Source organism: Erythrolamprus reginae, chromosome 1 (genome assembly GCF_031021105.1).
Source record: "Erythrolamprus reginae isolate rEryReg1 chromosome 1, rEryReg1.hap1, whole genome shotgun sequence".
Lineage (NCBI taxonomy): Eukaryota > Metazoa > Chordata > Lepidosauria > Squamata > Dipsadidae > Erythrolamprus > Erythrolamprus reginae.
The window spans coordinates 95388295-95532473 of NC_091950.1; the positions used below are offsets into that span (position 1 = coordinate 95388295).

At 40.6% G+C, this 144179-nt stretch overlaps 3 protein-coding genes across 13 annotated transcripts in view; 1 reads left to right on the top strand and 2 right to left on the bottom strand.

The window, feature by feature from the left end:
* The first annotated feature begins 6808 nt into the window (after nt 1–6808).
* Nucleotides 6809–73980, top strand: CHRM4 (cholinergic receptor muscarinic 4). Of its 3 annotated transcripts, XM_070760247.1 has the most exons (3): nt 6809–7108; nt 66185–66277; nt 70796–73980. In XM_070760247.1, the coding sequence occupies exons 1-3, from the start codon at nt 7066–7068 to the stop codon at nt 72250–72252; spliced, it is 1593 nt and encodes a 530-aa protein (XP_070616348.1). In that variant the 5' UTR covers nt 6809–7065; the 3' UTR covers nt 72253–73980. The 3 variants fall into 3 exon arrangements, with proteins under 3 accessions (XP_070616348.1, XP_070616355.1, XP_070616363.1); XM_070760254.1 differs by lacking the exon at nt 66185–66277; XM_070760262.1 differs by lacking the exons at nt 6809–7108; nt 66185–66277 and adding an exon at nt 7283–7293.
* A 13443-nt stretch (nt 73981–87423) lies between these two features.
* On the bottom strand, nt 87424–111642 carry MDK (midkine). Its single transcript, XM_070734776.1, has 5 exons — nt 111182–111642; nt 93610–93689; nt 92241–92402; nt 90257–90418; nt 87424–88391 (listed from the first exon to the last, which is right to left on the bottom strand). Exons 2-5 carry the CDS (start codon nt 93686–93688, stop codon nt 88366–88368), a joined length of 429 nt encoding a protein of 142 aa, XP_070590877.1. The 5' UTR covers nt 93689; nt 111182–111642; the 3' UTR covers nt 87424–88365.
* A 12539-nt stretch (nt 111643–124181) lies between these two features.
* DGKZ (diacylglycerol kinase zeta) overlaps nt 124182–144179 on the bottom strand; it is a 228865-nt gene continuing 208867 nt past the window's right edge. For 8 of the 9 annotated variants that reach the window (XM_070760425.1, XM_070760448.1, XM_070760442.1 and 5 more), the window contains 5 exons: nt 138421–138464; nt 136092–136212; nt 134551–134587; nt 133426–133525; nt 124182–127365 (listed from right to left, as the gene is read on the bottom strand). In XM_070760425.1, coding sequence (XP_070616526.1) covers nt 127249–127365; nt 133426–133525; nt 134551–134587; nt 136092–136212; nt 138421–138464 — 419 coding nt within the window. In that variant the 3' untranslated portion in view covers nt 124182–127248. Of the gene's footprint in view, nt 127366–133425; nt 133526–134550; nt 134588–136091; nt 136213–138420; nt 138465–144179 lie in introns of those variants that run through there. The other variant, XR_011559814.1, reaches the window with a different exon arrangement.

Consider the following 144179-nt stretch of genomic DNA (forward strand, 5'->3'; position numbering starts at 1 on the left):
AAACTAGATCAGTGTTTCCCAACCTTTTTTGAGCCGCGGCACATTATTCATATTTTCAAAATCCTGGGGAACATTGAACGGGTGGTGGTGGTGAGGGGGGGGCGGCTAAAGAAAAGTTTGGACAAAAAAAATTCTCTCCCTCCCTTTCGCTCTATTTCTCCCTCCCTCATTCTCTTCCTTCCCTTCTTTCTCTCTCTCCATCCCTCTTTCTTTCTTTCTTCCTCTTTTTTGCTATCTCTCCCTCCTTCCCTCCCTCTATGTCTTTCTCTCTCCCTTGCTCTCTCTCTGTCTCTCTTGCTATCTCTTTCTTGCTTTTTTCTCTCTTTCTTGCTCTCTCTCTCTCTTTCACTGCCTCTTGCTATATGTCTCTTTCTTTCTCTTTGCCTCTCTTGCTATCTCTCTTTCTTTCTCTCTCTGTCTCTCTTGCTATGTCTCTCGCCCCTGGCTGCTCGCCGCTGCCGGCTTACTTTGAATGGGGCAGGGGGATGGGGAGAGCGCACGCCGGCCCGCGCCCCCGACATTGAAAATCACTTTCTCCAGCCTCCGGAGAACGAGAGAGATCGCCTTCGCTGCCTCTCCTGCAGCCCCCTCGCTGAGAGCCCGGGACAAAAGCGCTTTCGGCGAAGGCAGCGGCGAACAGCCAGGGGCGCGAGGGGTCTAGAGGCGCGGGGGGGGCGGCCGCGGCTTCGCCCTTGGAAAAGGGTGTGCGGGGTGTGTGTTTTGGGGTGCGCTGGTGCAGGCGTGCGCGGCCCGGCACCCTCCTGCTCCCACCGCCCTCCCTCCGGGCCCCAAAGGACATTGGTTGCCGCCCCCGCCAGGGAAGCTCCAGCTGGGCGGGGCGCTGCTGGTGCCTCCGCCCTGGAGCTCTTGCCACCGCCATCCCCCAGCTACTACTTGGTGCCGTTGCTGATGGCGCCCTCCTCCTCTTGCTGCCGGTGCGAAGAATGAAGCTCTCCTTTTTCCCCGCCTTCCTTCTTTGGGGCAGGAGAGCGCCAGCAATAGCGGCATCGGAAAGTAGCCGCACCGGCAGTGCCCCGCCCAGCTGGAGCTGCCCTAGGAGTTTGGCGGCACACCTGACCATGTCTCGCCGCACACTAGTGTGCCGCGGCACACTGGTTGGGAAACGCTGAACTAGATCCTCTGCACAGAAGCTTCCATGAAAACCACCTGCAAATTGATTTGATATTCCTCTCTCTCTTTTGTAAAAATAAAAATAAAAAATGCAGTGGTGTTTCCCACCCTGTGCCCTAATTGAAAGTTCATTGGGGAAGCTAAATAGAAGAAGAATATAATTCCTCATCAATATTTAAGATGAATGTCAGGTAAAATTGCCCGGTTTCAGATCAACGTGTCATCTTTTGAAATGTGAGCAGCTGCCACTTTTGTGGATTATGACTAGTTTGTGGGGGGGGGGTTATGATAGCATCAGTGATCTCCCTGATCTTTTGCACTGGAAGTAGTATTTGAATAATCAAAGCAGAAAAACACAGTCTAGCCCTCCCACCCTTCCCCTTTGTGTGGTTGTGTGTGTGTGTGTGAGAGAGAGAGAGACAGAGAGAGACAGAGAGAGACAGAGAGAGAGAGACAGAGAATGTGTATGAGAGAGAAATATACAGAGAGGGAAAAATGATAAAATTTGGAACGAAGCATTAGTCCCAGAGAAAAAGGATTTATATCAAGTCCTCTTGTCATGGTGGAGTTCTGCAATTTCAGCCAAACACATATCCTTAGGAAGGATTTTCTCTTAACTCAGGCATTTACTAAGGATTATATTTCATCCTAAGAGAATTTCCTGAGTATCACGACTTTGATACCTAGTTAGTGTGTGTTTGTGTGTGTGTGTTATTTTCCATCCAGCAATACAGGGGAGTTCACATGCCCACAGCCAGAAATTTTATGGACGAATGGTGTCACAGCCCAGCCTGTAAGAGCACAGCTTTAAATCAGGAGAAGGCAGCATGAGACTCTGCAGGAATTCTTGGCCTGCAATACCCATCATCTATCATTTTTAGTCATGCTAGCTAGGGCTGACACGAACTCAAATAAGACTTGTATATATGTAACAAATAGTTCTCAATTGTTTTAGGGCCATTGCAGGTGACAGCATTTTTTTCCCCATAGAATATAATTGCTCTATATATTTCTATCATTCTCTTTCTCCCTCCCCCCTTCTTTCTTTCTCTCTCTCTCCACAGTGCATTCCTATGTCACATTAAAAACAAAATAGAGCAAAACCTAATAGCTTCCTGTCTAAAGGTGCTTTGCTCACAATGGTTTGCCCTTTTACTGTGAAAATCTTCCATATATATTTTGGTTTTTCTAAAAAAAATGCCAGCAGTTTCAGGCTACACTATCAGGCTGTATCAAGGTTCTCAACTCTGTGGGTGTCATGATTTCCAAAAAAAATACAGTGTTCCCTCGATTTTTGCGGGTTCAAACTTCGCGAATACCCTATACCACAGTTTTTCAAAAAATATTAATTAAAAAATACTTCGCGGTTTTTTTCCTATACCATGGTTTTTCCCACCCAATGACATCATATGTCATCGCCAAACTAATAATTTTTGCAAATAAATAACAAAAAAAATTATTGTTAATAAATAATTATGTTTATAAATATCAGGATCACTAAGTGTCTTATTCAATGGGGAGTACCAGTAATAATGGTGAGTAAATGGTTGTTAAGGGAATGGGAAATGGTAATTTAGGGGTTTAAAGTGTTACGGGAAGGCTTGTGATACTGTCCATAGCCAAAAATAGTGTATTTACTTCCGTATCTCTACTTCATGGAAATTCAACTTTCACAGGCGGTCTCGGAACGCATCCCCCGTGGAAATCGAGGGAACACTGTAAATGGATTTGGGTGATCCCCATGTGAATGCAACCAATTACTTTATTAAGGTTAGGGTTGGGCAGAAATAAATGTGCCACTTACTTTTGATAATTAAAATTTAGCATATGTATCAAAACAATGATAAAACTTTGCAATTTCATAAAATAAAACTTTTTCCTCGTAAATAACACATGTATAATGGGAATGATGCTTTTCCTTTTTTTCATATATAATTCCACATTGTTTTGGATCAAGACTTGTTCTTTTATAACCTCTATTGTAGTAGACATTGGCTTTGTTGTTCGCTTGTCTAGGTAGATCAGGAACAAGTCCTGTCAATAATCCAGACTTCATTGTACAACCTATCAGTTCATGTTCTTGGCACTCTACTTTGCTTGAAAGCATCAGCTGTTAGGCTGACCAGGAAGAAGAGTGAATTTTGAAGGCAATCCCGCTTTAGTTGAACAAGCTAAAACTGTGGCAGAACAAACAAGGTGCCAAAGGGGGAAAGTTCTGACAGTAATCCAATTATGGGTACCAATCTTTAGGTTGGCACTAGCAAAGATGGAACCAGACTATATTCTAGGTTTTCTGTTTGGGTTTGATTGGACAAGCTGGCTCATCCAGAATTGACTGAATGTACTTTCTGATTTATGGTTTGTTGTATGCACAACCCCTGTCTCCAAATTTGCAAGCCTACCCCCTTCCCCCGTTTGCCTGCAATGTCGGAGGGGGTTTGTAATCTTCGCTGTCTTATACAAAATGAAATGAACGTAAAATTAAATATCTTGGGGAAAATATTTTGTAACTTTTTTTAAAAAATTGATTAGAGTGGATTATTCAAATCATTATCCTCCTGCTCAAACAGCAGCCTCCACCCTAAGAAGAAAAACCCTTCATTTTACCCATGTATTTGACAATGTGTCAAATGTTGAATTTGTGTCAGTATAAGGACAAGAATGTCTCTATCAACTAAAAGTCTGCATGCCCTGGACAGCAACAATCTATACTTGTTGGAAATTTATGGGAATTGTATGTCAGGTTGGGAAAAGCTTAGAATAATTTGGAATAAAGTTATATTCAGCCTTTTGCAAGCTATGGATTTTATCTTCTTCCATTCTAATTTTGCTTGGCCTTATCACTTAGGAGCAACATGAGATATGGCTAACTCCTTTTCCCCATTCTCATTTTCAATAACCACCAGCTGATGTAGATAGTTGCTATCAATATTGCAACTATGTAGCTTTTGCCAGCAATATTGTACATACATAACATATTATTTAAAGAACTAATTGTGTGTCATTGGAAGAAACTTCCTCTTACACTTCTCTCCAAGACAGCTGGCAATTTTCTTTACTAAAAAGCAAGGCACGCGAGAAGGTTTTCATTTAGCATTAGGAGATCTTGGAAAGGGTGACCTCTCTAGACACTGCAATCATTTTCCAAGTAATAATAGGTTTTTATTCCTGGATCACTTAAACACCCTAAAGACAAAAGGCAAATTTAAAAACTCCAGGCTTATTTTTTAAAAAAGGCAGAAATGGTCATTTTCTAAAAATAAGGGTTGATTTTTTGCAAGGAATTTGCATGTGCACTAAGATGAATTCCTTGTGTGTTCAATCACATTTAGACAATAAAATTCTGTTCTGTTCTGTTCTATTCTAGTCGGTGGGATCCAGAAGAGCAGCCTTTTCTATCCTCACCACCGGTGAAAGGCTGCAAAAATTTTTACTACCACACTGGGCAAGGCTTATTTTGTGGGTGTGGCTTGCTGGCCATGTGACCATGTAGGAGTGGCTTAATAACCATGTGACCGGGGTGGCTTAACGGTCATGTAACTGGCTTAAACGTGACGTCACTCAGGGTGCCTGGCCTCTCCTCTTTACTCTTTACTATTACTGAACATCCAAAATATACTATTTAATTCTGTGTATATATGCCATATGTGTACATACATATTACACACAGGCACACAAAAATATACATTATCTACTATATAAACTGTATGTGTATGTACACACACGAACGCGCATGCACAGCTCTTCTAAAATTATACACAGTCAACCTCATTTACTGCATACCTGACCAAACTTTTTCTACCAGTTCTGCGTACCTGCCTATCACTACCCTTATGGCCTTCCAGAGGGCTTTGAAGACATGGCTATGCCAACTAGCCTAGGGCCCCAAAGGGAGTGTAGCAATTTGGAGGTGGCTAATGGAGTAAATAATACCTCACATCCTCCATGTGTTCATTTTGCTCCCTCTCCATTCTGCTTTTATTTAAATTGAATTGTAAACAATCAATACCTTATTTATTGTTTTATGTTTTATAGTGTATTTTCGTTGAGTGTCTATAAGCAGCCTAGTGTCACCTCCATTGAAATGAGCAGCATTATAAGGAAACAAATCATGTTACCATGTGAAAAATGCTTGCACATTTTTGGTCTAATTTTGAGAGGTTCTCTTCTAATCGTGATTTCTAATCTGATTAGAAAAACTTATAATCTGTGGATTTCCTGGATCAATGCAGCTAGTGTTATTACTCAAGTAGAATGCTAAAAAAATATATCTAGCTCAGAGTCCTTGGTGCATCCCAAGCTTGCTTCTTTCCTTGCACTAGTTCATTACTATGCTAACATAATTTGTTAACCATTTAAAAACTTGTCTTTTTCTTTTTTTTCTTAAACAAACTTTTGAAGTAATTAAAACTCATTCCTCAGGTAGGGAAATATAAGTCAACTGAAATGTCTTTATACATTAGTAGCTCGATAATTGTGCTATTGGTTTGAGCAACCGATGCTATTGGTCCTGCTTGCAATCTTCGCCCTCATTCAATGAGACATCTTCAAAAACCGTGCCCGGTTTTGTTTTGTTTTTCCCAACCCAGTTCAAGAAGACTTCGGGCAGCTTCGCGTCTTCGGAGCCGGGGGGCGCTTGCGCACTCCGCCCGCTTCTCCAGCAACTGTCCAAGTGCTGGAACTCCCGTCGGGCTCTTCATTCAGCCTTAAGCGGGGCTGCTGCAAGCATGAGGCTCCCTGGGACTTTCCCTCCTTCTACCAGGAGCTCAAAGCCTTCGGGTGGGAGTTTCTTATCTACGACGCGCGTCCCTCCTCCACCCCACTTAGCGAAGGGCCATCCAGGCTCAAGAGAACTCCCAGCCTGTCCGGTTAAGAAAAGGCTTAACCGGCTTGCTTTATTCTCTACCCAGGGCGCACGGGACGCGCGGGCTTTTTAGCTTCCCTGAGCCCTGACTCTGTTTAAACGAGGTTATAAAGCGGCGTCCCCTCAGGGCCAGCATAATAGCGCTTCCCTCACCTGCCAGGGCGAGGGCCAAGCGCGCGGGGCTGGGGAAGGAAAGAGGGCGTCGCGGGTTTGGGCGCTTCGGGGGGGGATTTGTGATGGGTGGGACATGTTTTTGGGGGATTATTATGTGTTGTTGGGATCGGTCTTTAGGCGTCATGATAATTTCGTTGTATGAGTATACAGTATACTGTGTATACAGTATACAGTATACCCATACAACGAATACAATAAATACATTGTATGTACTATGTATATACATACAATAACAATAAAGTTTTTATTTATTTATCTATCTGTCTGTCTATTTATTTATTTATTTATTTATTTATTTTTGGCAGGCCCTCCAGTCGTTAGTTGCAGACGTCTTTGCTGAGGGGGCCTTCCGGACCCTTGCTGTTTATTCTCTCCCCCCCCCCGCCACCCACCCACAGCCGCTTTCTTCCCGGCTTGCCCCTAGAAAGGGGGCCTTGTCCCCCACCCCATTTTTTGCCCCCCACCCCTTTTTGGGCTACTCCAGGAGCCTCAAAGTAGCCCTGGCGTCGCCCTAAACGATTGGTGTGTGAGGTGCCATTAAATGACATCACGTTGCCTGGGCTGCTGCCTCCCTGCGTTTTCTCGAGCTGGGGAGAAAAGGGGCGCGCGCGCGCTTCTTAGTTAGTGGGAGCGGGAAGCACATCTGGGAAACCGCAGGCGGCGGCGGCGGCGCGAGGCGGGGAGAGAGCTGCACGCGGGAGCTTCCTTCCTTCCTTGACCAGCCGGGGGGCTCCTAAACTCCTGGGTGGTGGTGGTGGTGTTGTGCGGGGTGGGCTGGGCTACGAGAAGAGCGAGCTGTGGAGATGCTCCGTGGCAAGTCCCAGGAAGCAGAGCCCGGAGGGCGAGGGGACTTCTTTCTCCTCTGACCGCCGCTTTCGCTTCTCCAAGGAAAAAAAATGGGCTTTGAGAACGCCACGGAGAACCGCTGGGGGATGGCTGGTAAGTTTTTAGCTCGGGGGGAAAGAAGAGCAGAGCGCTTCGACTTCGCCTGAGGGGACCCGACGGCCGCGCTAGCCTTCTTTCCTCAGGGGCTACGGCGGGGTTAACCGTTCACTCAACGCCCTCCCTCACAGGACATTTGAGGTAACCCGTTCAAGAAGAGAGGAAGCCGCGCGAGTTTTGAGGTAACCCCGGGCTGTAGGAACCTCGAAGGGGATGCGAGAGTAACTTCTGCTTACAGGCGGAGGAACCAAAGCTACTCAGGGCCATTGACTTAAGAGAACCCAAAGAACAAGTGGTGGCCGGGGGGGGGCAGCTGTCACATGGCGCAGAAGCAATGACCTCCAAAAGGGGAACAATTACAAGGGTAGTTTTTTTTTGGGGGGGGGGTTGTCAATCAGAAGAAAAGTGTGTAGGGGGGTTGTTTCAGAGGGAAGAGAAAAGACGTTCGCCTTTCTTTTAACTTTCCTAGCTTTCGTTGCCTCTGCTGCCTTCTCGCCTTTTCCCTTTTTCCCCTCGTTCTTTTCTTTCCGATCTTCAAGCGCCCGCGCGTTGAGAGGCAAACGGAAAGTGGCGTGTGTTTTCTCCCCACATCTGGCGACCTCCCGAGGTGCTGAATGACAACTCCGGTGCCTCCCGGGTTGGAACTGGCAGTTTGGGCGCCAGTCTAGAGAGGGCTGGGGGTGCGAATCTAAATCAAACGGACGACCACTTGCAGGAACAGATCTTGGAAGGAGCGGAATGGGGAGCGAGGATAATTGCGAGTTGGCAGCGGTTTTGTTTATTTATTTATTTATTTTATTTTATGTATTTGTCAAACAATTATAGGATGGTAATTTGTACAAATGAAACATTAGATAAGTAATGATAGAAGACAATAGGACAGTAGGACAAGGACGGTGGGCATGATGGTGCACTTATGCACGCCCCTTACAGACCTCTTAGAAAAGGGGAGAGGTCAATTGTAGATAGTATAAGGTTAAAGGTTTTGGGGTTAGGAGTAGAAACCACAGAGTCAGGTAGTGCATTCCAGGTGTCGAATACTCTATTGCCTTTGCTCAACCGAAGTGTGAGGTTGGGGGTGTGTGTAACCTGTAAGAGCAGGAGATGGGTAGGATAGACTGGCTCTTTGCTTTGAATTTTGGGTTGGCTCAGCAGCAGTTATTGCAATCCGAAACAAGGGGACAGACACCTCTGACAGCTTAAGTTTGAATAAGAATCATTTCGTTCTTAATCCTGTCAAGCAATAGAAATGGTTTGATCTGCAATGAGAGATGTTATCTCTACATGTTGGACAATGACAATTTATCCACCATCCCATCCCATATTGGAAAGAAAATATGGCTCCCCTGGTCGGCTTGAGTTTGAAATAATTACAGGAATCAACTCTCCCTCCCTGCAATCATGGACCCCTTCCTACTTCCCTCCCTCCTTCTTGCTTCTCCCTCCCCTTATTTCTCCAAATCCATGGAAAAGAAAGAAAATAATTTGCAAAAATCTCTTATTAGAGAATAATTTTCTGACAACCTATCTGCCTCCCCCCCCTCAATAATTAGAGATCTTAATGCTGGGTCCCTTGACTAAGTTGCCATTTTTAGATCCAGGATTATGTAAATATGGATTATCCTTTTGAACAAACCAGCCTCGTAAGTAAGAAGAATTTGACAACTGTGGTGGATCTCAAAAAGCTAAGCAAGATCAGACTTACAGTAGTTGGCGCTTTAGTGAGAGACCACTAGGAAACACCACTAGGCTAACACTTAAATTGGGATTTTTTTAAAAAATCCCTCAAATATTTGCATACTGTTGCCAAGAAAATTGCTTGGATCTGTCTATGAAATAAAAAAGAATTGATTTTGACTCAATGGAGTAATAACGTAGCTTGTTCAAGTTGCTTTTTTTCATTTCTATTCCACTGTGGACATTTAGGGGTAGGGGGCATTGCTCCCTATGACCAACTTTTTTTAAAAAAACATATAAGAGTATCTGATGAAAAAACATAAGAGTATCTGATGAATAATACATATATGGAATCCACTACTATATAGATCACATGGAAGTCTGGATACTTACAGTCATTGATCTTACTCATTACTTAATCACTTTTAAGAATTAACAATGTGACTTTATTTCAAAATGAACTTTGTTTTACATTAATAAATATGACTACAAACCCACATAGAAATTAGGTTTACTTGTTTTCATAATATTAAGAGCACTCTTTCACACTTTCTGCTCCATGGTATTTCAGATATATTTTTCGGCAATAGAGAAGCATCGTAGCATTTGCCTTGTGGATTTAACTACATGAGGGAAGGTTTCAGAATATGGATATTTACAAAGCTATTTCAGACTAAAAGCAAATAATGAGCTGCAACATGACATATTGTATTTTACTGCAAGCATCGTAGTTTTGATGGCAAGAAAGGGGGAGCATGTGGGTGTGCTTGCACCCACAAGCATATTTGTATGCATAGTTGTACCTATTGAAGTATTGATGATACATATGGTGGGGAAGGTTGACTGAGGAGGAACTCATGATCTATATCACAATGCACGAATTTAAAAATCAGAGGCAAAATAATTAATAAGTTATTAAAAAGCAATTTTGGTGCAAGGGTTTTTGGATATTTGAAAGGGGGGCAAGCTAATAGTATCCTCTAGCATCTTGCATTGCAAAACTAAACAGCTGACTCCACAAATTCACCAGAATAGGATATAAATTATAATATTTTTAAATACATGTTGGTGTATATTTGGTTCAATAAAACTCAATAGTGTTGCATTCCATGAAGCTTACTCACAATTAGATAGATACAAGACTGGAAATCTCAAACTGTGTATGATTTCCTCTCTTCACAGATGCATTCTTTTATTTTTGCCTGGCTTTACTTCCAAGGTATCTAGAAATTCCTTTTCTCTGATGACCCTTACTTGAACTGTACCCATTTATTTGTATATGTATTTTAATAACTATGGCATTGTCCAGAGGCCATGACACCCTTCCTACTGAAGGATGTAAAATGACTCAAAATAGCCCTGGATAGCATAGATAACATGGGGGTCTTAAAATCACAGTCTTCCCATTGCTATGAACATATTTGAACAACGGTTACATTTGTGTTCTACTAAATACTTTTGTATGGCTTTCCATTATAAAGGTGACACAACAATAAATTGAGATATCCTCTTGATCTCTTGGCATCTTAATAGCCACTTTGCTTCTACTTTTCTCTGATAAAGAAATGTTGATTTATTAGAAGTGTCTCCTATTATCTATCCACAGAAGTCTGTTGATGTTAGTAATGGTGCATCAATTTTACTCAATTTTGTGCCCCCAAGATGCATTGGATTACATCATTCACAGCTGGTATGTCCAATGAATAGTCAAGATAGCTAAGGGAGTTGTTTATTGTTAGCTGTTTCGAAGACCACTTTTCTTGTTGAAATTGTGTGATAGGAAGTCTATTATTATAGTTGTTATTTTGGCCAAGAATAGTGGCCATACATTTTTTTAAACAAACTTCAAAAACAGCTAGAGGGTATCTAGTTGCGGAAATGTGATCTTTATAAAGCGAGCTGGTGGAAGTAGATGACCTGATTAAGTTAGACCTGAAAGAGTTAGTTAGATCATATATAAAAGGCATAAAGTAAAAACATCTGGTGTCACTTCCCATCCCACACATATTTGTGCTAAAATCACACACACACAAATATATATACGTTCTTATTACACAAATGCCATGTGCAAAAATAATTGTCCATGTGATGTTGATTTAGAAGATATTTATGTGCAGTCAAACTAATTAAAGATAAATGAAACCTTAATTTGCCAAAAATAACCTGGATTTGGAAATGTGTCAAATAACTTTTATTTTTCAGGTTGCTACATTTGAAATTCAATTGCATAAGGTTTCACTAATTGATTCATAAGGTTAAAACTGAAATATTTTGAAACTCATGAACTCATGGCAGGTTCATGACACACATGGTTATTAAATCAGAATGCACAAGCGTGTGTGTGTGTGTGTGTGTGTGTGTGTGTGTATGAAAAAAATAATTAACTGCCTTGGCAATGGCCCTGGGTTGGGCAGAGAGGCAAAGGGAAGCATTAAGCTCCTCCCATATTTGGGTATACCAGGATGATTTGTCAGAAAAAACATATAACACTTCCTGGTACAAAGCTGAAAGGATGAGATCCTGCAGCCTAGAGGTTAATTCTCTGCCTCAGAGGCTGCAGGATCAAATCCCAGTGAGGGTATGGCTAGCTGATGAGGCTACAACAAGGCCAAAATAGATCTATACTAGTCTCCCTTCATTTTCAAATTCAGCAAAAACATGTTACACACACACACACATACACACACACACATACACACTTGATTTATCAAATGCAAACCTGATAAAAATTAACATTGATTTTCAGCCTATGCTACAACCAAAAATGTTATGTTATTCAGTTATGTTGGGTTACTTGTAAACAGTGAAGGGCTACCAATTTTTTTACTGCCACACTGTGGGCACGGCTTATGCAGTACGCCTTGCATTTTCTTTTAACATTTTTAGTGCAAATTGGGTGCTCTGGGATGGAGCTCTGTTTTTGCTACCCCACTGCGTTCCCCCCTGTCCGGGCAGTAGCCCACCCCTGCTTGTAAAGTAATCCTAGCTAATGGATATGGCACAAACAGACCAAATCTATTGAATGTCTCATGTTGGTTATACACTAATTTAATTGTCATGATGTTCCTAATATATTTGGGACTTGTAACTAAAGACAGTTACTGAACAGCTCATATTCCAAGTGCTACACGTAAAGTTACAGTCATATTTTTTACAATCTCCATTTACTAATTTGGTTTCAATGATTTGAATATTACATAGCCCCATCTGTAAACAAGTGGTAAATATTAATTCTCAGTTTAGTTGAAAGCTCCTAATAACAACAAGCCCAACTCCTACTGATAAAGAAAGCAATGTTAGTTTCAGTTTGGCAAGGCGGCCCATATTCTATAAAGGGCTCCATGTGCTAGACAACAAATTACAAGGTACAGATCTTTTGACAAATGTTGTGCCTTAATTCTAGGTAGAATCAAATAGAATAAAAGAGGCGGCACACCTCATGCCACTACTAGAATGGGATCCACTATTTTCATAAGAAAAGGCAAAGAAAAACAAAGATGGGGTAAAGCTCATGTTCAACTGCTTTTTCAAGAGATAATTGCTCAAGTGTCTGAATTTAAACTTATCTATTCTCACGGCCCACCAGGCATACAATTGTGCTCCTTCCAAATTGATTCTGGCCCACATGATCACATGTCATTGGCTGCTGTTGGTTAGCTGAGCAAATTAAGTTGTGTGTGGTAGGAAGAATAGTTCTAATCCCACCACATATTTTGCCTAGTCAGTCACAAATGCAGTCCCTTCACCTATTGGTGCTTCTGCCAATACATAGTTAGAGTGACAGAGTCAGAAATAACCAAGAAAATGCATAACATCACAAGAGGTTTTCCTATTGACCAAGAAGGTTGGTAATATAGGCAATAAACATCTATGCACGTTAAACCTTTCATAAATGGACTGTAAGAGAATATATTTTTAAATGTCTTCCTTAGAAGCCCTCTGGAAGTCTGGACACAGCTCCCATTATCTACAGATGTCATGACTCTGTTGAGAGTTCAGTATCTATCTATCTATCTATCTATCTATCTATCACCTATCATTATCTATCATTATCTGTCTCTCTATCTATCATTATCTATCTATCTATCTATCTATCTATCTATCTATCTATCTATCTATCTATCTATCATCTATCTATCTATCATCTATCTACCTAGCTGTCTGTCTGTCTGTCTATCTCCTATCATTATCTATCATGTATCATTATCTATCTATCTATCTATCTATCTATCTATCTATCTATCTATCTATCATTGTCATTGTCATTGTCTGTCTGTCTGTCTGTCTATCTATCTATCTATCTATCTATCATTATCTATCTAACTATCTATCATCTATCTTTCATCTATCTATCATTAGCTATCTATCATTAGCTATCATTGTCTATCTATCCATCCATCTAGCTATCTATCTTCTATCTAATATCCCCCTTTATTATTTTTCATAAGTAACTCAAGGTGGCAAATGTACACAATATTCATTCCTTTTCTTATTTTAACCCAATCCTGTGAGATGAGGTGTGCTGAGAAAGAGTAAAAAGCCCAAAGTGACCCAGCTGATTTTTGTGCCTGAGACAGGATTAGAACTTACAATCTCTGATTTCTAGCTTGATGCCTTACACACAGACAGACAGACAGACAGACAGACGAACAGACAGACAGACAGACAGACTCTCTCTCTCTCTCTCTCTCTCTCTCACACACACATACACGGTTGATTATATGTGATGTAGTTATTACACTGGAGACAAACTCTAGGATAATGATATTAATACAATACACTTAAATAGGTTTTCTTAGTTTAATCATATACTGACTCCACTGAATGAACATGATTTTCTTTTCATAGTTTTTTAAAATCTAAATAAAGAGAATTAATCATTAATATACTTTCTTACAGAATCATTACACTTTTTTCAAATAAAATCAAGCTGCCTGCTAGAGGCTATTCATCTATTTAGTTAAGATACTGTATCTGAATATCTTCATTTGTGAGATTTAATTGACAAGAAAGGGAAAGCTGGAGCTTGCTAGTAATTTGTTTCTTTGAAATGCAAAGTTAAATACTGAGTTGCACATCACTTTCCAAGTTATGTACATTACCTGTACCACATGGGTGCAGGGTGTGTGTATATGTAATGAGAGAGAGAGGAGGGAGGAAGAGAGAGAGACAGAGATTGTAAAATTCAAACATGTACTCTCACTTTTCAAACACAAGTAATATGTTCAGAGAAATGCTAGTTTATGAAAAGCTGGCTAATATGTATAAGAACAAGTTGATGTTTTACAGGCTGCTGAAAAAATAGATGCCTGAGATCAAAGTCTAAGAATTGGGAGTGATTCTCAGTTATCCAGCATTGCTCTGTGTATTTAGCTGGATAATGAGTTTTCAATCATTGCTTGAATTGTATGAACTCCCCTTGGGAGACACAGCGAGGTGGGTCTGTCAGTTGCTTGCAAGTTAAGTAATGAGGACTTGACAGTTGCAACTGGAGGCAGGGTTGGTATAATGTATTAGCTATGAATATTCAGTATAACTTTGGAAAACCTAAATTCCCAATCTCAGCTCAGCCACAAACACACTAAATAGCATTAACCAGAAGGCTTCTCATTTCATTTTATTTTATTCCTATCTCTTCTATTCTATTCTTTCTTAGATATATTTATCTATGAGTATATCCTCTATAACAGAGGTCCCCAACCGCCGGTCCGCGGACCGGGACTGGGCCGTTGGGGCTTTTCAGCCGGTCCGCGGCGCCAGGGCCCCCTCGGCCTTTCCGCACCACCAGCGGCGCTCCCCCCGCCAGCCAGCCAAGCCCCGCGCCCGCCGGAACCGGCTCCTCGCTCTCCCCCCGCCGCCCGCCGCGTTTGCAGGAGGTGGGGAGGGTTGGGCGGCCCGCCAAGGCCAGGAGGGACGCCGCTGCCCCCCCCTTCCCTCTCTCCGCCCGCCGCTGCGCCTCCTTGACGCCGAGAGGAAATGCCGGCAAAGGCTTTCCTCAGCGGAGGCCGGCGAAGGTGATATTGAATGTCGGGGGAGAACGGGCGGTTGCACGCGCTCCCTATCTCCCTGCTAGCCCACTCGGAATATTCAAAATAAGAAAAACCTTTGCCGGCGAAGGCTTTTCTTATTTTGAATATTCCGAGTGGGCTAGCAGGGGGATAGGGAGCGCGCGCAACCGGCCGTTCTCCCCCGACATTCAATATCACCTTCGCCGGCCCCGCCTCTCCTGAAAACCCCCTTGCTGAGAGCCCGGGGCGAAAGTGCTCTCGCAAAGGTGAGGCGGGCAGGGCGTGCGCGCGTCATCGCTGAGAAGAACAGAGAGAGAACGAGAGTGAGTGAGAGCAACAGACAGCAAGATAGAGAGAAAGTGAGAAAGAGAGAGTGAGAAAGGGGGGGAGAGAAAGAGATAGCAAGAGAGAGAACAAGAGAGAGAAAGAGCGTGAGAAAGAAAACAAGAAAGAGTGAGAGAGAGAGAAAGCAAAAGAGACAGAAAGAAAACAAGAGAGAGAAAGTGAGAAGAAGAGAGAGAAAGAGGGGGAGAGAGAGAGAAAGAGAGAGGGGGGGAGAGAGAGAAAGAGAGGGAGAGGGAGAAAGAGAGAGGGAGAGGGGGGAGAGATAGCAAGAGAGGGAGAGAGGGAAAGGGGGAGAGAGGGGGGAGAGAAAGAGAGAGGGAGAGAGAGAGGAGATAAAGGAAGAGGAGAGAGAGAAAGGAAGAGAAAGAAAGAAAGAGGGATAGAAAGAGAGAGAGAGTGAGAGATGCTCAGTGAGCCTTTCTTTGAAGTTGCCTTTCTTTCTTTCTCTTTCTTGCTTTCTTTCTTGCTCTTTTTCTTTCTCTCTTTTACCTTCCCTTCCTCTATTTCTTCTTTTCTTTCTCCTTCCTACCTTCTTCCCTTACTCTCCCCTTTCATAAGTTTCCTTGCTTCCTTCCTCTGTTCCTGTCCCTTCCCCCTTTCTTTCTTTCTTTCTTTCTTTCCTTCCTTTCCTCCCTCCATTTCTTGCTTTCCTTTTCCTTCCTCCCTTCTTTCCTCCCTCATTCCCTTCTTTCACTCCTTCCTCTCTTACTCTCCCCTTTCACACCTTTCCTTGCTTCCTTTGCACCCTTCTTTTGTTCCTGTCCCTTCCCTCTTTCCTTCCTTCCTTCCCACCCTCCGTCCATTCATTCACCCATTCCTCTCTTGATCGCCCCTTTTACGGCGCCGCTGACAGCTAGCTCCCCCCCCCCACCGGGCCATGGAAAACTGGTCTAGCTTAAAGCCGGTCCCTGGTGCAAAAAAGGTTGGGGACCTCTGCTCTATAACATTCATTATATATTTATTATATGTATACCCAATATAACCCTCATTCTGTAATGGACAAAATCAATCAATAAAAATAAAATAAATAAATAAATTTGTCTCAGTGTTGCCTCCAAACTGTAAACACCTGCTGTAATTTATGCACAATATTGCAAGGTTTATAAGCTATCTGTAAAGATTATTAGCCATAAGAAACATTATTGAATTATAATAGCAAGTGACCAAAAAAGCAAGATGGTAATAATGGTGTCAATTACAGTAGATAGTTTATCTTAGCTGAATGGAGAAGCTTTTCTAATTAGTTGCTCCACAACATAAACCTTTGATGGACAAAAAAACCAAGGAACAGTTTTCCCCCCTTGGCATGCATATATTTAGTTTAATTGTTTCAGAGCTATTCAATCTGGAAATAGCAACCTTGAATCTCACAGAGTCCTATTATATGGTATTTAAATAAGCGATCTTAATGGTTATATGGCATAGAAGAAATAGAAACACAACCATATTTCATTGGCTAGTTGCTCCCTATCATCTGAGGCACTGTATCAATATTCAGGCTAGGGTGGGCCCTATAATTAGATAAAACAGATGCTTCAAGCAGTAAATTCTGAGATTGAAGAACACAACACAGATGCAGGAGAATGTAGTTGGTTGAATCATGTGTCCTTTTAGGATTGCTGGTTTCAAGTACAATGCAGGATCTCTCATTGCTTACTGTTGTTTCTAGAAATAATGATGTCATAATCTTGATTGAGCTTTTTGCATTTTGCCTTAGACAACAACAAAGTTTGAGTTGGCTATATTAAGAGGCAACATTGTTCATGCCAGATTATTGTTGCAACCTGGTAGGATTGTTCCACTAATAGGGACTTGTAGGATTGTACTTATGGTATCTGGAAAAGGCTTTGGAGAACTAGCAAAGAGATGTTGCCCAGGAAAGGGTCAAATAATTTATTTTTATTTGTTTGTTTGTTTGTTTGTTTGTTTGTTTGTCAAAACATGTACAAGACAGCAGGTATTGGTATAAACATAAACAAAAACAATGTTGATACAGGTAAATTTGAACAATAGGACAGTAAGACAGGGACGGTAAGCACAATGGTGCTCTTATGCATGCCCCTTCAGACCTATAAGGAATGGAGTGAGGTCTACTGTTGACAATCTAAGGTTAACGTTTTGGGGGCTGGGGGAAGAAAAAAATGAATAAATAAAAGAAAGAAAGAAAGAAAGAAGGAAAGAAAGAAAGAAAGAAAGAAAGAAAGAAAGAAACCACAGTGTCAGAGCATTCCAGGCATTGATCACTCTATTGCTGAAGTCATATTTTCTGCAGTCGAGTTTCAAACGGTTTACATTGAGTTTGAATCTATTGTGTGGTTGTGTATTGTTAATAAGAGACAGTCTAGCCTGCAGCTCTATAGTTGACAGGGTGAGAGGCTTAGAAGGGGTCCTCCCAAGTTTTTAAGACTAAAGAAGATGGTAGGATAATTGTACACTCAGACTTGCAAGATTGTATTAATGTAGCTTTACAAGAAAGTAGAATTAGCTAATCATATTTTCTGTTTCCTCTACCTGGTAAGGCTGAGAGTTTAGGCAGTTTCCTAAGCCACTATATGATGTTGTTGGGCTATAGTTTCAGTATTGAATCAGTATTACAGAACTAGCATCCAGATGGGACCTGTTAGTACAGTTTTCCCATAGTCAGTCATTCATGGAAAAAAGCCAAAACATTGTGGGAAATCATAAATCACGTGAACATGCCATCCCATGTAGTGCCTCTATTTACTAACATGAAAAATTAATCTGTCTTGATGGGGTTGCAGTGGGGACAACAGCTGGGACAGATGTAGTAGAGCAGCATTTTAGAAAAAGAAATGTGTTTTAGGAAAAGAAAGGGTGTAGTTATCTCATTTTCAACTTACAGAACATGGAATGCTAACAAAAATTTCTATGTTAAATAAGGGATTTTATTCTATTAATTAAACATAAAATCATTAGCAAACATTTTTATGATGCTTCTAAATTTGTGATTATAATGCCATACCAGCATCCCACTGTTCAGACAAATGTATTTATAGTATACCATCTAATTGAGATGGCAAAAACATATATAAGGGATATGTCAAGTATTAAGTAAGTTATAACAGTTGGCAGTTGGTGAACTATTATTCTGCAAAATTATTTTATACCTTCTGTATCTTATACTTTTTATATATTCTGATAGTATCAGTATTAAGCAATCAGTTGCACAGCTTTCTGTCTTGCAGAATAATAAATAACTTAAAAGCAAAAGCAAAAAATTGTTTTGTTAAAATCTGTAAATTTCTTGATTATTTTGGCTTTCTTGAGATTTTCCTTCAGGAGATTTTTAAAATCAATACCAATATTTCTAGACACAACTTACTTTGTCTTCTGCGTAAATGGCATTTTGAAACACTGGGTGAAATACTACAATGTTACGCTATTCAATTAGCCCATGCATTAATTAGTTGTGAGTCCAGCCATAGTAATTTATTTGCCTTCTCCTGTAGTGAATGCTGCTTGGCTCTAATGATCCCTTTGGTTAGGTGGCTTCTGAACCTTTAATTTACTAGATTAATTTCTTTCCATATTGCTTCACTAGAGCATGTGCTGATGTTTGTTCCTCTACATATGTTTAGAGAGGTCCATTGGCTGAGCTTGTGAGAAGATTTTTCTCTTTTTTCATATCACTTTGTGGGTTTCTGCCCATGATTCTTGGCCAGAATTTGTATGGCAATTATCTCTTGTCCTGTGCACAGAGCTTTACCATTCATCTAAAATCCCCATGTACAGTGTTGCCTTGACTTTTTCGGGGGATGCGTTCCATGACCGCCTGCAAAAGTCAAATTTCCGCAAAGTAAAGATGCGGAAGTAATTACACTATTTTTGGCTATGAACAGTATCGCAGGACATCCCCTAACACTTTAAATCCCATTTCCCATTCCCTTAACAACCTTTAGATTATTACTCACCATTATTACTGGTAATCACCATTGAAGAAGATACTTAATGATCCTGATATTTATTAACATAATTATTTATTAACAATAATTTGGCAATGACGTATGACATCATGGGCGGAAAAAGCCATGGTGTAGAAAAAACCCCGCAAAGTATTTTTTAATTAATATTTTTTGAAAAACCATGGTATAGACTTTTTGCAAACATCAGACCCGCAAAAGTCAAGGGAATACTGTACTTTAAGATAAAACTTTTCTTTATGTTTTCAAGTCAGATTTGTTTACTGGCAACGTATCAGTGGTTCATCATTAGTATTTTTTTCCTAGGCCTGAGAGTCCAAAATCACCCAACTGGCTTCTTGTTTAAGGCTAGACTAAAATTCATAATCTCCTAGTTTCCAGTCTAGTGGCTTTAAGCACAACACCAAATGTCTCTCATGCATAACTATATAAGGATATTGTTAAGTCAGACATAACAGATAGTTTTGTTATTTTCTTCTTAGATGAACTTTCCACAGTGGTTAAGGATGAGTAATGCCATAGACTGACATAGCATTAGGACTGATACTTGGATTTTACTGCTGATCTCAGGTCTATGTTCTCCTATGGTCTACTTATACCGTGAAATTCTGCTGTTGAAATGTTGCTGAATGGCATGCAAGGTGATCACTGGGTGTCACATAATAAAAGTGGGGCATGTTCTTCAGAACAGTCCTGAAATCTATTTTGAGAAGCAAAGGTGATTGGAATACTTTTAAAGTTCTATGAAAAAGACATGTGATCCATCCAGCTAATCACAGCCAACAATGAGTGAGTGGTAGACCAAAGGTCTAGGAATCCAAGACTTTTCTTATCCTTCCATTAACAAAGCACCTCTTATCTGGTATATTGGAAATTGTTTCTCAAGACTGTCAGGTTCTTTCTCTTCCATCTCACGAATAATATTTATACCGTCATCTTCCAAGTCTATGGGCTTGTAGTCCACAAATCAAGTACTGTATATGCTTTGCAGGCAGGGCCCTCTGAGTTCAATCGTTAGTATTTTAGTTCAAAAAGACTTGGAATGTGTAAGACTTCTGCCTGAGATGCAAACTGCATAATATGTTAATATGTGGCACGCAGCTGTCTGCTGTCTCTTATTTTTTCCACAGTAGCCTACTTTGGATCAATCCGATTGTGTGTGTGGAGAAATTTAATTCTTCCCAAATGTTCTTTGATTACAAAATTGTTTTGAATTCTTACTGCATTGCACTTTTGCTATGGTTTAAAACTTCATTGCCCCCAAATATGTGTATGTGATTGATCCTGTCTTTAAAGATCTCTTTCATTTAGGGAATCTTCATAGACAGTATTAAGATTTCTCCTTCACGGTGTAGACTCTAATTTCCCAGATAACATTTGTGAGTGGAAGTCCCCCAAACAGGTTATATTTATTTATTGTTTCAACATATATGTCAAATATATGAGTCTAGTGGCTCACAAACCATTAAAACACAATACAAAACACTAAAACATTATAGGATTAACAATAAAATCAATATAAACAAAATTCCTAGCCAAGGTATTGTAACATCCATTAATGATAATAATAATAAATACACTCACTGCATTGTCTCTCCCTATGCCCTATTTATTTATTTTATATATTTATTTATTCGATTTTTATGCCACCCTTCTCCTTAGACTCAGGGTGGCTTACAACATGTTAGCAATAGCACTTTTTCACAGAGCGAGCCTATTGCCCCCACAATCTGGGTCCTCATTTTACCACCTCGGAAGGATGGAAGTTCTGAGTCAACCTTGAGCCGGTGATGAGATTTGAACCGCTGACCTTCAGATCTACAGTCAGCTTCAGTGGCCTGCAGTATAGCACTCTACCTGCTGCGCCACCCCGGCTCTTCTTATGACAAAACCATATTCTCAGGATCTTATGGAATGCCAGCAGGGTTGAGGACAATGTGATTTCTGAGAAGATGATGTCTGGGAAAATGATTTCAAAGTGTGAAAGCCACAGCAGAAAAGGGTCTTTTCCTGAGTCCCATCAAATAACAGTCCCCAACCAATGGGACTCAGAGTGGGCCTGTCCTGCTAGACTTGATGTGACTGGAGAAAGGAAGTCCATCAAATAACTGATTCAATGCCATGAAGGGCTTTATAGATCACCACCTGCACCTTGAACTAACTGGCAACTACTGGACCCTGAACAATAGAGGTGTAATGTATGCCAATTGAGGAATGTACTTTGTTTTTTAAAAAAGTTTTTTTTTTATTTTTCTCCACATAAAAAAACCATACATAAAAACACATATACCTTCAATGCTGATCCATATGCTTATATCATCTCTTATACCTTATATATCTCTTATATCATCACTAATAAAATAACCTGAATTACATTCCAAATTTTAATTTTGATTATTCAGTCTGTCCCAGTATATATTTTAAAAGGCTAATTTTAATTATATTAGGTGGCAGACTGGAAGAACTTACCTTAATTTTTACTCTTTATAATCACAATCCTAAATCTTTATTTCTATTTCCATTCTATTATAGTTTAACTTTCGGTATATGATTTATCTAATGCTGCCTCCTTTGTCTATTTTTGTCATCTGGGTTGCACCAATCATATTTCTCATTTCCTTTTACATTAAGTTAAATACTAAAAACTTTATCTATATTCTATTTCAAACCATTCATAAAATTTCACCCAAACTTTGTAAATCTCCGGGTCTTCCTTATCTTTAATTTTCATTGTCAATCTATTCATTTTGGAGGAATGTAACTTAACTGCTTGTTGTGCAGCTGTATTTTGCACCAGATGAAGCTTCCAAATATTCTTCAAGGACATCCCCATATAGAGTGCTTTGCAGTAGTCAACATTGGAAGTGACCGATGCATGAGTGATCATGAGCAGGACCTCTTGGTCCAGGAACAGTCACAACTACCACATATCATATAATTGTGATAATTGACTCCTTTATCTATCTTCTCTGCTATGTCTACTTCCTCCTCTACTTGGACTGAACACTTCCAATATACCGGCAGTTTCAGTTTTGCCTGCTATAAATCTTTTAATTTAGGATTAAAATCTTATGTTAAGACAAATTCTTTTGATGTCCCGAATCTATATGCACAGTAAACCTGGGACAACGTTAATTACTGTAAAGTTAATTGCCTTCGGTTTAAAGTTATCTTATACTTACTTGAATTAGTGTTGGGCATGAATAAAAATCCTATGAGAATTTATTCCTGATTTTTTTCTTCTTTTCTCTTTTAAATTTTTGAACTGTTGTTTGATCATTTGAACTACCATTCCTTTGAGCTAAAACTATTTGATGTAGTTACATATTACTGTCTAGTTTTGTAGCACTCTTACTAATAGTTGCTGAACAAAGAGAAGCATCAAGAATCTTATCTCACAAACATCTGTTTTTTGGTATCCTCTGTTCATGAGATCATGGGGAAAATGGTCATTCTGCTGACCACCCCTTTGGTATTGGATCCCAAATAGGAAGGCCATTCGCACATCCCCAAAGAAAAAGGGGAAAATTGCATATGCTAATTCATAGCAATTAAAGCACATTAGAAATAATTATGATTTAATTATGATACTTTTATATAGATGGATATATTTCTCTGTCTTACCCAAATACAGTAATCCTCTGGCATGGATTTGTCCTCTTGACACCCTGCAAATATTGAGTAGGGTACATGTTCACTCTGTCTAGAACTCTTTGAAAGAAACTCACTTAAGTTCTCCATAAAGTAACACTTTGTAGTAAGAGAGAGAATTGTGCTAGAAACCTATCTAACTAAATTAGGCCCTTCTGGGGTAGAAAAGAAAAAGGAAGCTTGCCTTCCATTTCTTCCTGAACATCTGCAGCGTACATATTTTTATTTATTTTATTTATTTGTTTTGTTAAGTACGTATTGGTGGTTTACAGAGATATAATAATATTTATATACATGATACTAGTAAAAGAGAACGATTAGGACAGGGGACGGAAGGCACTCTAGTGCACTTATGCACGCCCCTTATTGACCTTTTAGGAATAGGGAGAGGTCAACAGTGGATAGTCTAAGGGTAAAGTTTTGGGGTTTAGGTGATGATACTACAGAGTCAGGTAGTCAGTTCCATGCATCAACTACTCGGTTACTAAAGTTGTATTTCTTGCAGTCAAGTTTAGAGTGGTTTACTTTAAGTTTATATCTGTTGTATGCTCATGTGCTCTTGTGATTAAAGCTGAAGGAGACATTGACAGGAAGGACATTGTAGCAGATGATTTTATGGGCTCTGCTATGTCGTGTTTAAGGCGATATAGTTCTAAGCTTTCTAAAGCTAGGATTGTAAGTCTAGTTGCATAGGGTATTCTGTTGCGAGTGGAGGAGTGAAGGGATCTTCTAGTAAAATATCTCGTTTTCTAGAGGATCAATTTTCCATCTTTTCCTATGTTGTTGTTATTATTATTTTGTTCAGACTTTCAGTTGCGTTTGATTTTTTGCGTCTATCAATAACTGCTTCTTGGAATTTGTCTAAGTTTATGTTTGTATCATTATGATAGTATCGAGATGTTTTGTGCATCCTCCTCCTCAGTTGCTTTTGATTTTTCCAAGCATCAGGATCTTTTCCAATGATCTTGCCTTTTTGATTCCAATTAGGTATCCAAAATATCTACGATTTAGCAATAGCAATGGCATTTAGACTTTAAATAAATAAATAAACCCCAGATCTTTAATTCATGGCTGTAGTTACTATCCATTTGAATGTTTAAACACAGGAAGATTTTTTTTTTAAAAAAAATGTTACTACTTTGGCTTCTTCTCCAGGTAGTTGCATTTGGTTGGCACAATCTGTGACATAGCCTTAAGATTTTTTTCTTTTTCCATTGAGCAGTAGAACACATTTGAGTGATTCATTAAGTCATCCTTATTTCCAGTCAGCAAAGTGATCTCATCAGTGTATCTAAATTGTTGATGTTTTTCCAAGTCGTATTCATTCTAATTTTACTTCTTCTGACCCAACGTTTCGCACAATATATTCTCAAAACAACATGCATTATAAAGGATAGTATATAACTGTAGTATATTCATACCTACATTTCACCTAATTGCTTCACTTTTCATTCTGGCTGTTGCTTCACCTTACAAATTCCTCAACAGGAAATTGAGGTAGCCTAGTGCATCTAACTTTTTAAGGGCTACAAATAATTTGTTGCAATCTGTACAAGGTCTGCTTCTGGAATCTTGTACTTTGCAGCTTGCTCTTAGTAAAATAGTTCTCTTTTTGCACCCTGAGTTCTGCTTACTGGTCCAATCCTTGTTTCAACCTATCAGCAGCATAGCTGCAATCAACATAATCAGGAAGCAATTTTAACTTTAATATTATTATATTATTATAATATAATAATATAATATGATAATAATATAATATAATAAAATTTAATATTATTATATTAAATTATAATGTCTCTCCTTATCTCATTTATCTTTTCTTCCTTTCAAATATGTTCACCTATACAGTGATCCCTCGATTATCGCGAGGGTTCCGTTCCAAGACCCCTTGCGATAATCGATTTTTCGCGATGTAGGGTTGCGGAAGTAAAAACACCATCTGCGCATGCGCGCCCTTTTTTCCATGGCCGCGCATGCGCAGATGGTGGAGTTTGCGTGGGCGGCGGGGAAACCCCGATCTTCGTCTGCTCGCTGCTGCTGTGGCCGCCCAGCAGCTGATCTGCTTGGCAGCGCAGCAGCAGCAAGCAGACGAAGATCGGGGTTTCCCCGCCGCCCACGCAAAGGGGAAAGCCCGGCTCCTCGCTGATGCCCCCGCTCGCCCGCCCGCCCGCCCGCCGCCCGCCAGCAAGAGGGGGAGAGATAGAGAGAGAGAAGGAAAGAAAGAGATGAGAGAGGGAGGAAGAGAGTGTGAGAGAGGAAGAAGCAAGATAGAGAAAGAGAGAGAGAAAGAAAGATGAGAAAGGAAGGAAGAGAGTGACGTCATCGGGTGGGAAAAATCGCGATATAGCGTTTCGCGAAGATCGAGATCGCGAAGATCGAGGGATCACTGTACTTTTATATCTTATCTTCTATTCTTTTCTTTACTTATATTATTGCATATCTTTCTCTTCAATGTGTATTATGTATTGGACAAAATAAATAAATAAATAAATAAATTATGGAATAAGGATTAACTGCCTACAAAGCATATAATTAAACAGCCTAGCTTGATTTTCAAATCATGCATACAAAAAATTGCTGAAACTTAGAAAAGAGTTCATACACAGCAGAGCAAAACAAGAGAAAACACTCTCCTTCCAACTAGCATTCCAGAGAATTCAATCTGATACAATTTTAATTGGCATACATTTCTTTCTATTCACAGGACTATTTCGATCGCAATTAATGGTGTTCTTTTCTGATGATTTAGCTGACATCCAAATCTCTTGAAAATTCGTAAGAGTTCTGTTAAAGGTTGCAAAGATACAGCTTAGACATAAACCGCTGTGCATTGAAGTTAATATATACCAGTTATTGAACACAGGCAAGGGTGGGCTGCTGCCCGGATGGAGCAGAATGCAGTGGGGTAGCGAAAACGGAGCTCCAGACCAGAACACCCAATTTGCACTAAAAGATGTTGAAAGAAAATGCAGGGCGTCCTACATAAGCCACACCCACAGTGTAGTAGTAAACATTTTGGTAGCCCTTCACTGGACACAGGACTATTATATTTCCAGGAAGCAAAGAGCTGGACTCCCATGTTAAAAAGAAAAATAATAGTATTGTATATACTAGAATAAAGACTAAGGCAGAACTAATCATTATGAAACAGAAAAGAGCTAAATCATGATTCACTACCTCTCCCAAATTCTCAGGAGTCCTACAATGCAATCTGTAATATCCAGCTCTTTATTTTTTGCAGTTGCAAGTAGTTATTGCTTTTTGTGATAAAAAGAGGCAATATTACAATCTGGCCATTAGCTCTTTTGTCTATCAGTTAAGGGTAACATGGGACAAGATATATTTTTAGTTTTTATTTGCTCTGGGATGAACTAGATCAGTCTTTCCCAAACCTTACAGTGTAGAACTAAGACGCCTTAAACAAGATCTAAGTATTGCCCACAAGATCATATGCTGCAACGCCCTGCCTGTCGGCGACTACTTCAGCTTCAACCACAACAACACAAGAGCACACAACAGATTTAAACTTAATATTAACTGCTCCAAACTTGACTGTAAAAAATATGACTTCAGTAACCGAGTTGTTGAAGGGTGGAACTCATTACTGGACTCCATAGTGTCATCCCCAAACCCCCAAAACTTTACCCATAGATTATCTATGGTTGACCTATCCAGATTCCTAACAAGTCAGTAAGGGGCGAGTACAAGTGCACTAGAGTGCCTTCCGTCCCCTGCCCTATTGCTCTCCTATATCTCCTATCCCTTTCTTCTATTCCTATATCTCTTCTTCTATTCTTTCATTGATATGTTCTATTCCTATATCTTCTTTTCTATTATTTCATAGATATATTTTACTATGAGTATCTCCTCTATAACCTTCATCATGTATTTTACTATGTGTATATAGATATATACCCACTAAAACCCTCATTGTGTATTGGACAAAAATAAATAAATAAATAAATAAATAAATAAATAAATAAATAAATAAATAAATAAATAATAGTATAGTGCAACTCCCATCATTCTAGCTGGGGTGAGAACAGCTGGTCTACAGTCATAGTTCCCTCTAAGCTGAGCAGTGAGCAATCGCTCACTTAAAAATCATCATCATTTTTAGGAAGAATTGCCACAATTAAGATGAATATTTTGCCTAAGGTTTTATTTCTCTTTCAGGTAATTCCAATAAATCCAGGGGGAACTTTTTTAAAAACTTTGACAAATTTAGTTAAAAAATTTATATGGCAAGGGAAAAAAGCAAGGATAAAAATAAACTGTTTAGAAGACATTAAAGAAAGAGGAGGATTTGGTCTTCCAAACTGGAAATTATATTACCAGGCCGCCGCCTTAACATGGATTAAAGATTGGATAACTTTAGAGAATAAAAGAATATTAAATTTAGAAGGACATGATCTTATGTTGGGTTGGCATGCATTTATATGGTATGACAAGGAAAAAAATCACTCATATTTTAAAAGACACACGTTAAGGAAGTATTTACTAGAGGTTTGGAAGGACATAAAGAAAAATCACTTCTTAAATGTTCCAGAATGGATAGCCCCCCTAGAAGCAATAACACATCCAAAGTCTATAAAAGACACGAAAATATTTTATAGATATAAAGAACTATTAAATGATCAGATGAAGCTAAAGCCTAGGAATAAACTACAAGAAGAAGGGATAATAATAGACTGGTGGCATTATGCCCAGATTCGATCCAGATACCAGAAGGATAAAACTCTTTACACTTTTAATAAAAGTAAGAATTTGCTAAGTCATTTAATTATCACCAATTCAGTAAAAATGATAGGGAAAGTATATAAATTTCTTATCGCTCACAAAAATATAGAGTTGACTTTAAAAGATACTATGATAAGATGGTGTAGAAATATAGGTAAGGAAATAGATATAGATACTTGGGGAAAAGTCTGGATTAATAATTGGAAAATGACCAAGTCAGTTTCATTAAAAGAAAACCAAATTAAAATGTTTTATAGATGGCACCTCCCGCCAAACAGGATAGCAAAAATGTTTCCTAAAACATCCCCACTGTGTTGGAAATGCAAGAAAGATATAGGAACTTATTACCATCAATGGTGGACATGTGGTAAAGCTAAAATTTATTGGAAGATGATTGAGAAGATATTAAAAGAAATATTAAAGCATGATATAGATAACACCCCGGAATTTTACTTATTAGGAATTACCAATCAGACTTATAAGAAAGAAACTCTTTATTTAATCATACACATATTAACTGCGGCTAGAATAATATATGCGCAAAACTGGAAGGGGGAGGAAATCCCCAAGAAAGAAGAAGTTATAGCTAAAATATTAGATTGCGCCGAAATGGATATGATGACAAGACGATTAAACGATCAAGAAGATACTAAATTTTATGAAACATGGAATAACATATATAAATGGTTAGATAAGAAAAAATAAGAGATAGATCTGTTTTTATTTAGGTAATAACAATATTAAATGTATTTGTTGATGATTTTGATATAATAGTTTACTCACAAGCAACATATTAAGAATTTTGTTTTATGTATGTTTAGTAACTGAGATTTGTTTAAATGTTTGATTTGATGAATATATTACACATAAATAACATATTAAGAATTTTTACTTATACCGTACTAACATTGCATTTAAGATTTGAAAATTTTTTTACTAGACTTCTTAACATTTATCAAATGTTTGATTATGTATTCTTTTTTCTATTTGAATGTATACTTTCAAAAGAAGCGGGGAAATACATCCCCATTCTATGTTTAATGTTTGTATGTCTGTATGTCTATTTTATGAAAAATAGTAAAAAAATTTGAAAAAATAAAAATAAAAATCATCATCAACTCAGAGTTTTCCAAACCTGCCCAGAAGCCGAGAGGGAAAGAGTGAGAGGGAAGGAGAGAGAGAGGAAGAGAGGAAGAGAGAGAAACAGATAGAAAAAAGAGAGGAAGAAAAAGAGAAAGAAAAAGAATGGGAGTAAGGAAGAGAGAAAGAAAATCAAAATCTAGTTTGAAACTAGCTCAACTATTTAAGTGGCATTTTGATATTGATAGAGTTGCCCTATTATGAGCTCACTGTTATAGACACACAGTACAGTATTTTATTTTGAAATTCTCTGAGGCAAAACAGGGTGGGGTTTTTATTTATTTATTTATTTGTTTGTTTGTTTGTTTGTTTGTTTGTTTGTTTGTTTATTATTTCTGTGCCACCCAGTCCCGAAGGGACTGCCGCTCAGACACTATATTTTTCCGCCCACCCCCCCAAAAAAGTAGAGGGAACACTGTCTACAGTAGCAAAATATTTTTTCTGCTTTTCTAACTATCAGGTTTAATGTTCTTATAGCATCCATCGTTTTTTTAAAAAAAGCTATGCAATTAATTAACCAGAAGCACTTTGTGTCCAAACAGTTAACTGGATTCTGTCATGATATATTTTTTATATCTCTACAAAAAGCTAGAAGAAATTCTCCCTCTAGAAGAACCGCTGGTCTTCCAGAGGGCAAAAAACATATCAAGCATTTCATGTTTATGCCTCGATGAAAGCCATTGATTAAACTGTCATGCCTTCAGCATCTCTTAGAAGCAGACATGGCTAGTGCAGAGTGCAGCAGCTCACCAGGCAATGGAAGCTATACTCATTTGCTCAAACAATAGCTTTTAGTTATTCATTTAGATCTTGAAAAGCCTGGATAGTTTTAGATTATGATGCAGTTCACTCAACACAGTAAACCATAGCATGGCCAAAGGTGATGTCCAAGTTCTGAACAGAAATTTCCATTAATATCCAAGAAAGAGCATTTCAATTACATTTTCTGCTTGTAAGCTTAATCACCAAAATCATGGTGATCTCCTTTCAGTCTCCCGAGAATAAAAAAATGAAAGAAAGGAGCATCTTTAAAATGAGGATACTTCACCTGTTAACTTTTGTTTTCCCTCAACTGTCCAAAACTTAAAACAGGCACAGAGGTTAATGTCAGTTACTTGATACTAGCCAATGGAAATTGTAGGTTGTTGTAATAATAATAATAATAATAATTATTATTATTATTATTATTATTATTATTTATTAGATTTGCATGCCGCCCCTCTCCGAGGACTTGGAGCAGTTCACAATAACTAAAACATCATATACAAATCCAATGTTAAAACAGTCTTTAAAAATAAAAAACCCTATTAAAAACAGTCATACAACCCAAACACACCATCCATAAAGTCAAAGGCAGCTAAGGATATATCAATTCCTCCATGCCTGGCAACATAGATGAGTTTTCAAAAGTTTGCAAAAGGCAAGGAGGATGGGGGCAGTCCTAATCTCTGGGGGGAGCTGATTCCAGAGGGCTGGGGCCACCACAGAGAAGGCTCTTCCACTGGGTCCCACCAGACGGCATTGTTTCGTCGAAGGGATCCAGAGAAGGCCAACTCTTTGGGACCTAATCAGTCGCTGGGATTCGTGCAGCAGCAGGCAGTCCTGGAGGTATTCTGCTATCTAAGGTAAGTTGCAAAGCCGAGTCCAGTATGTCATATATCCCCAAACTTCATTTCATTGAAGTTTCAATCCTAAGGAAATTACTTTCTAGGTGTAAGATACACTGCTACTCATAGGACTTATTTCTGAATAAATATGCACAGGGTGTTTTCGCTTTCATATCTAACTACGGTAAATCTTTCCATATGGCTAGGTTCCTGAGGAATAATCTGCATAGTTAGAGTTATAAAGTATAATTGACATTTATTTTCTTTGGACTGGTTTTAGATCGTTATGAAGTTTTTATGTGCTTGTGTTTTACACCACCCAGAATCATGTGTTTGTGAGATGGGGTGGCTATATAAATATGCTAAATATTAGCAATAACTGAATTATCAGTTTCTATCAGATGCAAAAAGGAGGATAATTGATGAAAAATAGTCTTGGTTTTACCCCAAATCTTCCATCTTGCTGAGGGCCAAGCAAATTGTGATATACGGTAATTGATATCTTAGAAACACAAGAAATGGCTGTGGTTGTGGCACTTGGGACAAGGGAAGTTTTGTTCTTATCTTCTCCACAGAATTAACCAAATGACATTGGGAGCCCCCAGGGATCAAAACTGAGAAAATGGCAGCCATTACTATTTTAAAGACCTACCCTTTGGAAAGGGTGTTACATAAAACAGACAAGGTTTCGGTCACTTGATCATAACCACTATTTTAACTTTTTTTATCCCCTCTTGAAAAAATGTAATCAACTTGCAATGGATTTGCACATAGTCATGCTTATTATTACTGATGTATTTGCTGGGATTATACCCCATCTTTCCTTCAGGAAGTTAAGGTGGTGTATTCAATAATCTTTTCCTCCAGTTTTTCCCTACAGAAAAGCTCCAGTTTGGCTTATATAAAAGAGAATAACTGGCCCAAAGTCACCCCATGAACTTCTATAGCTGAGGGTGGAGTTGAATTTTGGTCTCCACAGTTCCAGTCTTCTGTCTTAGCCACCACACAAAATTTTATATACAAATATTGAATTATGTTTCAAATCAAGCCACTGATCTGTATTGATGAGGAATGTTTAATATTTAGTGATGTTTCTCAGCCCTGCTCCTGACATTAGTTTAACTTGAGATGCTAAAAACTGAACTCTAGGATCTTCTTTATGCAAAGCATGGGTCTTCCAATGAAACAATAGCAGATCTCCATTGCAAATACTCAAAGGTTGACTCTTCAATGAAGTATCAAATCCATATGCTACAAATGTTAAATCATATACCGTACATTGCCTGTTTGACTATGGATTCTGTAGACTAGCTTTTCAGATACTCTTCCTGCAAATTTCATTACCTGAATGTGCTAACTAAAGACAGCAGTATTTTTTGAAGACAATATGGTAGCTCCTATAGGTATTAGCTAAACACTGTTCTGTTACTTGGAAACAAGAGGACAATCTTCTGTCTTTAAGCAGATACAAAACAAATGGTTTGGATGATGATGAAGAGGCAACAACAACTCCCTAGCCAAAGTTTTGTAGAGACCATTGTTGGAGAATAGAGAATATATACTGCACAGCTTGTTATGGACCTCCTGTAAAGGTTGGATGCTTTCTGCTACAGTCAGTGATCCTGTCATTTTCCAAGACTGAGAAAAAATTAAATTGCCAGTCCACGCTTGCTTCACTATGTAGAATGGGAATGTAGCTATCAATATTATCTTGTTTTGATGCAGGCAATAAATATGTTGCTGTGGGAAAATGAATAATTTGTTGCTGATTGGTATAATATCATAAAACATATTTGTTAACATTTATCTGAGAATTTGTCTTTGCTATTTCCAAAGAAGATGCTTATGAGTGGAAGTCTGAGAATAGGTGACCTATCCAGATACTTACAACTGTTACAAGATACTTAGTAGTAATACTTTGGGATGTTCCTTTTCAAACAATTGGAGCAAGAGTCCAATCCTTCTCATGACTTATGTGCATTTTATTAGGACTGTATTTGAAATATGCATATGTTGGCTTCATGCACATTTTATGCAGATGTTGTTATTATACTTGTTGCAAGATTTGAAGAGAAGTAGTCTTCAATCCCTTCTTTTAAATTATATTATTTTGTACTCTGAATTTCCTCTCCTTCCTTGCTGCATAGAAATATAGAAACACAGAAGAATGAGGGCAGAAAAGTCTTCATTAAGTCTTTCCTGATAAGTTTTATACCGTGTTTCCCCGATAGTAAGGCAGTGTCTTACTATCTTTTTACCCCCAAAAGCCCCACTGTGTCTTACTTTGGGGGTATGTCTTATATTGTCCCGGGCACCGGGGCCGGCTCGTCTTCGGGCTTTGGCCCGGGCGAGGCCTCTTCTCCTCCGGACGGGCGGTGTTAGGCGTCGTTGCGCGGCAGGCGCAGCTGCCCGTCGGGCCCAGCCTCCATCCCTCCTGCGCCGCGGCGGGGCCGGTCCGCGATGCGCGTCGTGGGGGCGCCCGGCTGGCCGGCTCCAGAGGCTGCGGCTCCTCCCGCTGCTGCCCAACACCGAGGATGCCCCGCGCCCAGCCCGGCTATGGCAGCAGGCAGGCAGGCAGCCCCAGGCGTGGCGGGGAGAGCAAAGGCGGCGGCGGGAGTAGCGGAGGCGAGGCGGAGAAGAAAGAAGCGGTGGATAGCAGCGGCAAGGGCTCGTTAGCCGGAGCATACGCCGGCTACCCCCCCGCAGTTCCTGCCACTGGGCGTGGCGCTCCACCCCAGCAAAGCCGGCGGCGAGAGCGGCGGCAAAGCGGCGGGGTCCAGCCCTCTAGCCGGCGTCTCGCCAGCTATACGCCGCTTCTTTCTTCTCCGCCTCGCCTCCGCTACTCCCGCCGCCGCCTTTGCTCTCCCCGCCGGGCAAGAGGCCGGGCGAGCAGGCCTAGGCGCTGGAACTGGGGCTGCCTGTCCTTAGCATGAACGGCGGGCAGGTGGCGCTCGGCACCCGGAATCCCGTCTTCTCGCCACCGCCCGAGCTCCCTCCGGAGCCTGCCGCCACCGCCGCGCTTCCTCCGCCGGCCGAGGAGTCCTTCTTATCTGCGCCGGGTTTGGGAGAGTCTCCTGGGCGTGAAGCTCCCTCGCCAGCGCCGCGAACTGCTCCGACGCCTCCCTCGCTTTTAGTACCGTGTTTCCCCGAAAGTAAGACATATGTCTTACTTTCGGGGTATGGCTTATATTAGCCGACCCCCCTGAAACCCCCCATATGTCTTACAATCGGGGGGGTCTTACTATCGGGGAAACACGGTACTTAAGACCTTCCACCATTTTTGTAGCCCGTCTTTGGACCCGTTCAATTTTATCAATATCTTTTTGAAGGTGAGGTCTCCAGAACTGAACACAGTATCCCAAATGTGGTCTCACCAGCGCTCCATACAGCGGGATCACAATCTCCCTCTTCCTGCTTGTTATACCTCTAGCTATGCAGCCAAGCATTGTACTTGCTTTCCCTACCGCCTGACTGCACTGTTCACCCATTTTGAGACTGTCAGAAATTACTACCCCTAAATTCAATTCAATTCAATTCAATTTATTAGATTTGTATGTCGCCCCTCTCCGAAGACTTGGGGTGGCTCACAACAAATCCTTTGCTTCTGAAGTTTTTGCTAACACAGAACTGCCAATACAATACTCAGATTGAGGATTCCTTTTCCCCAAGTGCATTATTTTACATTTGGAAACATTAAACTGCAGTTTCCATTGCATATAATATAATCTTGGTTATATGATAACCATGCTTTCTGATTAACCCACAGAAGGTTCTTGCCATAGATCAGGAGCTTAACTAGTGAGACATGTACATTTCTTTTTATTATTCTTGTTCATGGACTGACCTTTAAGTATCTCTATAGAAATAGGGCAGTCAGAAAAAAGCTTCCTGGTTTTGCACTAAGAGGAATACTCAGAAAGATTCAAAGTCAGCACTCTTCCCTGCCTTATCACAGAAAATTTCAAAATTTCAATATATATGCCCAACAAAAATTGCTGGTTAGCTGTTGTAAAGAACCAAGCAGTGAAAGGAAGATCAAGCAGCATTGACTAAGTTCAGACAAGCAAAACTCATAATTCAAGAACGTTCTTCAAAAAAAGGTTTTATTTAGAGAAAGCAAAGAAATAAAAATGATGGATTTGAAAGAAACATATTATTAAGTTAATGAGTAATTATTCTTGTTTAGATGTTAAAGGTTATTTAGCAAGGTAGTTAATTTGCAAAAAAAACCTCCACACTAAATACACTTCAGACTGGTGCAAACATTTCCTTTATTCAAGAAGCAACAGGTTTCTATGTCACAGTATAAATACATGGTGCATATCCAATATATATGATCACAGAAAAACCTAAGAGATATTCTTTGGTTATTAGGGGCTCACCTTTCTTACATAAAAGTCTGAGTAAATCTTGGCAGACTCCTGTTTTCATAAAAATACTTCTTCTTATTTGAAGAAAACCTGGATGTGAATTGTTAAAAAGTTGTGCCATTTAGTGGATAAAATCATTTTCATTAACTTTGAGCTGGAAGCTGGTTGGACAGGAAATATTGAAAAGATAGCGATTATATCTTCATTTGTTATAGTGAGTGGTTTTTAAGCCCATGGATCCCAAGAAAGTAGACAGACTCCTCCATGATCTTATATCTACCAAATGTGGATTGAATTCCCACTAATAATAATTCTGCAGCTAATAAAAGTGGCCAGAGAGAGGACTGGAGGTTGGATCCCAGTTGTGATCAACACACTCTTGAGATAGAGTGAGGTGACAAATACCAATAAATAGGCATGAACTATGTGCTCCTTAAGAAAGAAAAAAAAGGACACTTACTATCCTATTTCTGATGTTCTCTTCGTGAGGAAGCAATTACTATGGATGGGCTTCAGTTTCAGACAGTTCTGAAGAATCAGATTATCTAGACCAGGGGTAGGCAAAGTTGGCTCCTCTATGACATGTGGACTTCAACTCCCAGAAATCCTGAGCTAGCATGATTGGCTTAGGAATTCTGGGAGTTGAAGTCCACAAGTCATAGAAGAACCAACTTGGCCTATCCCTGATCAAGACCAATGGCCCTTAGGTTCATTGTACATTCTCTTGGATGACCTGTAACGGGACTCGAGATGAAGGTTTATGACCTTTGTTTTCCTGCTAGATCTTTCATGGGTTTCATACTGTTGATCATAGTATCTATCTGGACCACCCAGTGAGTATAGAGAGTTGAAGGCATGGCATTTATTTATTTCTTCAATTTATATAGCTGCCCATCTTTCCTACCTGAGTGGGCATATTATTATTATTATTATTATTATTATTATTATTATTATTATTATTATTAATTAGATTTGTATGCCGCCCCTCTCCATAGACTCGGGGCGGCTTACAGCAATGATAAAAACAATATATAATGACAAATCTAATAGTTAGAATCTAAAATAACAATAATACATTTAAAAAGTCTCAAAAACAAGAAACCCCAATATAGAAAAGCATACATACAGTCATATAGTCATATCCAGATAGTGTTTATGGAGTTGGGGTAAGAAAAAAGTTGAACTTGTGGATGCTTCATCATAGAATACTTCTGAATTCCCTTCCCCATCCTGTTCCACATGTACACGAAACCATCCAACAATTCTGGATGTTACCAATATGCAGATGACATTCAATTATGTTTCTCCACCCCATGTCTGATAAAAGTCATAATGAGGATCTGTTTGGGGAAAAGAGGCTTAGATTCAACCCAAAAGATGGAGTAGCTTTTGATTCAAAGACCAATTGAATCCAAAACAATACAGGTAGTTTTTATTGAGCAACTTCCTCATTTAGCAAGGAGATAAAGCAAGACCAGACCTTGTAGTGGTGCAGTGGTTAGAGTGCAGTACTGCAGACTACTTCTGCTGATCACAGGCTGCCAGCAGTTTGGCAGATCAAATCTCACCAGGCACAAGATTGACTCATCCTTCCATCCTTCCAAGGTGGGTAAAATGAGGATCCAAATTGTTGGGGGCAATATACTGATTCTGTAAACCGCCTAAAGCGGGCTATAAAGCACTGTGAAGTGATATATAAAGTGAACATAGGTGTTCACTTATGCCTATGCCATTGGTCAATCAGAATACTTAGCTCTACATTACGCTGTCCTGGAAACCTCAGCTGCTCCTGATTGTAGTGGCATGGGTAGTTAGTGGTGAATCCAGGCTAGTAAATTTTGGACAGAGTATGGGCTTCATAAATTTGACTGGAACTATATTTTATTGATACGTGCTATCAGAGGGGGGCTGCTAAGGTGGAACGGAGACGCGTGCTCGCCCCTGTGGCTCTGAGTGCTAGCGGAGTCCAGCGCAATTCTGCTACTGCACCTGGGCAGGTAGTGAAAGCGCGCACGGACACGCAGGTCTATCCAGGTGCAGTAGCAGAAATGCACTGAACTCCGCTAGCACTCAGAGCCACAGGGGCGAGCACACGTCACCGTTCCACCTTAGCAGCCCACCTCTGCATGCTATGTGTTTTTTCAACCTTGGCAACTTTAAGATGTGCTAACTTCTTTTCTCAGAATTCCCAGTCAAGGTTCAAAAAATGCTGGGCTACAGTAATAGAAACAGATCCCTTAAAAAGTGTGTTTACAATACCCAGGCAATAAGAACTTTGAAACATAAACCTTTCAGCTAGTTGGAAAGCTTAACATTTATTCTTCGCTACAGTCTTGAATTTCAAAATATGTCATTCCCCAAAGAGGAACTTGGCTGATGATACACAAACTTCCCGCCCCACCCCCATTAATCCGCATAATGTAATTTGTATCATGACAAGTAATTTTTATCTTTGATGTGAATTGCATGTGTGGCTAATCAAAAAATTATTTGAAGATTAGCTTCATCTTCCTAATAATTTCACATTTGGATTATAAAAGAGGTAGACAGAATAGATCCATCAGTTAAAAAGACACACAGAAAATCCACCTAAACTAGAAAGCAGATTATAGTTACCCAAACAATGATATGTCTGGAGGGTTCTCAGCAAGGATTAACCTCAAGGGCTTCAGATGGCAATATGGAATCCAACACACATGCTACAGTGATTATCAATTTTATATTATAGTTATTCATGAATTTATAGCAACATATTTGACTATAAATCCATATTTTACTGCATTACAGCATTTTTGGTTCATTTAGCAAGGCAAGGGAAAAGTTACTACTAGAAGTCTATGTTTATAATTTATGTTTTTGCCCTACTTCAGGCAGTGTCTGATCCTTGAAGACAAATGGATCATTGGCTGTGTATTGAGAATCTAAACAGAGTAATTCATAATTCAATTTAAGGGTTCAAGAAGCTAACAATGATTTAGTATTTTTCCAGGCAAAAATGACTTTAGGTTACAAAAGGAATATATTCCTGCAGATATAACTAAAGATAATTTAGAACAGCTTGAAATATATAATACAATATAATTCCATATCATTGCATCTGCTATAGACAAAATGTCTCCAATGTAACATTTTGTTAGACACTCTTAGATATGGATGCTAACCTAGATGGAACATTGGTTGATTCAATTTACTAGGTATCCATTTATAATGTTATGTTTTCTGTGGTTTGACATTATTTAATATGTGTAAATCAGAGGTGGGTTCCTCCCAGTTTGGACCAGTTCACCTGAACCAGTAGCAACCCGCTGGTGAAGTCACCATGATGTCACAGAACCAGTTCAGTTGGTGCCGGTCTGTAAATGCCACCATCTTTTTTTTTTTAGATTTTTTTTAGATAATTATTTTAGATTTTTTCCCTGTGTTTTTTCCTTCTGCACATGTGCAGAAACCAAGTTTCCGGCACAGTACATGCTGTTGCCATCTTGTTTTTGGCGGCACTGGAGGAAGCGGAGTGGCTATGACGGGATAAGTTAGACTTGATCCCTGGTGTAAATACTCTATTCTTAAACGTTTTCTTATTCAAATTGAGAATTCTATAATAAAGAGTACTTGGGCACATAAATTGTGTGATGTAAATGCTTAAAAGCATTTATGAATATTAAATTGATCACATTCACATGGTATGGAAAAGATGGGAGGAAGTGTTTCATTTCTAGCCAAGCAATGCTAGGTGCTCTTACTAATCGAAAGCTAAATCTGTGCGTTCAAACCCTTTTTTCTTAGTCTAATAGTGGATCTGGCTGTATGGGGAGGAAAGGGCATTTCACACATGCCTGGGGACCTTTGAGATTTTATTATCACTTCATGAACATTAGAGGATGAAACATATTATGAAAACTGGCTCCTGCATTGTGCTCCAGCCCATTATCAAAACCCTTGTAACAACAAGCTCAAAGTGGCAGCTTAATTTTTAAAAAATGTAATGTGAAGTATCAATTAAGTATAAAATATTCCACCCATGAGACACCCAAGATGTCATTACCGAATAAGCAGCATTGTCTTTAAAAAATGCCAGATACTGATAATGTTCCTGCAGCTGCTAATGGGAATGATTAGTATTGCTAATCCAGTTTTACATAATCTAACCTGTTCCAAATTTATGTAAATAGGTACATAACATGCCAACAATAACGTTGAACTGGTGGTTTCTATCCCCTTGGAGGAAATCTGAGTGCCTCCAAAGTGTAAAATTATGAATTGGGTTAAATGCAGGATCATATTGTATGTATGTATGTGTTAGAGAGAGACAGACAGACAGACAGACAGACAGAAAAAAAGGGAGGGGGGTTAATATTAGGATTGCAGCATGTGAGAAAGGGTTCTAACCATTATTTCTGTGTTGCCCACCTATGGAGCCTTGTACAAAGTATTCTTCTGAAGTTATTTTTATTCTGGATGAAATATATTCTTAAAACAACAGCCATTTTTATTCGGAAGCAGTAGTGTTGTTTCACCATTGTTATTATTATTATTATTACTAAATTGTAACAGAGAGAGCAAACATGTAGCACAAAGCCACAAATGCATTTAACTTAATATATTGGTTGGCTTTGGGCACTTGAAATCAGCCAGGGGTGGGTTCTTCCCAATTTGGACTGGATTGCCTGAACCATTAGCGACCTGCTGGTGACATGAAGATAGCATCATGGATCCAGTTCTGTCTGTGCCAGTCCATGCAACACCGCTTCTTTTTTTCATAATTTTCAGTGATTTTTTTGGTGTTTGGATGGCTTCTCCTCATCCTCAACCCTCCTGCCCCTGGGTTAATACTGACCTTTATTTCTTCAATCAGCGCACAGCTGAGCAGCTCCTCAGCTGTGTTTCGAGCTGAAATCACCTACTCAGCATGCGCGGAAGTGAATTTGCATGAAGGGAAGTGCGTGTGAAACATCACAATGCAAACTGGTAGCGAATCCACCCCTGAAATCAGCAAAATGTGCTTCTCAGGCAAGATGTTTTAAAGTGACCTAGAACTATGGCAGTGATATGTGTCTTCCATATATTCTTGGAACATTTCTCTGCTAAACTTTTTTTAGAATTCTAGAATAGACCTATGTGAAGATATATGAAATAATTTGGAATTTAAATACTTGCTTCTTTGAATACATACCTCTTGCATGTAAATCTTGATCCCAGTGGATTACAATATTACTTCAAGAGAACTACATTACCTTATAACTGTTGTGATTCAGCCTGAGGCTCCTCAGGGACTGGCTGGATCTCTACCGGATCCATGCCCAGAGGAGGAGGACAGTGAACAGGAGGGGGAGGACCAGGCAGACAGGGGAGAGGAACATCAGGAAGAGGATGAGGAGAGCAGCCTGAGACCCCCGGGGGGGGGCTCTCCCCAGGTAGTAACCTGGATTCATTGGATGAAGACGCACAGGCTATAATAGACATGAGGCAGCGACGAGCAGCTCAAAGATGGGGCCAATTAGAAAGGTATTTCCATCCCTGAATTGGCAACAGCTGGGTTTGGGTGTGGTTCTCCTCAGCAGGGTTGAAAAGGCAGGCCCGCCCTTACAGTCTTGTGGAGAGTTATCAATTGGGAGTCCTGTGACCTTGCTTCGATTCTCGGCGTCTCTGATCTTGGCTTGTGGCCTAGAAGTCTGGAAGACTTGGGGGAGGCGTGGGTTTTATTATCTCCAGCGTTGTTTTTGCCAGCAAGAATCCTGTTTTATTGCCTGGCCTTCGTGAAACCTCTGTGAATCTTCATAGTGTTCCTGTCTGTAAGAACAGTTTTTGTTACCTGTGTTTGCTTTGAATTATATAAACTGCCTTTGCTTTTTACCAGTGTGTCTGGCTACTCTTTTTGGTTGGTGTTGGCGTCTGGGGGGACCCAGACAGAACAATAACATGGTTATAATTTTTGGGATGATATTAAAAGTTTGTGTGAAATAGACCCATAAATCCTTTTCTATAATCTACAAGCAGAGGTCTTCAAACTTGGAAACCTTTAGACTTGTAGCCTTCAACTCCCAGAATTCTCCAGCCAGCATATCTGGGTGGGGAATTCTAGGAATTGAAGCCCACAAGTCTTAAAGTTGCCAAGTTTGGGGACCACTGATCTACAGGCATGTACATAAGCCACTTTTTCCAACACCCCACATGAGCTGCCAAGAAGGATATAATGGAAAAGGTGCAAAAAAGGGCAACAAGTATGATCAAGAAAATGGAGCACCTCCCTTATGAAACCAGGTTGCAACGCCTTGCTCTCTTCAGCCTTGAAAGACAGCATTTAAGAGGTGACTTGATTGAAGTGTATAGAATCATGCATGGGATAGAAAAGGTAGATAGAGAAAAAATATTTTCTCTATCACACAATACTAAGACGAGGGGGCACTCTCTAAAGCTCTTAGGTGAGAAAGTGAGGACAAATAAATGGAAATATTTCTTCACCCAGAGGATTATTGGTTTATGGAATTCACTTCCAGAAAAGGTCGTGACAGCTGTCAGCCTGGATAGCTTCAAGGCAGGATTAGACAGATTCATGATGCCAAGTGTATCAGTGATTATTGAAACAGATGTCCATGTGCCGCCTCTGTGTTGGTTGAGGCAGGCAGGATTCCCTTGAGTACCATTTGTTGAGGGTCAAGGGAAAGGGAAGGTTTTGCCTTCTCTTTCTGCTCAAGATCCCCATGTACAATTGGTGAGCCACTGTGTGAAAACAGAATGCTGGATTCGATGGGCTTTGGCCTGATTCAGCATGGCTCTTCTTATGTTCTTATATACAGGCCATATTGGGTTATTACCACAGTATATAGATTAAGTTGTTCCTTAATTCTAATGTGTGCCTGTATTTTATTAGTTACATCATATAGAAAGACTTCCTTTGTTTGTAGATGTCTTCAAAAGGGAATTGCATCTGATAACTTCTTTATTTGATATCATTTTATTTATTTATTTATTTTATTACTTAGATTTGTATGCCGCCCCTCTCCGAAGACTGTCTTTAAGAATGAGTGGTTCCCCCCTCCCCATTTTCCCTTCATACTTGATTTATCAGATAGACTAGACCAGAGGTGGGTTCCTCCCAGTTTGCACTGGTTCTATAGAACCAGTAGCAAATTGGTGGTGACATCAAGAATCTGGTCTGTGGATGTCTTGTCAGGTGTGGCAGCCATGGCTGGCCGCTCTGAACGCTGCAAATCTTGGAGTTCTGCTGAACCATCTTCTAATGGCCTCACCCTCTGTGCCCAGCGACTAACCCTACTTCTGTTGACTGCAGATTCTCCATAAACTGTACACAAACTTTTATGAATGTTCCCAACAGTTTCTTTCTCTGCAGTGAGAAATTCAGTGACGACATGCTGCTTGTAACGTACATCAATTACAGACACCATTTCAAAACACTGCTGCAGCTACACTATCTGTCTGAAGAAATGCAAAATGTACACACACACTCCTGACAATTCAAATAATGTATATCTAAAGTTTCGTATTTGTACCATTACTGTACGCTGAGTAAAAAAATGTGGTGCATTACTTTCTGGGCGACCCTTATACATACATATATACACACATACATACATACATATCGTATTATTTGTTTGAGATCTCATAAAGCTATTTTTCTTCTTGGACTAGGCAGGGCAGAGAAATGATGCTAATTAGCTGGGTTTATGTAACTGCTATCCTAAAAGAGCTAAGTCCTAAGTCTTTGCAGATTTTTTTCATTGCTCAGAATTTTTCTTTCCAGTCCTAACCAGGGTCTAACAATGTTCCCAGATCTTAATGGCTTGCAAGCCCTTTCATTGTTACTCTCTCCAAATAAGGTTTTTAAAAAGCTCTAATGAGAGAATAAAATAATGTGCTGAAACTGACCAGACTAAGGATGCTAGCCAGATGAATACATGGTTAGCAGATTCTTTTCCCTATTTTCCTCCCCAAAAACTAAGGTGCGTCTTATACTCTGAAAAATACAGTTTTTCAGTAAGTGTTTATGTAGCCTCTGTGTAAACTCCAAGACTAAATGCCATTTTTACCAACCTTCTAGCTTTGTATTTTCACACTAAACCCCAAATACCATTTTTGGATTATTTAAGTGCACACTGATTTTCTACTTTTGGAGGCAGTATGCACTGAAGCCTAGACTTGGGCAGCCTGGGAATGAACACCTACGTTCATGTTTTAAAGTTATGCACATCCTCCCTTGGCAAAAATTATATTTTCATATTTTGGGGGGTTCCTGCACTACCTAGAAATGACAGAAACCAGGCATTCAAAGCTTCACAAGCACATTTCTAATTACTAACAACCCCATTGGCACTTCAATCAGGGAATTCCAGAAAGAACCGACATTCTGACAGCTCTCCAGAGAAGGGGGATCAGTTGCTTTCTATGGCTGCAAAAGTGACAGCCATAAGAGCAAGTTAGGCAACCTGCCACTGCTTATCCTTCAAATGCTGTGATAGCAGGGGTGGGTTCCAGATTCTTCTACTGCCTATTTGCTCAGGGATGTGCTGTGTGGGTGGGTGCATGTTTGTTTGTTTGTTTGTTTGTTTGTTTGTTTGTTTGTTTCTTTATTCATTCATTCATTCATTCATTCATTCATTCATTCATTCATTCATTCATTTATTTATTAGATTTGTATGCCGCCCCTCTCCGTAGACTCGGGGCGGCTCACAACAGTGATAAAGAACAATATGTATTGACAAATCTAATACTTTAAAATCTAAAATAGCAATTGTACATTTAAAAAATCTACGCATGAGCAGTTATAAAAAAACACGGTGCGTACGCAGAAGCAAACAATAAGATGGTGGCATCTATGATACTGCGAAGAGAACTGGCTCAGGGGCGTGGCAGGCCTGGGTCGCTGCTGGTTCCAGCAACCCAGGCCACCAAATTACTGATGACTCTGTAGAACCGGTAGGAACAAGGGTGGGTGCTAGCCGGAATGCTAAATTGGGCTTGCTGCGGTGGCTCATGAGTGCTTGCGGGGCCAGTGCGATTTTGCTTCGGCACCTGTGGAGATTGCAAAATCACTCACGGACCCGCAGGTACGCCTGTGTTTCAGTAAGGATTTTTTGCTTCTACATATGCCAAAACATAGGCACAACTGCAGCTCCATGCGTGATTTTGCTACCCCCACAGGTGCAGAAGCAAAATCGCGCTGGCCCTGCAAGGACACACGAGCCGTGGCGGCGAGCCCAATTTAGCATTCTGTAGCCCACCCCTGGGTGATAGGTACTGTAGCCCACCTCAGTGTGATAGGTACTATCCTGAAACACAGCCTCATAATGTTTAATACATAAAATAACAAAATGAAGTGCAGAATCATGTTTACGCATCCAAGATAAGCAGAGGTGTTACCTTCCAATTTTCCAGGTAGAAAATTGAGGTGAAATAAGACAAAGGCTTGATATTTACTCAGAAGCTCATAAATAGGGGACCGTATCTCTTCCTTTAAGAGAACAGGCAGGTATTTGAAGGATTATTCAGTTTATATCTGGGCAAAGAATTAGAAACAGATAGTGGAAGCAAAAAACAGTGAAATTATCTGTCTGTCATCCATTAACATTTGGATAGCAGCCTGAGCCCAATTTTCATTTTAGCGACATAAACAGAGGCATTGTTTACACTGCTGAAGACTGTTGTCTGTCTTTATCTGTTTGTCCATCTATCCATCTATCTATCCCATCCAACATATCCCAAGGGTGCTATTATTGGCATATAAAAATCCCAAATTCATACTCTAAACTGTCAGCCGGAACCGTTGTTCCCCAGTGCAGTGACTCAAAAACTAATTAACCACTATTAGATAAAGCTATTATCTCTACATCTTTGACTGCGTAACCTCTCTCTCTCTCTCTCTTTGTTAGGCAAAAGCTTAATAACAATAAATATATGTTTATCATTCTTTCTCCTCACCCTCCCTCTTCATCCTGCTGTGGCTCTGACTCTGCTTTTTCTCCCCCAATCCTCACTCCTGTTTCTTTCATCCTTTCCAAACACTGAAATCCGGATTGTGTGAGAGGATTAATCTGTTTAGATTCTTCGCTCTTATAGAATTTCTCGGCAAACAATGATAGCTACTTTCTGGGACTGGCTCCAGTGTTAGGAGGATGCTCTCTCTGGACTTTTTAAAGCGCTAGCTGACTGTTTCCAGCAAAATGAAGTCAGCTGATTTTTTCCTAGTCTCTTGACCCTTCCATTTCCCTCCTCCCTTTAGATAAGAATTTAGCTGTCTTGCTCAGTGCTTGCTTTGGCTGGGATCCAATGGGCTTAACTTGGGGGTTTTCTTTTTAGTGTCAGGGCCTCTATGTGCAGTGTTGCTTATGAAACAGCACTTCTAATCTTACACAAAGTACATTTCGCCTCCTATGGGACCGCATCAATCTTACACACAGAATTAGAATCCCTTACCCCTTTGGAGAGGGAGGTTACTATTAAAATAATATGAGTTTGTGGTCATCAATCTCCCACCCTGTTTTTTACCAGTGGGTATTTCTTTGGAAAATGACTATTGGTCTCTACACCTGGAAAGTTAAATGGGAGAAAGGAGTTGACTCTTAATATCAAAAGAGAATTTAAATATGTACAGTATGTTAAATATGTGTGGTATCAAGCTGTTGATAACCCACAAACTTCCAGCATATATTTAAATTGGAGGAATTAAAAGTAGTGTTGGGCGAACCAAACCTGCAAAGTTTGGGTTCGTACCAAACTTTGCGCGGTTCGATATACTGAACCCGAACCTGAATTTTTGCAAAAGTTCAGCAAAAGTTTGGGTTCGAGTTAGGGAGATGCCAGGAAGCATCGCTGCCCAGCTGTCACCTTCCGGAACAGTCAGGGCGCTTCCCGGCGCTGTCCCGAACCTGAACTTTTGCCGAACTTTTTAAAAAATTCGGGTTCGGGTTCTGTACAAGCCCAAACTTTGCACTTTAAAAAAAATTTGGGTGCCGAACCCGAACTTTGTTGGGTTCGCCCAACACTAATTAAAAGCCTAGGACAGTGATGGCGAACCTATGGCACGAGTGCCACAGGTTGCACTCGGAGCCATATCTGCTGGTACACGAGCCATTGCCCTATGCTCAGCTCCTACATTAATGTGTGTGCCGGCCAGCTTGGTTTTGGCTACCACAGAGGCTCTGGGAGGGCGTTTCTGGCTTCCAGAGAGCCTCGGGGGGGGGGTGATGGGAGAAGGCGTTTTTACTCTCCCTCAGCTCCAGGGAAACCTTTGGAGCCTGGGGAGAGTGAAACATGAGCCTACAGGGCCCACCAGAAGTTGGGAAACAGGCTGTTTCTGGCCTCTAGAGGGCCTCCGGCAGGCGTGGGAAGCTGTTTTCACACTACCCAGGCATTGAATTATGAGTGTGGGCATTTGCACATGTGTGATGGTACACGTGCATACTCTTTTGGCACATGAGGAAAAAAAGGTTTGCCATCACTGCCCTAGTCTGTGGCAGTGATGCCCACCAGGACATGGAAAACATTCACTGTTTTCACCCTCCCCAGGCATTGAATTATGGGTGTGGGCATTTGCACATGTGTGAGGAGAAGCCAAAAACCAAGGAAGATACATTATAAAGTTTCAGAGCAGATTTCTTCATTGTTACCTAAAGACAGAATCTAAAGCAGTGGTGGAATTCATTTTTTTTTACTACCATTTCTGTGGACGTGGCTTGGTGGGCATGGTAGGGGAAGGAAAGTGCAAAATCTCCATTTCCTGCCCACTCCTGGGGGAAGGATATTGCAAAATCCCCATTGTCACTCCACTCCAGGGGAAAGATACTACAAAATCTCCATTCCCACCCCACTCTGAGGTCAACCAGAGGTAGAATTTGCTGGTTCTTTGAACTACTCAAAATTTCCACTACCAGTTCTCCACAGCTTGTCAGAATCAACTGAGTAGCACCCCTAATCTAAAGCATGCTACCACACTCATAAAACATAGGAATGCCTCTACTTACGAACTTTTCTAGATAAAAACCAGGTGTTCAAGATTTTTTTGCCTCTTCCCAAGAACCATTTTCCACTTACAAACCCGAGCCTCTGAAACTGTAACTGGAAAAGGTGGGGAGAAGCCTCTGTGAGGCCTCTCTAGGAATCTCCTGGGAGGAAACAGGGCCAGAAAAGGTGGGGAGAAGCCTCTGGGAGGCCTCTCTAGGAATCTCCTGGGAGGAAACAGGGCTGGAAAAGCCTCTGTGAGGCCTCTCTAGGAATCTCCTGGGAGGAAACAGGGCCTCCACCCTCCCTGTGGTTTCCCCAGTCACACGCATTATTTGCTTTTACGTCAATTCCTATGGGAAAAATTGCTTCTTCTTACAAACTTTTGTACTTAAGAACCTGGTCACAGAATGAATTAAGTTCGTATGTAGAAGTACCCCTGTACTCCGGAAACTGTTAGGAAGAATCTGCCTTCACCCTTTTTTTCCTCACACCAACTATCTGAACTGAGTTGTCTCTTCCCCCTCTGGAATGCACCCCCTCCATCCCGAGAATCCAGACTACTTTCCATCACAAGTGTGGACTATGACTAAAGAAAGCATTAGTACAGTAAAGATTTTGCAGGCTTCACAGTAAGAGTGGCAAAGTCAATGGTTATGCGCCTTGGGCGAAGCTAGGGAATGGAGAATGAGGCGCATAAAATCCTTCCATGGAACACCAGAAGCTAAAAGTGTTGCAAAGGAGCGCTGAAAAGCTGCCATCCTGGTGCTTTCTTTCTTTCTCAGGCAGAGACAAGGCGAGTTGCACAGCTGAATAGGTTAACTCATCATTTAAACATATGCAAATTTCAAATTGCTCACCACTTAGCTCTGAGGCAGAGCTAAAAAGAAATAAGCTGAATGCTAAAAGAGTACCCAGTCAAGCTGCATTAAAAGTGCTAAGTGGCAGCTTGGCTTCTCCTCCTGAATTTCCAGGTGATGCATTCAACTTTAATGATTGCTGCCTCTGCACAATCCTTGGGGACAGTTTGTACAATCCGTGGTTCTACATAATGGAGCAATAGCTTGGGTGCCAGGTATGGGAGCTAAACTGCATGATAGGTTAAAACAGTTCACCTTAGATAGCAAAACATTAACGTGCTAAGACAACTGACTGACAGATTAACAAATAGATGGAAAAGATCAACTGGTTCATATGTCTTAATTGCACTGTGAACTGGTGTATATGTTGCTAGAAACATAGAAGACTGATGGCAGAAAAAGACCTCATGATCCATCTAGTCTGCCCTTATACTATTTCCTGTATTTTATCTTACAATGGATATATGTTTATCCCAGGCATGTTTAAATTCAGTTACTGTGGATTTACCAACCACGTCTGCTGGAAGTTTGTTCCAAGGATCTACTACTCTTTCAGTGAAATAATATTTTCTCACGTTGCTTTTGATCTTTCCCCCAACTAACTTCAGATTGTGTCCCCTTGTTCTTGTGTTCACTTTCCTATTAAAAACATTTCTCTCCTGAACCTTATTTAACCCTTTAACACATTTAAATGTTTCGATCATGTCCCCCCTTTTCCTTCTGTCCTCCAGACTATACAGATTGAGTTCATTAAGTCTTTCCTGATACGTTTTATGCTTAAGATCTTCCACCATTCTTGTAGCCTGTCTTTAGACCTGTTCAATTTTGTCAATATCTTTTTGTAGGTGAGGTCTCCAGAACTGAACACAGTACAGTGGTACCTCGAGATACGAGTTTAATTCGTTCCGGACCTGGGCTCTTAAGTCGAGCAGCTCTTATCTCGAACGACTTTTCCCCATAGGAATTAATGTAAATAATTTTAATTGGTTCCAGCCCTCAAAAAACTCACAAAGTTAGTCTAAATTATGCAGAAAGACATGTTTTTAATGAAGAAATGTACATGTACATATAAATGAATAATGAAGTTTCTTTCACTTAACTTGTAAACTTTCTTAAACTTTTAAATTTACATATGTTCAACTTCTCTGCCACCCAATCCTGTAGGACAGAGGTCCCCAACCCTTTTTGCACCAGGGACCGGCTTTAAGCGATCAAGAGAGGAATGGGTGAATGAATGGACGGAGGGTGGGAAGGAAGGAAGGAAAGAGGGAAGGGACAGGAACAGAGGAAGGAAGCAAGGAAACTTATGAAAGGGGAGAGTAAGAGAGGAATGAGTGAAGGGAGGGAGGGAGGGAAGAAGGTGGGAAGGAGAAAGAAAAGAAGAAATAGAGGAAGGGAAGGTAAAAGAGAGAAAGAAAAAGAGCAAGAAAGAAAGCAAGAAAGAAAGAAAGAAAGAAAGAAAGAAAGAAAGAAAGGGGGAAGGGACAGGAACAGAGGAAGGAAGCAAGGAAACTTATGAAAGGGGAGAGTAAGAGAGGAATGAGTGAAGGGAGGGAGGGAGGGAAGAAGGTGGGAAGGAGAAAGAAAAGAAGAAATAGAGGAAGGGAAGGTAAAAGAGAGAAAGAAAAAGAGCAAGAAAGAAAGCTGCAAGCACCCCCCCGAGCCCCCCAGGCCGGCTGCAACCTTTTAAAACACGCGCGCCGCTTCGCAGCTGTCTCCTGAAGCCCAACGCGGAAGTTAGCGTTTGGCTTCAGGAGACAGCTCCTTGGCGCTTGTATCTCGAATTTGGGCTTGTAAGTAGAACAAAAATATCTCTCCCCTCCCAGCTCTTATCTCGAGTTGCTCTTAAGTAGAGCAGCTCTTATGTCGGGGTTCCACTGTATTCCAAATGTGGTCTCACCAGCGCTCTATATAAGGGGATCACAATCTCCCTCTTCCTGCTTGTTATACCTCTAAACAGAGGAGGATATTATACCTGCTTACCTGGGAATAAGCATTACCTCAGAGTATACAGCTGATACGTAGGTTTCCGTATGAATGCCAGTTTATGGGTTTTATGTCAGAACTTTTAATTTCATAACTGTCTTATTTTGCTGAAAAATTACAGTTTCCTGAAATGTTACTGCAGCCATCTTCGCTGCCTGGGAATATAGTGCATCCCTTCAGGGGAATATAAATAGTTAAAGACCAGTTATTGTGTGACTACAGAGCTTATAATGCTTCCACGCTTATTCCCAGAGATTCTTATTTTCAGATCTGGTTTGCACCTATTTATTCCCTTGCTTGCCATCCAATGTGGCCAATGTAAATGGCAGAAGGCCATTGCTGGCATATGACAGCATAGATCTTGTTAGCTGCTGCTCTGTTTTCCCAGAGCATAAAGAGAGACAATAAAGTTTATTATCTCATTACACACTGCATTGGTTCATATACAGAAGTATCAGCTCGGCTCTATTTATTATGTTTGCATGGATTAGAAATGTTGATTTCTCTCTCCAGCTGTGCACTGGGGCTTATGCAGAAGAACATTTCTTTCAGAGCAAAGATTTTGGTGCTAGGAGACAAGTCATCCATATCCTGCAGCCTGTGTAATATTAAAAGAAATGCGATTTCCAAATGTGGAAGATCCAGAATTATTTCTGGGTTGTATGCATTAAAGCACTTTTCTAGGTTTTGTGCACATGCACACATGTGCAATTATTCAATAACCACACAGAACTTGGAGAGATCACTTTTGTGGTCTTAAAAATAATCATGCAGAAGGAAGGAGGGGAAATAAGGGGGTATAAGAAGAATGGCATATGACGCTACCAGCAAACTGTGGCATGTTAATGTGGGTATTATTTTATTTTATTTATTATTAAATTTAGTCCCTGCCTTTTTATTTCTTCCAGCTTATAACAATAAAAATAAAGAATATGAAATGGAACAAAATTGCTGCAGTTAACATAAAAACCAAAATTAAAATCATTAATTAAAACAATTAAAAATGTGCTGCACTTTTATCACTTGCTAAGTACTGGGAGCCTTAGAGGAAATGCATTCTGGGAGCCTGGCAAGAGAGGAGCCTTTCCCACATTCGAGATTGGCGGCACCTCCTGCCAATCAAAGTCAACTGGCCACGTTCAAAAGTGGCAAGATGATTCATACACAGCGGTGGGCTACAAGCTGGAATGCTAAATTGCTCTCGCCACCGCGGATCATAAGTGCTTGCGGGGCCAACGTGATTTAGCTTCTGCACCTGTGGAGGTAGAATAATTGTGCAATGAGCTGCAGGTGCCCCCGTGTTTCAGCATACGTGGAAGCAAAAAAAGTCACCGAAACACGAGCTCACCTGTGGCTCCATGCACGATTTTGCTACCTCTGCAGGTGCAGAAGCAAAATCGCGCCGGCCCAGCAAGCACTTATGAGCCATGGCGACGAGCGAGATTTAGCATTCTGGCTAGTAGCCAACCAGTGTTCATAGATAACGAGTTGCTAAATTTTTAAAAATCCTACACATCAGCACCTTACACACTACCATTGTAGACTTTTCAGCACAGGGATTACACGATCCTTGCTCCATACATCAAAGTTTGACTGTCACATTTTGCACCAATGGCAATTTTCAGATATTTTTCAACTTAATTACAATGTAGTTGCACCATAGTAATAGCATTTAGACTTATAAGCTGCTTCATAGTGCTTTTACAGCCCTCTTTAAGCAGTTTACAGAATCAGCATATTGCCCCCAACAATCTGGATCCTCATTTTACCCATCTCAGAAGGATGGAAGGCAGAGTCAACCTTGGGCCTGTGGTGAGAATTAAACTGCTGAACTATAGCTAGCAATTAGCTGAAGTAGCCTGCAGTGCTGCACTCTAACCACTGCGCCACCCCACATTGAAATATTAGAGACATATTGCTAGCTAAATCCAGCTGGCTCAGGAAATGTTGAAATTGGCACTCTGGATATTTGGGCAAATCCTTCCCAAGCCCAACATAGAATAATAGAGTCAAAGGTTAGCTCTTTATTTGCTCATATTATATAGACAAAATTTTGCATGATTAAATCTACACTACTCTAACCCTATCCAAGGAATAGCTACCCTAAATATCTTGCTTTTTCTCCAGGCTCACCCTCTCCTGGAGTGTGCTCTCTCTCCTTCCTGCCTCTTCACTGTAAACCATCACACCACCTTCAGTGTGTTTTAATTTGTGATTTTTAAAAAATGTTTGCTTTTACTATTAATTTCTTTGCCAGCTATCACTTTTTGAAAAAGTTTAATACACAAATACTAATCGTGGATATAACATTGGTAATTATGATAAATTAATAGGGAACATGTGCAGTAAATAACAGATTGTAGCTGCAATGTTGCTTTATTAGTAGGCAGCTAACAGGAAACCTCTGGACCTGTACTGCCACTTTTAATTCCCTACATTAGACATTCGCGTAGAAGCAGGAATTTTTCTGCGAAAAGAAAGTGTTTTTTTCTAAACCATCACGTATCAATAATTATTCAGATTCAGCTGAAGAGAATTCCTGCTTAATAACAAGATCAAAGCTATTTCAGTAGGATACCCTTAGTCTAAGATAAAGGATAGTCTAAGGGTAAAGAATACCCTTTATCCTTAGATGATCCATTATTGATCTCTCCCAATTCCTAAGAGCTCTGTAAGGGGAGTGCATAAATGCATCAGCGTGCCTTCCATCCCCTGTCCTTAGTGTTCTTTATTTTTACTAGTTGCATGTATTTGAATATTATTATTTCTACTACTCTTTTTCCAAATTTTACTTTTATTAGTATCTTGTATCTCAATATTATCCTATCTTCACTTGACAAAACAAACAAATAAAATAGATACCATTGTTTTAGTGGCAAATTCCTAATCAATTAGATATAATACTATTGACCTATCAACACCATTTATAGTTACCACAGTTAGACAAGCCCTTTCCCCCCACATTACTTTTCAGAATCAATTGTGCCACACAGTGGCTGTTGATACGCACAGCCAAAGTAAGGATTTCTTCTCTTCGCAAGAAAAAAAAGTGACATAACCAGAAGTAGTTCCTATAGAAACAGGCTGGTTTGGAATTTGTGGCTGGTACTTTCTTGAGCTTGAATTTACTCAGCACAGTAAAATCCACAGGCATCTATTCTTTACAACGTAGGGACCTCCAGAAATGTGAAAAATAAAAAGGAACATGTGGCCATTCATGGTGGATTTGTGAGGGGGGGAGGGAAGGGAATTGACACAAATTAATATGGCAATGCAGGCAGTTTTAAAAATTAATATATGGATGAAAGCAGATTGTCAACTAGAAAAGGCTCACAAAAATTGGTTTTATATATGGGAACTACAGTGAGGTTATTATATGCAGAAAAATGGAAGAATACAAAAGTTCCCAGAATGGAGGCATGGGCCCTGAGGATGATGGCAGTGCTTGTAGAAATGGCTAAATTGGTTTGTTTGATTAAGGAGGGAACGGGGGGGGGGGGGGGGAGAACGCAAACCTTTTATGAACTTCTTGCTGAAAATGAATTAAAAATGAACTGGTGATTTCAGGATTCACTGTTTAAAAGCGGTTGTTTATGGGAGGAAGAGAACCAAGATATGTAATTTGGGAGGGTGGAGAAAGTAAGTATGTCTATAACAGTGATGGCGAACCTATGGCATGAGTTCCACAAGCGCCAGGCTGAGCCATACCTGCTGGCACATGAGCTGTTGCCCTAGCTCAGCTCTAATGTGTGTGTGTGTGCCGGCCAGCTGATTTGTGGCTCACACATAGGCTCTGGGAGGACATTTTTGGCTTCCAGAGAGCCTGGGAGGGGATGGGGGAGGGCGTTTATACCCTCCACCTGCTCCCGAGAAGCCTTTGGAGCCTGGAGAGGGTGAAACACAAGCCTACTGGGCCCACCAGAAGTTGGGAAAAAGGGCCTTTTCTAGCCTCCAGAGGGCCTGGAGCTGTTTTCACCCTCGCCAGGCATTGAATTATGGGTGTGGGCATTCACGCAGGTGCAATAGCGTGCGCCCACGCTCTTTCGGCACCCGAGGAAATAAAGGTTCGACATCACTGGTCTATAACCACTCAAAGATTGGAAGTAGCTTCTTTAGATACCTTTTCTTTCTTGTTTGTCTTTTGCTGCTTTTTCTTTTATTCTTTCCTATTTTTCTTCTTTTTTTATTTTTATGTTTTAAGTTGTGTGTTTTTTAAAATCTTCTGTAAAATTTTATTTCAGCAAAGATTATATTACGTATATGTATATGAATGTATCAGGTCTATGTATAAAATAAGGACCTGCTACCTATTTTGCTTTTTAAAAAAATGATCTTTAGTGAGAGGGCCAACCCTATGCTGGCGGCATTGTGGTAGGCAGGGACCTTTTTCTCTTGCCAGAAGAAGCTGCTCAGAGTCACTCCTTAAACTCATTTCCCAAGGGTGTATGAACCTCTGCCATGCAACCTTAACCCCTGGTTTTCAGGAGCTTAATTATGGGGTGCTAGTTGTTTTGATGCCCAGGTTTCTGGTAGAGGGGGAATTAAAAGCTGACCATCTTCAAATGCTCTCCAACTGGCTATCTCTCTGTTCTGGGAAATTCAGTTGCCTAATTCAGTTTCTGTTAAGTCACAATTGGACCCCCAAAAGAGCAATGAAAGCTCAGGTGTGATGGAAGACTGCTACTGTCCTTTGTATTTCTTTATTACTGCCATTTCCTGCCCCATAAAATGAAGAAAGCTTCAGTCTCGTGCAAGCTGTTTCCTGGCTTAAGGTCTCACCTTGCAGCATTATTCTGTGGTTTTATTTGATTATTACTATTTGGTTTTACATGTATAATCAACACTGAGACCAATCACGAGATCATCACCTAGATGTGATCTATGGCAATATTTGCATAAAGTGAAATGTAAGTTAATCAGGTCCCATGACTTCAGCACAGCTGAATGTCAATATGCTTGTAGATGGCCAGAAGGTAATCATTGCAAAGTTAAAGAATATTAGATCCATGGCCAGAAATACACTCATATGCACATACATACAGTCAGTAATGGGCTGCCAAAAATTTTACTGCCACACTGTGGGTGTGGCTTATTTTGTGGGTGTGTCTTGATGGTCATGTGACTGGGTAGGAGTGGCTTGCTGGCCATGTGACCAGATGGGAGTGGCTTGAACTATCATCATCCTTGAAGTGAACTGTTAAGTCCTCGACTTACAAACTCACCAGTGTCGCTCACTGGGGTAACAATTTGCTTCACGTTTCCCCTGCTCTCCTTCCTGGGTCACCCCCTGCCTCAGGCTGTGTAGCTAGGCGAACGGGTGCCGATCAGTTGTTGAGAAAAGAGGGGGGAGTAAAAGGACCCCCTGCAACTCCTGCCGGTGCTGGTCTCCCTGCCGCTTTCCAAGGAGGAAGAGGAGGATGGGGGGGGGATTTAAAAGTATCGGAAAGCCGAAGGAGAGTTACATGGTGGTGGCCCCGACTCTCTGGAACCAGCTCCCCCCGGAGATTAGAACTGCCCCCACCCTCCTTGCCTTCCATAAACTCCTTAAAACCCACCTTTACCGCCAGGTATGGGGGAATTGAGATATCTCCCCCAGGCCTATACAATTTATGTATGGTATGTTTGTTTGTATATATGTCTGATTAATAATGGGTTTTTAAAATGTTTTTAAATTATTAGATTTATTATGAATTGTTCTATTGCTGTTGTGAGCCGCCCCGAGTCTACGGAGAGGGGCGGCATACAAATCTAATAAACAAACAAACAAACAAACAAACAAACAAACAAATAAATAAATAAATAAAGGTTATTATTTCCGCATGATGCTTTTTCATCTCAGCTGCGGGCAAAGTGAGGACTCTGCAAAGGGAAAAAGACCACAGCCCAGACCACTTTGGTGCGGCTCAGCTCAGCTCTCCTTTTTCCCGTATTGCTGCTGCACGTTCCTCGCTTTTTTCCTCTTTCCTCCTTCCTGGCTTTGGGAGGTGGCTGCGTGAGGCTGGATGGGAACCGGGCAGGAGAGAGGGAAGCTTGTCCGAGGCCAGGCAGGACTCTCTCTCTTGCTCTCTTGCTCTCTCTCTCTCTCTTCTCTACTCTACTCTCCTTTTCCCTCCTCCCTCTCTCCACGTCACCTGCCTCGGGTTGTCGTGGGCCAGGCCTGGCCATTTCCAAGAGAGACAGTTCAAGAACTGTTAATCCTCCGCTACAACTAATTTCCTGAACTTCCAAAAGCTGGTGGGGCATGTCTTTTGTGCCCAGAGTAAGCGGCAACCCTTCCTAAAAGCCGGACAGGCTCAGCCCAGGTCGGTTCAGCCTGTGCGCCCTACCCACCCACCGCTTTCCCAGCCTCTCTTCTGCAGCAGCAGCATGCAGAGAAGCAAGCCCTGCCGCCTTGGCTTACAGCCCCACCGATGACTACAAAGGGGGGAGAGAAAGGCAGGAAGGGGCGCCTGATGTGTTAATCGACGGCTGCGGGAGGCTGAGGGTGCAAAGAGCAAAAAGTTGCAAGACCGGAAGCTGAGCTTCCTTCTTCGTGGCTTCCAAGTTTTCGGGGGGCACCGCAATAGAATCTGCTGGGGGAAAACTTGGAAGCCATGAAAAAGGAAGCTCAGCTTCCACGCTGCCCAAAATTTTGTTACAAAAAATCGGGACTTTTTTTAAATGCCCCAGGACATGGGACAAATGGCTAAAAAGAGTGACTGTCCTGCTGAAAGTGGGATGTTTGGTCACTTTATTCTAGCTACTAAAAATACATATTTAGACAGGTTTTTTAAATAATGTCTAATTTTCAGAGACTGCCTGGACATGTTCTAGCACTTTTGGAGCAAAAGTGGAGAAGTGGTTTTGCCATTGCCTCCTTCCTAGGCAGAGATTGAGTGACTGACCCAAGGTCACACAGCTGACTTTGTGTCTAAAGTGGGACTAGAACTCACTGTCTCCTCTAGCCTGATGTCTTAACCACTACATAAAATGGGCTCTTACTATTACTTAGTGAAAGCGCCTTAATCATTAAATTCCTGACCTTCAAAATAGAGCATTTTAAAAGACAGGCATAGAAACCTATTTCATTTCTATACATAGCATTCTTTTTTTTTAACCAAAGGTTTTTTAAATTTTATTCCACACATTTACATTCACAAATATATAATTTCATTGCCTCATTCCTAATACAATACTCCCATACATAGTCTCTATTTTATTAAAACAATTATTGTTTTTATATACGAGAGGCTCCTTTTTTTGTCATCCCTTAACCCACCCTTTTTTTGTTTCCCACAACCTTTCTCCTCCTTTTCTTCCCACTCTATACATAGGACTCTGTGCATCTGTTCATTGACAGCTGAATGTGAAAGTTCTGAATTCTCCATTTCTGGTAACACCTTCACTAGTGCAGATTATGACTGTATTCGAAATGGTGGAAAATAACATCAAAGAGGAAGGAGGGAATGAGAGTGTTTTGGATACAGTGATATAAAATGAATACCTTTAGATAAACTCTAGATTTGATTGGACTGGATGAATGGGTGTGATTGTACATGGGATCTTTTTAAAATGCTTTTTTAGTAAATTTCCATAATCTTTTATAGTTATTTAGATTTCTTATATATCGTTTTATTTAATGTTGTACACCACCCTAAGTCGCCTCGAGAAGGGCGGCACAGAAATCTAATTAATAGATAAATAAAATGAATAAACTTGTATCAAATGGTTGCTTTAGAAACTTCCCATGCAGGTTTCTAGCTCATCTTAGGGCTGTTGGTGTGCATTCTGTCAGGGTTGTGTACAACATCATTGATTCCCCTGCAAATCATTTTTTTTAAAGTAAGTTTTTATTCACAAATAGAAAAACAATACAATTCAAAAAGAAAAGTAAACGACTATTGCAAACATGTAATTAAGAGAAAGAAAAGTAAGAGTAGGGAGAAGAAAAAGAAACAGAAACATAGAAACATAGAAACATAGAAGTCTGACGGCAGAAAAAGACCTCATGGTCCATCTAGTCTGCCCTTATACTATTTTCTGTATTTTATCTTAGGATGGATATATGTTTATCCCAGGCATGTTTAAATTCAGTTACTGTGGATTTATCTACCACATCTGCTGGAAGTTTGTTCCAAGGAAGGAAAACCCTAGCAAAAGAGAAGAAAGAGAAGCAAGAAAGATGGACAGAGAGAGAGAAAGAGAGAAAAGAAAATAGAAAAAGAGAGGAAAATGGTTACATTGTACATCATTTCCATTCTGTTTGCATGCAAAGCATTTCTTTTATGTCATCAGCTGCTTTATCTCTCTCAGTAAGAAACGTGGTAGATATGTTCTAAGATTAGGAGGAGGAGGAAGAGGTGCTTGTAGTTTTAAAGACTAATGAGCCAGATATTTGGATGAATACCAGAGGTTCTGTTCTATGCACTGAAAGGGAAATAAATAATCACATCAACCCCTCTTACTGTCTGGGAAAGAGACAATCCCAGCAGCCCCGGCACTGTTCTTCTCCCAAAGTCTTGATTTAATAAGCCCAGATCAAAAGCTGATCTCCTCTGGGAAGACATAACATTCATATGGCTCAGAGAATTACTTGTTTATCTAATTCATGTCATTCTTGTACCTGCACGTTCTGTCTATCGTCATTCCTGCTTGTTCTTTCTCTCCCCCTCCTTTTAAGACAATTCTTACTGGGCAGATGTTTCTACTTACCCTTAGGATTTAGATCAGTGTTTCCCAACCTTGGCAACTTGAAGATATTTGGACTTCAACTCCCAGAATTCCCCAGCTAAATTGTTTGAGAAATTTGGGAATTCTGGGAGTTGAAGTCCAGATATCTTCAAGTTGCCAAGGTTGGGAAACACTGATTTAGATGCTGCCCTTACTTTGCTACTCAGGAATATGTTTAAGCCTCTCCTTGTTTCAAGGCATTGTTTCTTTAGATCGGGGGTAGGCAAAGTTGGTTCTTCTATGATTTGTGGACTTCAATTCCCAGAATTCTTAGCTAGCATGATTGGCTCAGGAATTCTCGGAATTGAAATCCACATGTCATAGAAGATCCAACTTTGCCTACCCCTCCTCTAGACAATTTAGGCTGCACTTCGGAATTCAGAAAACATCCTATTTAGCTTAGAGGGATTTGGGGTGTCTGAATCCTCCACATCTTCCTGATCAAAATCCAAATCTTTGATCTTTTTGAAGTGGCTATGATTTGAAATCAGACCATAACTATTCAATATTTTTCTTTGGAAGAAAAAGAAAAAGAAAATAAAACATACAGAACTTCCATCTTTTTTACCCACAGAATTCAGACTGCCAAGAATTGGAAATATCTTTCTCTCTCCCCCTCCCCTTTTATATCCTTACAATATTATATATTATCAAAATGTGCCCAAAATTTTCAGCTACTAATGGGGTTATTAGATATGCCCAGGATAGTCCATGAAGTTCAAGGTAAACTTTGGGGAAAGTACATCTTATTGGTAAACAATAGGTGTCCTGCTGTCTAAACTAATAGATTTGTGTAAGGGAACGGAGGGAGGAATATGAATAGGAATGGTGAAGCACAGATGTTCCTACTGAGATCCAGGATGATCTTTTACTACCTTTTCTTTTTTAAATTATTTTTTGTTTGTTTTGTCAAGTACGTATTTGTAATATACATAGATATAGCATTGTTTATGTACGTAAGATGGGTACTGATAAGAGGGAACATTAGGACAGGGATGGTAGGCACACTGGTGTGATTATGCACGCCCCTTACTGGCCTCTTAGGTGAGGTGGACAGCCTAAGGGTAAAGTTTTGTGGGGTTGGTGATGGAACCACAGAGCCAGGTAGTGAGTTCCAGTCATTAACCACTATTAGATGGCTGAGACTGAGATGGGACACCAGCAACATGACTCAAGGGCAAAGTGTAAACAAGGCTGGGAGGCTTGCAAACATTGCTCTCCCTGGGAATAATAGGAAGAACAGGATTAAAAGAAGAGGACAGGATTGCAAGGAGAGTCTTGGGTCCCTTCCTTTTTAGCATACCTTAACTCAATTCCTTTTGGGGGAATGTTGATCTTTTGAGTTTGTTTTGGTTGTAATCAGAATAGAATAGAATAGAATAACAGAGCTGGAAGGGATCTTGGAGTTCTTCTAGTCCAACCCCCTCAGGGTTGGACTAGAAGAAGGAAACCTACACCACTTCAAACAAATGGTTATCCAACATCTTCTTTAAAACTTCCAGTGTTGGAGCATTCATAACTTCTGGAGGCAAGCTGTTCCACAGATTAATTGTTATGTCAGGAAATTTCTCCTTAGTTCTAAGTTGCTTCTCTTCTTGATTAATTTCCACTCATTGCTTCTTGTTCAGGTGCTTTGGAGAATAGCTTGACTCCCTCTTCTTTGTAGAAGTTTTGAATAAATCTGGTGGTGTTGCTGTTTAACCCACATTTTTCTACTTTATCTAGTAGTAGGTTATGGTCTACTTTATCAAATGCCTTACTGAAGTCCAAGTAAATTATATTAATAAAATTCCTCCGGGACACTAATTTTTGTCACTTTGTCAAAAAATGCACTAAGATTAATCTGGCAAGATCTATATTTGACAAACCAATGTTGGCTTTTGGTTATTACTTTGTTTGCTTCTAGGTGTTTGCTGATTGGTTGCTTAACCTTTTCCAGAATCTTCCCTGGTATTGGGGTCAGGCTGATAGATCTGTAATTTCCTATTGGTTTTTTTTTTCTTTTTTCAAATGGGAGCTACATCAGCTCTTTTCTAGTCCTCTGGCAGTTCCCCAGTGCTCCAGGATCTTTGAAAGATATACTTCAATGGTTCTGAGATCTCATCTGCCACTTCCTTCAGAACCTTGGGGTATAATCCATCTGATTCTGGTGATTTGAACTCATCTAGAGTAGACAGGTGTTCACTTACTGTTGTGGTTCCGTCTGAGGCCCCTCAGGGAACGGCTGATCTTCTGTCGGTTTCCAGCTCAGAGGGAGAGGCTGAGGAACAGGAGGTGCAGGCAGACGAGGAGGAGGAATCCCAGGCTGAAGAAGAGGGAGGACAACCAGAGTCCCACCAGGGGGAGCTCTCCCCAGCAAGCAGCCTGGATTCCTTAGAGGAAAATGCACAAGCCATAATTGATCTGCGACAGAGAAGAGCTACTCAGAGAAGGGAGTAATTGGCTAAGTACTTTCAGCATTAAAGAGGCAACAGCTGGGTTTGGGTGTGGTGCTCTTTGGAAAGGCTAAAAGGCAGACCCACCCTTCCTGGCTTGTGGAGTTTTATCTTTGAGAGTCTTGGGACCTGGCTGTGAACTTTGGCGTCTTGGAATCCTGGTTTGTGCCTTTGACTATTGAAACCTTGGGGGGGGGGGTGCCAGCAAGAAGCTTGCTGTATTGTCTGGACATCAGGACTCTGCTGTAACGTATTATAGCCTGTCTGTTGGAAAGAACAGGTTTTCCTCTGTGTTTATTTTTTCCAGCTATAAAATACTTTTGGCTTTTACCAGAGTGTCTGGCTGTTTTTTCCAGTTGGTGTTGAGGTCTGGGGGAACCCAGACAGAACACTTACCATTTTCTTCTCTATTTTAACTTGTGTTCCTAATATGTTTTTCGTGGTGCTGTTTTTGATAGGTTGGACTGTTTTTTCTCTTTGCGTAAAGACAGAGGCAAAAAAACAAATTAAGTAGCTCTGCTTTCACCCCGTTGCTTGTCACCTTCTTGCCACTTTCTCCCAAACTTCAAACACTTGGTGGACAGAAAGGGCTTCAAATGAAAGGGAGAGAAAAATACCTGGCTCTTATCTTCCAGAAATTTCAAGGTTGGTATTATTATGATGAGACTTAGAGCAAAATATCTCTCTAGATTAACAGGCAGTGATAAGAGAAGTGGGTGGACAAAGACAGAAATTATACTCGTTCTAGCATGCTAATCAAAATGTGTCTGTAAGAGCATTTGCAGACAGATTTTTGGCAGAAAGGGCGGGAGCAAATCCAAATGCCATTTTTGTTTATTATTGCTCCCATTGATTGCCATTGCCCATGACCCCCTGTCCAGGCATCATGGCATCGGATCTGCAATTTCTCTTCAGTTCTTGAGCTAAAGACAATGAAATTGAATTGCAGTAAATATGTGTGTGGGGGGGAGTTGTGATCAAAGGGTTGCTTCTTTGTTTTCAATTAAAGCAAATAAATGCTTTAACTGACCACTTCCTTATAAGAAAGTAAATGACAATATAGGAGAAACTGAAGAGAAATAAGACCATTAACCATTTGCAGACACTGAAAGAAGGAAGAGGAAGGGAAAGGAGAAGGGCGGATATGTGTGTGTGTGGAGATACATTGCTTTTATTTAAACAAATAATCATTTTTCCAATCAACTGGTCCTGTAAATAATTAAAACAGAAATTATAATAATATATTGATTAATCGATAAATACATTTTACAAATAAATAGATGCATAAATGCTCCCTGCCTAGTGCACATACTTGTATCTCAAGAAAAGAACTGAGAAGAAAGTATAATTCAGGGTTTTGGGAGACTGAAGAGCAATATTTTAAAATTAATTTATGTATTCCTCCAAATGCATTTAAAAGAAATATATGTTACTGCTGTCCAAATAAACCTGGTTTTGCCACTGGATTATTATTATGAACGTGATTGCTAGGAAAAAGAAATCACCTTTACCACCTGAGTAAAGAAAGTATCAGTGGAAGAAATACAGGTGAAATAGGAGTGAAGAGAATGGAAATTACTTGCTTAGCTTGCTCATTATAATTCTTACTTGTACAATACAAATTGAGTAATGTTTACTTTATAGAAGTTATATTGCAGTAGTGTCAAACTCGATTTTCGTTGAGGGCCGCATCAGGGTTATGTTTGTGCCGAATTGGGCGTGACCAGGGTGGGCATGGCCTACTCAATGTCACTTTTGTTGGAGGTGCCTGTGGTGACCCAAGTGATCTGCCAGCAAACCTGGGCTCTTGCGCTACGTTTTCAGCCTCCTGCAACCTTCTGCCAGTGAAAAATTGAACTCTCCCGAACTCCATTTTCACTGGCAAAGGCACTGCAGGCCAGCCCTTTGCTGTTTCCAGGACGCCTATGGGTCAGATCTAAGCATCCCCTGACCGGATCTGGTCCCCAGGCCTTGAGTTTGACACCCCTGTTATATTGGATTCACTAGGATTTCCTCTTTCACTAGTCTGTTCAGGTCTGAAGCCTTGGTGCCCTTACCTGTGATTTTCTCTCAGTTGCAACAAGCATACTATTTGATGTTTGGGCTAAGGGCTATGCATTTAATTCTTTGATTTTACTTCAGTATAACTTGCAATGGGGACCATTAACAGCCAACATAGTGATGCCAAGAAAAATGCATGGAGATGTTGATGAAGTCACCAAGATTTGAAATCCAACTTACTCTATCAACTCTTCATCAAGAGTTGGTTCATGTTTATTTGTGATGGAAGTGATGATACAAATAACAGATTCTCCATTAGCAACAGAACTTCTGAAATGTTGAGTAAATGCATTGTTCTGCATGAGCCTTTTATTTATGAGGACAAACGTTACTCTGAAGTGCTTGTAGTTTAGCAGCCCCCAACATTTCATTTCATTTATTAGATTTGTCCTCCTTGTCTTTTGCAAATTACTCAAGACCCATCTTTATCGCCAGGCATGGGGGAACTGAGATATCTTCCCACAGGTTTTTATATTTTATGTTTGGTATGTATGTACTGTATGGTTTTAAATTGTTGGGGTTTTAGATATGTTTTATTTTAATATTAGATTTGTCTCACTGTTATATTGTTTTTGTATTACTGTTGTGAGCCACCCCAAGTCTTCGGAGAGGGACGGCATACAAATCTAATAAATAATAATAATAATAAATAATAATAATAATAATAATTTGTATGCCACCCCTTTCCGCAGACATGGGGAGGCTCACAGCAATAATAAAAACACAATATACAATGGCAAATCTAATAATTAAAATATCTAAAAACCCTTATTTAAAACAATACATCCATACAAACATACCATGCATAAACTATATGGGCATCAAGGACCGTTTTGGTGGAGAAAGGGTTTTTTGCAGACTGGAGGGTGTGTGTAATTTTGCATGCTGCCTGCACCCTGCAGATGGGGCTTTGCTCATTTGCATGGCCCAGTTCCTTGACCCAGTCCCAGTCCACAAACCAGGGCTTATGGACCCCTCCTCTAATTCATAGAAACTTGAAGTGATCATGGAACACCATGTGGGGGAAATGAAAATTTGGTTATTTCTAACAATTCTGACATACAAAGTTATATCATTGAATGGCATCATAGCAGGAATCCAAAGTACACTAGATCACTTTTATATGATAGAAACAAAGAAATAGAGAAAGTTTCTATTTTAATCGACTGAAAAAACAATTTTTTTGTGTAATTTTTCCTTGATTTATTTTATCCTAATACTTTCTATACTGAATATTGAAGTTATTCCATGCCCTTTGGAGAAAAGAAATTCATTCCTTGTGAAGTCAATTTAAATCTAAAGCTAAATAATGAACCAAGTTCCATTAGTCATACTTATATTTTGCTTTTTTGTTCTCTTCTTTTATTGTCTCATAGGAATAAACCTATAGTCCCTGGAATTATAGGATGCATTGGATTCCTTTTTGCAGAGCAGCAGGGAGAAGTATTAATTTGGAGAAAGGAATGGAGTATCTGATAATCTCTCCATTAGCCCCAAAGCTATTTTTTGTTTTAAGAGGCTGGGAAACCTGCTGGACTCTCCTTTCTACCCCTCAGAGGACATTTCAAGAATGTAGGATGATGACAACTATGTGTTTTCTGACAGACATAGCAATTGACTAACAATTAAATATATGTGTGCTTTAAAAAAAATATCCTTGATACATCTTCTTTGGAAGGAAACACAATGGAAGCAAGTGGGGAAAAGACAATAGGATTATAAACATTATTATTCGAGCTTCTCTTGAAGTTATGGGCATGAGGCAAAATGATTGCACCATGAAGTCTCCTCTGAAAATATCCTAGTGATTATGAAAATAAAGCATTGATTCTTCAGCAGGGAAGGAATTTATCATCCTGTTAAAAACTGAAGAACTTGGCTGGGGCTAGATAAGATAATTGGGGGTCTCAGTCTGCTAAGATGACCTAGAAATAGCAGCTATTCTTAGGCTTGGAATGAGGCAGTTGCCTCAGACCAATTATAGGTGTTGGTGTATGTATATGCTTGTGTGTGTGCGTGCACACTCACACACAGATAAGTGGTTACCTTTTTAAGCCATCCTTGGCTTAAGGAGAGCCTTCCACTGCAAAGCAAATTACATTGATGGAAATATTCAAATCTGCAATATCTCTACATCTCCATCTTGTTCCATAGTTTAACAAATGTGCAAAGAAATTTTCTGTTGTCTGCAGAAACACTGTTTAATAGGTTAAAATGGCCCAAATTATTGTTGTGAGCCACTTTGAGTCTTCGGAGAGGGGTGGCATACAAATCTAATAAATAATAATAATAATAATAATAATAATAATAATAATAATAATAATAATAATAATAATAATTATTATTATTATTATTATTATTATTATTATTATTATTATTATTATTATTATTATTATTAGAAAGCTCAAGCTCATCCTAAACTGAGAAATACATCTCTGGCAAATAGTGAGTAACTTGGGGAATGTACTGTGCCTTTTTCTTTCTTTAGACTTACAAGAAAAACAAATAAAGCTCAACTGAAGAAAATAAAATCTTGTGAAAGATCACTACTATCTAACTATAGTGGTTAATACCAGAATGAACCCGCAGAGGGCAGGCTTCCACAAGAAATTTCCCCAAGTAGCTATGAGCCCAAACTTTAACAAATACTATATTAAAGACAACACAGGCCTGGGAAAATGCCCCGATTTAGAATGATATCTCTTTCCTGGCTGCATTATAATCCAGGAAGGAATTATAAGGATTTTGCCTAGTAGCCTCACACAACTGCATGATGAATGTGACTTGTTGTAGCTGTAAAGACAACAAATCAAAATGTCTTCAAAACTAAAAGGATGGAACTGCACCAATACATAGCCAGCCATCACATCTGAATGTCACATCTCCTCAGAAGAAGCAGCGAAATTCTCCCAGTTCGCTTGTGCCTGTCAGTCATCAGAGAGACAGTTGGGCAGGGAGCATGAGGCTCTGCCACCTTGCCCAGATGCCGCCAATTGGGTTCTTTTAACCTGTGTGCATGTGCAAAGCATTCTGAGCCTGTGCAGAGGGTAAACGAACCCAAATGGGGGTGTCCGGGCACGTGGGCGGAGCCTCACACTCCCTTCACAACTGGTTCTCTAACAAGTGACAGGCATGAGTGAACCAGGAGCATTTCACCCCTGCTCGGAAGCCTTGACCAACCAGGAGGGACATGAATTTGAAAAATAGGTGGTCCCGCATAGTCCAATTCCCTGCCAAGGAATGATTTAATCATCTCAAATGGAAACATAGAAGATTGACGGCAGAAATCTAGTCTTCCGTTATACTATCTTAGGATGGATATATGTTTATCCCAGGCATGTTTAAATTCAGTTACTGTGGATTTACCAACCACCTCTGCTGGAAGTTTGTTCCAAGAATCTACTACTCTTTCAGTAAAATAATATTTTCTCACGTTGCTTCTGATCTTTCCCCCAACTAACCTCAGATTGTGTCCCCTTGTTCTTGTGTTCATTTTTCCTATTGAAAACACTTCCCCTCCTGAACCTTATTTAACCCTTTAACATATTTAAATGTTTCAATCATGTCCCCCCTTTCCCTTTTGTCCTCCAGACTATACAGACTGGGGACTCTTTGAGAGTAGTGAAGGACTCACATTTGCCACAACAAAATCCTTAGAAAGACTCTTCTTACCTGTGGTTCGTGGTGTGTATTCTTTGTTTTTCTGCTCATTCTGCTATGTTGTTGCTGGCATTGCTTCTCCAGAATTTTTGTCATAAAACTGGGGGGCTTCCCATAATCCACGAGCAGTAAAAGTCTGCACAGGTGCAACTCAATCCAAAGCCTTATTTATTTATTTATTTATTTATTTATTTATTTATTTATTTATTTATTTGGATTGGATTGGATTGGATTGGATTGGATTGGATTGGATTGGATTGGATTGGATTGGATTGGATTGGATTGGATTGGATTGGATTGGATTGGATTGGATTGGTGTGCCGCCCCTCTCCGTAGACTCGGGGTGGCTCACAACATATAATAAAACAATTCACAACAAATCTAATAAATTTAAAAAATAAAAAACCCCATTATTAAACCAGACATACACACAGACATACCATACATAAATTGTATAGGCCCTGGGGAGGGGGAATGCCTCAATTCCTCCATGCCTGACAGCAGAGGTGAGTTTTAAGGAGTTTACGGAAGGCAAGGAGGGTGGGGGCAGTTATAATCTCCGGGGGGGAGCTGGTTCCAGAGAGTCGGGGCCGCCACAGAGAAGGCTCTTCCCCTGGGACCCGCCAGACGACATTGTTTAGTCGACGGGACCCAGAGAAGGCCAACTCTGTGGTACCTAATCGGTTGCTGGGATTCGTGCAGCAGAAGGCGGTCCCGGAGATATTCTGGCCCGATGCCATGAAGGGCTTTATAGGTCATAACCAACACTTTGAATTGTGACCGGAAATTGATCGGCAACCAATGCAGACTGCAGAGTGTTGGTGTAACATAGGCATACCTAGGGAAGCCCATGATTGCTCTTGCAGCTGCATTCTGCACGATCTGAAGTTTTCGAACACTTCAGGAGCTTCTCAGCTGAATTATACACCAGAACTTCAAGGAAGCCCCAAGCTCCCTCTGAAACACTGCTTGGTCTATAAGGCTTGGTCTATAAGGCACCTGGCCTAAATTGATCAAGCAGGTCCTTTTTCCTTTTAGCAAAACAGTAGCCGGTTCCTACTGGCATGGTTGATGCCTTGTACTGTTTGGAAAAATTGAGCTGTGTACAAAGCTCCACATCTCTGGCGTGCATACGTGTGTGTCCAAGCAAGTTTTTGCTTCGTTGCATGCGCAGGAAGCAAAATCTTGCAAGGGGATGCGCATGAGATTTCAGTGATATTTTGCTTAATATGCCAAAGCAAAAAAAAAAAATAATTCTGAAATCTCGTGTGTGTACACATCTCCTCACAAGATTTTGCTTCTTGTGCAGCTCATTTTTTGCTATCGGTACGCACACGAAGCAGCAACCCCCACCTGTAGCAGACATTAGCAACAGAGAACTCCAAAGCTAACAGGAAGTGATCGGTTTAAGTCTAATAGTAACACTACCCAATTGCAGGATGCTTTGGTACTACCTGAGATAAAAAACAGAAGTAGAATGTGGTACAAGCACGCACATAAACTCGAATTATTCTTTACAATTGATACCTTAGAGCAGTGTTTCCCAACCTTGGCAACTTGAAGATATTTGGACTTCAACTCCCAGAATTTGCTGGCTGGGGAATTCTTGGAGTTGAAGTCCAGATATCTTCAAGTTGCCAAGGTTGGGAAACACTGCCTTAGGAGAAGGTCCCCCCCCCCCAGTCTCAAAATGGGTGAACAGTGCAGCCAGGTGGTAGGGAAAGCAAGTAGAATGCTTGGCTGAATAGCTAGAGGTATAACAAGCAGGAGGAGGGAGATTGTGATCCTCATTCCGTTTCCCTCCAAGTGCGAAGTGTGTGCTGCAATGCGCTACCAGAATGGCCAAGGGCATGAACACTGCTGCGATGGGTGCCCAAGATTTGTGCGCGATGGGTGCCCAATATTTTTCTCACCGATTACTGAGTTTTGAATTTTTTGTCTGAAGGAGAATGGCTACGGCATCACTGAATTGGTTGATGTTCGCTCTCTGGAGTATGGTGATAAGCCCAAGTTTCATCTCCTGTCACTATACAGTTGAGAAACGCCTCGCCTTCCATCTTGAAAGAGTCAAGAAATTCTTGGGCATCGCTGACTCTGTTGATTTTGTGTGCTTCAGTAAGCATCTTGGGCCCCCATCGCAGCAGCGTTCATGTCCTTAGCATTTAGGTAGCGCATTACAGCACGCATTTTGCACTTGGAGGAAAACAGAATGAGGACGCTCCTCTCTAACCTTCACCACAATGCCAATCTACTGACCACTGGCATTGCTCGTTCACTTCTGCTGGCTTCCCGCTACATGATAGTAATACCAACATTCCCCACGAACATCCCCTGCGAGAGCTTCATGCCTTGTAACCTTACTTTCCAGATAACCCTCGTAGTTTTGGGCAGTTTTAGTCTCCCTTCTCTGACATCTGAGCTGGCTTCAGAATTCATGTACATAATAATAACCATGGATTTCTTTAGGGTGTCACTGGTCCTCTCCCCCCTGCTATTCAACATCTACATGAAACCGCTGGGCGAGATCATCCAAGGACATGGGGTGAGGTATCATCAATATGCGGATGATACCCAGCTCTACATCTCCACCCCATGCCCAGTCAACGAAGCGGCGGAAGAGATGTGCCGGTGCCTGGAGGCTGTTGGGGCCTGGATGGGTGTCAACAGACTCAAGCTCAACCCGGATAAGACGGAGTGGCTGTGGGTTTTGCCTCCCAAGGACAATCCCATCTGTCCGTCCATTACCCTGGGGGGGGGAATTATTGACCCCCTCAGAGAGGGTCCGCAACTTGGGCGTCCTCCTCGATCCACAGCTCACATTAGAAAAACATCTCTCAGCTGTGGCGAGGGGGGCGTTTGCCCAGGTTCGCCTGGTGCACCAGTTGCGGCCCTATCTGGACCGGGACTCACTGCTCACAGTCACTCATGCCCTCATCACCTCGAGGTTCGACTACTGTAATGCTCTCTACATGGGGCTACCTTTGAAAAGTGTTCGGAAACTTCAGATCGTGCAGAATGCAGCTGCGAGAGCAGTCATGGGCTTACCTAGGTATGCCCATGTTTCTCCATCACTCCGCAGTCTGCATTGGCTGCCGATCAATTTCCGGTCACAATTCAAAGTGTTGGTTATGACCTTTAAAGCCCTTCATGGCACTGGACCAGAATATCTCCGAGACCGCCTACTGCCGCACGAATCCCAGCGACCGATTAGGTCCCACAGAGTGGGCCTTCTCCGGGTCCCGTCAACTAAACAATGTCGGTTGGCGGGCCCCAGGGGAAGAGCCTTCTCTGTGGCGGCACCGGCCCTATGGAACCAACTCCCCCCGGAGATTAGGATTGCCCCTACTCTTCCTGCCTTCCGTAAACTCCTTAAAACCCACCTTTGTCGTCAGGCATGGGGGAATTGAAACATCTCCCCCTGGGCATGTTTAATTTATATATGGTATGCGTGTGTGTATGTCTGTTAGTATATGGGGTCTTTTAAATCTTTAAACATTTTAAAAACTGTTGGATTATTTATGATTTGTTGTTACATGTTGTGAGCCGCCCCGAGTCTTCGGAGAGGGGCGGCATACAAATCGAATAAATAATAATAATAAAATAATAATAATACAACTCATGTAGCTGATCATCTACCTGGCTTTTATTTTAGAGCCGTTGAAATAAGATCTAGTACTGGGAGACCTTTTTCCTTACTCACTTCTTATGGACACTTCAGCCGGCCTGTAAGGTTAACTGGAGATACTAATCCTTGCAGATTGGAAGTGCCAATTAACCATGGCCTACACCAAATTTTGATGGACTTGGAGAAATTCCGAACAGCATTTAGGGAGTTTCTTAGAGATTAAGAGGATAGGTCTATTAAATGGCTTGTCTGGAGTGTGAGAATGACCAGGATACTAGACACATTGAGTAGCTTCTTGTTGCTGGTCAACCTTAGATTGTTTCTTTATTCTTTGAGGCGCTTTGGGAGATGAAGTGAGTGAATAGGTGCATGAGAAACGGTTACAACTGCACAATTATGGAGCTTAAATTAGAGCTTTTTTTATTTATGGTGGTAAAGGTGGCTCTGTGGGAATAGTTTTCAGTCCTCACTGTATTTACAGATAGTTAGCTTGATGTACTCATTAGTATGTTTCAAATCTTTCCTAGCTGGCAAACTCTATTGATGTAAGTTCTAATTGTCTGGCCAAACATTTTATGGTTAAAATAACTCTTATTAATCCTGAATAGAAAGTTGGGTGGACAGAATCCAAAGAAGTGACTGAAGTGATATTTGCAATGTTAGTTGAATGTTTTAGAGCCTGTAGATGTCAGGAAGTAAAAACATATGGCCTAAACCTCAACCTCTCTAGCTAAATTTCAAAATAGCTGACATAAAGGAATTAAACTGTACCCCTTGAGCCTCACAGCTTAGCGGAGATTTGAATGCTAGTCCTCCCAGTCCCAACTGAGTTGTCAAATTTTGCTCTATTGCTTGAGTGTTTCAGATGTATAATATATCTCCAATGTCTTTTTCCTTCCTCCCCTCTTTTTCTGCAGACTTCATATATAATTTGTCTTCTCAGCCTGAACTGTTAAGGATGGCCAACTCCACCAATGGCAATTCCACCAAGGAAAACGTCGCCAAGTATAAAATTGTGGAAATGATTTTCATAGCTACTGTAACTGGGTCACTTAGTCTTGTCACTGTGGTTGGAAATATCTTGGTCATGCTGTCCATCAAAGTAAACCGCCAACTTCAGACTGTCAACAACTATTTCCTCTTTAGCTTGGCCTGTGCTGACTTGATAATTGGCATCTTCTCAATGAATCTCTACACGGTGTATATAGTCAAGGGCTACTGGCCACTTGGGGCTGTAGTATGTGACCTCTGGCTGGCGCTGGACTATGTAGTGAGTAATGCCTCTGTCATGAACTTACTCATCATCAGTTTTGACCGCTATTTCTGCGTTACCAAACCACTGACCTACCCAGCTAGGCGGACAACCAAAATGGCAGGACTGATGATTGCAGTGGCTTGGATATTATCCTTTATCCTCTGGGCACCTGCCATATTGTTTTGGCAGTTCATTGTTGGAGAGAGAACAGTACCAGAAGGAGAGTGCTACATTCAGTTCCTCTCCAATCCAGCTGTAACCTTTGGTACAGCCATTGCTGCTTTCTACCTCCCAGTAGTTATCATGACTGTGCTGTACATCCACATCTCATTGGCCAGTCGGAGCCGTGTGAGACGGCACAAACCAGAGAGCAAGAAAGAGAAGCGGACTACTAAGCCACTCAGCTTTCTGAAAAGTCCTCTGGTCAAGCAGAACAACAACAATTCTCCCAAGAAAGTGGTAGAGGTGAAGGAGGAAGCAAAAAATGGGAAAGTAGAACAGCAGCCCTTGCAACCATCTGAAACTACTGGCCACCAAGAGGAGAAAGAAACCTCTAATGAATCCAGCACGGTGAGCATCACCCAGACGAATAAAGAGAAACAGGGGCTGGAGATTGTACCAGCTGATACGAGTGAGAGCCCTGCCCATCCTCGCATCAATCCTGCCTCTAAGTGGTCCAAAATTAAGATAGTCACTAAACAAACCGGGACTGAATGTGTCACTGCCATTGAGATCATCGCAGAAAAAGAAGCCCGCTCCACCCCAATTACCTTATCAAACAGCCGTCCGGCTAATGTCGCCAGGAAATTTGCCAGCATTGCCAGGAGTCAGGTTAGGAAGAAGCGGCAAATGGCAGCTCGAGAAAAGAAAGTCACCAGAACCATTTTTGCCATCTTGTTGGCTTTCATTTTGACATGGACACCTTATAACGTGATGGTCCTCATTAATACTTTCTGCGATTATTGTGTTCCTGAAACAGTCTGGTACATAGGATATTGGCTGTGCTACGTCAACAGCACCATCAACCCAGCTTGTTACGCCCTTTGCAATGCTACCTTCAAGAAAACCTTTAAGCATCTTCTCATGTGTCAGTACAGGAACATTGGTACCGCTAGATAATCTGGATTTGGAGGGAGACTCAGCAATGGAGCCGTGTGTGTGGAGATTTGTTATTCTCCAACCAGATAACTCTTTTATTCTTAGTCACACCATTCATTACTCGATGGAGCCTTTCCCCAAATGCTGAATCAGAACTAGTGAAAAAAATATGATTTCAACATACTTGGCTCTTGACTATTCACCAAGAAATAGGCAGATCTTCCACCCAGATGATCCTCTTGACCGCTTCTTCAGAAAACAAAGGAGAAAGAAGCTAGGGAATTAGACGTGGTGAAACCTCACAGTATCACTAGAGAAGACGTAACAGACCATGCTCTTTTGCCCTGCTGCTCTTGAAATACCATAAACATTTATGATCTTCTAATTTCTGTCTGACTCAACTAAGGTGCCTCTATTGGTGGCTAGGTGGTACATTAGAAAGAAATGCAACCCCCCCAAAAATATTCTTCTTTCCTTGGATGCATTGCTGGATTTAAAGTTGTGTGCACCTGTGAGGCAGAAAGAGAAGCCAGGGACAACAGGGTAAATTAAGTCAGCAGTTAAAACGAAAACAAAAATAGTATTGTTTCAAGCACCACTCATCAAGTTGTATCAATTTCTATTTGTAGGCTCTGGGATTTTGTCTAGCTGAATTTCCAGTGTCCCAGGTACAAGGGACTTGTTCCTCTCAGGGAATATATCAGCTGCTGGATAGTCCATGTCATAGGCTTCTCAAGGACCTTACCAAATCTGCCTCAACTCCATTTCTTCATGGCAGGCTGTTGGGCCAAAATAGACTTCTTTCAGGATGTGTTGAATGCCACCTCGGACTGTTTTGAAAACACACAAAAACCCCCACAGATATCACGTGGATACTCTAAGATCAGTTCTACAACATTTTGGGTCGTGTGCCCAAGTTGTCTAAAGTTATTCCTCTCGAAGGTAAGCGTGGTGTCCTTGGAGCAGTGGAAGCTCAACTTCAGCTCCAAGGAGAACATCAAACAGAGAAACCATGATGGTGGATGAAGATCTCTATGCTGGCAAGTCTTTCTAAGAGAGTCTTTAAAGCCCTTTGTTTTTGTTCCTTTTAAAATTATGTCACCAAGCATACCAAGTCCCCCTTGCTCCACAAATAATTGCTTAAATATCATTTCTTTTCATGTAACTTAATTTTTTTTAAAAATTCTGATATTAGGTTCTGAAGCAAGCTGCGGCAGAGAAAAACAATGAGTGGCTGCCCCACTTGTTTCTGCATTATGAATTTGAGGGTATACTAAGAAGATACTCATGAGCTTTGTAAATGAGCATTGCCTTCCTTCTAGTCAGTGTCGTCATAGACCCCTCAGCATGTGGGTTCCAGTGTACATAGGCAGCCTAAATCCCTGAATACTCATGTTCTGTGTAGACCAATTAAACCCACGTTTTGCTTGGTTTCTCTGGCACCCTCAGGAACATATTAGAGCAGAATATAACCGGTGATCCAATGTTTCCTGGGTTAGTCGGAGTGACCATGCCTATAGACCTCTCTATTTCATGGCTAAGGGCTGTCAGTTTAAGAGATGCCCTTACATTTGGCCAAAGGCTCCTGCTTCACGTGGCTGTAGAGGCAGCTAGGCTGCCACTGCCTTTCACATAATTTGCATAATGTTGCCCAAAATGCCTTGCAGTGTTTTTTTAAAAAATAATTTATTAATTTATTTGTTACAACTACAGTGGGAACCACTTAAACAAATAAAATAATTGAACTACATATAGAACACCTTTGGGTCAATCTTTTTTCAACGAGTTGCAAATATTCTTCTCCACCACAGGGAATCACTCAAGATATTAGGCATTAAATTTGAAACTCTCTCAAGATTTTCTGAATTAAGAGGTCTCATGAACAAACTCAAGATGAACTACGGGAGTGTTCGCCAATCTAGTGTTCTGTTGGCCAGAATTCCTAGCTGATTCAATGTACTGTATTCCAAGGAAGCCAAATTGGAAAACTTCCAATTTAGAATATTTTAAATACTGGTAACTGTTAGAATGGTATAATAGATCTTTTGTAAATTTAATCAAGTTATAAAGATATATAAAATGTAAAAGTGAAATGTAAACATTTCAAATGGTTAGACACTGTCCAAGTAGTTGTGATATCTTTTACAGCAATAGCACTTAGACATATATTGTTTCATATTTTTTATAGCACTCTCTAAGTGGTTTACAAATGGCACCACAACAATCTGGGTCCTCATTTTACTGAAGGATGAGACAACCTTGAGCTGGTCAGGATTGAATCCTAGCAGTGGGCAGATACTCTGTCTAGTTACACTGTTTTAATTCCTCCAAAATGCCTGCTAATTAGCAAAGCAGGAGTGGCCTGTATTGACCCCCTAAACAATGCTTACTATGTTGTGTGAAAATGTTTGCATCTCTGCTATGGTTAAGCATGAGAAATCCCTCCATTAACTCACCATCAATCTAGCTTCTTCCCAATTATTTGTTCTAGAGAGCAAAGATAGTTCTTTATTGAGGCAAAACGAGGTGGCCATTTGGAATGTCAGAGGTTACAGCAATTGTGCATGAAATGGGGATGTCATTTAGCCTTGCACCAGGCACATTTCTTCAGCCAAGCTTTAAGGATATAGAATCCTAGGACTGGAAGCAGGGTTGGGCTGCTAGCCAGAACGCTAAATTGGGCTCACTGAAGCGGCTCGTGAGTGCTAGCGGGGCCAGTGCAATTTTACTTTACCTCTTGTGGTGGTAGCAAAATTGTGTACAGAGCCACACATGCACCCGTGTTTCATCATGCACAGAAGCAAAAAATATTCACCAAAACACCTGTGGCTCCATCTGCAATTTTGCTACCTTCACAGGTGCAGAAGCAAAATCGCACTGGCCCCGCTAGCACTTACGAGCCACGGCGGCAAGTGCAATTTAGCCTACCCCTGACTGGAAAGGATCTTGTCTATCAATTGGCCAATACCACATTAGATAAATAATAATAATAATTAGTAATAATAATTTATTGGATTTGTATGCCGCCCCTCTCCGTAGACTCGGGGCGGCTAACTACAATAATAAAAACAACATGTACAATCCAATAATAAAAAACTAAAACCCCTATTATAAAACCAAACATACACACAAACATACCATGCATAACTTGTAATGGCCTAGGGGGAAGGGCTATCTCAACTCCCCCATGCCTGGCGGTATAAATGAGTCTTAAGTAGTTTACGAAAGACAGGGAGGGTGGGGGCAGTTCTAATCTCCGGGGGGAGTTGGTTCCAGAGGGCCGGGGCCGTCACAGAGAAGGCTCTTCCCCTGGGGCCCACCAAACAACATTGTTTAGTCGACGGGACCCGGAGAAGGCCAACTCTGTGGGACCTTATCGGTTGCTGGGATTTGTGTGGTAGCAGGCGGTTCCGGAGGTAATCTGGTCCAACGCCATGTATATTCAAATTTTTTGTTTGAAAACTTCCAGAGATGGAGCACTCACAATTTCAGGAGGCAAACTGTTTCATTGATTGATCATTCTAACTGCCAGGAAATTCCTCCTTGCTTCCAGGTTTAATCTTTCTCCAATGCATTTCCACCCACTGTTTCTTGTCCTGCCCTCAGGCACAAAGCAGCATGAATTGATGCCATCTTCCCTGTGACAGCCCTTCAAGTATTGGAAGACTGCTATCATGTCTCCCCTAAGCCTTTTCTTCATTAGGCTAAACATACCTAGTTCCATTAGCTATTCATCATTCAATTTATCCTTCAGACCTCTCATCACCTTTGGCTGTGCAGGGTTTTTTTTTCTTCTGAAAACCACTTTTATTCCTTGATACCTGGTTCCATATACTATGAAAATGTCCTCAAAGCCCTCGAAAATATATTTCCTGGAATAAGTAAATGGAATTATATATAAAAAAACAGGCATCCAATAGAGCACAGAAGCTGAAACATATATAGTGTAGGAAAAGCTTATTCCAGTTTGAATTTTATTTCAATTTTTTTTTAAATGTAGATGAGGAAAAAAATGAATTCTACTGTAATTCCACAGGATGACTACAAATGCGATAAGTTTCTGAGGTTCATATTTCGAAACAGGAAATTGGTAAGTGGGATAGCTGCCCTCAATCTTTGGAACTACTTGCCAAGGGAGATCAGACCAGCTCCTTTTAAAAATATATTTGCGGGAGGGAGGACATTTAAAAAAAAACCTCAGACAAATATTTGATGGTATGTTAGGGTGCTGAGTTGAGTTTCGAAGGCTTGAAACAATGTCTTTTTTGAATACAATTTAACAAGAGTTTTCTTTTTTTACAAGAATTGGGTTTCTGTTTGATTTAAAAACCTTTTTAACTGGCTCAGATGTCATTCTTTATAAAAGAAAATGTAATCATTCAGATAATTAAGCAGTCATGTCATGTGGGTGAATCCTAAATGCTGAACAAGGACATAATAAGGTATAATTGCGTGGCTAATTGCAAATTGCCATCTGGAAGAAAAACTTCCCCTCTTGACCCCCAGGTGGCTGTCTTAACAAGAAGCAATGGGCTTCAATAGATGCATCCCTTGAGGTTGTTCTGTTATTTAAAAGAAAGGCAAATCTGTAGCCCTGCAGATTTTTATTATTCTGATACCAGGGCTTGGAGGTCAAATTGTTGCATCCTGGAAAGTCCCTGGAGGACTCAATTGAAAGGTAGCTTTAATCAAGAAGGTCTTCGAGCATTGCTAAGCAGTGATAACAACATAGCCAATGAACAAATGTTCTTTCCTCGGCCAACAGGGATTCCTGATGGATGAAGCAATAAAAGCAGAGCAGCCCCAAGCTTTTGCAGCGTCCTGTAATCAACCTCTGAAATTCTAGGGCTGAATGCTAAGCATAGAGATAAAAATGTAGAGCCTTGAAACAGGAAACTTTCTTGCAGACAAAGAGATCTCAGTGTATATATACCTTGCCTTAAAGTGGGGATAGGTTGGAGGTGCCAGGTAAGTTAAGAAAGGTGTGTGACTCCCCGGCATTCAAAATAATTGTTTTCTTTTATTCAAGTTAGAAATATTACAAACATAAGGCTTGACGCCAACAATGTACTTTCATTGGCATTAATTAACCTATTTAACATCAAGCATTCAAAGGTTCATTAAAATGTTTCCTGCAAGTTTAAAATGCAAAATGCCAGGCCTTGCACCAACAGAACTTAATTGAATGCCACATTCCTGTTTCTCACCTTAGTCATCTAAGAGATGGTTTCTCCCACCCCAAACATTCATACACTATATAACAAAGTTCTCAAGTTGGTTTACAATTAAATGGGATTCCTCAAGACTCTAATATTAAAAAAAAAACATATGGAAGAAAATGATATTTCTAGTAATCTGGTTCAAAGCTATCTGCAGCTTTAAGGAACTTCAGACCACTTATTAAACAAGACTCAGAAGCAGATCTGGAACAAAACTGCTAGGGAAGCACCAGCACAATAAGGTTGAAATGTCCAGTTCTCAGTGTCATTGTGACCCCTGTTTTGGAACTGTTTGGAATTGAATACAAAGGGCATTGTACAAAGGAGGTGTTACTAGAGCATGAAAACATGTCAAGCTATTTTTATTTGGAAAAGACAAAACTATTAAAAGATTTATTTCCCACATTATTTTTACAAATAACTCAAGGCAGCGTACACACACAATACTCCTATTTTCCTGACAAGCACCACTCTGTGAGGTAAGTAGGACTAACCACTGACCTGCTAAGGAAATTGTTGGCTCAATGAGTAAAACCCATATTTCAATATGGGAGAAAATGGAAACGTTTTCTTTGCTGTCAATCAATATTTCCATCTTGTGTGGACTAAGCAGTAATATATATTCCAAATATTGCTGTCTTGAAATAAGAGTACAGGGGATAGAATGTGCAACGCCTTAATGATGACTGAGTAATTCTAGATTTTTTAAATCACAGATGGGATCTTGCTTAAGTTTATGGCATATCAATGTAAAAGGTCTGTGCCATTTCTGATCCACCTTGGAATTATTGGATTGCATGATGTTGGCTGGTTTTCATTGTTAAGTTAATTTGTTTTCTTATGGTTGATTTGAAACCAAAGCACAGCAGTTGTTGTTGTTTTTTCAGACATGCTGTGGTTTTGTGGAGTTTGTATGTGGGTCACTTTTTCACTAGCGGGATCTCTGTGTTAACTCATTCCAAGATTCTGCTTCTACATTGTCTTCTGCACCTCAAAGCTTTACAAGATCAATATCATGGAACTTGTTCATATTATTTATTTTATTTTATTTATAGTTTGTGTTGGAAGGAACCGCGTGGGACTTCTAGTCCAACCTGCTGCTGATGCAAGAGACCCTATGCCATCCCAGATATATGGCAGTCCAGTCTCTTCTTGAAGGTCTCCAGTGTTGGGGCATTCACAACCTCTGCAGGCAGGCCATTCTACCGGTTGATCGCTCTCACCGTCAGAAAGTTCTTCCTTATTTCTAGGTTGAATCTCTCCTTGGTCAGCTTCCACCTGTTGCTTCTTGTCTGGCCCTCTGGTTCTTTGGAAAACAGTGTGACCCATTCCTAACTGTGTCAGCCCCTCAAGTATTGGTAGACTGCCATCATGTCCCCCCTGGACCTCCTCTTCACTAGACCAGTGTTTCCCAACCTTGGCAACTTGAAGATATTTGGACTTCAACTCCCAGAATTCCCCAGTCAGCGAATGCTGGCTGGGGAATTCTGGGAGTTGAAGTCAAGATATCTTCAAGTTGCCAAGGTTGGGAAACACTGCACTAGACTATCCATGCCCAGTTCCCGCAACCTTTTCTCATATGTTTTAGTTTCTAGTCCCTTTATCATTCTGGTTGCCCTCTTCTGTATATTTTTTCCAGAGTTTCAATGTCTTTTTTGTAGTGTGGGGCCCAAAATTGAATGCAGTACTCTAGGTGTGGTTTATTTAGGACGTGTCAATCATTCTTTCCTGAACATTAAATTATGAGCATTAAATATACTTGAAATTGCCTTTTTTGAGACTTTTAAGTGAAGCAGAGAGATAGTGGCAAGAGCTAGGTGTATCTAGCTAGTCTATAGAAGTGAAGGATTAGTACTTGAGTGGCTGTCACAAAGAGGGAATGGACTTATGCTTCAGAGCATCAGAAGGCAAGTCAAGAAGTAAGTAGTAGAAGCTTTTCAAACTTACCATCCAATTTTGAAGGAGAAATTTTCTGACAATTAATTAATGGAATAGTCTCCATCCTGGGTTTGTGGGTGCTTGGAAGTTTTCAAGAATAGGCAGGACAACCATTTAGGTTGGTGTAAAACTCCTGCCATGAATGTGGGTTGGATTAGAAGACATCTGAGGTCCCTTTTCCATTCCTATGATTCTACAATTCTCTCACATAGAATTCCATTAGAACTATTTGGGAGGAAGAATGCTAACTGTTTTTAATTTCCTTTTTGCATGGAGCAGAAGTGAGATTATTATTTTTGTTGTTGTTGTTGTTAAACTGGGATCCAAGGGATCAAAAAAGTGGGGCATTTACTGACCAGTATTCTGGATGCTCTTTTGTTAGTGAGTGTCAGGAACATTGCCTAGCTTGTGGTGACAGTGGCAAAATTTCAGTACTTCATGTCTGCAGGTGGGAGGCTAACATCAAATTGTTTTGTAAAATAAATATGGAAGGACTTTTACATCTGCCATGTTTCTCACAAACTGGTTCTTCCTTTTGATAATGGATGTAGAGATATATCCGATCATTTATGTTACTAAGGTAAGTGAAATGAAACAAATGCAATAATAATAATAATAATAATAATAATAATAATAATAATAATAATAATAATAATAATTCTTGTCTGGCCCTCAAGTGCTAGATGGAAGCTTCTCAAGGTGAAGCAAACTAAGGACCAGTACAGAAAAACTGTAACTCAATTTCGTATGGACAGTTGACGGAACAAAGCATTGCATGGCCAGTTCTTGGAGAAGATTGAAGGCAAAGTGGATAAAGAAAAGACCTAGTCATGGCTTACAAGTGGAACACTCAAAAAGAAGACAGGAGGACTAATACTGGCGGCACAAGAACAGGCCATTAGAACAAACGCTGTCAAAGAATAATAATAATTATTTATGTTACTAAGTGAAATGAAACAAATACCATTTGTTTCATTTCACTTAGTAACATAAATAATAATTATTTATGAACATAAATTTATTATTATCATTACCATCAATACAACACAACAAATGAGATCACTGCTGGATTTCGTATTTCACAACCAGTCGGGCGCTTCCCAAGCACCTAGGACTGTGTGATGTAGCGGTAAATTATGTGTGCCGATCCCAGTAAAGCGGCCTTTTGCAATTGACAGATGGAGATTTTGTCAATTCCGATGGTGTTCAAATGTCCGCTGAGATCCTTTGGCACTGCGCCCAGCGTGCCAAGGACCACTGGGACCACTTTCACTGGCTTATGCCAGAGTCATTGCAGCTCGATTTTTAGATCTTCATATTTCATTAATTTCTCTAACTGCTTCTCCTCAATTCTCCTCAATTCTCTGGTAAAATATAAAACAGTTATAAAATATAAAACCCCATTAATAAAAGGATTCATACTTCTGGGCCGGAGCTAGATGCTATTGCTCAACAGCCCCAGGCCTGCCAAAAGAGCCAGGTTTTTAAGGCTTTCCAGAAGGCCAGGAGGGTGGGAGTAGTGCGGATCTCTGGAGGTAGCTGATTCCAGAGAGTCAGAGCCACCACAGAGAAAGCCCTCACACGCGGTCCCACGAAGCAGCACTGTTTGGCCAACGGGACCTGAAGAAGGCCAACCCTGTGGGCTCTAACTGGTCTCTGGAAGTATGAGGCAGAAGATGTAAGGGTCTTACCCCTTCTTAATAGCAGATGCTGGGACCTGAAACTTGATCAAAACAAGGGTTGCTCTGCCACTGAGTTATAATCTTTACTTTTTTAGCAATTAAAAAATATATAAAATGGGACAAAGCAGAAGCTGCCCAAGAGGAAAGTAGGCCAGTTCAAATGGCCAAAACAAAAATAACAAAAAGTATCTCGATGATGTATGTTCTCTCCTTATCCAACAGAATTTCAAACCCCACTTTTCTTTTAAACTGCTGCCCTCTAGCCTGCCCTTATACTATTTCCTGTACTTTATTTTAGAATAGATATATGTTTATCCCAGGCATGTTTAAATTCAGTTGCTGTGGATTTACCAACCACATCTGCTGGAAGTTTGTTCCAAGCATCTACTACTCTTTCATATGAGGAGAATTCTTGAAATTGCCATGGCAATTAGGAAAGGCCAAGTAGGGAAGGCCTCCTGGTAGGATAGATTGTCCTATGTACACAGACCTCAAGTGTTTGCCAGGGATTTGACTCAGTGGGAGCAAAAAACAGCCCGTACCCCCCAGTCAAAGGGCACAGGATTAAAGGTTTTGGCACTTGAGGAGGAAAATGCCTTTTCCAGCAATACTACCATAAATTAATCAAATAACACTTTACTGTACCTCTATCCCTTTTTCCATTCACCATCAGTGATCCTAAGGATAGCTGCTTCATCCAACATTAAGTTCCCCATAGTGAAAAGAGAACTTCTGTTGAAGCAACGTGTCAAGCAATTTGCCTTCCCCTCTCCTCTTCCATGTAGAACAAGGCAGAAATGGAGTCAAATATTTCCCCTAAATCAAGTTTTATTTTTGGCTTCTGGGCAAAAAGGAAGAGAATACTGTACAAGGCTGCCAATGAATCTATATGTGCATAGATGTGCAGAAACCCACATATGCAAATATTTTTAGAAGAAAGGCAGCAAAAACCTCATTAGGTGCTTGCCAACTTTCTCCTTTCCTTCTGACAGTAAGAACAAGGAAATGCAAGGAATGGGCTGGAGGAATCCAAGGAACAGCTGGTACAATATTAGTAGCATTTTCACTATAGTTTTTCTAAAATGGTTCTGGTCCAGTGGTGGAGATTAAGGTATGCCATGCCAACTGTGGGCATAATTAGCCCCAAATCCATCACCATGTTTTGGGGCTGTCGCTGGGCAACACGGACTTTCAACTCCCTCCAAAGTTTTTCTTTTTTTTTTAAAAAAAAATTAATTGAATTTTTTGAAACATAAACACAAAATGTAGACACATCATACAATACATGCAAGCAATTTACAGAAACTTGTGCATTTTGAAATATGGTTTTTACATTGCCTTTTCTACATTGCCCTCTTTTATTTTGTCTGGGTTTTTCTCTCTCTCTCTATCCAATTGTATAATTTTTCCCATATGGTATAATAATAATTTCCCTGTTTATTCTGCAATTCTGCATCATTTTATTCATTTTTGCACATTCTAGTATCTTTCTGATTACCATCTGTTCTGTTGGTATATTTTCTTTTTTCCAATTTTGTACAAAACTCAATCTTGCCGCTGTAAGTACATGAATTATAAGATATAAATCTGCCTTTTTATGATGCCCACTGATAATACCTAGTACTGTAGGTATATTTCCAGTTTTAGTTGTAGTTCATAATTTAGAATTTCTTTGAACCAATTTCTAATCAAGGTCCAAAATTTTACTGCTTCTGGGCATGTCCACCACATGGGATAGTATATGCCATGTGGTGTTTTACATTTCCAACATTTTCTGTTTAGATTATTGCAAATTTTTGCAAGTCTTGCTGGGGCACAGTGCCACCGGTAGAACATCTTATAAAGATTTTCTTTATAAGGTATAGATATTGTCAGTTTGAAATTTAGTTTGAAATTTAGTTTCAACTCCCTACAATTCAGTTTGAAATTTAGTTTCAACTCCCTACAAAGTTTTTCTATAGGGTTGAGATCTGGATACTGTCTAGGCCACTCCAGAATCTTGAAATGCTTCTTAGGAAACCACTCTTTTGTTGCCCTGGCAGGGGTGGGGGGGTGGGGGTGCTTGGGATCATTGTCATGCTGAAAGACCCAGCAAACTTTCATCTTCAATGCACTTGCTGATGGAAGGTTTGCACTCAAAATCTCATGATACATGGCCCCATTTATTCTTTCATGTTTATGGATCAGTCGTCCTGGTCCCTTTGCAGGGAAACAGCCCCAAAGCATGATGTTGACACCCCCATGCTTCATAGTAGGTATGGTGTTCTTTGGATGTAACTCAGCATTCTTCCTTCTCCAAACATGATGAGTTGTGTTTCTACCAAATAGTTCTACTTTGGTTTAATCTCTCTAGCAAACTTCAGACGGGCCTGGACATGTACTGGCTTAAGCAGGGGGACACATCTGTCACTGCAGTATCAGAGTCCCTGGCAGCGTAGTGTGTTACTGATGGTAGCCTTTGTTATGTTGGTCCCAGCTCTCTGCAGGTCATTCACTAGGTTCCCTTGTACGGTTCTGGGATTTTTGCTCACGGTTCTTGTGATCATTTTGACCCCACGGGGTGAGATCTTGCATGGGGCTCCAGATCAAGGGAGATTATAAGTGGTCTTACATGTCTTCCATTTTCTAATTATTGATCCCAGAGTTGATTTCTTCACAACACGCTGCTTGCCTATTGCCGATTCAGTCTTCCCAGTCTGGTGCAGGGCTACAATTTTGTTTCTGGTGTCCTTATATAGCTCTTTGGTCTTCACCATAGTGGAATTTGGAGTGTGACTGTTTGAGGTTGTGAACAGGTGTCTTTTATACTGATAACAAGTTCAAACAGGTGCCATTATTACAGTAATGAGTGGAGGATTGAGGAGCCTCTTAACTCTGCTGCCCTGTTCGAGTCTGTGCAACATGAAATCAAAGTTTGAGACCCTGTAAAAAATTTTCCCTGCATTTCTGAAACTTGAAATTTTATGACTTTTCATCATTTCAGGGGTTCTATGAGAATTTTTTTGGGGGGATGTGGGGCTTAGTTTTTGCTGGGCAAAAAAGTAATACTTGTACTGTTTACGAGTCTGTGTGAATTGCAACGAAAATTCTTTATTTTAAGTGCTTATATTTGGTCAATTTGAAAACTTCTTTCCCTTGGAAACTAGGTTGAACATTTCAGTTTATTTTGTTCGTACAAGCCCGCCCACCCCCTTTTTTGTGAATTTATTTTCAATTTATAGATAGTTTAGCCTGCAAAATGTGTACAATTTTACTAAATTTGGTGTGGGATTACTAGTTTGAACATTCCTGATCATAAGAAAAATCTAAATGAACTGAAAAAAATGATGCTTATTGGGTTTTTAAAATCAGAAATAAGGCTGCTTGCAACCATTTCCACTTTAAATTTTTTTTAGGCTCCAAATCCGAAATATTTTTAATATCTTAGGCATTGATTTACTCAATTTAACATTGCTGATCATCATAAAAATATTTTTGGGGGCTGGAGGTGGCTAAAATTTTTCTGGCCAAAAAACTCACGTTGAGTCTGTTTCTGGTTGTATATGACCCGGACCAAAAAGATTTTTTAAGGTACTTAAATTTGGTCTTTTTGAAAACCTTTTTCACTGGGAAACTAGTTTGAATATTTCTGAACATAATGATATGAAAATTGAACTGAAAAAAATTGATGCATATATTTTTATTTGATCAAAAAGCCCCCCCCCTTTTTGAGCATTTCATGTCAGTTTATATTTTTTTAGGCTACAAATCTCTAAGGAATCTCCCCCCAAAAGTTTTGATATACTAAATTGAACATTCCTGATCATAAGAAAAATAGAAATGAACTGAAACATATTATGCTTATTTGTTAATTTTGCTCACAAAAGGGCCACCCCCCTCGGCCTTGCTGTGTGCCATTAATTTCATTTTTTATATAGATTTGGCTAGAAATATTGGGAATATCCTTTTGAAAAGCAAGTACATGATAGCCAGACAACTAATTTTATGAAAGAAATCCATTTTACTAAAAACAAATATGTAATTTTGAAATTAACAGCATAATTTTTATATAAATTGAAATAATTGAACACAGCGGGGGGGGGACTTTTATGTGCAAAATAAACAAATAAGCATCAATGTTTTCAGTTCAATTTTCATTTCATTATGTTCAGAAATGTTCAAACTGGTAATTCAATGCCAACGTTATTGAAAATATTTGGAATTAGGGGCCTAGAAAAATTTATAAAATGACATGCTTGAAAAAAAGGTGGGCTTTTATGAGCAAAATAAACAAGTAAGCATCATTTTTTTCAGTTCAATTTTCATATCATTATGTTCAGAAATGTTCAAACTAGTAATTCCACAACAAATTTAGTAAAATTGTACTATTTTGCAGGCAAAACTATCTATAAATTGAAAAAGAATTCACAAAAAAGGGGGGACGTGGGCTTTTATGAGCAAAATAAACCAATAAGCATTATTTTTTAATTTCAATTTTCATTTCATTGTGTGCTGAAATGTTCAACCTAGTTTCCAAGGGAAAGAAGTTTTCAAGTTGACCAAATATAAGCACTTAAAATAAAGAACTTTCGGTGCGAGTCACACAAGACTCGTAAACAGTACAAGTGTATAGTAGTTTTGAACAGAGCAACAGGGTTAAAGAAGTTACAGGTCTGTGAGAATGTTTCTAGGTGACCAAATTCAATTCAATTTATTAGATTTGTATGCCGCCCCTCTCTGAAGACCAAATACTTATTTTCCAACATAATGTGCAAATAAACTCATTAAAAATCAGACAATGTGATTTTCTGGATGTGTTTCTCATGTTGTCTCTCATAGTTGATGTCTATCTATGTCAATTACAGGCCTCTCTCATCCTTTTAAGTGGGAGAACTTGCACAATTGGTCCCAAGGAGCCCCTAGGCACAGAGATTTAGTACTCTATAGCTGCTGCCACCCAGATTTCATGGTGACACGGTCGCACCCACCCATCCACCACCCTGTAGTGCCCACCCACTGACACCTGCGCTCCTGTCCGTTCTCTGTAGCACCTGCCCACGGTCTCACCCACCCACCAGCTTGCTAGACTGGCATGCTGTTCCAAAACCTCTTCCCCCTTCTGCCATCACATAAGGTCCTTACTTAATAACCCATATATTCCTTGCTAACTGACAACAGGGACTGCTGAAATTGTTACTGCTGAGTGATGCGATTATGAAACAACACACTTTATGGCTTATGGCTGCCACAAAACTTCTGGTCCCAATTGCCATCATAACCCATCTGAGAACAGTGGTACTCAACCTCTCTAATGCCACGACCCCTTAATACAATTCCTCATGTTGTGGTGACCCCCAACCATACGTCTAGCGCCAATTCTCCCAACAGAGCTTTAAGCTGATTGGCAGGAAGGTCATAGGGACACCCCACTGTAAATGCCTGATTGGTCGGATTGTAAAAATATTTTCCAAGGTGCCAAGATAGAAGCTTTAGTTCCTAATATTATGGGAAATGTCTTTTCCCATGGTCTTAGGTGACCCCTTTGAAATGGTCGTTCGACCCCCCCCAAGGAGTCCTGACCCCCAGGTTGAGAACCACTGGAAAACAACACCCCCAAGAAAATCTGTGTAGACAGCAAGGTCCTTCTGTCCCTCCAGCCTAGGTCTGTCAGGCAGTTTCTGTCTATTCAGTGTTGTCAGGTTTAGATTCTTTCGGTGAAACTGAACAATGCATAAGTGCACCAGAGTGCCTTCCATCCTCTGTCCTAATGCTTCTCTTTTGCTAGTAGAGTGGTACCTCTACTTACGAACTTTATTCGTTCTGTGACCAGATTCCTAAGTAGAAAAGTTTGTAAGAAGCATTTTTTACCATAGGAATCAATGTAAAAGCAAATAATGCGTGCGATTGGGGAAACCACAGGGAGGGTAGAGGCCCTGTTTCCTCCCAGGAGATTCTTAGGGAGGCCCCAGAGGACCCCGCCTTTTCCAGCCCTGTTTCCTCCCAGGAGATTCCTAGAGAGGCCCCATGGAGGCTTCTCCCTGCTTTTCCGGATACAGCTTCAGAGGCTCGTGGTTGTAAGTAGAAAATGGTTCTTGTGAAGAGGCAAAAAAATCTTGAATACCCGGTTCTTATCTAGAAAAGTTCTTAACTAGAGGCGTTCTTAGGTAGAGGTACCACTGTATCACGTCTATAAATATTATTATATCTTTGTATACCACCAATACGTACTTGACAAAACAAACAAACAAATAAATATATGCATCTGTACCAATTACATCCACCGTTTTCTACCGGCTGCTACTTTTGTATACAGTCCAGTCCTTCCCTTGTTCAAACTAGCAACTGTGCAAACAGGACCCAAAGGGGAAACAAACTTTTTGTAAAAAGATCTTTATTGGGAAAATTTGGGGGGGGGACTGTGAAAAGCAGAGAGGGCTTACCCAGCACCAGTAGAGGAAGGAAAGGCCACAGCATCCCAGGAGAAGGAGAAAGGGGACTGAGACAGGGAAACAGCTTCATGGATTCTAGGGATCCTTTCCTGATGCCGAAAGGAAGGCAAGGTGTGTCTTGTGGGCAGAGGGAGCAAGCAAGCACAACTCAGTGAGGTCAACCAGCTGTGCTGCCCCCTTAGATGGGAAGGCTGCCTATCAAGGAATGTGTGTGCATTCGAGATGGGGAAGGGAAAGGTGAGTGCATGGTAGGAAGTAGGCACTTCTTCTGTGTGAAAGGGGAGTGCAAAGCGATACCAAAGAGGCCTGCATTTTCTTTTTAGGGAGGTAAGGCAGATAAGGTTCCTCATCCCATTCCTGCTGTAATTCCTCTCGCATCCTTCTCTCATTCCCTGAGAGGGTTTCCTTGGGTGCCTTAAAAAAGAGGTTTGGTTTATGACCGGATGAAGCCACATAGGCTGACCGCAGGCATCGCTAAGCCATTTGGCGTGGACAAAGAACCCCAGAGGTGGAGAGCTTTTAGCAAGATGAGCTCATTTCCAAACATCATGCTGCATTCAGGGAAGCACACCAGAGCAAAAGGATACTGGGACACACAGAGAGGAAGAGCGGGCAAGAGGTAGAAGAGAAGAAGTTAAGGGAAAGGAAAGCCCACACCTCCTTTAGGAAAGGGTGGGCTTGCTCGCTATAAAACTAATGATTAGAAATGGCATTGCAGTTAAAGATAAGGCTGTGCAGACTGGAGGATAATGGGGTTTGGCAAAGTACTGCCAAGCCTGGAGGGGCAAAGCTGCAGCTTCAAGTGGCGTTGTGTCCAAGTGGGTTCAGGCACCATGCCCTGAAGACGGTGGAGCTGTATCCATCACGCTAGTCTTTCCCCTTTCCTTTTCTGGCTGTATGAAACAATTGAGGAAGAGCATTAGCACAACGTATTACACCACTATATTCCTGCCACACACCAACCCACGATTTACATAAAAATCAGATATTGAATAAAACGCACTTTGCTGGATCTGCCCAACACATAAAACTATAATAATTTCAAGCCATCCTGACAGGGCTCACATAATCTGCACCCAAACCAAAGAAACCATAATATTACTGCAACATCTTCTTTTTCCAAAGTTGCCAACTGATTACATATCACCTGACCTATTCTGGCTATTTTGGCACAAACACAAGGCCACACTTATTTTTGGCCTCCTGCACTCCCAATCTCTGTGGGAAAGACTTAAGATGTTTGGATGCCTTTACATTTCCCCACATTGATGCCCACTAGATATGGAGAACCTTTCCAGGTTCGCAACTTGGGTGTCCTCCTCGATCCACAGCTAACATTAGAGCACCATCTTTCAGCTGTGGCAAGGAGGGAGTTTGCACAGGTTCACCTGGTGCACCAGTTGCATCCTATTTGGACAGGGAGTCACTGCTCACAGTCGCTCATGCCCTCATCATCTCGAGGTTCAATTACTACAATGCTCTCTAGATGGGGCTACATTTGAAGAGTGTTCGGAAACTCCAGATCGTGCAGAATGCGGCTGCGAGAACTATCGTGGGGCTACCTAGATTTGCCCACGTTTCTCCAACACTCCGCGTCCTGCACTGGCTGCCGATTAGTTTCTGGTCACAATTCAAAGTGTTGGTAATGACCTATAAAGCCCTACATGGCATCGGACCAGAATACCTGCGGAACCGTCTTCTGCCGCACGAATCCCAGCGACCGATAAGGTCCCAGAGTTGGCCCTTTCTGGGTCCCGTCGACTAAACAATGTCATCTGGTGGGCCCCAGGGAAAGAGCCTTCTCTTTGATCCCTCTGGAATCAACTCCCCCCAGAGATTAGAACCGCCCCCACCCTCCTTGCCTTTCGTAAGTTAGTAAAGACCCACTTATGTCTCCAAGCATGGGGGAACTGAGATACCCCCTAGGCTTATACAGTTTATGCATGATATGATTGAGTTGTATGGTTCCAATGTTGGTTTTAGAATATTTTTAATATTAGATTTGCTACACTGTCCACTATTTTGTTGTGAGCCGCCCCGAGTCTGCAGAGAGGGGCCTCATACAAGCCTAATAAATTAAATTAAATGACACAACCCCCGCACCCCCATGAATGCGCCCAGGCCTCATTGAAGCCTGGGACAGTGAAAAAAAACCCCCAAATAGGCAAATTGGAAGTTCAGAAAAACGGACTTCCGGTCTGCCCGTTGTGCTATTTTTCACACTCTGGGGGGTTGAGGGAATCTTTCTGAAGCCCCGGAGTGCTAAAACAGCACAATGGGCAAACCGGAAGTCCGCTTTTTTGAACTTCTGGATTCCCTGCTGGGCTGTGTTTTGCAATGTGGGGCTTCAGGAAAGCTTTCCTGAATCCTCCGGAGGGCGAAACGTCCTTCCTCAAGACCAAAAATCAGCTGGCCAGCGCATGCATGTGCATTGAAGGTGACATAGGGCAACATCTCAAGTGACCTCTTATATGGTTCCACATGTCACCTATGTGTGCCACAGGTTCACCATCACTGTTAGAAACAAACTTGGCCAGGGACCTTTATGGACAACTAAGGAGAGTGCAAAACAGACCAGAATCTTTTTGGGCAGAAGGAATCCTAATAAATTACAGGAAGAACCATGCCTGGCAACCAGGATAGCCACCCATGAACTCCTAGCCTTCCTAACGCTCCATTTCCATTCTTGTATCATCTCGCAGGCATGCAAAATAAAGCACCCAAGGCTTCGCCAATGGACTTCCACAAAGAGACTGACCTTTGGATTTTGACTTGGTCTTGGGAGAGCAGGGTTTAGTCACTTGAATTGTTTCCTGGCACTCAGCATTGTAAAGAGCTTTCTTCAGCGTACCTGAGCGAGCCTTCAGACCTGTTGCAGGGTCACAGCCACCCCAGTTCTCAAACTTGTACTTGCAATCAGCTGGGGGTGGAGGATGGGGAGTAAGAACAGTTAGATACATATGCAGGATCCACGACAGCTTGACTTCCCCTGACCATCAGTTTTTCTAAAACAAGAAACAATCCAGACGCCCAGGAAATGGGCACACATTTTCACAAACTCATGAACCACTTGCCATCCACCACAGAGCTATCAGGACTACTTGGCTAATGTGACAAAGGGAAGCTTCTTACAGTCTTAAATGGTAAAAGAACTGCAGGGTTGATATTCCTGGAGGGGTCTGTAATATGGTAAATGGTTTAGCTTTACTAGATAAATGGTCAAAGCAATGGAAAATGCAGTTTAATGTTTCCAAATGTAAAATAATGCACTTGGGGAAAAGGAATCCTCAATCTGAGTATTGCATTGGCAGTTCTGTGTTAGCAAAAACTTCAGAAGAGAAGGATTTAGGGGTAGTGATTTCTGACAGTCTCAAAATGGGTGAGCAGTGTGGTCGGGCAGTAGGAAAAGCAAGTAGGATGCTTGGCTGCATAGCTAGAGGTATAACAAGCAGGAAGAGGGAGATTGTGATTCCCTTATATAGAGCGCTGGGGAGACCACATTTGGAATACTGTGTTCAGTTCTGGAGAACAAACTTCCAGCAGACGTGGTTGGTAAATCCACAGTAACTGAATTTAGACATGCCTGGGATAAACATAGATCCATTGTAAGATAAAATACAGGAAATAGTATAAGGGCAGACTAGATGGACCATGAGGTCTTTTTCTGCCGTCAGTCTTCTATGTTTCTATGCAGCTGCCAGAAATATACAAATACTTTCTTTCCGAAAAGACCAGTTGACCTCAAAAGCCACAGAATATGATTAAAATGCTTTTAATATGAAAGCATAACAAGAAGCGGTGGAAGAAGCCAATTATCAGAGCCAAGCAAGGCAAACGGATACTGCATAGAAGCAAGCCAAGGTATTGTTGGGGTTTACTCTCTCACATTTAAACTTGAAAACTGCTTGGCTGACTTCCTTTTTTTAAAATTTAAAAATAAATTTTATTTAAATCTGAAGTTAGTTGGGGGAAAGATCAAAAGCAACATGAGAAAATATTATTTTACTAAAAGAGTAGTAGATCCTTGGAACAAACTTGCAGCAGACGGGGTTGGTAAATCCACAGTAACTGAATTTAAACATGCCTGGGATAAACATATATCCATTCTAAGACAAAATACAGGAAATACTATAAGGGCAGACTAGATGGACCATGAGGTCTTTTTCTGCCGTCAGTCTTCTATGTTTCTATGTTTCTAAATACACACACAATATACAGTACAAAACACAAACGTTAAAAAATTGTACGAGTGTGAAGCAAATCTGTATGATGGTTCTAACTATGTACACATTCTGTTGCACATTTTAAATAATAGTTAAATACTTTCTTTTCTTTAAAGGATAATAATCTTAATTGTTATAAATAATCTTAGATCTCCATATTTCCATTAAACATTTTTCACCAGGCAATTGCTCTTTATATTTGTTAATTACATATACTGTGTCAGTTTGACCTTTTCTTTAACCAGCAGCAGAATGGATCCCAACAATTCTAAAATACAGATTCTTCCTTGTTTTTTTAGTTCTAGAGTTAGTTTATCCATCTCTGCACAAGATGTGATTTTCTCTAGTATCTCCTCCTTCTGCGCTACCATTTCATTTTTCCACTGTTGTGCATATGCTAGCCTAGCCGCCGTTATGTGGATGACCAGATATAACTGATTGGCTGGCTGGCTTCCTGAGGCTCTGATACGATTGTTGCATCATTCCCCGAGTCTTCCTCTAAACCCGATAAACGCTCACCTCCAAACTCCTTCTTCCAGTTGCATGGAATCTTGCATTTCATCTTCTTGGTCTCGTCCTGACAAGTTCCCTCGCGGAAGCCCACACCACAGTCCTTGCTATTGGGGATACACGGGCCCCAGCGCCATTCCTCACAATCGGAACCATTTTTCTTGGTCTTGTCTGTACAAAAAACAGGCAGCCATTTCAGACTCACAAGAATTGGCCTTCTCTCTCTCTCTCTTTTAAAATCATCTATCCTGAATCATTAAAAACTACCCTGTCTTTTCTTCACCTAAAGTAGGATGGAGGGCTCTTTTGGGCCTTCAAGTTAGTACCAGCTCCACTGACTGCCTGGCAGCAGTTTTTGGGGAATCCTTTGCTATTATTATTATTATTATTATTATTATTATTATTATTATTATTATTATTATCATCATCATCATCATCATCATCATCATCATCATCATCATCACCGAGGCAATGCCTTGGTCTCTTCAGCCTTGAAAGACGGCATTTAAGGAGTGACTTGATCAAAGAGTATAAAATAATGCAGGGGATAAAAAAGGTGGATAGAGAAAAAATATTTTCTCTATCACCCAATACTAGGATGAGGGGGCACTCCCTAAAAGCTCATAGGTGAGAAAGCGAGGACAAATAAAGGGAAATATTTCTTTACCCAGAGGGTCGTTGGTTTATGGAATTCACTTCCAGAAGAGGTCACGACAGCTGTCAGCCTTGATAGTTTCAAGGCAGGATTAGACAGATTCATGGATGCTAAGTGTATCGATGGTTATTGAAACGGATGTCCATGTGCCACCTCTATGTTGGTTGAGGCAGGCAGGATTCCCTTGAGTACCATTTGTTGGGGGTCAGGGGGTCTTCTCTTTCTGCTCAAAATCCCCATGGACAATTGGTGGGCCATTGTGTGACACAGAATGCTGGACTCGATGGGCTTTGGCCTGAATCAGCATGGCTCTTCTTAGGTTCTTATGTTCTTATCATCATCATCATCATTATTCTTATTGTTATTCTTATTGTTGTTATTCTTATTCTTATTTTGATTTCTATGCCGCCCCTCTCCGAAGACTCAGGACGGCTTACAACAATAATAAAAACAATAAAATACAATGGCAAATCCAATTAATTAACTAAATAACTGATCTAAATTGCGAGGACTGAGAGCAAATGAGCCCAAAGACACCCAAACCAACTTCATGCCTATGGCAGAACTAGAACTTACCATCTCCTGGTCATTCACCTATTATCCAGAAGGAAAATGTTGCTGTCTGTACTTTTTTAGTCCATTTCTGAAAGCCCCACTGAAAGAGATCTTCTGAAAACAGCCAACTGTAAACAGGGACTTAACGATCACAAATCAAACACTCACCCTTCTTATTCTTGCCTGCTTCTGAAGATACAGCCAGAAGGATAAAAACCAGAAGGAGAAAGAGCCCACGGGCCTGCATTCTGTAAGAGGAAAAACACTGAAATCACTGTTGGCGTAAATATATATATATTCTAATCCCAAGAAAAGAGCGAGTAAGATGGAGGAATGTGAAAAGGGGGAGGGAGATGGTTTTCTGCTGACATGGTTCCTGAGCCTTGTACAGCTGGAATGTAAACATGAAACAGGTTAAGCTCCCTTCATCACTTCATTGCCACAGCAGGAAACACATCAAATGCTACAAATCAGTAATTCAAGCTGTAATTAAATTCAGAGAAAAAGCACATTAAAAAAAACCCCTCCTGCCATTTCAAGTTCATCTGATCTCCTTAAGACTCCGGTTTGCTAGTGAATTCTCAGCATTTTAAACCTTGCACTGGGATCATCTATTTCACTTTTTTCATCCAAGGGAAGAGAAGCAGATGCTTAAGACTAGAGAAGTTTCCTTCTCAAAATAAACAAAGAAAATATCTCTAATGAAACATCACTTTTCGCATAAATTTGCATAATTCTAGAAACCAACTTAGGCAAATTACGTTCTCCCCTTTGATAAGTAATACAGATGATATTATTGGTAAACAATGGGGAATTTTAATTTCTATCTAATGATAAATATTAGCTGTTGGTGACTCCTTATATATTTCTTTAGGAGGGTTTCTCCCCCCCCCCAACAATAACTGTTTTTTTTATTACACTCCTTTGTATTTGTTTTACTTTAACCTAGCCTCCACTTGAGCTTAACCCTGGTGATTGTATCCTTACAATTATCTTAGCAATATTTGCCACCCTCTTCTCTGGAATATTTTTGGTCTCCCCAGTCCAGCCTACAATTTGGATTTCCAAGTACAGTACAGTGGTGCCTCTACTCTACACTATCTTCACATGCAAAGAATTTGCATTTTGAATGTTGAAAATAAGTTTCACCTCCTATCTTCACATGCTAAGCTAGTTGCATTTCATGCAGAAGAATGCTGAAATTGACTGTCCTTTACTTGCAGTTTGAGACAGAAACAATCCCAGGAGCCTGAAGAACAAACAGAGCAGGTACTTTGCAATACTGACTGAGCTAAGTAGGCAGTGTAATGCAGGAGTATCAAACTTGATTTCATTGAGGGTGTGCATAATGGTTATGTTTGACCTTGGGATGGGCGTGGCCAGCTTGATGTCACTTGTGTCAGGGGCGTGTGGTGGCCCAATTGCTCTGTTAGCAAAAACGGGCTCCCGAACTCTGTTTTCAGCTACAACACCGCCCTGCCACCCTGTCAGTGAAAATTGAGTTCGGGGGGGGGGGGGTTGCAACAACTCCCCCCCTCCAGCTCTGTTTTTGCTGAGAGAGACATAGCAGGCCGGTCCTTGGCTGTTTCTAGGATGGCCCCCAAGCCCTGAGTTTGACACCCCTGGTGTAAGATTATATAGTGGTACCTCTACTTACGAACTTAATTCGTTCCGTGACCAGGTTCTTAAGTAGAAAAGTTTGTAAGGAGAAGCAATTTTTCTCATAGGAATCAATGTAAAAGGAAATAATGCGCGCAAACCCATTAGGAAAGAAATAAAAGCTCAGAATTTGGGTGGGAGGAGGAGGAGGAGGAAGAGGACAGTCGCTGCCGAAGGAAGAAGGTGAGGTTAGAGGAATCAAAAGAATCCAAAACTTTAAGGCTTTAAAAAAGGGGGGGCGGTGAGGAGGAGCACGTACCTCTTATATACCCAGCGCGAGGCTGCCTCCCATACACTTCACCAGAGAGAGAAACCCAGGGGGAATGGGAGGAAACTGGCTAGGCCTTCGTGCTGCTCTCAAATTTCCTTGGAAATTTTTCCGGGCTCAGGTTCTTAAGTGGAAAATGGTTCTTAAGAAGAGGCAAAAAAATCTTGAACACCCGGTTCTTATCTAGAAAAGTTCTTAAGTAGAGGCATTCTTAGGTAGAGGTACCACTGTAGTTATCTAATCCAAGTACTGCAGCCCTGGCTTAATCTTTTTGAGATTAGCCAAGGTCAATGAGATGTTAACACCTGCTGTAGATATTGACATAGATTTCCCCAAATTCTGTAGAATCATTTACCTATTTGCAATATGTGCCTCTGACTTTAATTGACAAAGCAGAAGTTCATTAAGTACAGGAATTCAATTTCTTCTTATTAATCCAGTGGTGGATTGTTCCCAGTTCGGCAAACTGGTAGCGGCAGCAGTGGGAGGCTCCACCCACCCACCCAGGACACATCTGTGCATGAGAAGCGCCGTGTGCGCATCAGAGCGAACCAGTAGTGATAGGATTTATAACCCACAACTAATTGCATTATCCTAGTATGCACCTAAACTAGTCCTTAAATTATAAGTTGCTGCCTATAGAACATTTTTCCAAGTTTCTGCAAAGGACAGTAGTAAATTACTGAGAACAATTTAATGGTTGAGCTATCAGCTTACATTACAATGCGCTTAGTTTAGTTTCTTTATCTCCTGCCCTTGCTCTTCTGTTTTGCTCAGTTGGGCTTCCTTTTTGGTACGCTGTTGTCCTAGGACAGTGATGGCGAACCTGTGGCATGGGTGCCACAGGTGGCACGTGGAGCCATTGCCCTAGCTCAGCTCCCACATGCATGTGTGTGCCGGTGCGCTGATTTTTGGCTCACACAGAGGCTCTGGGAAGGCAGTTTTTGGCTTCCAGAGAGCCTCCTGGGGGATGGATTTTTTACCCTCCCTGGCTCCAAGGAAGCATTTGGAGCCTGAGGAGAGCGAAACATGAGCCTACTGGGCCCACCATAATAATAATAATAATAATAATAATAATAATAATAATAATAATAATAATAACAACAACAACAACAACAATAACAATAACAATAACAATAATCATCATCTGCCGCACAAATCCCAGCGACCAGTTAGGTCCCACAGAGTTGGCCTTCTCCAGGTCCCGTCGACTAAACAATGTCGTTTGGCAGGACCCAGGAGAAGAGCCTTCTCTGTGGCAGCCCCGACCCTCTGGAACCAGCTCCCCCCGGAGATCAGAACTGCCCCCACCCTCCTTGCCTTTCGTAAAGTTCTTAAGACCCATCTCTGCCGTCAGGCATGGGGGAACTGAGACATCTCCCCCGGGCCTATACAGTTTATACATGCTATGTTTGTGTGTATGCTTTTTAAATTATTAGATTTGTTCTTACATTGTCTTTGTTATTGTTGTGAGCCGCCCCGAGTCTACGGAGATGGCAAATCTAATAAATATTATTATTTATTAGATTTGTATGCTGCTCTTCTTCGAGGACTTAGAGCGGCTCAAGTTGGGAAACAGGCTATTTCCTGCCTCCAGGGCATGAGGGAAACTGTTTTCGCCCTCCCCAGACATTGAATTATGGGTGTGGGCACTCGCGCATGCACGATAGGGCACGCCCACACTGTTTTGGCACCTGAGGGAAAAAAGGTTCACCCTCACTGTCCTAGGGAAGCCTCACAAGACGCTACACCTTCACACACAATTCTTAGAGAGACACCCATCAATGGAAATGCCTTTCACTATGACAAGTTGGGTCTTAAAGATCCAGGTAAAGGGCCTTTCCAATCCAGCTTCCCATGGTAAGGTTCATATCCCCACCTTCCGAATAGCATCCCCTCTCTGGCCCTCTCCTAGACTTTAAACATGGCTCAACCAAGTGGAAAACTGGGGAAAACTAAAACCTGCCAAAGGGATTTATGTTGCCCCTACTTTTGGAAAGCTGGGTGGGGTCTGGTGGCTGGCCATAGCGAGGCCCTGCTGCCTACTTCTCTCCGCGGTTGCTACTGTCTCCCGGTTTCTCCCAGTGTCTCTTTTATCTGGCGCCCAGCAGGCCGCCTCGTCTCTGCCAAAGCTTCCGAGGCTGGGGAGATCTCTGCTGCCATGGAGCCTTTATGTACCTCAGAAAGAATCCAGAGTGGGGAAAAGAAACCCTGACAGGCAGTGTTGAGAGTTAAAACAGAAGATTAAAAATAAAAGCTCGTCACAATCCGATCTCGTGGGGCGCTTTAGAAGGCAGGCTGCTCCCCCTGCTGGTTCACTTAATGTCAGCCTATTACCATATCCCAACAAAAGGTCTATGGAAACAAGCGTCACAGCAAATTGTGTTATGTGCACACACATCCCACGAAGAAGAGGAATGGCACACATGCATAAAGCTACAGTGCAACAGCCTGCATTTTGCTCCATCACTGTTACTTTTGCGTTTTTCTTCCAACTCCTCCATTACTTATTTCAGCGAGCGGGGTTGAGTCATTCTTCTTTTCACAGGTTTATAAACTTCCCACGTACATGGAACTCCACAATGGTGATTCAATTTATGGGTGCAGATATAATTCTTACCTACCCAGGAGAGCCAATAGCAGCCAGCAGCAGATCGAAGAATAAAATATAAAAGGAACAGTAAAATGTTTCGGACAGAAGATGTGAGGATAAATCAGGAAACAAAACTCTTTGTTTAGTTGCACAAAGGTTTAGTTGCATAGAAGTTGTAACAGCTAAGGCATACTTTCCCAAGGTTTTCCAATAGTATGGCAGGGGCATGAAAATGACCAATATATGATGTGAAGCCTTTTAAGTTGCTTCCTGAATGCAGAAAGATGGCCATTAAGGTTTTGCTTGATTAAGCCAATTACAGTAACTCTGCAGTCCTTTGCTACAAATGGAGAATTTCAATTCCAGATTCCGAGGCTACAATGTGATTAAAAAAAGGTAACCACTGAAAAAAGAGGGGGCAATCTGTCAAATGAAGTTTTCAAGTTCTCCACTGAGTATTTTGATTATAAAATACAAACTCCATGAATCCACAAAAATCAAGGCGGAAATTTAATAAAACACTGGATAATGCGCACAACTGCATCTTTTTTGCTTATTCACTTTAAGCGCTATTACGGGAAAAAAGAGGCTATTTATGACTTTTGAAGCTCAGATTTTCTGGGGCTTTTATCCTCCAAGCAATACAGCTGGGAGCTGAAGATGGCAACCCAGAAACATCTGGAGAGCACCGGATGGGGGCTGCAGCTCTAGCCCCTATGGCCATGAGAGGGGGGGGGATTGTGTTTTGTTTTTAAAAGTAACCTACCCAATCCAGTTGTTCACTTGCCATACAGCAACTGCTAAGTACAGTGCTGAATAGATAGATGCTGATTATGACTTCAGGCAAGGGTTAAATGGTGGAACTGTCCAAGAGGTCTGGTAGCTTTGCTTAAAACTCTATCCAAAACTTCTGCTAAGGTGCTGAGAAGAATTTCTGGGCCCTCTTGGCCAGGTCCACCATTATTATTATTATTATTATTATTATTATTATTATTATTATTATTGTGTTTGTTATTATTTTTATTTTTATTTTTATTATTACTATTACTACTATTACTACTATTACTACTATTACTACTATTACTACTATTACTACTATTACTACTATTACTACTATTATTACTATTATTACTATTACTATTATTACTATTATTATTATTATTATTTCCCCATCAGGTTACTTGCTACTGGTATGGATAGGAACAGTGCACAGGTAGCGAAAAATGAGCTGCGCACACAGCTTTGCTTTTGCTACGGGTGTATCCCAGCGATATTTTGCTTCTGTGCATGCGCAGGAAGTTAAATCTCATGAGGGGATGCGTTCGTGGTAGTTTGGCAAAAAAAATTTGCTTCTGCGCATGCACAGAAAAAAATTCTCAAAATCTCACGCATGCACATCCCCTCACAAGAGTTTGCTTCCTGTGCATGCACAGAAGCAAAATATCGCTGGGATATACGCGCCCGCAGAAGTGAAGCCACACATGCAGTGCCCCAGTAGCAGCAGAATCGGAAATCCCGCCCGTTTACTTCGCATTTCCTTTTAAGGCTCCCAACTCCTCCAGAGGTATCCAGTTAAGCCTAAGAATCTAACCAGAACACGTCTTTCGTTACATGTATTCCTGGGACATTTCATCGGTTGTTCCTCCCCATCCCAAGCAATGAAGTGGAAAACTGGGTGGGGGGAAAGGTAGAGAAAGTAGGGGATAGCAGACCCTAAATGGCGTTTCAGACAAAGTGAGTTGGATGTGTGTTCACAGCCCTGCTAAAGAGAGTCCTTTGCCGACCCACCCCCTCCGTTTCCACCATTGGCGAGACCAGGCCGAAGCCTGCTGTGCTCAGTGGAGGGGAAAGTGAGGTGGCTAAAAAGGAAAGACACAATCAGCACTTTTGCTCCCTCCTCAACAATCCCCCCTCCCCACTCTCAGGCAGGCCCTGCAGAGAGCAGGTCAGCTCATTACTGAGGCTCCATCGGCTGCACCTGATGCTGAGAAGTTGTCAGATTCCCTCTGAATTGACCTGTCACAGAGAATTACACAGGCTGAAGGCAACCCCCCCTCTCCTATTCAGCTTTCAGCCTGAGAGAAACATCCCCGGAGGGAGAGCAAAGTGCCTGTTAGGACACAGCCCAGGCAAACGCTCCCCAAAGCCCCCTTCTAGCAAGGGCAGCAGATCAACCTCAAGAAGAGCCCGAATCTGAACTCGGTTCTGATTGCAACGTCCAAAAATAGACACGCCAGAGGCTGGGTCTGCTGACTTCTTCCTCGGATGCAAGAAACCATGAAAAGGCTGCGGTCCGGGGAGCTTACAAGGCACCGAACAAGCTGGCCTCATTGTCTCCTCTGGATACCAGCCTATCTTTTTTAAAGAAAGAGGGGTGACCTCTCAGTCCCAGAGCCACATCCATCCAAACAAAGGCTTTGGAACGCCAGTGGCTTTTCCAAAGGTTGTTTTCAGATTGTGACTTTGATTCCTAAGTAACAATTATTTTAGTAACAAAATTTAGTAACAAAATCACATTTTGTTTTTGCCCTCGATTTGTTCCAGCTCCATGATTTTTTGCCACTAATGCTTTGTGCCCCCAAACACCACATGCCCTACTCAGAGTTTGTCTTCTGGTATATAATTCCTTGGGGAAAAATGTTGAAATCCGGCAAAAAAACACAAACAAACAAAAAAAACCCAACCCTGACACTGTAAGTCTCAGTGAATGTATTATCCGGATTTTTTAATTGGGAGAAGATTCCCTTTTGACTACTGTAATTCTCACATAGAAACATAGAAGTCTGACGGCAGAAAAAGACCTCATAGTCCATCTAGTCTGCCCTTATACTATTTTCTGTATTTTATCTTAGGATGGATATATGTTTATCCCAGGCATGTTTAAATTCAGTTACTGTGGATTTATCTACCACGTCTGCTGGAAGTTTGTTCCAAGGATCTACTACTCTTTCAGTAAAATAATATTTTCTCATGTTGCTTTTGATCTTTCCCCCAACTAACTTCAGATTGTGTCCCCTTGTTCTTGTGTTCACTTTCATATTAAAAACACTTCCCTCCTGGACCTTATTTAACCCTTTAGCATATTTAAATGTTTCGATCATGTCCCCCCTTTCCCTTTTGTCCTCCAGACTATACAGATTGAGTTCCTTAAGTCTTTCCTGATACGTTTTATGCTTAAGACCTTCCACCATTCTTGTAGCCCGTCTTTGGACCCGTTCAATTTTGTCAATATCTTTTTGTAGGTGAGGTCTCCAGAACTGAACACAGTATTCCAAATGTGGTCTCACCAGCGCTCTATAAGGGGATCACAATCTCCCTCTTCCTGCTTGTTATACCTCTAGCTATGCAGCCAAGCATCCTATTTGCTTTCCCTACCACCTGACTGCACTGTTAGTTTTACAATGCAGGTATGATAATGCTTCTGTACAGGGGTATCTGTTTCTTTTTAAAATTCAAAAATGGTCCTTAGAGTTGTAATGTTTCTTAATTTTTTCTTAATGTTCCCTGAAAATGCCCTGATTCTGAGCATCATGTCTGTACCGTTCTGGTTTGGTACTGGGGAACAATAGGTAGATAGAATTTTTTCTTTCTATTGCATCCATAGCGGCAGGCATGCTGTCTGAATTAATTCCACATTCTGCCCATTTTATACTTTCTCCTATTTTTCAGCAGCTCCTAGAGCAACACATATTGGGGGGGGGGAGAAGCAGAAGGATGTAGGATAGCAACTAGAGACAAGGAAGGAGGAAAATAATCATCTAACACTGTACCTCTGTCCTTGATTTGGAACCTTTTAACTAGTCCCAAGGTCAAACAAGAAAATTCATGAGATGCCATCCGCTTTTCTTTAGCTTGTTAAAAACCTTGGGCAGTTGATATTTCCTTTTCCTCCTGCATAAAAAGCTTATTCTGACTGTGATGACAACATAATTTACCACAAGCAGGGAAATATTAACTGCTTATTTTCAGTTAATCTTTCAGTACTCAGATTTCCCCATACCAAACTTACTTTTAGCTAGTAAGGAACAAAAAAAATAGAATTATGGGTTTCCATTATGGGTTGCGGAGAGGGGCGGCATATAAATCCAATAAATCTAATCATTTCTGCCACACCTACTTTGGCATCTTCCATTAAAGGCACAATACCATCTTCCATTAAAGGCAAAATTTCTTAAAACCAAACTGAGGAAAATTGTTTTAATGCCTTTTAGGATGGCAGAGATTTAGCCTTGGATCAGGATAAATCTTGGCTTATTTTGCCAAATTTTTAATGGGCATTCTACTCCAGGTTTTTAGTATGGATATGTAGGAAGGAACTTTGTCTGAACACAAATCATGCTTAATGCATTGAAAACTGATTAAGGAGCAGAGAAGAACATGAGTGGTTAATGTTACATGTTCACAATATCATGGTTTATTAAGATTTAGACAAATATGTGAATTTGGCTTATATTTTAAATGATGATGAACCCAGCCAGCACCACTATGGATACAATTAGTTTTACACCATCATCTTGATTTTATGACCTTCCAATTACCACCTAATTCTTGCTTGTTAAATATTTCAATGGTGCTTCAAGCTTTCCAGAACTCTTATTTCTGGAGAGAAGCAAGAAATACCTCAACCTGAATCTTTCTTTGTGTCAAAATCCAGAAAAGAACCACTGTTCCTTGCTCCCATATTCTCCATGAACATACTTAGTTTTACATGATTTTTATTTCTGCCTTCAAAAAAACCCCACCTTTCTCTCGAGATTCAGTAATGTGTGTCTTCTGCTTTCATTCATTATTTCAGAAACAAGATGGTTCTCTCGTCTATATAAAAACAGAATGTAGTATCTTTAATGATACACAAAACAAATCTAAGTAGTATGTAAATATACATACTAGGTGGCAGGTGAAACCATGAAAGGAAAATACATTTTATTTTACTTTTTTATGGGCTTTGTCTACTGCCTGAAACCTCAAGGCAAGACCAACTTATTTGAACTAAGCTACTTAACTGTAGAGTGCATGCTAAAGATAAGCATATTATGTATGGACAGAGAAGTACAGGAACTCCCTTATTTTGCAGAGAAGAATGATTGCCTAGGCAATCTTTACAAGCACTGTTTTCATGCCTGAATGTTGAAATTCATCATGCATCCTTCAAATGCAGGAAATCAGGTGGAGGTTTATGTCTTCTGAAACTTTTGGGGGATGTGACATCAGGTTCACATTACCTTTATACTGTCATAATTGATCAAACTGACACAAAATTCAAGATAACATTCTTTGCATTATATTTCAATAATTTAAAATAAAGAATGGATACAATTCATCCTAAGTGAAGGGGGGGGGGAATAAGAAGCATCATTAATCAAGAACCATAACAAATTACAGCTTTTTTTTTCTTAAAATACTATTGAGTTTACATTCATAAATTTCAGCTTATGTTCAGTGAAATGAAACAGAGTACAGATACAAAGAAAGCCACCAATGTCTATCCTCCTTTAAAGTTTCACTTTTATAGGCAAGGTTTTTTTCCTTCTTCGTTTCTCTAATTACTATAATAAAATTATCTAATTGCTAATGTTAATTTTCTTCTTTTTTTCTTCTGTAATACTTTGTTTTTTCTCTTTGTATAAGTAGTATACAATATCTTAATAGATAAAGAAATTTAATTAATAGGCTTAATATTAAAACATATTAAAACATAGAGTTAAATTTAATAAGAATGTAATTTACACGTGTGGTATTTCTGTATTGATCTGATAACAGTTAGGGTTTTTACATTTTTGTATTAGTTAGACTTCTACAACAAGCGGAGCAATGGCAGCTCCTTAAATGTTTAATGTTGTATGTCTTTGTTTGTCCTTTTGAAAAACAATAAAAATATTAAAAAATAAATAAAATTATCTAATTGCAAACCAGGAAAATAAAAATTAAAGTATTGGAGTGATTCTGATGCATTCTGAAATATAAAACTATATACAGATCAATGCAGCCAAATAAAATCATTTGAGAAGGTTAATATTAACAAAAATCGAATGTATCGGCTATTACCCACCCATTTTCTTTTCCTTCAAAGCTTACTATTTTTTAAATGAAAAGTGTCCTTGGGATTACCCTTTTCCAAATGACTCAATATTTTCCTTCATCAAACTTTTAGTATAATTACATCTTAAAGCATACTTAATTCCTACTAGCTGTTTCAGCTTTCCTTGCCCAGATGAAGCTGAAAGTTGAGAGATACTTTGGCAACATTTAGGATTGCTAAAGATGTGAGTAACCCTGGACTTGGTCCACAGAAAACCTTCGAGTGATGTTGGAATGGGGCTGAAAGTGCCAAGCACAATAACAAAGAGCTTAGCTTGGACTTTTTTTGCCCAGTCAAGTTTGGCAAGAAAGACCTGCTCCAGGTGCTACTTCAAACACAGCTATAGTTGCTCCACTATGTCTTCTTAATCAGATGAATTCCTAGGCACGCAATGAATTTTTTCATTTGGGCTCTATAGACTTTGGCTGCAACTATTGTATTAAATTTAATAAATTCACTTCTGACTCAATCATCACAGATCTGGGCTGCAAATCTAGAGAATAAAGTTAACACCTTTTAAAGTCCTTTGAGCCAACAGACTTGTCTTCTTGACAAGGGTTTAATTGAGTGATTAATTTCTCCCAACATATGGAGAGATCATCTGCAATGCCTTCTTGGAGAAGGCAAGTCCTTCACTGCTTGCAAAAATCATACAGCCTGCATACTAAGAAAATCAATAGCAGATTCAGAAATTGGTAGGAAGAAAAGACAGCATCCTTCTTAATGGGGCATCCATTGCTGATCTCAAAGAAAGAGAGAAATATTTGCAAAAAAAAATGAATTTCTCTAAGTTTCCCAAAAACTGAGTATTTTTTTTGCCAATCAAGTTCCAATAAATCTGAATTTTTTATTGATTTACTCAGTATCCTCATTTACTACTGAACCTGGAGCAATGTGTGTTGACTCAGACTTCCATCCTTCCAAGGGTGGTAAAATGAAGGCTCATATTGTTGGGGGCAATATGCTGACATTGTACGTTAACTGTTCAGAAGTGTTATAAAGCACTGTGGAGGGATATGTAAGTCTAAGTGGTGTACATATACACACACATACACACATCCAATTGGAACTAGAGCCACCTGCAGCTATCATTCATTTACTTATTTATGCTATTGTTCTTTCCTAGTTCACTAACATCCCCATGAAACTACTGAGTTTTTACACTACAGTAAAACTATAAGAACAGTTTTATGATATGTATTTAAAGCAGAGGTCCCCAAACTTAGCAACTTTAAGACTTGTGGACTTCAACTCCCAGAATTCTCCAGCCAGCCATGCTGGCTGGAGAATTCTGGGAGTTGAAGTCCACAAGTCTTAAAGTTGCCAAGTTTGAAGACCTCTGATTTAAGGGGTCTGTTTTATCTAGTGTTCTATTTGGTAGATTTTATATGTCTAGGTGTTTTTTTAAAAAAAGGAACAATCCAATTTGCCAGTTTAAACATTATTAACATCATCATCATCATCATTTATTAGACTTATATGCCACCCTTCTCCGAAGACCCAAACACATAGCAAAAATGGGGGGGAAATCCACATTCTGTTGATCCGGGTGGGGGGAAAAGAGCAATTCATTTTCACAACTATATATAACTCACTTTATTTTCTCTTATAATATATTGACAGGATATTTTGGAATCAACAAGTACTTTGTAGACTTTTCTAAATTAGGGGATGTATTATATTTGTTGAGAATCTTTTAACAATTCGGAATAAAAACAAGGCATACTCCAGGACAATTTTCTTAAAATATATGGGTGAACACTTGGCAGCTACAGGGAATCTAAAGGATAGATGTTTTCCCTAATTGTTCGGGCTTCTTTGGGATATTTTTTTCTCCTACTCCATTTTGAGAACAACCGCATCTTTCCCCCCAGTCCTGTCTTACCTGTTTCTCTTTGTGTGTCTCTCCTCCATCCTGGCCCCCACCTCCTTCCAATCATTAGCTACTCCTTCCCTTTAGTGAAACACATGCAAAATTGCCCATTTCCCCACTCTTTGCCTGCAGCCTTCTCAAATTTCTGGAGCCCAGAACAAATCAATAATATGCAGTGTTCTTCCATTTTCCCACTCCTGATCTCCCTCTCCCCTGGAGGTCTCCGGAGATGCTTCAGAGTCTGCCTTTCCTACCACTTTCTCCTACCATTCTTTCTTCTCAGCCCTTCCCTTTTCTTCGCCTCTGCTCTTTCAAAGATATACAATCCTTCAAAATAAGGCCACCTCAAATCTGCTCTAGTCTTGTGCAGTCACCAGGAATTAAGCTCCACTTGAGAGTTTCTCCTTTTTATATAATCCTTGGGTTGCAGTGATCTCACAAAGCTAAATCCTCATAAATTATTTCACTACCATCAAATTAATTTCCACTAGCCTGGAAAAGGAGAGAGCTGGAAGTTTGGAAATGCCTCCAATTGAAGTTAAAGGGACTTAATTCTAAAGATGCCGAAAGTTTGCTGCATCTAGTTTCCACAACTAAACTTTCCACCATATGTGCTCACTCTCTCCAATTATCATGCCCTCCACTAGTACGTTAGGGTGGCATCCAACAGCTTTTGCATGGCTTTCTGATAAGCTGAACCAAAACTTTTCACATGGACTCAGTAAATTAGCCATTGCTATTTCAAAACATCCTACAAGGCAATCAAAACTCCAGACAGCATACAAGGAGAGAAAATGTATGGGTGATGTAATGAAAATAAAATAGGTTAGGCTCTATTTCTGATACACAGATCTGAAGAAAAAATAATTATTACTGCACAATGAGCCTTTAAAATTAAGTGGGCTTGATTTAGCAGGCCTCCTCTCAACCTGGCTGAGAATACTGGGATATCAAGCCAACCCATCTAGAGTACTGTATACAGAATTGGAGGGGGACTTGACTTGATAGGGTATCAAGATTGGATTGCTCAGACCCATCCTTTTGATCAGTGATAATATTGCCTAGACACGTTATTCAGGAAAATAATATCATGGAATATTTTCTGTAGTACTTATTTATCAATCAAGTTTGAAAGAGAGGGGGGGAGGCCAAAAATGATTCTGGATAACATACAACAATAAGATAAAACTACTGGTATAGAAATCTATGTTAAGAAATAAACAAGATAAAAAGCAAATATAAAAACCCCTAGGCAGAGAGAAATGAGAATGGCCACCACAATGGAGCCATCTAAGTATATTTTATTTATTTATTTATATTTCTACGCTACCCTTCTCTGCTCAGGGTGGCTCATAACAAATGGATACAAAAATTCAATATGTAACAAAATTGAAAACAACTCTAAAACCCAATATATTAAAAAAAGAGTCACCCACATTCATTCCATATACATTGGCCGGAGCTAGACAAAACACTTAATGCCCCCTTGATGAGTTTTTAGGCCTTGTGGAAGGCCAGGAGGGTGTGGGTGGTACAAATCCATGGAGGGAGTTGGTTAGAGAGGGCTGGGGCTGCCACAGAGAAGGCTCTTCCGCTAGCCCTGCCAGGCAGCATTGTCTGGCAGATGGGACGGGGAGAATAACTTTGTGGGACCTAACCAGGCAGAAGGCGGTCCTGTAAGTACTCTGGTCCTAAGTCATGTAGGGCTTTATATCTCCAGTTCCCTGGGAGCCCTAGCCTTGGCAACAAAACCAAACCTTGAGGGCCTTCCCAAATGTCAAAAAAGGATGTAGCTAATCTAATTTTGCACTTTTCATTTCCTCCACACAAAGTCTGAGGAATTACATGAAAGCATATTATTAAGATAGCATTTAAAAGACAGGGAAGGCAAAAGATGAAACAACCAAATATGTCAATGCTATCATGGTTTGTAAACAAATGGCACGCCTTCCCTTGCCCATGTTAATTAAACCTAAGCTTAGGCAAAGACCTGAAGTTAAGCAAATTGTGATCAGGTCTACTAGGGCATGATGCAGCTTTCTTTTCCATAATAAGAACACTCCATTTGGATGTTTGTGTATGTGATGGGGGAACTGTGAAGATGCTTCCTTCCCTGACCTACCATAGGGTGAAATACACCTAACTCACATTCTTCTCTACACTGAAAATGATACAAGAATTTGTGAATAGAGGTGCAGCCTTTCTTCCATAGTGCACCCATTCTGGACTTATAGCAGTCCCATGATTGAGTCAGGATTCCTTTTCTTTTCGGTTAAGCAACAAGATTTTAGGAGGCCTCTCCTAGAGAAATTTCTCCTTGCTGCAGTATTTTGTGTTTGTCTAAGTGAAAGTTAATAGATTAAATTTCCCTAGAACTGCTAAATCTGGAAGGAATCTGAAATACAAATGTTCAAAGGAACTCAAAATTACACCAATATGACAACAGGTTCATAGTAATGTTAAGATGCAAATCCCATGTTACCTAATTGCTTTATGTTTGATGTAAGTGTGTCTTGATGTTACAAAACACATTGTCACTTGCCTCCCTCCTTGTTCCTTTGTGAGCATCCCACTTCTTGCAAATGCTCACACTCCAATATCTATGCTTATTGCTTTCTGGAAACCTTTATGGACTTTCTGCATAAAAAGTGATTTATAGTTTTGAAAATTAATAGGAGATTATAAAAATAAAATAGGTACAACCATAGAATAAGAGGTAAACTTATGAATGTGCTTATAAACTGCTGTAAAGAAGATTAAAAGCTACTTTTTACTTTTACTTTTTCTCCTTCCTTGCACATTTGGCTTTCTCTTTAATTAATTTTTCTTATTTTATATTATGTTGTATTTTTTCTGTCTTTAAAAATATTTAAGAAAATATTCTTAAAAGTTATCAGGAGCACTACATACACCACTCTTCCACTCTTAAGTACCATTTACATTTAGCCCAAATAATTAGTGGTGACAAAAGCAGAAGAATTCAGAAGTGGATGTAAAAGGCACTTAACACAGATTTAAACACAAAGCTGTAAAATCCATTCATAGTCATAGCTCTTAAGGACCAGGTCTGTCAAGAGCTATTCAACTTGAAGGCTCACTTTTGTCTCTGAGCTGGAGCAGCAAGTACCAATTGTAGGGGAACAATGTTGGCAAAGTGTACATATTAATTTATTGTGGAGGAGCTGATGGAGAAACAAAATGCTGGCCTATGGCAATGCTCAAAGCTGCAAGATTGTTCTTACACAGAACTTTACCACCCTTTTATGACATTGGCAAATATCTGTAGCTTAGGTGTAGGATGAGGGTGGAGAGGCTCATTCTCTGGGCTTGTGGGTTGGTTTCTGAGCATTTCATTATCAGCTAAATCTTCAGCAGAATTTAGGAGTTAAACTCCACTGAAGATGTTACCTAGCTTGGTAAGGAACTGTTCAGAAACCAACCCACAGGATCAGAAAATGGAACCTCCACCTTCATTTTAGGGTGTATGCAGGCAGCCCCCACCCACCCTTTAACCACAGGTCTTTATGATTAACTAGTGTGAAGCTCAAAGGAAACAATGTTCTTGGTGGCCTCAAGCCAAGTTTGGTGCACAACAGAAAAGGGACAAGTAGGAAAACATATCAGGATGCAGCAGAGGCTGGTGACCAATGACTCCACTGGACTCAGCAAATTGATTGTTTTATTCCAAGCCTTTTTTAGGCATTCTCCTGCATAGTAGATTTCTTTTTTAGAGATAGTTGGGATTCTCAGTTGGGATTACTTTAGTTAGGCTGATTTTGGACATCCTGCAGCTCCATCCAGGTGGCTTCTGAGACTCTTCAAATACCCATGCAAAATACCCTACAACAACCATTAAGGGGTGTACTTCATGATTCTTGACAAATGTATCTTTTCTTTTAGGTACACTGAGAGCATATGCACAAATTCCTTGTGTGTCCAATGACACTTGGCCAATAAAGAATTCTATTCTATTCAAATGTATGTTTTCTTTTAGGTACACTGAGAGCATATGCACCCAAGACGAATCCCTTGTGTATCCAATAACACTTGGTTGATGAAAAATTAAGAAATCTTTGTCTGGAAACTTAAACGTTTTGGCCCGCAAAAAGTTTAAAAGCTGCACACCCAGGAGCCACTACAACCCACAACCATAAACGCTAAGGGGAGGCAGAGAGAAACAAAAAAACAAAAACCCGGGAGGACAGGATGGGAGGGGGAGGAAAAATCGAGGGGGATTCAGCATCGAACCGCGACAGGTTGCTCCCAACCACCCGCTTTTCGCTCCCTCAGGCGCACTGCCCTCCACCTTTGTTCCGAGGAAGGAGACTTCCCGGCTAATGGGAGCATGGTGAGCGCTCCAACCCTTGGGATTTTTCAAGTGGAGATTGGACTGCCATTTGTCCGAAGTAGCTTGGGCAGGGGGTTGGACTAGATGACCTACAAGGTTCCTTCCACCTCTAATAAGATAGATAGATAGATAGATAGATAGATAGATAGATAGATAGATAGATAGATAGATAGATAGATAGATAGATAGATGAGAGAGAGAGAAGATAGATAGAAAGAAGATAGATGATAGATATAGATAGATAGAAAGATAAATATATATATTTACATAAATATATGTCCCTCCTAAGATAAAATACAGGAAATAGTATAAGAGCAGACTAGATGGACCATGGGGTCTTTTTCTGCCGTCTATCTTCTATGTTTCCATATTTCTATGAAAGAAGATAGATCGATAGATAGATATAGGTAGAATGAAGATAGATAGATAGATAGATAGATAGATAGATAGATAGATAGATAGATAGATAGATAGACAGATAGATAGATAGATAGATCCGCCGCAGAGAGATTATTGGCGGGCGCAGAGAAACTTTAGTCGGAGAGAGAGAAAGACGCCCCCCGCTCCTCAACTTCGCGGGCCCCTCCCGCACATCCAGGTTTCTTTGGAGAGGCTTGCCATCGAAGCCGAGCTGGAAAGAGAGAGTCCTTAAAAGGCGGACGGGACCTTCATCCGGCAGGGGGGCTGCAGTTTGGGGGAGCCCTCGAAAGGCGCCCAACAGAACGAAAACGCAGTCCCACACCAGTCTGGAGTGGGGGGGGGGTCCGGGAAAGGGGGAGGGCGGGGAGCTGCTCCGAAGACTTTTGAGGTGCCTCCCGCCGTTTTTGTTTGTTTGTGTTCCCCCTTTTGCCCCCCCTCCCCTCCTCCCGCCCGACCAAAGCCGAAGTTTCTGCGCGCGGGAACTCGCCCGCCGAACTTGCCTGGAAGCGACGGAGGGATGAATGGACGGGATGCTCTGAGGGCTTGAAGTGGCGCGTGCGGTCCTTGGGTAGGTCGGTCTCTTGCTTCCCGGCCGCTCGGCTTGTTCTCCCGTTCCGCCGCCTTGCCCGGCTATTCTCGGCTCCTCTTTATCTCTCCCTCTTCCTTTCCCCCCTTTGTGTCTCCTCAAACTAGTTTCAGCTGGTCACATGTGGACACCAACCTTGCCTTGGCGCGGCCGCGGCCTCTGACGTCACGCCCAGCTGACAACAAAAGGTGCTTTGCGATGGTGGAGCCGGGGGGGTGGGTGGAGAGGAGGGTGAAAGAAAACCCAAAGTTGCGGCCGAGGCTCCGCCTCTCTCGTTGGAGGAGACGCGCCGGAGACAAAAGGGGCGAAGCGGCTGGAGGGCGAGGCCGGGCTGTGGGTCCGGTCGCTGAAGAGTTCTCCCCACCCTCTGCCCCACAAGTTATGACCCGACCTCAATTCCCGCCCTGCCTTCCCTTTTTTTCCCTCTTGGTGCGATGTTCCTGCATTTTCTAATTCCTGTTTTTATAACAATGTATTTTAAATTAGTTTTTTAAAGTTTTTAACATTTTAACATCCAGATTCCTGAGAGGTCAGTAAAGGGCCAGTACAAGTGCACTAGAGTGCCTTCCATCCCCTGTCCTATTGCTCTCCTATATCTCCTATACCTTTCTTCTATTCCTATATCTCTTCTTCTATTCTTTCTTAGATATATTTTACTATGAGTATCTCTATAACCTTCATCATGTATTTTACTACGTGTATATATGTATGTATGTATGTATGTATATATGTATATACAGTATATACCCACTAAAACCCTCATTGTGTATTGGACAAAATAAATAAATAAAAATTTGTATTTATATTGTATTGCTGTTATGTGTTATGTTGTGTTGTTGTTGTTGTTGTTATTATTATTATTATTATTATATATTGCTCAAAAAATAACACATCCTAGATGAATGAATGAAATATCCTCATTGAATACTTTGTTTTGTACAAAGCTGAATGTGCACAACAGCATGTGAAATTGATTGTCAATCGGTGTTGCTTCCTAAGGGGGGAGCTTGATTTCATAGAAGTTTGATTTACTTGGAGTTACATTGTGTTCCCTTTTATTTTTTTGAGCAGTATATACTGTATATATATATATAGGAGACCTTATACAATTTCTGGCAGATGGCTGTCCAGTCATTTCTTGAAAGCTTCCGGTGATGAAGCTTTCAAAACTTTTGAAGGCAAGCTATTCTATTGGTTGATTTTCCTCTTTTTTGTATTTGAATTGGAATAGAATTGTGATTTAAGTGATCTTATTATTTCTGTGGTTGTAAGTAAAACCTTGAGCCTGATGTGAACTACATTCCTCCATTAAACTGTTCATATAGGGATTGTTTTTGAGATTATAAATCTGTATACATCAATTTACAATCCTGCATCTACGTATTTTGTATGCGTCACTTATTCAGTTTAAAGAATTCCTTCTACCTTCTCTTTATGTCTAGCACTGGGTTTCCTGCAGAACTGCACTTTCCCTCTAGAGTTGACCCATCCATTTCTGTCATGCTGAGATAAACTACTGGTTTTCCTCTAGTTTTGGTAGGTTGGACAGGTCAAACCTGGAAAGTGTTATTTTTCTGTTATGGGACCAGCCCACTGGAATGTGTTCCCATGAAAGGTCATTTGTCTCCGAATTTATCTGAAACAGATTAAGTTGTTATCTCCTTTCTGGAAAAAGTTGAAAACAGCCTTGGTGTCTGATGCCCTGTATAGGTGATCTTCAGTTAATGACCTCCCTATTCAGTGACTATTCAAACTTCTAAAAAAGCAACTTTATAACTTGGACTTGAACATATGACCATCACAGTATCCGTGTGATCTTGCAATCAATATTTGGGCGCTTCACAACTAATGTGATTTACAATCATTGTAGCATCCCCAGTCATATTAATCACCATTTGCAAGCTTCACAACTTATTACAGTTGGAAAGGACCTTGTAGGACATTTAGTCCAACCCCCCACTCTAATAGGATTCCCTACACCGTTTTGGACAAATGGCAATCCAATCTCCCTTTCAAAGGCTCAATGTTGGAGCTCCCACAAGCTCCGCAGGCAAGCTGTTCCACTGGTTGATCGCTCTCACCATCGTTTCTCCTTATTTCCAGGTTGAATCTCTCTTTCATCAGCTTCCATCCATTATTCCTTGGCTGGCTTTCTGGTGCTTTGGAAAACAGCCTGACCCCCTCCTCTCTGTGGCAGCCTCTCAAATATTGAAATACTGCTATCATGTCTCCCCTGGTTAATAGAGAAACTGCCAGTAAAATTACAGTCTGCTCATGTGCTGTCCCACTTAATGATATGGGTGATTCACTTAACAATTGCAGTGGACTTAACTTTAGTTTTACATAGTTACATAATTGGTCACTTCAGTATCTCACTTAACATGATAGACTTTAGCCTCAGTCTACACCATTGCAATAATGGGACACTTTAAAAAAGCCAGTTATGAACTTATAGACGCCAATCTCTCAACTCTTGACTGGCAAACTCTACTCTCTGGCTGCAACACTGCCGATGTCTTCTATAACATCTTCGTGCTCGAAGTCGAACTATCAGACTACATGTACCACTGATAACCACCACAACCAAGAAAAACAAACTACCCATATCAATAAAATCCCTCTGATGACCAACAAAGCAGGCTATGTAGCTAACTTCAAAAAACTGCTACAAAAATATATGCCACCAAATAAAGATGGAATGCTCCAACTATCACAGCAAACAAGAGGAAAACGTTCTGTGCACAAAATCCAACCGCAACTTCTACAACTTTGTAAATAACAAACAAACTTTGTAAATGGCAAACAAAAAGTGGTTTCATTAGACTTCCTGTTTCTTGAGTTTTCAAGAAAAATTGAGAATTCTAGTCCTTCCTTTACAGCAGTGGTTCTCAACTCTAATGCCCCTTAATATAGTTCCTCATGTTGTGGTGACCCCCAACCTTAAGTCTAGCACCAATTCTCCCAACAGAGTTTTAAACTGATTGGCAGGAAGGTCAGAGGGACTTAGGCAACCTGTGTGAAATAGTTGTTTGACCCCCAAAGGGGTCCCAATCCCCAGGTTGAGAACCACTGCTTTAGAGAGTGGCTAAGACAGTTCCTTTCCAGATGTTATTTGTTTTGCTGGGATGAATGATTTTTTAAAACTGATTTGTTTTTGCAGATGGGTAACTACCGGTATGTTATTCTGCTAAAGCAAAAACAATATAGAGTTTTGTAACACTTCCAACAAGTGTTTAGTATCACGGGTTTAGTCTTTCAAACATTTGGACCATACCAGAACTTCTGTCTACAGAATTTGACACATTCTGTATACATTAAGTGGATAGAAATTTTCTAAAAATAACTTATTTAGTGATCTGAATTTATATTTTTCCAATCCTATACTAATAATCGACCCATTCTACAAATACCCTTTCTTTCTTTCTTTTCATCATAAAACTAAGGAAAATTGAGTGGAACACTGGAAGCATGATGCTTTTAATTGGTTTTTTTAAAATTGATCTGATGGAAATCATGATTACTGTCTTGCTTCTTTCTGTCTTTTTTTATTTCACTGACCAGTGTAAGATTTGGGGGAATGATCCTTTTTTTCCCCTCTGGCCTTGAGGGGAATAATGGATCTCATTCTCCTGCTTAGCTTCCAGGACAGGAATCATGTCATACCACAGAAATGGTTTAATGGTGAGAAATGAGATCATTTTTCCCCATCATCTACATTCTACTCTGTAAGGTTGTGCCAGGAAAGGCTAAAACGATTAAAAAGTATGAGATGCTTCACACTGGAAATGTTTTGTCAAGCCGTATCTGTTTTTAATTCTCATAGTGCTAATCTTCCCATTTCTTCAGCTCAGTGATTCTGAGTCTGTGGAGAGGGGCGGCATACAAATCCAATTAATAATAATAATAGTAATAATAATAATAATAATTGTGCCTGTGCATGTATGCTCATTAGGTATGTCCATACACACATCAAAAGTCCTTCGATTCAGTTGTATATAAAACTTCAGCTCATCCTCAGCCTTCATAATTACAAGCCTTTTAAAAAAACACCCTCTACTATTCAATATACATAAGTGGGAATTGGTAAATGTTTTTTCAATAATTAAGCCCCCATAAAAATTGTATAAAATGCTGACAATTCAAATATCACATCCAACTTTATTTTGTGCTGGATTCAGCTTAAAACATAAACACTCAGTTATAAAGACCAGCCATGTTTTAGAAGCTATTTGTTTTCAGAGACTTAAAATGAGAAGCATTTAAAAGGCTGAATTTTGTCCACAGCAATTTAGGTCACTGATGAAAATTGTTACCTACCTTTGGGTCTTTGGGCCATAAACAATATTACCAAGAGAATTTCCCACCATTATATCCCACTTGAGGATGATTCTTTTTCATTTTCCTCTCTCTATGCTTGTAAGATTGGCATCATCAAAACAAGAAGTAGCTTTAGAATAGGACATACTAGATCCCTGAGAAAGTTTTTATATAGCACACTTTAACAATGAGTGTGTTAAAGCAGTATGATCATGTAGGAGTGGGTAATTTCCAAGCTCAGCACAAACCCAAGGGAAAACAATTGGATGACAAAATGAGAGAATGGATAATGAGGTTGTGGGTTTTTGGGTGTGTGTGTGTGTGTGTGTGTGAGAGAGAGAGAGAGAGACAGAGAGACAGAGAGACAGAGAGAGAGCATTTTCACATCCTTTAGGTCAGTGTTTCCCAACCTTGGCAACTTGAAGATATCTGGACTTCAACTCCCAGAATTCCCCAGCCAGCAAATGCTGGCTGGGGAATTCTGGGAGTTGAAGTCCAAATATCTTCAAGTTGCCAAGATTGGGAAACACTGCTTTAGATCATTACTCTTGCAATGAAAACCAAACATCATAAATAGCACAAAATTATCAAATTTCTCCTGGGGAATTCTGGAAGTTGAAGTCCACACAACTTAAAGTTCACAAGGTTGGGAAACACTAATTGAATCAATATACTGTGGGCTGAATAATCTAATGTGGGAAGATGGAAAGGATTCCTAATCACTGTACATTATAGCCAAGTTGGTTTTAACTAGGTTTCTGTGGAGCCTCTGGGTCCTGCAAGATGTTGAGATGAATAAAACACTGTTTGTATTTTCATCCTTGCACATCAAACAATACTAGTAATTGGAGTTTTGCCATTGTTATAAACATTGTCAAGTGTGGATTATGCAGGTTAGAAGTACATTGCATTGTGAATACGGTATTTTTTTCCATTTTATTCAGAAGTTTCCCTGATTTGAAAATGATTACAAAGGTTCCTCCAGGATAAAAAAAACCTTGAAAAGGATTGATCTGAACCACGCACAATTCTATTGGCAGACCTTTTGTTAGGTTAGACCAAAGAACCTTAGCATCAGAAGGGAGAGTGTTAGGACCAAGACTGTTTACTTCTGAATGAAGTATGTAAATGTTCTAATTTATGTATGATTTTTTGTTCTCATCTTCAGGGCTTCCGCAAATGTTGAAAATTTAACTTTTGAACTTTTCAATTGTATGTTTAGAAAGAAGCATCTAGGCTAATCAAGTCCAACTCCCTACTAGGTATAGGACTCCAAAGTAAAGTTAACTCAATTTGAATATGTCCAGTGAAGTGGATATTTTTACTTCTCATAGTTTATCTATCTATCTATCTATCTATCTATCTATCTATCTATCTATCTATCTATCTATCTATCTATCTATCTATCTATCTATCATCTATCTATCTATCATCTATCTATCTATCATCTATATATCTATCTATCTATCATCTATCTATCTATCTATCTATCATCTATCTACTATCTATCTATCTATCTATCTATCTATCTATCTATCTATCTATCTATCTAGCTATCTCGCTATCTATCTATCTATCTATCATCTATCTATCTATCTATCTATCATCTATATATCTATCTATCTATCATCTATCTATCTATCTATCATCTATCTATCTATCTATCATCTATCTACTATCTATCTATCTATCTATCTATCTATCTATCTATCTATCTATCTATCTACCTACCTAGATAGATAGATAGATAGATAGACGATAGGTAGGTAGGTACCTACCTACCTACCTACCTACTGTTCTGTCTGGATCCCCCCAGACGCCAACACCAACCAAAAAGAGTATCCAGACACACTGGTAAAAAGCAAAGGCAGTTTATATACTGGAAAGCAAACACAGGTAACAAAAACTGTTCTTACAGACAGGAACACGATGCAGTTTCACAGAGGTTTCACGAAGGCCAGGCAATAAAACAGGATTCTTGCTGGCAAAAACAACTCTGGAGATAATAAAACCCACGCCTCCCCCAAGTCTTCCAGGCTTCTAGGCCACAAGCCAAGATCAGAGACGCCAAGAATCGAAGCAAGGTCACAGGACTCCCAATTGATAACTCTCCACGAGACTGTAAGGGCGGGCCTGCCTTTTCAACCCTGCTGAGGAGAACCACACCCAAACCCAGCTGTTGCCAATTCAGGGATGGAAATATCTTTCTAATTAGCCCCTTCTTTGAGCTGCACGTCTCTGCCTCATGTCTATTATAGCCTGTGCGTCTTCATCCAATGAATCCAGGCTACTAGCTGGGGAGAGGCCCCCCACGGGGTCTCAGGCTGCTCTCCCTCCTCCTCCTCCTGACGTTCCTCTCCCCCGTCTGCCTGGTCCTCCCCCTCCTGGTCACTGTCCTCCTCCTCTGGGCATGGATCCGGCAGAGCTCCAGCCGGTCCCTGAGGAGCCTCAGGCTGAATCACAACACCTACCTACCTACCTATCTATCTAAACTCCCCACAGTTGTTATCTTTCTGAATGATTAACATATCCAGTTGTATCACTTTTGCTAAGTTTTAGTTTCTTCTCCCTCAAGCCTTGTTGTTCCTCTGCTTTGCAGCTGTCCTAGTTCACCTTGTCATAAATGTGCCCAGAATTGGACATAATAACTAAGGTGGAGTCTGAACCATGCAGAACAGAGTGGAACTATTGTCCTGATTTGGAAACCACATCTCTACTGCTACCGCCTGTAATTGCATTGCCTCTTTTAGTAAGCCCATTGTGTATCTTTAGAAACTGAAGGGTAGTTCCATCCATTCCCCCACCTACCCCAAACTAGGAAAGTGATATATCCTTTAAAGATATCCAGGATGATAAAAGGTAATTTTATCATTATGAAAAAGAAACACTGGAAAGTGTTTCAAGACTTGGGAAAACCACCTTTATAGCTTCATTGTGTGAAAGAAGAGACATTCAGGACTGATGACAGGAATGTTGAAATAGGATACTTTTTTTTGGCTCTGCTAGAATGGTAGATAGACCTAAGGCTTTGGTGGGGGGGGGGGTCAGTCTGAAGTTTAATCTTGCAAAGTTTAAAGCAAATAGGATGCACATTAACTTTAAATAACATCTGTACAGATGTGCCATTCCTTCAGTGCAATAATTATAGTGAGCTTGGGTTTCTGTATCCTGGATATGAAAAGGGAGAGCTCTGATCTTTGTTTCTCTCTCAAGCCTATTGTGCCATTCGTTTACAGTAACTTTTCCAGCCTTAAATAAAGCCGCTGGCAAGTTGCCTTTCTGTGCTGATTAGCTTGGCTTGGGTGGTTCCATCTCTTTCCCTTCAATACTAATTTATTCACCACCACCCTCAGTTTTGCCCTAAACCTCAAAAGTCTCTCTGGCACAATTTCACAAACCCTGCGGTAAGCCTTAGAGACGCAATGTCATTTTTGAAGACTGATACAGTTTCCCTAGAGAATGCTTGCTATCATCCTATGAGAATTCCACCCTCCCAGTAAATTGACCACAGAGAAGGCAATTTGGACGTCTTCGCTAGCTTAAAGTGGTTTCCCCCTTAGTATTACAGTATTTAGTTCACTCATAGCACATGATGCACTCTTCCATTCTTTGCCTGTAGTTGAACGGTGGTTTAGTTTCCTTTATGATGATGTTGCTTGCAGTAAATCATGAGATGCCGAGTTCCATGTATACAGTGTTCCCTCGATTTTCACGGGTTCGAACTTCGTGAATAGCCTATACCACGGTTTTTCAAAAAATATTAATAAAGAAATACTTCGCGGTTTTTTCCCTATACCATGGTTTTTCCCACCTGATGACGTCATATGTCATCGCCAAACTAATAATTTTTGCAAATAAATAACAACAAAATAATTATTGTTAATGAATAATTATGTTTATAAATATCAGGATCACTAAGTGTCTTATTCAATGGTGGGTACCAGTATTAATGGTGAGTAAATGGTTGTTAAGGGAATGGGAAATGGTAATTTAGGGGTTTAAAGTGTTAAGGGAAGGCTTGTGATACTGTCCATAGCCAAAAATGGTGTATTTACTTCCGCATCTCTACTTCACAGAAATTTGACTTTTGCAGGCGATCTCAGAACGCATCCCCCGCGAAAATCAAGGGAACACTGTACTTGGTTACCAAAGATGGAACTTCTTTGGTTCTGGCTAGATAGTATGGCTTAAGACTTCTTCCTACTCCTTGGAGTATATCAGTGGTGAAACCCAACTTTTTTTACTACTGGTTTTGGTGGCGTGGCTTGGTGGGTGTGGCAGGGGAAGATTACTGCAAAATCTCCTTTCCCACCCTACCCTGGGGCCAGCCAAATGTGGCATTTGCTGGTTCTCCAAACAACTCAACATTTCTGCTGCCAGTTCTCTGAACTATTCAAAATTTCCACTACCAGTTCTCCAGAACCTGTCAGAACCTGCTGGGCTTCATTCCTGGACTATACCTGTTTATTCATTCTAGTCAAAACATTCTAGTCAAAAGTAATAATTTCCCACTGGGTTCACTTTGGGAATGAATCCCCTGAATCCTGTGCATAAGTTGATTAGCATATCAGCAGGAGGCAGGAGTTTAGAGGCTTTGAGAGCAATGTAAGCAATGGAGAAAGAATCCAGTGAGACCTGGAGAGTTTGGAAGAATTGAATGACGGCACTGGCTTTGTGCCCGTCCAGAATATAGCAGAGTTGAACTCCATTCAGAAACCATCACTCCTCAGTGGACCAGGCACGCAGTGCTACCACTGGGGTTCTCTGGGAATGTGAAAGAAGACCCTTCCCAATACGAAGGGATGCCTGGAAAGCAAGTTCTCATAGCCACAGGCAAACAACCCAATACCAAATCGGCCTGTTATCCTAACTAGAAACCAACAGAAATGATTGATTTTTTGCTCCATTCCAACCAAAATGGCTTTTAGCTGTTATGTGGGAGAAAAAGGTGCAAGAATTCGAAGCTTGATTTCTGTTTAAATAGGCTTGCATTTCAATTTTGTTCATAATGGCTTCCTTCCCTAATGAGTGGAAGGGAGCCATTATGAAAGATTATAGAAAGATTTACTATGATAAATCTATTCATTAGAAGCCCCTGGAAGTTTGATGGAACTGATTTAGGGGTCAGTCACTATCAAAGCAAGCGAAGAATACAGGAAAAGGTACTACCTGAAGTACTGAAGTTGTAAAAGACATCTAAGAAATTCCTAGCGCATGCATTTCCAGGTCCTAGGGAAGAACAAATCCAGCCTTCTTCTTGTGTGTACTAGCAACAAACTACATGGACATTTCTGCAAGCCCTTACTAGTTAGTAAATGAGCACCAACTTCCATCTGTTCTTTAGGAGCCAATATTTTTTTTCCAAATAGGATTGTTTCTTGACACCAACAGTGTTATACACATTGTAACATCATGAAGGCTGAACAAAATATCAATGAAAAATATGTGCTTTCAGCTTCCCTGGATTGCTGATTGTGTACAAAGATCCCTCGTTTTTCGTGGGGGATGCGTTCCAAGACCACCCGTGAAAAACGAATTTCCGTGAAGTAGAGGAAATATATTTTTTTATGCATTTAATGAGTATTTGGACTTTTAAAACCCACCCTTTGCATTAAACAGTCATTCTATAATGTTTCTCAGTTGGAACTACATGTGATATCCTACCAGTTTCTTTAATAGAGTACAGTAGTACTGTAGAAGAATTTTATGAATTTTTAATAGATTTAAATTTTTAAATGGATTTAAGCCCCTTTGAAAACTTGTGAAGTAGCGAATCCATGAAAGATGAACCATGAAGTAGCGAGGGATTACTGTATTAATGCAATGGCACATTCTAAAATGTCTATTGAGTTTTTTTTCCAGAACGCCATCACTCTGCTAAACAAATGATTCCCTCACCACTGTCAAACTATTCACTAAGGCTATATTACTATTACTATTAGTCTTCTCATCATTATCTCCTCCCACTTTTGACTGTAACTTATTGCTTGTATCCTGACAATTTATATTAATAGTTTCCCGATTGCTTATTTGTACCCTATGACAATCATTAAATGTTGCACCTCTTAATTCTTGACAAATGTATCTTTTCTTTTATGTACACCGAGAGCATATGCACCAAAGAGGAATTCCTTGTGTGTCCAATCACACTTGGCCAGTAAAGAAGTCTGTTCTATTCTAACCATATGTAAGGTCAGTAGCCTGTGCAAACTTTCTAGCACTGAAGAATCCCCCCCAGCCCCCAGGCATAATTTAAACTGAGCGCAAGACTGGAGAAGGGGAAAGGGGGAGGGTGGCAGATCTTTAAAGTCACAGCATCTGTATTTGATCAAACTTTTAAGACAGAATGCACAGCGATGGAATAGCAACCCTTTTGATGAGATAGCCACGTCTAGCACGCTGCTTTAAAGGGACGCCTCAAATTAACATCAGGAGTTTTTCTTCGGAGTATTCATTTGCATAGGGATATTTATCTGCCTACAAAGAGGAAAATCAAGAGGAAATGATGTATCACTCCCTTCCCTATTATGAGTCAGCAAGTGAAAGCGGAATAGCATAGAATTAAAAGCAGGCCTCAACTTTGAAGCCACCAATTCTTTAGTATGCCAAAAAGGGTTGCTTTAGGGCAGGGGTCCCCAAACTTGGCAACTTTAAGACGGATGGACTTCAACTCCCAGAATTCTCCAGCCAAGTTTGAAGACCTCTGCTTTAGGGTTTCCAAATGGGACATTGCTGATTAAAAATTCCAAGAGATATTATGAACAAGTATTAAGTCTGTGATGAATGAAAAGGAAAGTCTGGTTTATGAATGCAAGGCTCTTTTTGAGGCCTGCACCCACGCCAAAATAAAATTGATGTTATAGCTTACAGGGAGTTTCTACTCTAGGCACAGAACCAATCATCTCAGTTAAACAGAGATTTGACCTCCACTCCCTCAGTTTCGAGTGTCGAATTGCAGTTGTAATCTGAAGTAAATTTATAGGGAAATAAGTCCTACTGAACCACACATGATTTATTTTTAAAAAATGGTTAGGATTTGTATGTATAGGGTGTAAATATTGGATGCAAGCAGAGATATTCCAGAGTTATCAACAAGATTGAAGCTTTTAAAGGTTATTTTAAAAATGTATTCTTGATCATAGAAAAACAAATCTTGGAACATTTATTCCTTCTCTTTCATCAGTTTGAGTATAGAGGGCATTTCAAAAGCCATTCTGGCACTCCAAATCAGGTGGCAAAGAAATAATTTAAAAACTAGTAGCTGGATGCCCATGCTTCCCTATGAAACTATGTGATTGGGCTTGATACATTGACACTTAAACTTTGAAAATTTATGTAGAATGTCTAACTCCTTAGCAGCAGTATGTTAATATAAGGCAACTGGCAGTTGGAACAAAGTTCTTTTCAGGTGGGGAGGGGATGTACAATGTCTAACTTCTTAGCATCAAAGCGTGTTAATAATAATATAAGAAATACTAATGATCTGATGGTCATTTCGAAAAACCCTTTCTTAGCGAGCACCTAGGAGCCAAGGAGAACATATGTGCCAAGTTTCAAGCTTGCAGGCTTTATGGTTCTGGAGCTTTCGTGATGATATTATTATTATTATTATTATTATTATTATTATTATTATTATTATTATTATTTAGATTTGTATTTTGCCCCTCTCCGTGAATGGTGATGCGTGAGTGGTGTTTGGCTTTTATGTATATAGATGAATCCAAACAGATTGCTGGGTCAGATGAGAGAGATAGAGAGATGTGTGTATATATACCAGAGTTATTTAAAGAAAATCTGAAAATCTGATTTGAATAATTATACATGATTATTCATATGAATGAGGATTTTAGGGCAGAAAATGAGCAGAGGTTGTAAACCTGCACTTCTGAGTCTGCTTAAATAAATGGTGTTATAAAATCTCTCTTTATGACTGGGGGGAGATATTTCACCTGAAAAGGTTTTCCATTCCCAGTTCTTGAAATCCAGTTCATTGTTTTATATGACTGATCTTCAGAACCCCAGCCCTACCTGAAGATCACAAAACAGCCTTGCCTCTGTTGAGTTAGTACAAAACTCCATATCACTATATATTAATTTCCAAAGATGTACTGACACAGTTGCATTTCCTGAAACACCTGAAGATGACTCTTTTTCCTCCAGGAAGTCTTGAGATTCTATTATTCAGTATATTAAATAACCAAGCACGCATGCATTTTAATGTTGGGATTATTTGTTGGAACTGCTAGCTATCAGTACCTGAAATTTAGCACTGGTGTTCGAATGGAAGAGGGGAAAAAAGTCATTATCATGTCACTTTTTGTTTTCTTTTTATACTATTTGAAACATTAGCCCCCCCAAAAGGGTAAAATATCTGCTAAGGGCCCATTTCATCCATCTTTTGTGAAGACAAAAATTGAGTAGAAGGGCAGCAAGTTCTTTAAGTGGTTTTCTTCTATGCTTAAAAATCATTCCCAACACATAGGAATTGCAAAATGGGGCTAGCTACTCCTTTTTAAAGAAATAAAGAATATTTTAAAATGTTAAACTCCATGTATGAGAATGGGGTGTGCTTTGGAAAAAAAATAAGAGAGGGTAAGTAAAATGTTCATCCTTCTATTTTAATGGCAAAACTCAACAAAACATTTAAACTGTCGAAGAGAAAGTCAGAAGCACACGCTTCCAATGTAGTTTACATTAAAAAAAAAACCAAACCAAACCAAACCAAACCAATCAAACCAAAAGTGTCCTACTAGTCCGAATCTAGGAAATGGGAATCAGGTATTGCACAGGGGGAAAAACACTCTTCAAACACACTCCTTCCCCCTTGGAGTAGAACAAGCCAAGGTTTGAATTGCACAGCAACTCAGCTTAGGACACACACATGCACAAACAAACATTTAGAGATGAGGAAACAGTGTGCTTTTGAACTACCTGTACAAAGTTTAAGAAGACATATAAAAGGGAGGAAGGGAAGATAGCAGACCAATGGGGCTATAAAACATTTAGGGAGCCAGCTTGAATATAGAGGAATGTTTGCAATTTTAAAAATCCAGGGCACGAGTCCTCCTAGTTTAGAGCAAAGCAATGAGGCATTCTCTTCAGTTGACCTACAATAGAGCCATGTCATGCAGGATGGGGAGTCGCTATTATTGGTACGGCAGTGGAGTGGGCTGTACAAGGCCAAAGGTCTAGCTGATCCAACCAGTTAGGCTTGATATGGTGCAGCTGTGAGCCAGCGCCACCCTCAGGTGCCCAAATGTTTTGGCTGTTCTACCACATCTCTGGAGAGGAAAGGAGGGGCGATGTCAAAGAGATGACAAGTCTTCCCTGATTTAGAACATTTCACATCTTGCCTGGAGACCTGTCCTCACAGCACAGTCTGCTTTGGTGTATTATCCTTTGCTTAGTGCCACATATAAAGGACAGAGATACAACCAGATGGGGAAAAAACAGCTCCTTGGTTGGGTTCAAATGGACACTTGGGCATCTTTTCAGGCGCTATCAGAGATATTTAGCATCTCAATCTTAAAAGCATTAGGTACAGAAGGTAGGGAAGCTCAGCCTTGAAGGAGGCAAGCTGTCAGATGTAGGACATTCTTACTTATCCGAGTGATATGTTAGGAAATTCTTGAGTCTAATCTCATTGAGCCTCATAAAATTGGGGGGAATCATGATTTTAACGCACATTCTTTCTAAATTCAAACTCTTGCATCTATGGAAAATAATCCGTGGTAAGTTTTGATTACCGATTTCACCAGCAGTTTGTTTCTCCTGCTCTTTTAAGATGCCCCAATTTAAATATATTTTGTGGACACAAATTTCTTCTATGGGTCCTTATATTTGTGGTCCAGTGTCCTCAGAAAGCCACCCATTTTTCATCAGTTTTAGAACAGTGCCCATCGTCTCAATGAGATTTAAAAATTCTTGCCCACACTGAAGATATATACAGTATATATATTAAAAACCACCTTTGGTCCGGTTTCAGTCCACTCTTCTTGACCAAGTAGAGCATTCAAATTATTTAACCTGAACTGTTCAGGTAGAACAGCATGTTTATATGCTTGTAAACTCAACTGCACGACAGCTGGATTTCACATAGTCTCTATTTTAGCGAATTAGTTGGGTATCAATTCAATCTACACACAGGTTGATTATATATCATTCTCTGAACATTAAATATTGGGAACTTTTGGGTTGTTTTGTTTTAGAGCCCCCCCCCCCCCCCCCCCAAAATGGAAAGGTAGTGGCTCAGGATAATAATTAGGATCTGCCTGCAATTGTTCCCACATGACTTACACATTGTTAAGTCTGTGCACCAAAATATTATAAACTGATATGGGTATCCTGTGCTTATGTATGAGTCTAGCAACCAACTCCAAGGACCATTTTTTTAAGGCAAGAAATCAGATGGCTGTTCAGGAACTTTTCCATTAATTACTACTACTACCGTCAGTACAAGTCCCTGGATAAAAATGTGCCATTAACGCTAGCTGATAGGAATAGTTCCTTTTATATTGATGCTTTTTATAGTTACTCCTATCTCCTTAATACAAGAAGATAATTTCCATACTGATAATGCTTTGTCCTTAGGTATGACAAGTACCAATGGCCTTTTCGGATGACATTTCTCTCCCCTTTACAGCAAACCTCAAGCTTTCTAAACATATTTCGAATATGCTTACAACTGGCTGCTATTTCCTAAATCGGTGAATGTAAAAAGCAGAAAAGGATAATATATGAGAACAGAAAGAGAGAGAGAAGATGGGGAAGAAACCTGGAGAGGAGGCACTTTGCTCAAAACATTTAGTGCGGCAGTCTCAAAACTCAGCTTGCAGCAGCTTAAATTGGAAGGAGTGGAATTTGACCTGGTGTTCCCTGTTTTTGCAAGATATATAAACGCCCTTTACAGCATGGGACTTGCAATACAGGGTCAACATAGTAAAGGGAATATAAGAAAGGGAGGAAGAGGGATATATTGTGCTGAGAGGATGCAAACCAAGTCCATCGCTTGCTTTGCATACTTGGATTGCTTGCCAATGTGACTGTCACCCAGAGTTTACACAAGTAATTGAATACTACCGGTGCCGGAATAACAAGAAAGGGCTACAGCAAATAAACATGGGTCTCTTCTGTACGCCTTCTCAAAAATTGTGCTAGCAAAATTTCCAGTATAGAATATACCACGACGACGGCATTGCTGCTGTTGAAACTATTGAGAAAGACAATAGCCACTGCTGGGAAATCAGCAGAATCGGTGGGCTGAAGCTTCAGAGGATCTAAAAGGGGTTGCAGATGCTGCCTTTAGGGAGATAACAAAAGGTTGCACAAGGGTGGGGCAGAGACCTGAAACGGAGCTCCACCGATAGCTAGAAGGGAGTATTTTCCCTGCTTTGAGAGCAGCAGTGATGAGGGTCAAGAGAACTTGGAAGCGGATAGGAATGAAATATCAGGGAGAGGTATCCATGGAATGTGATGGCAGCGAGGGATGTGGCAGTCAGCATTGTTCAATACCCACTACATGAATAAATAACAGCACCGTGGCCTAGCCCAAACAGAAAACTCTGGATCCTCTGTGTGATGGACATTCAAGATAAGGCTAGCCAGCCTTCCCGTGCTACCCGGCTTCTCTGCCCTGCCCAGGAAATGATGAAGGCAGGCTGAGTACTACACGGCTGTTTCCTGATCTTCCCGCTGGATCATCTGATAGTGCTGTCGATTTTCGAGGTAGGCAGCCAGGTCGGGATCGTTTGCCTTCTCAGCTCTGTGCTTCGGTGTGTCTCCCTGTGAGAAGATGAAACAAAAGATAATAAGCTGGAGCGCAAAAACTCTTTGGTACCACAGAATTTCACTCCCCTGTTCGTTTCTGAACTCCTCAACTCAGTGGTGATCCATGAAATGTTTGACCCATCTAATGGTTGGCAATTTGAGGGGTTAACAGTCTCATCTAGGATTTCAAAACAAAGGAATTTGGTACGAATGTGGAAAATGTATTCTTAAAAAAACCATAGATTTGTAAATCATATTTATATTTTAAATATAAATCATTTAAAAATTGATTAAATTAAAATTTATTTTATTTTAAATTATTTTTTAAATTAAATTAATTTTTTAAAAATTAATTAAATTATTTAAAATTAAATTTATTGAACGCAAAATGGCACTCTGCTGGGCGTCGCCACGTTTCGGCCCACTAGGAAGGACGTCTTCGTGACGTCAAAGCTCCGCCCATGGAATTCCCTATTGGGATTCCCCCCCTCTGTTTCAGCCTCCAGATCGGCCGAAAATGCCACCGCTGATTGTAAAAACGGTGCTCCGCCGGGCGCCGCCGCCCGGCTGTAACCTTCTGAAACAGCCAGGCGCTTCTCAGCGGCCTCCGGAACCCGAACCTTTGCCGAACTTCCGGGTTCGGCATTTGGGAGAACGCCAAGAAGCCCCCCGGCTGTTTCAGAAGATGACAGGCGGGCGGCGGCACTTCTCGGCGGCCTCCCGAACCCGAACCCAAAAAGTTTGGCAAAAGTTCGGGTTCGGGAGAACGCGGAGAAGCCCCCTGGCTGTTTTAAAAGGTGACAGCCGGGCGGCGGCGGCCAGCGGAGCGCCATTTTACGATCTGCGGTGGGTTCGTAAGTCGGAAAAAGTTCATAAGAAGAGGCAAAAAATTTTCGAACCCCGGGTTCGTATCTCGAAATGTTCGTATCACGAGGTACCACTGTATTTAGATGCACCTACTAGTTATCCTAAGTATCTGTATTCACATGCAGCCCTGAAAAGAAAAGGGTCCCAAATGTAGGGCTGTAGGTACTGTATATACACAGATTCTAGTATTGCTTCAAGTGATGTGGGAAAAAGCCTGCGTGGATAAGAAGCTTTGGGATTTCTGGAAGAATAGCAACTGACAGCTAAATAAGTCCTCAAAGGCCTGTTTTGTATACCCACTCCATTCCCCTTACTGGATATTAGGAGGGGGAGCTTGCGTTTCCATATCCTGACACTGCAAGAGTGTAAACAAGGAAAGTGAGACAATTTTGACATAAGCTTGTGTTTCTTAACTTCATAGCTTGTCTACTCACTCTGAGAAAGCAAGGAGGGGCGTGGGGGTCCTGGCTGGGTGAGATATATGCCTGGGGAGGGCCCTGTAATATCATCCTCACAGCCTTACTAGTCCTCCTGAATCCCCAGGGAAGCTCATATATCACGAACGTACTGCAGCCATCTGGACTGTGTCCACTAATGAACTCCTGCACTCCATAAAAACTAAATCTGTTAACAGTTTTCAGCCATGACTCCTCTTTCTTCCCCCCATAGCACAAACTCTCCCTCCCACTCATTCACAACCCCCACACTTCACCAGCACTGAACAAACATACTGCTGAGAAAGGCCGAGGAAACCTGGCCAGCTGCCGCTTGTACTGAAAGTGGGAGAGAACAAATCTCCCACTGTGGCCCTCAGCGCCTAGCAGAAAGCAAACAAGCAAGCAAGCAAACAAAGGGAGGGAGGAAATATAGAAATGGAGGGACTATAAAAGTAAAAGTTTACAGGGTGTCCAAGGGGAAAGCATTTTGAAATTCCCTGACATTTCCCTGTAACTTGCAATCTAGTCAATGCGCGGCCGTAGATGACGTCATACCAAACGGCTAAGCCATGGAGAAATATCGGTAGCTGAGGAAGCAAATTGTTGCCACAGTTATGCTCATTTTTGCTTGACTCTGCCAGGCAGCATGATCCATTTTTTAAACATAATTTTCCCCTGACTTTTAAACATTTTAATACAGTTTGTTTTTCACCCCTGATTTATTCTTTGTTTTTTTTCATGAATTCCCTGATAATTCCCTGAACTGCCAATTTCCCTGATAATTCCCTGATTTCCCTGTTTTCCAGGTTTGCTGGACATCCGCTCCGAGTCTCCGGAGAGCGGTGGCATACAAATCTAATAAATTATTATTATTATTATTATTATTATTATTATTATTTATTATTACTATTATTATCATTATTACTACTATTATTATCATTATCATTATTATCATTATCATTATTATTATCATGAGTTTAGGAGTGATAAAAAATGGAATAACCTAGATGACAAAACTAGAGTACATAAGTAGCATTAATTTTAAAGTGTATACCTAAAATTAAAGGATAATAAATACGTTAAATAATACGTTAAATAATATTTTTAAAAGGGGAGGGACACCACAAGAATTTAGTAATGTATTATCAGTCTGTTCAATATAAGAGTTACTAGAAATAGTAATCACTCAAGGGAATGTTTAGCAGGTGAAAGAGGAAGAAGTTGGAGAGAGGAAGATGTGGAGTGGCGAGAGGAAGGAAATAAGGAAGAAGAGTAGGGAAGGAAGGTAGATGGAAGAGACAGAGAGAGTGGGAGGAGAGTGAGAAGGGAAACTAGAAACACAGACTGATAAATTATTAATATGATGGGGGTGTAGTTATGGCAATGTAAGAGGTTAGAGAGAATTATGAAATTATATATGTTATGGATTCTTTGTTTTTTTAAAAAAAATATGCATATGTATGGATGTGGAGGTTAAAAAATAAAGATACATTCTAAAAAAAGGAAGGAAGGAAAGGAAGAAGTAAGGAATCCAATTAATCAAAATGATTTTCAGAGATATGGGCTCATTTTGTTTTGATTTATTTATTTATTTATTTATTTCTTTGTTTGTCAAACATGTACAGAATAGTAGTTGGCCTTTTCCGGGTCCCATCGACTAAGCAATGTCGTTTGGTGGGACCCAGGAGAAGAGCCTTCTCTGTGGCGGCCCCGACCCTCTGGAACCAGCTCCCCCCAGATATCAGAGTTGCCTCCTTGCCCACCCTCCTTGCCTTTCGCAAGCTCCTTAAAACCCACCTCTGTCGTCAGGCATGGGGGAATTGAAATTTCCCTTCCCCCTAGGCTTATAGAATTTATACATGGTATGCTTGTATGTATGAGTGGTTTTTAAGATTAGGGTTTTTTAGATTGTTTTTAATATTAGATTTGTTTACATTGTCTTTTTATATTGTTGTTAGCCACCCTGAGTCTTCGGAGAGGGGCGGCATACAAATCTAATTAATAATAATAATAATAATAATAACAACAACAACAATAACAAGCATAAGCAAAAATAGTATGGATAAATGAAGGCATTAGGACAGGGACCATAGGCACAGTGGAGCGCTTATGCACGCCCCTTACAGACCTCTTAGAAATGGGGAGTATCTTGTTGTATCTCAGTGGAGTATACTGGGGTACAGACATGCAGTGCCTCCTTTACAAGCATCCGCAGATACATAGAGCTACATGGCTGTAGAGATAGATGAGATAGAGAGAGAAGTTCTTAGCTTCACTTTCCTCTCCTTATTTACAGAATTTACACAGCAAGAGTTGAAAGGTGTTCTGTCGGGCTCTATGGTATGAGCCTCCCGAAAATTCAAGGATACAAATTTCAGACACACACACGTTTGAAAATTCAAAACAATGTTCCTTATCACAAAATTCAAAAGAAACAAAGCACCCTTTTTTATATTGCAAAGAGCACTCGTCCCAAAACAACCTTGTAGGCTGTACAATTCCCTTAATCAGTCCTTAAGTACTTAGCTAGCAGCTGTGAAGAAATGTCACAGCCCTCCTTCTTCCAACAAAGTGAGACACACACACTTTGCTCTGCTTTGGTTTCAAAGGTGTGAAAAATCAACAAAGTCCGGAAAAACAGCAAAATACGGTCCTGAAGAACTGCGATCAGATAATCTTCCACAACGGCCAAACCAACACGCTGCTATTTGTATTACTAGAGCCCCACCCAAACACAGGTGGCCTCTCTTATCTCCTGTAATATGTCCTCAATTGGTCTCTTCTATGCATAACTCTGCGCCTGCATGGGTCCAAGACTTCCGCATCCGAATCGACCGAAGATAATGGAGATTGGCTTCCTGGGCTGTGTGCCAAGCCCCCCTCTTCCAAGTCATCCCCACCTTCTTCTTCGTCCGAGGAAACTGCACTACCTGCCTCTGTCAGCAATAAAACAGGCCTATGACATGTTGATGTTTCCCCTGCATCCACCTCCACATTCCTTGGGGCAGGAGCAGGGCCAGAGCCAACCACAACAGAAGGGACCTTGAAAGGCTTTTGCAGGTAGTCCACAACTACAACAGTTGGTTTAGCGGCTGTTCAAAATCACAACAGCCCTGAAAAATGTGACTTATGACTGTTTCATATAGTTACGACCTCCCCATAATGACGCGACCAGATTCAGCCGCTTGGCAATTGGCTCATACTGAAGACCTTTGCTGCGTTCCCGGGTCATGTGACCCCTTTCGCGACCGTCTTGACAAGCAAAGTCGATGGAGAAGCAAGATTAAATTAACAACCCAGGTTACTAGGTTATTAACTGCAGCGATTTGCTTAACAAACTCAAACCCCCTTCAATGCAGGCACCAATGCGGGGCATTTACAACTGTGGGGGAAAAAGGGGACGATCATACTTTGCAAACTATTTTTCATAGCGCAACCTCACATGGATCCTTTTTCATTTGAAATAGTTGGCCATTCCAACTCCAACACCAGCAACTGTTGAAAAGTTAGAAGTTCGAGGAGCTGCCGGAACTGGCTATAAAAATCTACATGTGGGTTGGCAAAAGATTGTATTGCTTGTTTAAAATGCTCCGATGCTTTTATAGTCCATTAGGATCTATTCTAGCTAAATGAACTCCTGGGTCCCGAGAAACTTTGCAACTTTGAAGATTCTGCAGCTCTCTGATATTAAAAAGAATTACATTTTAGCAACTGCCTGACAATGCTGTTGAGAGTCAGAAAAAGTTACAGTGACGCAATTTTGCAACAAAGTTTGGAAAAAGGGGGAAATGAGGTCTTCTGGATTTACATTTAGAGAAAGAAAACCTCTGCAACCTGGGCAGCTTAAGAGATCAGACAAAACCATTTGCCAAGCTGTTATCTTAAATGCAGCAGACCACTGCCAGATTTATCTTCATCTAATACACGGTCTACTTTTCCTAACTGAGTATAATTCATTTCCTTTCTGGCCAGCACCCTTTCAAGATCCATTTGATCTACTCAATCTAGTATAACTCCCGAGTGGTGACGGGATTTACAGCTTCCAGAATTCTCATCTGACATGAATTCCAGTTCTGACTTTGGGCCTGTGCGTGTGGAGTCTGGTTTATACATTTCACACAATTCTCAAGTGTCGTAACGGTGTGTTAGCAGCATATTTACAATTCCCCAGCCTGAAAAATTAATTAGCTAGCGGGATAGGAGCCATCCTTTCTTGTGCATACACTACTCTGCTACATAAAAAGATTTGTTATTCATTCTGAACTCACAACCGGAAGACAGAAAAGTCACTCCCACTTCATATACAGTGGTACCTCTACTTACGAACTTAATTTGTTCCGTGACCAGGTTCTTAAGTAGAAAAGTTTGTAAGAAGAAGCAATTTTTTCCATAGGAATCAATGTAAAAGCAAATAATGTGTGCGATTGGGGAACCCACGGGGAGGGTGGAGGCCCTGTTTCCTTCCAGGAGATTCCTAGAGAGGCCCCATGGAGGCTTCTCCCCACCTTTTCCGGCCTCGTTATCTGTCATGAGATCCTAGAGAGGCCCCATGGAGGCTTCTCCCCACCTTTTCCAGCCCTGTTTCCTCCCAGGAGTTTCATAGAGAGGCCCCAAAGAAGCTTCGCCCCGCCTTTTCCGGCCCTGTTTCCTCCCAGGAGATTGCTAGAGACGCCCCACAGAGGCTTCTCCCCACCTTTTCCGGCCCTGTTTCCTCCCAGGAGATTCATAGAGAGGCCCCACAAGGCTCCCTTGGGAAGAAAAAAATTCTTACCTGCAAATCTGTTTTCATCAGTGAAGCTCCAGCCTCCACTATGTAATGGCAGATGGTCCGCTGACGAAGCGCTGCAGCCTGATGCAAACTCGTCTCGCCACTAACAGGAAGATCAAAATGGAGAACTGGGATTAAAAGTACGTACCCTCCTCTGCTATGTTGCAAAAGGTAAATCCATAAAGTTCCAACGCAGCCCTGGCTGGAACCAGTCTGTAACTCACGGGTTCTTGTATGTTAATGTTTGCACAGCCTTTAGTTAAGACATGTTCTTACATCAGCTAGGAAGAAAGGTTGAGGGACAGACAACAAAGAGGGAAAGTCCTTCCTAACAAGTCAGTTTTTAAAAATTTTATTTTTGCTACAAATGTAACATCAGGAAAGTTATGCAGAAACAGCTGACTCTGGAGTTTTCTGTAATTCCCTTGCAACAGGATTCTCTGGTGACCCACAGGCTGCCCGCTTTTTCTACAAGTGCAGCTTACTGGCAGTAACATAACGTTTCCACTGACTCTGTAAATAGATCCACAGACACAAATCCTCTTTCAAAGTCAGTACTAAGCAGTAGAGAAACCTAGAATTCTGGAGGACAGGGATGAGGAAAAATAGTAACCTACTTGTTGTTGTTTTAGAGACCTATTCAGTATGGCAGCTCTCAAAGCCATGATCCCGAAGGACAGACTGCAAGGTTGAACTATCCTTCCCCACATACAAGGCTATCTAGGCAGGGGTCTGCAATCTTGGCAACTTTAAAACTTGTGGACTTCAACTCCCAGAATTCCTCAGCCAGCTTTGCTGAGGAATTCTGGGAGTTGAAGTCCACAAGTTTTAAAGTTGCCAAGATTGCAGACCCCTGCCTAGACAGTCTTGTATGTGGGGAAGGATAGTTCAATTCTAGGAGTTGAAGTCCACAAGTCTTAACGTTGCCAAGATTGATGACCCCTAGTCTAGAGTCAATTGTTGGGATGGGTGGCCATACAAATTTGAATGAACAAATGAACAAATCCATAAATCTATAAATACACATGCACCCATATATATAAAGAGCTGGGTCAACTGAAAAAACAACAACCGCAATATACAAGTTCCCTTGTGATTTTCTGACACCATAGTGTAGAATGGACTTACTTATTTTCTTCTGCCACATCCAAAATCTCCGCAGGAGCTGGAATAGAGAAAGAGAGAGAGATCCGCGTGATATGTTCCATGCCACTATTTCCCCCTTCTCCTATAGATGGAGAATCTATTTTCTTCCCACTATTGAGAAAGCAGGATAAGCATTTCTCATAAATACTGAAACCATTCTGTGAAATGCACAATATTCATTTCTAATACTTAGTATTCTAAATCTGTGAGATCCACAGTATAAATCCACAGTAATTGAATTTAAATATGCCTGGGATAAACATATATCCATCCTAAGGTAAAATACAGGAAATAGTATAAGGGCAGACTAGATGGACCATGAGGTCTTTTTCTGCGATCAATTTTCTCTGTGGGTAAGTCAAAAAGTAATGCCATTTTCTTTATTTCAGGTGAAGTTTTTGATAAAAATACCTGATATTTTTCTCAGTTATAAATGATTATATTATTTACATTCTGAAATATTTTGTTTCTTTTCAGGTTTGTAGACTCACAAGGAAAATGAAAAATAGCTACCCCCTTAGAGTTGCATCAAAAACAAAGAGCAGTGAGTGTGTTCCTTGTTGTTGAGGGGGAAACCCCTGTGAACAGAGGCGATTACAAAATATGTTTGTACATTTTGTGTTTGTGTGTGTGTGCCTTCAGACTATCATCTCTTCAGACCCATGAAAGAGGGTTTGAGAGGCAAACATTATTCCAGTGACAAGGAAGTGAGGCAGAGATTTATGAGGTAGGGATACATGCTCTCATTCAAAGATGGAACTTTGCTTAGCTAAACAGAAATATATAAAATATATTTTTTATCTGGTTGTACATATCTTAACAGTGACCAGGATAGTTTATGCACAAAATTGGAAAGGGGAAGATGTCCCCAAAAAAGAGGATGTAGTTAAAAAAAATGGATTGTGCAGAGATGGATATGATGACAAGAAGGCTGAATGATCAAGAAGAATCTGACTTTTATATTATTTGGGATAAAGTTTATACATGATAGATAAGAATAAAGTTGAAAATAAGGTTATGAAAACTGTATGAATATAATCAAATGTTATTGATATTTTTTGTTGTTGCTATTGTTGTTGGTTTTTCTTTTTTATCAATTTAACTCTATGTTTATTAGAATATGTAAACAAAATTCTTTTCAATTAGAATATTAGTTTGACTTAAAGATTTAAGATTTTATCCTTTTTTCGGTATTAAAAATTGACTTCAAGAAAAGAGGGGTAATTGTAACCCCTATTATATGTTTAAAAAAACAAACAAAACCCCCCCAAAGATGGAACATTGCTATTGAGAGAAACAGTGTCTATGTTGAGAAGTAGGGATGTGATCCACAGAGGACCAGATTCATTTTGATGTATGCTACATGTTCCTGTGCTAGTAATTATACCTGTACTAAATAAAATGGCCTTCCTTTTGACTCATCCTTGTAGTATGTTTAAATCTGTTGCTCTTGTTAATTTGTTTATTACACTGATGACTGATTAAAACAATCACAGCTAAGGTTTTTTGCTATCCTGACTTACCGTTTTCAATTATGTATTTCACAATCTCCTTACTCCCTGATTTGACAGCATGGTGAAGGACAGTTTGGCCTGTGGAATCACGCATCATCAAGTCTTTGCCAGCCCCGTGCAATTCTTTGAACTAGAGAGACACAGAATCACTTGAAATCAGCCACAATACAGACATTATTTGAGGTAAGCCTCAATCAAAGCAATTTACACAAAAGTTTAAAACAAGCGGCAACAAAAGGAGATTAGTAGAAAAAGAAGTTAACAGTTAATCACTTGGATTGTAGTAGGAGCCAGAAGCAATTAAAAAGGCCTTTCTAGCAAAAGGATGTTTCAGTCTCCCATTCAAAAGGAAGTATTACTGGATGTAATCAGAGGCAGCTGATCTGATATATTTAGAGAATCTGTGAGATAGTGTTCTTCTCTGCATTCACTGTTTCACATAAAAGAGCAAATTTGCAGCCAAATCCTATTTCTGTGCTGGTAATAGTGAGGGACATCTGGCAGGTGGACCTAACCAGGTGCTACATCATTCACATCAAAGGCATTGCTTTATCATCCAAGAGAATCTCTTCTACTCCATTAACTGGTTGCTAAAACTGGGTTAACTAAAAACAAATTTCTTTCACATACTATGCTAGGACCAAAAAATGAACAATAAAATGCCATGCTAAGATGATGACTGCCATTTAATAACACATATTATCTAAACCATGGTCTCCCACCTTGACACCTTTAAGCTGGCTGAGGAATTCTGGGAATTGAAGTCCACAAGTCTTAAAGTTGCCAAGGTTGTAAACCCCGATCTAACCCACTTCACCCTGAAATAATGTAGTATGCAAGCCCAATCATAATAGGATTGATCATGATGTACCAAAACTACAAAGCCCTATTCGGATCAATAAAAAAGAGTTTTGCCAAAATGGAATGTGAAAAATATTGTTGCAGAGCATAAACAGCATAGAAGTTACAAGTGCTGAACTGAATAGCCTACTCATAAATTACAAGGATCCAAAGTTATTTATAAAGTTAATGCTTTATAAATAGTAATTACTCCGTTTCATCACAATTCTTCCTGTCTTCTTATAAGATAAGAACACTATTAAGAGACATTAATGAAGTAATCTGATGGGTTTTTATTATCTCTTTGTTGCAGCAAGCACTGTCTTAACTTAAAGTTGGCTCAAGGAATACATCCTAAATCTCCCTGCAGTACAATGTAATAAAGGCTGTATTATAAAACACTTTGCCAAACTGCCCTGAATTCTGAAAAAATAGATACAAATAGGACATCCAACATATTTCTAGAGAGATCATTATGGACAGGTAGCTGGAATTAGGATTTTCATCTGTTAGTTAGTATTGCTGAAGTAGCTTGGTCTAGTGGTTAAGAAAACAGGCTAAAAACAGGGGACTGTGAGTTCTAATCTTGCCTTAAACACAAAACTAGCTGAATGACCTTGGACCTGGGCTTAGCCTTAGGAAGCAGGAAATGGAAAACTACATCGGTCCCTTGACTTTCGCGGGTCAGACTTTCTGGTCAGACCCTGAGCACCGGTGCTTCCGCTGCCGACGCCATGGGAGACACCGGCAGCGAGCGTAGCAAATTCCACAGCTTGCCGGCCCGTTGCCCCTGTGGGTTCTGGGGTAAGTAAAACCAGGAATGGAGGAGGGAGGAGGAGGAAGGAAGGGATCGTCTTTACTTCCTGGAAATTTGGCGGGCGGTCTTGGAACGTATCCCCCACGAAAGTCAAGGGACCACTGTAGTTCCAAAATCTTGCCAAGAACATTGTAGGGACTTGTCCACGAAGTAGCCTGGAGTCAAAACTAACACGAAAGCATACCATCCACACATAAACTGGAAAATGCTGTATTATGACACATTTGTAATGTAAATGAATATTGGACGGATATGATGGATCCATATAACTGGAATTCATTTGAGTTCTTAGAAGACAGTCATCCTAACTGAAAGCTTTAAGTTGTAACTTGTCTGAATGCCTTTACTGGAAAATGAATCACAATTCTCTTCATACCTTCTAGGTGTCATAATACAATTCTGAGAGAAACAGGAGGCCCTCAGTGAGCCTGTGAGGAATTCACTGGATGAAAGGGCCACCTGGCTTAAAGGAAATCTGTACTGCAGGTGAAGGATAGCAAGCAAGATGATATCAACAAGTCAAGTGGCACCACTAAGAGATTGGGAAGAGATTGAGAAGTAGCACAAACAGAACTGTTGCAAGCAACCCTAAATAAATCCAATGTGGATGATCTTGCTGTGGCATAGGCACTATATTCTTCTCAAATTTGCAGCTTGAGTTTAGCCCAACAGAGCTGTTACCTTGGAGAAATCGTTATTCTTGGCAGCATCTATCAAAGCGTCATCTGTAAAAAAAAGAGACAGCAGAGTGCAAATGAAGTACCGGTAGTTGACAAAAAAAATATGGCAAGACATGTGAGGAAGACAAATGCCAAAGAAACAACAACTGGAGAGGGAGGCTGGCAATAATTCTGCTTAGGGACAGAAAGTGGTTAATGAACAGAAAGATAATTACACAGAGAACCTCATAAAATTGCTTGTGACTTTTGTGTACTGCTATGTTCATAAGGATAACTCTTACTTCCATCAATACCAGACAAGTTGCAATCAAAACTTCTAGAGCTCTTAATCAGGAGGGGGAAGCCAGTGATTGTCTGAATTATTCTTATTCAGAAGTAAGGATAGAATCCTAGTGTGAAAAGGGAGAGAAAAGGCACCGTTTTTTGCTTCTTGTGGAGATTCTGAATTGGATCCCTCACTATTTCTTGCAAAATCTATGTATATAAAAGCCAAATACCACTCACTCATCATGAAATCTCCAGAACTGTAAAGCCTACAAATTTGAAACTTGGCTTCTAGGAGCTCACCAAGAAAGGATTTTTTGAAATGACCATCAAATCATTACTATTACTTATATATTATTATATTAACATGTTCTGATGCTAAGGAGTTAGATGTTCTACTCCACATCCCCACCTGAAAAGAACTCTGTTCCAACTGCCAGTTGCCTTATATTAACATGCTCTGATGCTAAGGAGTTACACATTCTACATAAATTTTCAAGCTTTAAGTGCCAATGTATCAAGCTCGATCACATAGTTTAATAGCAAAGCACAGTTACGTGTGTGTGTGTAAAATATGATTTCGTCTGTCTGCCTGCCTGCCTGCCTGCCTGCCTGCCTGCCTGCCTGCCTGCCTGCCTGCCTGCCTGCCTCTATCTATCTATCTATCTATCTATCTATCTATCTATCTATCTATCTATCTATCTATCTATCTATCTATCTATCTATCTACTTTTGGGGTAACAAAGTTGTCTGCTAGGTTTGTTAGGAAGTTGTTGGATCTTCCACTTGGTGCAGAGTTTGTCTCCCAGTTGATGTCAGGGTAGTTAAAATCCCCCATTACTATTGTGATGTGCTTCCTACATACCTTAGTTGTTGCTGTTGTTGTTGTTGTTGTTGTTGTTGTTGTTGTTATTATTATTATTATTATTATTTATTAGACTTGTATGCCGCCCCTCTCCGGGGACTAGCTGACTAGCAAAATGTTCATCTACTACTTCTGTTTGGTTGGATGGCCTATAGTAGTGATGGTGAACCTTTTTTTCCTCGGGTGCTAAAAGAGCATGGGGGTGTGCTATCATACATGCGTGAGTGCCCATACCCATAATTCAATGCCTGGGGAGGGTGAAAAGAGCTTCCCCCAACCTCCGGAGGCGCTCTGGAGGCCAGAAATGGCTTGTTTCCCAACTTCTGCTGGGCCCAGTAAACTCATGTTTTGCCTTCCCTAGGCTCTGTGTGAGACAAAAACCAGCTGGTCGGCACCTACATGCACGTTGGAGCTGAGCTAGGGCAACAGTTCATGTGCCAGCAGATATGGCTCTGCATCCCACCTGTGGCACCCGTGCCATAGGTTCACCACCACTGGCCTATAGTATAGACCGGTGATGGCGAATCTTTTTTTCCTCAGGTGCTGAAAGAGCAGGTGTACATGCTATAACACATGCGCAAGTGCCCACACCCATAATTCAATGCCTGGGGAGGGCAAAAACAGCATCCCCTGTCTCCCAGAGGCCCTCTGGATGCCAGAAACAGCCTCTTTTCCAACTTCTGGTGGGCCCAGTAGGCCCATGTTTCTCCCTCTCCAGGCCCCAAATGCTTCCCTGGAGCCAGGGGAGGGTAAAAATGCCCTCTCCCATCCCCCAGGAGGCTCTATGGAAGCCAAAAATGCCCTCCCAGAGCCTCTGTGTGAGCCAAAAATCAGCTGGCCTGCACACACATGCACGTTGGAGCTGAGCTAGGGCAACGGCTCACATGCCAGCAGATATGGCTCCACATGCCACCTGTGGCAACCATGCCATAGGTTCGCCATCACTGGTATAGCAATGTCATTTCCCCCACCCCCTTTAATATTGCCCCAAATGCATTCAAGATAATTTCCATTATTGCTGTGTTCTATTTCTACAGACATGTAGTTATTTCTTATATATAGTGCAACTTCACTTCCCCTTTTATTTGGTCTATTTCTTTTAAACAATTTACATAGCTCTAACAGTTTATTCCATTCGCCAGTCTCATCCCACCGAGTTTCTTTAATGGCAACTATATCATATCTTCCCTCATTTACTTGAATTTCTAATTCACCCTATTTATTCCTCATACTCTGTGCATTGGTGTATAGACATTTAAATCCATTTTGATTGACTCTGTGTTTACTGTCTACATTACCTGTGTTGTGCTGACTGCCCCTACTTTCTTGCCACCTGTTTGATTAGTGCACATGGTATGGCACTCACTATTAAATGTTTGGCTTTGCTTGACAGCAGGGCTGATAAACCTATCCACATACTCTTCTATGTTACATGCACTGTTAACCATATTAATTTTAGATTGCTGGGGACAGAAATGTTCTGTATCAATTAAGTCTCTGTCCCCGTGTTTAACCAGGAAATCTGTGAATTTATTTTATTTATTTTTATTTATTTATTATTTAGATTTGTATGTCACCCCTCTCCGCAGAATTTAATGCCAAGTAGCTTAGTCCCATCCTTTGATGGATGCAAACTATCTCTTTTGCATAATTTTTCATTGGAGCAGTTGCAGACATCATGACTAATGATGAAACCAAAGCCTTCCCTTTTACACCATTCCTTTAGCCACACATTAAACTCTGCTACACGTTGGCATTCCCCTTTTTGTTCTTTATATACTGGTAAAACCTTTGAAAAGATAAGCCTACAACCTATACTACTAAGTTCACATCCTAAGCTCTGGAAGTCATTCTGCACAGAAAGTACGTCTTTTGGGGACAGATCATGTATAATAGCATTAACATCACAGTCCTGACTGGCATTATATGACTATTTTAAAAATACATCTCTTGTCTCTACTGGCAGTTGCACCTAGCAGACACCTGACCTCTTTCAAAACCTCAATATCCTTTCCTAAATTTACATCCCTTACAATTGAATCACCAATCAGAAGCTGGTTTCTCTTTTTGGTTACCTTGCTGTTCTTGTGTGACTGATGTGTAGTACCTGATTCACTTTCCCCTTTCCAAAATAAGTTCTTCTTCTCAGATCATGTTCCCCTGCTTATTATTTGGGTTATCATTATCACAACTACCTTGATCTGTCGTTTTAGTGTCCCTATTAAGGTCAGCAAGGGTACTATATCTGTTATGCTGGGACACAGTAAAGGCTTGTGTTTACGGTTCACAGCTCTCACCCTGCCAGATCCCACAGTTGTCCATACTGCCCTTATCCTGCAGGATCTTTGTGGCAGAGGGGGCTGATTCCTAAGGAAATCTATAGAAATAGGACTTGCTCACAACAGGAAAAAGAAAGTGATGCGAATCCTTGTCTTAGGATCCCCAATTTACATGTTAAAAATAATCAACTATATTTGGTTTTATGCATGTAAAGTTTTCTGACATGGGATGTAAGCTCCATCAGTGTGTCTGGAAGAGATAAGGCCCCCCAAATTTAGATGCAAAATATATGTTGCTGGGAAGGCAAGATAATTTATTCCAATTCACCATTTCCTGAATAAATGTTCTACTGTTTACATTTCAATAGAAGACAATGGCTTGAACCATGGAGTCCTTGGTGCTCTCTGAGGTTGTTTGTTTGCTTGCAGATCCTGTTTTATTACACAACTACAGTGATTCCTTGGCTAGGGTATTGTTTTCTATTTGAAATAGTGGGGAGAAAACAGCACCCCCACCAACACTGGCAGGGTAAGTTACTGTATATAAACAGGGAGCACTGTCTACCAGCAACTGATGATGTTACCTATAATGAAATGTCTGTAAATAAAACAACCAAGCTCAGAGAGTAGCAAGGGCTTCGCTGTTTACACTTCACTCTTCTTAGCTACTCATTTTTATAGACATATAATATACAGGATGTTGCATGAGACTCGTGAAATTCCTTGCTTTTCACAGGTTGCTGGTACACATAATCCATCATTCAGATGTAGAGACCTTAATCCTGCTGCTATTCCTTGCATCCCATGCGGCTACAGGTGGAAGATTAACTTTGTGTCGCTGTGACATTTTCTCCCAAATGTTGTGAGTTGAGGAAGGCAGTATGCAAAGCCAATGCTTCTTGCCTTGAAAACAACCATCCAAGCAGAATTCCCCAAGTAGGGCTCCAGTACCTTTATATTCCTGTTGTAGCAGGGATGAATAACACTTTATTTTTCCTGCATTAGAATACATTGCAGAGTGCTCTAGCCTGGTCTCCTGCTTGTATCTTTGTACAGTGGTACCTCGGTTCTCGAACGCTTTGGTTTTCGTACATTTCGGATATCGAACAAAATTTTCTGCAAAAATTTGCTTCGGTATCCGAACAAAAATTCGGATACTGAACAGAAAATTTTGTTTACTATCCGAAATGTAAGATCTGAGGGGACGGGGTGAGAGAGAATGAGAGTCGGAATCCCGACACACCCCTCCTGGCCGCCCTCTTAACAGCCTCCCAGTCTCTACCTTGTAACTGCTCCAAGCTGCAGGAAGGGTAGGGCTGGCTGCAATACTAGCAGCTTCGGGGGGCTCCTTTCCACAGCGGTTCAGTTTGTTACCTCCAGGCAGCTGCACCAACTTTTTCTTTCCCGGCGGCGGCGGCTCCGGTGGCTTCCCTTCATCATGTGATGTTCCTGACGCTGCTGCTGCTCCTCGAAGGGAAGCTGCCGGAGCCGCCACCGCCGGGAAAGAAAAAGTTGGTGCAGCTGCCTGGAGATAACGAACTGAACTGCTGTGGAAAGGAGCCCCCCAAAGCTGCCGGTATTGCAGCCAGCCCTACCCTTCCTGCAGCTTGGAGCAGTTACAAGGTAGAGACTGGGAGGCTGTTAAGAGGGTGGCCAGGAGGGGCGTGTCGGGATTCCGACTCCCATTCCCTCTCACCCCGTCCCCTCAGATCTTTATCCCATAGGAAATAGAGGAAATACTGTAGATTTAATTGGTTCCCAGCAAGTCAATGGGCTGGGAACCAATTAAATCCATTTCCATTATTTCCTATGGGATGAATTAATTCGGTTCTCGACCAAATCAGTTCTCAACCACATTTCTGGAACAGATTGTGGTCGAGAACCGAGGTACCACTGTAGTTCTATAATGCTCTTATATCTAAACATCACCTACAGGGGCTAAAAGTAAACCTGCACTGCAATCTAGACATGTCTCAATGTGACATTTCACCTTCACAAGCAAGCACATTGGTGATCAAATTTCTTTCCCTAAGTGTGAATATTCAAATAAATATACCATATTTTTCAGAGTATAAGATGCACCTTTTTTCTCCCTAAAACAGGCTGAAAATTTGGGTGCATCTTATGCCCCGAATGTAGCTTTTTTGAAACTCCCCACGCCCCTAGCCCTAACAAGGTGCTAACAATCTTCCCGGCTTCCTATTCCCTCCAAAGTAGTTTTTCCCCAGCCCTAAGTCTTTGCAGGCTTGTTTTCATTCCTACTCCCTTTGAAGATTTTTTTTTCAGCACTAACCAGGGGATAAAATAATGTGCTGAAGCTGAACAGACTAAGGATGCTAGCCAGATGAATAC

Excerpts from the sequence above, each read along its gene's own strand:
- CHRM4 (XM_070760247.1), top strand. The coding sequence starts at position 7,066 with ATGGGCTTTGAGAACGCCACGGAGAACCGCTGGGGGATGGCTG. Across the intron at positions 7,109-66,184 it reads GAACCGCTGGGGGATGGCTG|ACTATACAGACTGGGGACTC; the intron begins GTAAGTTTTTAG and ends TTTGTCCTCCAG. Across the intron at positions 66,278-70,795 it reads CTTCTTACCTGTGGTTCGTG|ACTTCATATATAATTTGTCT; the intron begins GTGTGTATTCTT and ends CTTTTTCTGCAG.
- MDK (XM_070734776.1), bottom strand. The coding sequence starts at position 93,688 with ATGCAGGCCCGTGGGCTCTTTCTCCTTCTGGTTTTTATCCTTCTGGCT. Across the intron at positions 92,403-93,609 it reads AGCAGGCAAGAATAAGAAGG|ACAAGACCAAGAAAAATGGT; the intron begins GTGAGTGTTTGA and ends TTTTTTGTACAG. Across the intron at positions 90,419-92,240 it reads CTGGAAGAAGGAGTTTGGAG|CTGATTGCAAGTACAAGTTT; the intron begins GTGAGCGTTTAT and ends CTCCACCCCCAG.